The sequence below is a fragment of the Carica papaya genome, chromosome 4 (assembly GCF_054855325.1).
Source record: "Carica papaya isolate Zhongbai chromosome 4, ASM5485532v1, whole genome shotgun sequence".
Classification (NCBI taxonomy): Eukaryota; Viridiplantae; Streptophyta; class Magnoliopsida; order Brassicales; family Caricaceae; genus Carica; species Carica papaya.
In genome coordinates, this window is record NC_142312.1 from 24,844,513 (window position 1) to 24,963,583 (window position 119,071).

The 119,071-nt window shown below is 34.6% G+C and overlaps 11 protein-coding genes across 19 annotated transcripts; 5 read left to right on the forward strand and 6 right to left on the reverse strand.

Annotated features, from left to right (window-relative positions):
* The first annotated feature begins 258 nt into the window (after positions 1-258).
* On the forward strand, positions 259-4,857 carry RPT1A (regulatory particle triple-A 1A). Its single transcript, XM_022047237.2, has 10 exons — positions 259-480; positions 1,576-1,657; positions 1,782-1,873; positions 1,955-2,032; positions 2,236-2,297; positions 3,051-3,195; positions 3,391-3,609; positions 3,699-3,880; positions 4,274-4,449; positions 4,535-4,857. The coding sequence occupies exons 1-10, from the start codon at positions 394-396 to the stop codon at positions 4,690-4,692; spliced, it is 1,281 nt and encodes a 426-aa protein (XP_021902929.1). The 5' UTR covers positions 259-393; the 3' UTR covers positions 4,693-4,857.
* A 1,691-nt stretch (positions 4,858-6,548) lies between these two features.
* On the reverse strand, positions 6,549-13,832 carry SRF6 (STRUBBELIG-receptor family 6). Its single transcript, XM_088218367.1, has 16 exons — positions 13,619-13,832; positions 11,617-11,749; positions 11,453-11,524; positions 11,297-11,362; positions 11,142-11,213; positions 10,983-11,054; positions 10,559-10,630; positions 10,410-10,475; positions 10,244-10,306; positions 9,842-10,149; positions 9,038-9,321; positions 8,666-8,937; positions 8,359-8,491; positions 7,533-7,672; positions 7,253-7,409; positions 6,549-6,980 (listed from the first exon to the last, which is right to left on the reverse strand). The coding sequence occupies exons 1-16, from the start codon at positions 13,716-13,718 to the stop codon at positions 6,834-6,836; spliced, it is 2,157 nt and encodes a 718-aa protein (XP_088074493.1). The 5' UTR covers positions 13,719-13,832; the 3' UTR covers positions 6,549-6,833.
* Positions 13,833-27,130: 13,298 nt separating this feature from the next.
* LOC110806317 (alpha/beta-Hydrolases superfamily protein) lies at positions 27,131-29,855 on the forward strand. The gene is made up of 5 exons (XM_022031126.2): positions 27,131-27,877; positions 28,023-28,243; positions 28,330-28,363; positions 28,460-29,175; positions 29,399-29,855. Exons 1-5 carry the CDS (start codon positions 27,487-27,489, stop codon positions 29,654-29,656), a joined length of 1,620 nt encoding a protein of 539 aa, XP_021886818.2. The 5' UTR covers positions 27,131-27,486; the 3' UTR covers positions 29,657-29,855.
* A 705-nt stretch (positions 29,856-30,560) lies between these two features.
* Positions 30,561-40,952, reverse strand: LOC110826450 (ATPase 10, plasma membrane-type). 3 transcript variants are annotated; one of them, XM_088218370.1, is made up of 22 exons: positions 40,561-40,952; positions 39,968-40,056; positions 39,756-39,875; positions 39,149-39,247; positions 38,888-39,025; positions 38,586-38,720; positions 38,235-38,414; positions 37,707-37,829; positions 37,299-37,418; positions 36,277-36,396; positions 36,050-36,172; positions 35,266-35,370; positions 34,892-35,036; positions 34,189-34,350; positions 33,727-33,965; positions 33,274-33,306; positions 33,066-33,147; positions 32,216-32,376; positions 31,928-32,101; positions 31,527-31,709; positions 31,241-31,407; positions 30,561-31,015 (listed from the first exon to the last, which is right to left on the reverse strand). In XM_088218370.1, exons 2-22 carry the CDS (start codon positions 40,031-40,033, stop codon positions 30,919-30,921), a joined length of 2,772 nt encoding a protein of 923 aa, XP_088074496.1. In that variant the 5' UTR covers positions 40,034-40,056; positions 40,561-40,952; the 3' UTR covers positions 30,561-30,918. The 3 variants fall into 3 exon arrangements, with proteins under 3 accessions (XP_088074496.1, XP_088074494.1, XP_088074495.1); XM_088218368.1 differs by having other exon boundaries at positions 37,707-37,913; XM_088218369.1 differs by having other exon boundaries at positions 37,707-37,913; positions 38,235-38,410; positions 38,582-38,720.
* Positions 40,953-44,118: 3,166 nt separating this feature from the next.
* Positions 44,119-47,644, forward strand: LOC110826445 (tyrosine-sulfated glycopeptide receptor 1-like). Its single transcript, XM_022057092.2, has one exon. It carries the CDS (start codon positions 44,282-44,284, stop codon positions 47,537-47,539), a length of 3,258 nt encoding a protein of 1,085 aa, XP_021912784.2. The 5' UTR covers positions 44,119-44,281; the 3' UTR covers positions 47,540-47,644.
* Positions 47,645-49,675: 2,031 nt separating this feature from the next.
* Positions 49,676-57,155, reverse strand: LOC110826444 (U3 ribonucleoprotein (Utp) family protein). Of its 3 annotated transcripts, none has more exons than XM_022057089.2 (11): positions 56,598-57,155; positions 56,314-56,467; positions 55,281-55,762; positions 54,767-54,988; positions 54,321-54,650; positions 53,865-54,206; positions 53,695-53,775; positions 53,524-53,607; positions 53,060-53,431; positions 50,326-50,457; positions 49,676-50,210 (listed from the first exon to the last, which is right to left on the reverse strand). In XM_022057089.2, the coding sequence occupies exons 1-11, from the start codon at positions 56,910-56,912 to the stop codon at positions 50,034-50,036; spliced, it is 2,691 nt and encodes an 896-aa protein (XP_021912781.1). In that variant the 5' UTR covers positions 56,913-57,155; the 3' UTR covers positions 49,676-50,033. The 3 variants fall into 3 exon arrangements, with proteins under 3 accessions (XP_021912781.1, XP_021912780.1, XP_021912782.1); XM_022057088.2 differs by having other exon boundaries at positions 53,060-53,434; XM_022057090.2 differs by lacking the exons at positions 56,314-56,467; positions 56,598-57,155 and adding an exon at positions 55,963-56,110 and having other exon boundaries at positions 53,060-53,434.
* Positions 57,156-57,543: 388 nt separating this feature from the next.
* On the forward strand, positions 57,544-62,902 carry LOC110826448 (Calcineurin-like metallo-phosphoesterase superfamily protein). Its single transcript, XM_088218372.1, has 13 exons — positions 57,544-57,800; positions 58,828-58,887; positions 58,957-59,135; positions 59,284-59,419; positions 60,004-60,100; positions 60,755-60,814; positions 60,883-60,983; positions 61,125-61,159; positions 61,255-61,312; positions 61,565-61,639; positions 61,712-61,869; positions 61,948-62,217; positions 62,419-62,902. Exons 1-13 carry the CDS (start codon positions 57,675-57,677, stop codon positions 62,666-62,668), a joined length of 1,605 nt encoding a protein of 534 aa, XP_088074498.1. The 5' UTR covers positions 57,544-57,674; the 3' UTR covers positions 62,669-62,902.
* Positions 62,903-64,438: 1,536 nt separating this feature from the next.
* On the reverse strand, positions 64,439-65,625 carry LOC110806315 (small polypeptide DEVIL 19). The gene has a single exon (XM_088218373.1). The coding sequence runs from the start codon at positions 65,282-65,284 to the stop codon at positions 65,135-65,137; it is 150 nt and encodes a 49-aa protein (XP_088074499.1). The 5' UTR covers positions 65,285-65,625; the 3' UTR covers positions 64,439-65,134.
* Positions 65,626-67,939: 2,314 nt separating this feature from the next.
* Positions 67,940-75,354, reverse strand: LOC110826443 (Leucine-rich receptor-like protein kinase family protein). Of its 4 annotated transcripts, none has more exons than XR_015818583.1 (4): positions 71,176-75,354; positions 70,573-70,956; positions 70,174-70,277; positions 67,940-68,382 (listed from the first exon to the last, which is right to left on the reverse strand). XR_015818583.1 is itself a non-coding variant. In XM_022057087.2 (3 exons), the coding sequence occupies exons 1-3, from the start codon at positions 74,102-74,104 to the stop codon at positions 70,252-70,254; spliced, it is 3,339 nt and encodes a 1,112-aa protein (XP_021912779.2). In that variant the 5' UTR covers positions 74,105-75,354; the 3' UTR covers positions 69,974-70,251. The 4 variants fall into 4 exon arrangements, 1 of the variants encoding a protein (XP_021912779.2); XR_002542052.2 differs by having other exon boundaries at positions 67,940-68,412; XR_015818582.1 differs by lacking the exon at positions 67,940-68,382 and adding an exon at positions 69,732-69,927.
* Positions 75,355-88,030: 12,676 nt separating this feature from the next.
* LOC110806314 (serine/threonine-protein kinase WAG1) lies at positions 88,031-89,719 on the reverse strand. The gene has a single exon (XM_022031121.2). The coding sequence runs from the start codon at positions 89,609-89,611 to the stop codon at positions 88,205-88,207; it is 1,407 nt and encodes a 468-aa protein (XP_021886813.2). The 5' UTR covers positions 89,612-89,719; the 3' UTR covers positions 88,031-88,204.
* An 18,394-nt stretch (positions 89,720-108,113) lies between these two features.
* ERO1 (endoplasmic reticulum oxidoreductins 1) lies at positions 108,114-113,269 on the forward strand. 2 transcript variants are annotated; one of them, XM_088218377.1, is made up of 10 exons: positions 108,114-108,494; positions 108,856-108,987; positions 109,963-110,156; positions 110,578-110,688; positions 111,530-111,648; positions 111,836-111,940; positions 112,024-112,226; positions 112,334-112,457; positions 112,622-112,803; positions 112,903-113,269. In XM_088218377.1, exons 2-10 carry the CDS (start codon positions 108,923-108,925, stop codon positions 112,922-112,924), a joined length of 1,125 nt encoding a protein of 374 aa, XP_088074503.1. In that variant the 5' UTR covers positions 108,114-108,494; positions 108,856-108,922; the 3' UTR covers positions 112,925-113,269. The 2 variants fall into 2 exon arrangements, with proteins under 2 accessions (XP_088074503.1, XP_088074502.1); XM_088218376.1 differs by having other exon boundaries at positions 108,115-108,494; positions 109,898-110,156.
* The last annotated feature ends 5,802 nt before the right edge of the window (positions 113,270-119,071 follow it).

Here is a 119,071-nt window from a genome sequence, read left to right on the forward strand (position 1 = left end):
TCACTTCAAAAACAATTCCTAAATATTTTATCTTTTTTTTTCTTTGTTCCTTTTTTCAAGGAAAAAAAAAAAAAAAACAGAAATCAACCCGATAGTCAATTGAGACCGGAGTTGCCCATTAACGGCCCATTGCATTACAAATGGGCCTATTTCTCTTAGCCCATAGATTATAAGCCCAAGTAAGTACAAACACGTGCTATTCACGCGCGATTTTGGCCTCTCCTATAATTGCACCTCCTCCAGTAACCATGTGTTAAATAATAGGCATCGGCTAGCTGCTCTTTTGCTCTCTCCTTTCCTCTCCAACAAGAAAGAACCCTTGCGCTGAAGTTCAATCTTCCTCTCTCCATTTCACTCATTTTCATCGAATCAAATCGAACGCAGTAGGGAGAAATGGGGCGGGACATAGAAGATGAGGTCAAGGACGAGAAGAATCCACGTCCTCTCGACGAAGATGACATCGCTCTTCTCAAAACATATGTAAGCTCTACTAACTCATCAAAAACCCTAGAAACTCCCTGCTTTTTTGCTTATCTTAGATTTGCATCCAGTCAATCTTCAATTATCTTAGTGATTTTAGTTTTATCTTTTTTGTTTTTCACTTTGGATTTTGTGTTTGGTGGAATCTTGTGCAGTTTGCTTGTGCCGCCTCTCTAGCATTTAACCTTAGTTGTTTCTCTACGTTCGTTATGCTTCATTTGCGTTTATGGCATACGATATTTTGCGTTTTCATGGTCGAAATTTTAACTAAAGTAAATTGACCAGAATAGCAGGTTGGCGTGGTAGAGACCTAGGTTTTAGGGATTTCAAGTGTATATAAATGACTACTAAGGTGAGCTAGTACAAATCAATAAGTTCATGTCTGTAAAACTGTGTTGGGTTACGGGGAAATAAAGTCAGCTCCTTTTTTTTTTTTTCCTGAGCTTTTCTGTGATAGGCGGACAATCTTGGGCACTTCGATCTATATGCTGATTGGGGTGGGCTTAGATGTATCTCTCAAATTACATGTGCCTTACGTTTGCTTGGAGATATAGTGCCCTTGTTTATGTCATTGCAAATTAGAGACATTAACCAGAAATGCAAAAATGAAATAGAGATATTTGAAAAAAATTCCACTTATATTTCATTATCCTCTGTGTCATGCATCATTTAACACATAAGAGAGATTACTTGAGAATGCAAAAAGAAACTTTGTACAGGAAATGGAATTGCCAACTTATTATTATGACTTTTTTCTTTGGAAATTTTAGTTATAAGAAACTAACTGGATTCTCAGAATTCTTTTTTAATGCAATGAAGCAAAAGATAAATCAACTGATGTTTAGGACCATTCCAGTCATCTATTACATAGGATAAATCACCTGTTGTTTCTTGAAATAGGGTTGATTGTTTAATTTGGGTTGATAAATTTTGACACAGGCACTGGTAAGTTCTCTCCAGGTATACCTTTGTTGTGGTTTGATTGACCATCTCTTCTTTTGATTAACAGGGTTAATATATCTTTGCTCCTGTCAATACTATTTCCTTAAAAATGTTTATGTTACCATTTTAGCTAAGCTTGTAAGGTTTCTGCAGGGCTTAGGACCTTATTCTGCTAGTATAAAAAAAGTGGAGAAGGAAATTAAAGAAATGGCCAAGAAGGTCAATGATTTATGTGGTACGCTTCTCTTTTCATCAGTGTTGGGTTCTGTCAGTTCAATTTATTTCTGCATGATTAAATAGTTGTGATATTTAAATTCTGAATTCCTATAATGGCTTGGCAACTTTGAATTTTAAAATAGGTATTAAGGAATCTGACACTGGATTGGCGGCACCCAGCCAGTGGGACCTTGTCTCTGATAAACAAATGATGCAGGAAGAACAACCTCTTCAGGTATTGTCTCTTTGAAGTGGATATCACAAAAATGCTTTCATCTGATATAAGTTTCTAATTACTGGCTGTTTTCCTGACCAGGTCGCAAGGTGCACAAAGATAATCAATCCAAACACAGAAGACGCTAAATATGTAATTAATGTTAAGCAAATTGCAAAGGTATAATTAACTTACGAAAACTTTTTTTTTAAGTTGTGAGTACAGTTCTGGAACAAATATGAGAGTTTCATAAAAGTGGCTTCTAGGAGCTTTCAGTGGTTACCATGTATGAGATGCTGGCCAACCTACCGTTCATCTTTTATTGATAAATTTTTGGCAAATCAGAACTAATCTTATTTTGCCTTTTACTTTCTCAACTGCAGTTTGTTGTTGGATTGGGTGACAAAGTTTCCCCTACTGATATAGAAGAAGGCATGCGAGTTGGGTATATTTTCTGTTTGTTAAATTCTTCTCTTGATTCTTATGAGTGAGCATCTTTTTTCCCACATTTCTCATAATATATATTTTGGCAAAACAAGTGAAGTTGCTTTTCCTTCCCTTCTATTTGAAATTGATTTGTGATTTCTATTCTAGGTTATATTGTGATCCTCAACAATGAAGCAGGAGACTTTATGTTGCTTTTAGTTGTTTGCTACTTGCAATGCTTCTGTGTTGATATTTTAAAGATCTATATTTCTTTTGTGTCATGTGCTTAGTTATGTGCCTGAACTGATACTCTCAAGGGGTGTTTGGGGAAACCAGAGGATAGCTGTTGCTTCTAGAAGGAGACTCTCTTTCTTAATGGATTCATTATTATCGTAATGATATGTTAGATTTTAGGAAGAACTTGTTTCCATGATTAAAAAAGTTTTGGAAATTGGTTCATGTTCGGAAATTTTCAATTGTTCACTGAATATATTGTTTAGTTGAGAATCAAGGTGAATTGGTTGCCACGTAAAAACACATCACTTTTCTGCTATATTTACTTATTTATTTGCTAGAGGGCAGAAAGGCACAAAGCCAAGTACAATGCCTTATCTACAGAATCATTTGGAATTGTTACTTGTATATTATCTATTCTTCATAATCTTTTTTTCCTTTTCTGTGCAATTCCTCTTTTTGTGAGGTCAGGCCTTGTTCTGAAGTTTACTGCATATAGAAGTCTATCCCTTTAATTTACCATTGTTCTCTTATGCAGGGTTGATCGAAATAAATATCAAATACAGATTCCTTTGCCTCCCAAAATTGATCCAAGTGTGACCATGATGACAGTGGAAGAGAAACCGGATGTTACATATAATGATGTTGGTGGATGTAAGGAGCAGATTGAAAAGATGCGAGAAGTATGTATAATTCCTCAACCCAACAATTCTCTTTGAATACAAACCTCCTAATCAGCCAGCCCCTTGAAGTATCTTTTTTATATTACCAACAGCAAATTTTTTTCATTAGTTAACAAATTAGGTCATATCATCTGGAAATTGGATTTGTTGCCTGGATACTTCAGATGCATGTCATTATATATTTTCTCTTTCTAGGTTGTTGAGCTGCCCATGCTTCACCCTGAGAAATTTGTAAAGCTCGGGATTGATCCTCCCAAAGGAGTTCTTTGCTATGGTCCCCCTGGAACTGGAAAAACCCTTTTAGCTAGAGCTGTGGCTAATAGGACAGATGCTTGTTTTATTCGTGTTATTGGGAGTGAGCTTGTTCAGAAATACGTTGGTGAGGGAGCTCGGATGGTCCGTGAACTGTTCCAGGTCAGTTTTGGTGGCTATTTTTGTTCTCGACGTAGTTATCTTTTGTGGTATGGTGGTGAAGATATCTGATTAGAGCATTTCTGTTGCAGATGGCACGGTCAAAAAAGGCTTGTATAGTCTTTTTTGATGAAGTTGATGCCATTGGAGGTGCACGCTTTGATGATGGTGTGGGTGGTGATAATGAGGTTCAGCGTACAATGCTTGAAATTGTGAATCAACTTGATGGGTTTGATGCCCGTGGGAACATCAAAGTGCTCATGGCAACAAATAGGTTAGTTCTCTGGCATTTCGATCCTTCCTGCACTGTTGATCATATTTGAGGCATTATGCTGTTACTATTTCTTCTTTTGCTTCTAAACATGTATGCTATACCTATAGAATGGTTCTTTCAGCATGTCATTCTTGTATTGAGTTTTCTGGTTATCATATTTGAGGCATTATGCTCTGACCATTTCTTCTTTTTCTTTTATACATGTATGCTATGGATAGTTCTTTCAGCATGTCCGTGTTTTGTTGTGTTGTGTTTTTTGTTTATCATATTTGAGGCATTATGCTCTAACTAATTCTTCTTTTCCTTCCATGCACATATGCTATGCGTGTAGGATGGTTCTCTCTCAGCATGTCCATAATGTCTTGTGTTGTGTTTTTTGGTATAAATTTTCAGGCCCGACACGCTTGATCCTGCCCTTCTACGGCCTGGGCGATTGGATCGTAAGGTGGAGTTTGGTCTTCCTGATTTGGAGAGTAGGACACAAATTTTTAAGATACATACACGAACAATGAACTGTGAAAGGGATATCCGTTTTGAACTCCTTGCTCGGCTTTGTCCAAATTCCACTGGTAAAGATGCCTTTTTCTAGATTTATACTTCATGCACTGCTGAAATTTAAACGGCTTGACCATTCTTATGAATATATTTTTCCAGGAGCTGATATAAGGAGTGTCTGCACGGAAGCTGGAATGTTTGCCATTCGAGCACGAAGAAAAACAGTGACAGAGAAAGATTTCCTGGATGCTGTGAATAAGGTCATAAAAGGATATCAAAAGTTCAGTGCAACACCAAAATATATGGTCTACAACTGAGTTAGGGTCAGAACCATTTTGAATATGTCTACCCTATGGATGCTCTGGGGCCTTTTTTAGCTGCTATGTGTTGTTTTAAAATTATATGCTGAGAACGTTCATGCTTTGCACAATTTGCACGCTACTTTTGTCCATTGGCGGTTATATCATGAAACTTTTTACCAATCTCGTGAAAAAGTTGGAACTTCATCGATATTCTTTGCTTGGCGTATCTATGTACCATTGTAGATCTTACAGTTGTGAAGATAATTCTTCTGCATGGTTCATTTTTCACTTGTTACACAGTTTTTAGATTTGAGTTTAACGTTTTTACATTTCTAGTATTAACCCCTTGCTTTTAACAGTGTTCATGTTATGTGTGAAATAATAACTTGAGGCTATGTTTGGAATGAGGTCAGATTGCTCTTTTTTTCAATATATATATATATATATATATATGTAATAAGTAAAAATTCCATTGACTGTCTAGCCGTATGAGGTAGGAAACTCTCAAGTACGGTTTTAAGGGAAGGAATTGACCCGCCTATTCCTACTGGGGAGAACAGGCCATTCGACAGGGAGATTCTGAAATTGCAGAGGCTTGGTTTGCTCAAGCCGCCGAGTATTGGAAACAGGTTATAGCACTTACTCCTGGTTGAAGATCACGAGATGTTTTGAATAAGAACTTCCTGTTTATTTTTATGTTTTTGAATGATATATATTTGATTTGTTATAATTAAAATTAAATTAATTGTTTGTTGGCCCCATCAATCAAATAAAACCAGATTATTTTTAGAGGAAAAACTAATCAAAGAATTTCATTATATCCCTTTCTAAGATCGTTCTTTCTCATCTGGCATTTTGTAGGGATAAGTAATTCAGAAATACGAGAATCTATTTATTTTTCTTGTGGGTCTCTCTTTAGCTCTGTCTTTTATTCCTAAGAGATTTTTCTCCACTAGCAGGTTTTTTTCGGAAAACTCCATTTATTCTTGTGTGGATGGTAGGCAGACTTATATTTTTTAGTTTCAATAAGATTTCTTACGAGCGTTCTTTCTATTTACTATTATCTAAAAATAATTAAGTTATTTACATTAATTGCTACATCATCAATCTTACTGATTAGTGTACCCGTTGTATTTGCTTCTCCCGATGGTTGGCTAAGTAACAAAAATGTTATATTTTCTGATACATCATTATGGATTGAATTATTCTTTTTGGTAGGTATCCATAATTCTCTTATCTTTTGAATCCATTTGTTCCAGATCCAAAAACAAATTACTCCTTCCGCGAATTTTTTTTTTTTTGTTTTCTTCTTTATTTGCATTTTATTTTGAACTTATATTAAATTTGAATGTCTCACAATACTTATAGAGTAAAAATTTATTCTAAACATAGGATGAGTGGTTTGTTCTAAAGATTAAGTTTATATTGTAATTTTAATACTTAAATTTCTTAACTTCTTATTCTATTGTTTATATTTTAACATAATTTCTACACAAGGTAAAAATAGAAATTGTTGATATGTTTTTCATCAATGATGTCTGGCCAATGGTTATCTCTGTTATCTTCCTCTTTAGGAAGTCATTTTTTATTATCAACATGCAGTTCTATGCATATCACTTAAGTTGAGGTACTTTCCCCAAAGACTCCAGCTTTTGAGAGGTATGGAGGGGAGAGGATAAGGAAGACAGATATGGCTTACCTTATTGGTGAAGTATTCTGATATCTAAAACGTAACATTAGAAACATATTCCAATAATACATTACAAATTAGATACTTAAAATGTTAATTTTACAAATCTAAAAACCAAAACATTTATTAAGTAGAACACCCAGATGATAGATAATATGTTGTTAGTTCAAACTACGGGAAATTTGGGATTGAATAAAATATTTATTGTTGAAAGAAGCAAATATAAAGGGACAACCAACGAAAAAAGGACGGCCATGTTACAATGGGAAGCTTGGTTTTTGTCCAATTCATTTTTCAGAAGCTCGAAGCTAGACTACGTTGGAATATTACAGGGTGCAGACCTCACTTCAAACTCAACTTGGGTTTTCTGTGTACAGTATACTCAGCAGTATTACAATCCTTTAAAGGGAAAAAAGAAGGGCATCTAAATGTTCATCCAACCAAGAAATCTCAGTGCTACAATCCATCACATGTAATCGTTTGTACCCAGGTCGTCACCTCGTGATGCGCCTTGGTCAACTCCTATAGTCCTTTTGCTCATGTTTGCTCGCTGCACTAACCGTACCAATGCTTGAACAACTTCTGACATAGGTGGTCGGAACTCGGGTTCCGGCTGTTCCACAACAATCACCATAAAGGATCAGGACATTACAACAAACACCAGTAAATGATTCCATTGGCATTTTGCTTTGGAAAGAGGACATGACAAAAAGAATGAAGTTTTAAGTTATGAAATCTCATTTCATGATCAGGACATTACAACAAACACCAGGAAAACGACTCCATTAGCATTTTGCTTTAGAAAGAAAACACGGCAAAAAGAAATAAGCTTTTGAGTTCTGGAATCCCATTTCCACAAAGTAGCCATAAAAGCTGTGATGTTACCTGGACACAAAGGGCAATCACATCAGCAAATCGGGAGAGAGATTTAACTGGATAGAGTCCTTTAAGAGCCGGATCAACCATTTTAGCTAGAGCATCAATGTCGTGGAGCTGAGGTGTTGCCCATCGAACCAAAGATTGCTCAGACCTTGATCTTGAGCTATAGAAGTACATAAACATTACAAGTTGTTAACTAACTAACTATTAACCAGGTATTCGTCAAACTGTTGGAGATAGCAACATCTCAAGGACATTGTAGTATTGTTGGTGTGTTTGCATTTACCTATCAAATGGCTTCCGTCCGGTTAAAAGTTCCAGCATAACAACTCCAAAACTGTAAACGTCACTTTTTAGAGTGTATTGACCAGACATGGCAACCTCAGGTGCACTATATCCAGACCCTTCATCGTTTTGGTTCAATACCTTCATATTTTACACGAAAAAAAAAGTTCAATTCCAGCACATATGAACAAAAGATAATCATGGTTCATGCAATTCAGTCCATATGCAGAACTGTTGTTGTTCATAGTTGAGATGCACGGAATTACAATCACAATTGAATTCTCACAAGTCATACAAAGTGGGTGTTTCTACCACATTCTGAAGTTCAGAAGCCACGTGCGTTAGTATGGATTTGCATCAAGATGGATAACCATAGAACGCAAAGAATAAATATAATATTGCATTTGAAAAATTAGAACAAATGAGATTAAAAGCATAACTATGTCATGCTAGTGTAAAACATAATATAAATGGAAATGAATTTTTTCTATGAATAAAACATCGATGCCATTTTTATTTTTGTTTTGAGTTTCTATCATCTATATGCATAAATGTTTTATATACAAAAATATGTATAGTTTTTCGAAAATGGAAACAAAATTTAGAAAATGAGAATGAAAATATGGCATAAGTTTGAAAATAGCTTTTTCATTCTTTTCAAACTCAACCCATATTTTGTCTATCCATTTCCGAAACCTGATTTCATTTTCAACAATTATACATGTTTTTACATGCAAACATACACAAATTGAAAAGAACAAAAGTTCACCAACACAAAATGTTCTCTGACTACAACTAAATAGAGCCCCAAGAATCTCAAAATTCACCTTATCTGCATTTGGGGAAAAGCTTGCAATGCCAGAGTCTGATAGATGAGGATTGAGCTCAGAATCTAGTAAAATGTTGGCTGATTTCATATTTTTGTGAATAATGGATGGTGAGCAGACTTCATGCAGGTACCTGTATGATCCTTGTATCAGTTCCTCAAAGCCACTCAGAAAATATCCTAGAGATAAAAAGAATATTGTTCTACAAATAACTTGCTTTGCAGGTCACAAGACTGCTACACAAAGATAAGGAAAAAAAAAACAAAAAGAAAATGTCTAATTTGGCAAATATTTACTATTTACTTACTCTAATGCACGAGCAGTTCCAAGAGCAATTTTAACGCGTGAATTCCATATCAATGGTTTGCTATACTCATCTGACAGATGCAGGAAGTCATGCAATGAGCCATTTTTATGGAACTCATAGATTAGCAGGTGCTGTCCATGCTCTGAACAATAACCAACCAACTCTGTTACATTTGGATGATGCAACCGGGAGATACTTGACACTATCTCCGTAAATTCTTCTGACATTTCACCAGGAAGTGCTGATGAGTCAATTTTCTTCACGGCAAGCACCTATGATATTTTCAAGGCACATGAAGATAAACGAGAGCAGTCTAAGCACTAAAGCTCCAATTCTAGTTATAGAAATTAATAGGTAAGAAAACAAAAATACCTTCCCATCATCAAATTGAGCCCGATAAACACGTCCAAAAGACCCCTCACCAAGAAGATTTTCAACACTGAAACTGCCAGTAGCCATCTGTAAGTCTGCTATTGAAAATGATGTCACATTTGCAGGAACTGTGGCAACTTTCTTTACAACAGAAAGCTTCTTTGGGAAATCATCTTCATCAAATGATTTGTTACGGTCAGCAGGAGGAGGTCGAAGGTTTATTGCAGGAACTGAATCAAATGTCTTGGTCTCAAATGCAGAGGAAGTCTGTATAGATTTATTCTCTGTAATAAGATAAGAAGTAAAAACTTGAATGAAGGCGATCAAAGCACAATAATTTATGGCAAAAAGGAACTAAAAATGTTAGCCACTGGCTCTGAGAATGAACAACACATCGAATGTGTAAAACAGCCTATACCCTTGACCTATGTAGTAGTTAAACACAAATATAATATCTCAAGTTTTATTCTATATATGTGCCAGCATTGATTCCATGTGCTTGGGCATGGGCCAAGACCAGAACCATGTAAATAATTTTTTTCAGCAACTCGGATGGTTGAGCAATCACTTGGTATTTCATTTGAAACTCCAATCAGCAAATTGATTCTAAATTCAATTTCTTTAATTTGAAAAATCAATTTAGTAATGAATGAATAAGATCAAATCCAAATTTTGCAGCGATTCATCTTGATAGAACAACAAAAACCATTTTTTTTTAAATAACATAAACTATAATTCCCACTGCCAATTTTTGCAGTTATGATGGTCAACTTGATGAAAGTAGCAGATATAAAAAGCTGTTACCTTGCACTTCACTTGAAGCTAGAGGAGCAAAAGGCTGATTATCAAGCTTTTCAATATCAGAGGTTGACCTCCTCGATCTTCTCTTCTTCACCAGGAAGAATGCCACTACAGCCCCAACAACTAAGATGGATATCAGTATTCCTGCTATTGCACCACCACCTATTCCTGATTTTCCGCCTCCACCAGAGTCACCACTGGATGGAGTATTGTTGCCTCCAGATTTGTGATTCCGGTTAGTTCTGCTTGCTGGAGGTGTACCAGGCGGAGGTGGGGGTGCAGGCCCTGAGTTCCATGAATTACCATCTTTTCTGGTATCAAGATTATTCATATTAAAATTTTATAAAATTTGTTACGGAAAGAATAACAACCATAACAATTAAAAGCACAGTCTGAAATGCTCACTGTAAATTAATATTTTTCAACTGTTCAGGAACCCATCCAGTGAAACGGTTATTTGCAATATTCCTAAGCACAAAGATGCAAATGTTATAAGGATCATTTACAAGTCATTTATGAGCATGAAAGATAAAATTATGGCTGAATGGTAACAAATACACCAGCTACCCACAAATTATTAAGAGGAAGATTGGCTAGGACATTGATCGTTCCTGTGAACTGGTTGTTCTGCACATACCTGAACAAGAATAAGTTAGATGGAAAATAATAAGAATATAAACTGAATAGGTGAGCCACAAGAAGCAATTTTTCAGTGCTTACATTGAGGTCATACTTGAAAGGGAACTGAAGCTCTGAGGGAGGTTACCCGTCAGAGAATTAAAAGAGAGATCCCTGAAGCAAACAAAATAATTCTTCCTTATCACTTCAATTAAATCAACTAGAAATAGTTCTTATAGACAATTTTTTAGTATTATATCTCACAATACCGTAAAAGTAGCATACTAGCCAATGAAAGCATCTAAAGTAAGTTGCATTTCCTGCTTTAATTCATATCTCTTTGTCCAAAACACAAATCCAAATAGCAGTTAGGAGCTTTTATTTCTTACATTGTATAAAAGACTGTTATTAACCATATATAGCAACGATAAACCAAACTGTTTCATGAGCTCTTCAGCTGATTGAAAAAAAAAAGCCTACAATAAATGTACTCTTTTATCTATGGGAATTTTTGAGAAGATCTTACAATGAGGTGAGCGAAGTGAGCTGTCCAAACATGTCGCTAAGAGGGCCTTGTAGCTGATTGTGACCAATGTTTCTGAACTCCAAAAAGGAAGGGGATAAAGTGTTACATTGAACTTTCAGAAGTGGCATATGAATTATGAACAAGTAGAAGAGTTCTCACAGGTATTTAAGGGAAGACATCTGAGAAATGGACCATGGAAGACCTCCAGTGAACTGATTATTAGCAAGGTTCCTGCAAACCAAAAATTGTTAATGTATATCATCATAAACTCAGAAATGGAAAAACAAACAAGGGAACAAGAAAGGAAAACATACAATCTCTGGGCATTTGGAGGAAGTTGATAAGGTATATCACCTCCCAAATTATTACTGCTTACATCTCTGCATATTTCACCAAGGACCAGTGTAATTACACTCACTTATATCTATATAATACATATGAACAGATCATTTAAGGACAATGGATCTTACAGCTCAGTTAAAGACTTCATATCTGCTAGCTGGAAACCCACTGATCCAGAAAGTCCAAGGCCAGATATTTTACTGGTAGAAGAGAAAACAAATTCCAACTATTAATACTCAATAAAAAATAGAGATGCTCAAAGGGAGGAGGTGGATCTGGCATAAGATATTACATTTCTGTGACTTTCGAGCCTGAACAAGTGACACCTTTCCAAGACTGTCCACATGGGTCGCCACCACTTGAGCTCCATTGTGATAGCTGCGGGGGTGAACCTAATCCGCTATACATAGCATTTAAAGCAGAAACTGCACATGGCATTCAGCACTAGTGGGTTTAATTAAGTCGAATAACAAGGAAAAATTCCAAGCAAATTAAAAAATTAATTCAAGGCTTCCTCCAACTTTTGCGATATAAATGCAAACTTAACTCTTATCAATTAAAACTTGTTCGTTTAACATGTACAATGCAGACACATTTTTCCTTGCTTTGCTTTGGGTTAAATTCTACAGTTGTTTGAAGGGATACCTTTATCTATTCTGCAAAGAAATTGAATCTCTATTTTTTCGTGAGGATTTTTACTTTATTTTCTGTACTTTTCTTGGTTGTCGGTTTTTCATTGGAGAATGCCCTATTCTCTCCTCTGTTGGATGTTCTCTTTCTCTTCTTTCATCAAAGCAAACTTGTATGATGTGGTTTAATCTGATATCTACAACCTCATCAATCAACCCTGGAGTTCCAGAAGTTATTGCCAGCTTTTCCTCCCCTTGATTCTCTAAATGCCAAGACTGACATGTTTGCCGTACATACTACTTTATGTTACCCTTCTTCTAAAACCAGTGGAAGAAGACAAACTATTATCACTTATGGAATGCTGGCGTTGGCAACAGACACTAGAGACAATCATGTTCAAGAGGATGGCAACTCAGTCCACAGCAAAACTTAACTGATTTTATAGTATGTCAGTTTTGTGAACCATACGTGAGCTTTTAATTTTTTAGTGGAAGCTTGAATGGCCAAGGAAAAGTCAAAACAAGAGTAGCAAAAGCATATATAATATTGAAGGCTTGAAAAATGGAATGCACAAGTAGGTAGTACTGCAAGGAATCTTTTAACCAAAACAGCACGAGCACAACTAAATACTCGGTGTTTCTGAAGACTATTACTACAACAGGAGATACATGACACAGGAAGAAGTCATTCAACCAAGTTTGGGGCGTTAAACTGTTTTTTTCTCTGCATCTGTTTTGCTGCCTTTTCTTTAAGGATTAATCATGTCGAAAACACCAATCTGTTTTTTTTTTTTTTTGTTTCTAAATGACCAAAATCAATGATCTCAAATTCTTTAAACCCCATCTTTTGCTTCCAAGTTCAAAAATTCAACTCAACAAAACTGAAACGAAGTCTAACACCTGAAAAATACATGAAAAGAGACTTGAAATGAAAACTAATGATGAGCCATGGATAAACGTTTAAGCATCAAAGCTTTCATGGGGGGTAAAAAGTGAAAGCTAGAAGATGAGCAATTCAATTATCACAGCCTGTCTCTCTCACAAGTAAAGCATTGTCATAATCCGCACCAGCTGGGAGTGGATTCAGCCATAATTCTCGTAATTGGACCTTGGCCGCACTACTAGAAAAGATAACACCGCCAATTTCAACTTATAAATCCTCTAGCAAAGCTGACAGAATAGGATAATCACTGTAAAAAACTCAAAAAAACTATTAAAAAGTGGGAATTTCATTGAAGTATCAATCTAGTTGCGGCTGCTAGTCAAATCCCGGAGAGGAAGACGGCTTTCATTTCCTAAATCAATGGCATTCAGCTGAGACCTTACATCACCTACTCCAAACTAGATATTCGCTTTAACAGATAACCCCATCACCGAACTGGGATAAAGATTCAAACTTCAATCGTAAAGAACTGATCTACATAACTACAACCAATACCCATTTTTAAAGGCAGTATATTTATCCATTTCAGTAGATAAAAATCAGCAATGAAAAGTAGAATCTGCATATTCTGCAGTGAGTGCTGAGTCACGAGTCACAGATAAGAAGCAGGACCAGACCCAAAAAGTAGCAAAAGCAAAAGACGAATGAAGATTTGGGGAAAAAGATTTTAACACATGCAAATCCATTTTGCAAAGAAAAGATTTGGGAGAAAAAGAACTAACCATCTGATGGATCTGTGGCACCATTGACACAGCTCGGTTTCCACCCTGAAATGGAGAGCGTGAGCAGCAAGACCACCCCCACCATCCAGTTCTCCACCATTTCTCTCTGCTACTAGAGACCCAGAAATCTCAACTCAAAAAACCCAGAAATCAGAAAATGGGTCTACTTTTAATCTCTCTTTCTTGGATTTTTTTTTTTTTATTTTTTATTTGTAGAATATATATTATTGAAGACAGATTTTATACTCGTTTAGCCACACCAGGCAAAAGCTGGCAGGCACGACTTGCCAGAAGAATCCAAAGCCACATTAGAAAAAAAAGAAAAAAAAAAAAATTGATCCCCCTCCACCCCTTATTCTTTTTTTTAAAAAATAAAAAAATAAAAAAAGAAAAATCTTAATCACATTTTGGCTTCCATTTTTGTAAAATAAATTTCCATCATTTACTACCCTTTTCTCCTTTTATTTTCTATGTTGCTCGTTGGAAAGAGAAAATACGTTTTTGATTAGGTGGGTACTGGCCCCCTCTCCAAAACTTGCCATATTGTCATCTTCTTAAAAAAAAATTATAAAAATAAAAATATTTCTCTGTATATACATACATACATATATATACATATTTCCTTTTTCAGAAGGTTCACACGCTTTTGCATCTGTTCACTTGAATTTAGTTGAGGATTACGAATAGTATTTTTATAAAGGAGGGGGGGGGGTGTTGTGTTAGAGAGTAGTAGCTTTCATGATCTAACATTACTTTGAAGATTTGATTGATTGCTTCTTAATCTCATCATTACTTTGAAGAATCAATTAGTCAAAACTTTAACCCCATAAATCCCGCAAATGTAAACAAATCTTTTGTGTTTATGAAAGCCGGTGAGATTTGTAAGTAGTAATTATGAACTTCTGTTAATTACATTATTTACGGTAGGCGTAATTGTTCTTCATAGCTAATAATTGATTATTTTTTATAAACTAGTTTCATTTATTAATGTATAGATAAAATTATGATGATTTATTTATATTAATTTTAATAAATTTATTATATTCTAAAAAAATAATTATTTTATATTTATTAATTAAGTAATAACAGGTGACAAAAATTCATTTTCATTCTACTAATTTTTAAATAATATGAATAATTTTAAAAATATTTTGTGTTTGATTAAATGGCAATTGTGTGTGTGTGTATATATATATATATATATATAATTTAAGAGATGACAAGTGTTTAAAAGGGGAGAACATGTGTCAAGGGATACACCCATATGGAAGTGACAATGACACATAAAAGAACATTAAAAAAAATAAAAAATGTGGAGGTTATTTAATAGTAGTACAATCTAAGAATAAATAAATTAAAAATATAAGAAATAAAATAAAATAGGTAGGAGAAATGGGGCTTTCAGAAAAATGCTCAAATGGGTGGTTGCCAGTTGGCATGCCACGTGGCGCTTAATTGTCAGACGAGTTTTGTCCGTTACACATATTCCCCTCCACGTCCGCAAGTCAAGTCGGTGGCCTTTTTATTTGCTAATTCATTAATTATTATTTCCTTTGACCCATTAAAGATTTAAGTTTGTTTTCTCATCCGCGGTTATTTTATTAGTTGGAAAATTTTATTTAGAAATATAATAAATTTGTTAATTCAATTAAATCATTTAATTTTATTAAAATATTAATAAATTAAATTTTTTATTTAATTAAATCAAACATTATAATTGACAATGTAAAACATATCCAACAAATTAATAAATTCTATGATTCACTTGTAATTGAAAGTCTAAAAATATATGTTAATCTATTTAGTTTTGAGTAGATAAAGAATGAGTTTTTACAGCATTATATTATGTAAATTTGATAGCAGATTGTAGGTTGTATGGTAAATTATTAAATTAATGATAATTTTTGTTGATTTATAATATTTTTTTTTTATGTTAATTTTTAATTAAAAATAAATAAAATCATGACTTTAAAATAGTTTTTATTAATTAATTAAATTAATAATAATAATAATAACAAACTACTCGATCTTTGTCTTTTATATATATATATATATATATATATATATATGTTTCCACCGTTAAAGGGAAGTTACAATTTGCAAAAGGAAAGCAAATGAATAAAGGGTAGTTGGCTTCTTCTTGCAAATGAAGAAAACAGAAACCCTATTTTAAAGTTTTGGAAGACTATCCCTAACAGTATGCATATAAATACATTTAAAAAATTACAATATTTTTTAACCCTAAAACAAAATAAAAAATGTAATACCCAATTAATTTTGATGTATTTAAAATTAAATTATAAATATAATTTTTTAATTTTAATTTAATATAAAAATGAAGAAAAATAGGTGAATAATGAAATTGAAAATAATTTTGGAAGAAATTGGTGAAAATTTAGGTTCTAACAGTATTTTTGAAAGAAAAATCGGAACCTGGGGGTTAAAATATAATTTTAAAAAGTTGTACCACGTAGGACACCCAGTCAGCAGCTCCGACGAACCGGAGCTTGCCACGTGGCAAGGGGACGCTGATGTGGTGCCATGCAAGAGGCCATGCTGGCGATCCGCGTGCCCACGATTAGATGGTTCATATTCGCTCTCACACGCACGGATGACCCAGATGCGATCCCTCTCCAGACGCAATCAAAGGTCAGATTTAAACGCAATTAACGGTTCAGATCAACTTCCTATTTAAACGCGATCGAACAGTCCAGATCAGATCACGATGAATGGTCTAGATTCACTCCCTTGATTAATCGTGATCGAACGGTTTAAATCAAACGCGATGGATGATCCAGATTAAAAGGTGACGGATATAAATAACCTTATTCACACCAAATCCTAACCCCAGCCACCAGACCCCCCACCGGAGAAGAAGACCCAGCCGCCGGAAAGGAAGCCTCTGCCACCCACCACTGAGCCTGAGCCACTTCCGACTGCCAAAAGAGGTAAAAATTTTCTCATTTGTTCGAAATTCAATTTTAAACAGCCCCATGGCCAAATCAGAGCAAAAAAATCGGTTGATTGCCTGAAAACTGCAGGTAAAGCCCCGACGACGTCGCTATGAGAAATTACTAAAACGCTTCCGATGAGGCCCTTCCCGATTCCTGTTCTACGTAATTCTTCTATCATTGTAATCATCGTTTCCTTCTCTACAGGTTGATCGAAGTAAAACACTCAAATGCAAATGTGAGCCAACGGAGCAGCTGCACTGGAGGACCCCGTCACTGGTGAGTTTCAGTTTTTTTGACTATTTCGGCTAACCGATGCCCCTTAATGTATTTTCTCACAAGAATTGATACAAAATCGGCCGAAAGCGACCGAAAATAGTTGACTTGAGGCAAACTGCCGCTGCGGGAGGTGGTGCCATCGCCGAAGCACGGCGAAGCCGCCATACCGAAATTTCAAAATTGGCCAAAAAGGGGTCCTAACACTGATTTTTTATTTTTTGGGATATTTTTAGGTACTTGTAGCGTGTTTTAATCCCCGAAGAAAAATTTATGGAACCCGGAGACCGCCAGTATGTGCAGTCAGCAAGTTTAGCATTTCGGGCATCAATTTGAGTAAGAATCTCTCACCTTATTCTCTATTATAAAATTGAAGTCTAATTAACAGTAATACAGTATTCTCTGCAATTTAGAAAATATCCATAATGGAACCATAACTGAAAATTATTTTCTGTTGATTTATTTTACAGGTTGAATGCATGATAATATCTGATTGATCAATTTTATAGTTTTGAATGCATGTATTATTTGCATTATGTAACTATGGTTAAATTGAGAAGCTGGGATGTGATCGTATTCCCTGATGCATGTTTTGTTTTTTTATGTGATCACGGTTGAATTGAGAAACTGGAGATTAAAGGTAAATGAAAAATTGTGTGATTAAGTGAATGGACGAAACAACAGCTTTACTGGATATTATGAGAGATGATGTACGGACCGGGTACATAGAAAATTCTATCGTGAATGTTGTCTCATACCGAACGGGATATTGAGATTTAGTTATTTGACACTCATATGGGACGGAGTATGAAGACGACCCATTTCATCCTCATACCGAATGGGGTATGAGAACAACCCGTTTCACCCTCATATCGGATGAGGTATCGAGATTTAGTAATTTGGTGCTCATACCGGACGGAATATGGGAACGACTCGTTAATTGAAAATGTTAAATGAAAGGGTTCACGCGTTATGGAGACATCCCTTGAACCCCCCTAGATATCAGTAAGCTGATAAAAGAGAAAATTGTTATTCTAACTGATTGCATATGAAATTATAAAATGTGTTATGTCATTACTTCTATAAGTTGTTTTCATAAATCTCGTTACGGTAAGTAGACGGTAGATGATTTTAATTATGATAAACGATTTTACTAAATTAAGATTTTTATTAGTTGTTTTTATTATTTTTACTAACTTTCATTTCTGTGTCGGTAAGTAGTGTGATGTTTTTGTTGGGTTAGTGTAACTCATTCTTTTATTAATAATTTCAAATAAAAAAAAATATGATACAAAACCCGATCTACAAGAGAATTGTAAATAGAACGTTCAATTATTTATTTTTAATTTATTTTCTTAATTATTAATTATTTTTTTATAAGAATTATTCTCGTAAATTTTATTTGATATTTTTAATTTTTGTATAAAAAAATATAAATTATAAATTATTTATATAATTTTTATATTAAATTAATAATTTATTTTTTGAAAAATTTTCAGAGCAATTACAATCAAAAAATGAGAATACCAGAAAGTCAAGGGTCAGCACTCACCGGTATCCGTGACAAATTCCAAAAGCAGAAGAACCTTGTGCTTCGCGTGCACCCGTGAAACGAATAACAATACTAATTATTAATATAAAACTTCAAGACTGAACCTACAAAAGTAGGTGCTCTGTCACCTAATCATCCTCCCCTCAGACATATATACATATATATATATATATATACACTCAGACATATATACACACACACACACACACACACGCACATACTTCAATACCCACATGCAAATTCGAAATATGTAAAATGTTTTAATTATTGGGAGCGCCATAACTCCCACCTGTTGCCTCATAATTGTGCTTCCTTTTTTTTCTAAAAACAGTTCTTCGATTTCGATTGGTCTCGGCAGAGCAAAGTCTGGATTCCTAATTTTGATTTGATTTAATAATATAAATTATAATTAGATTTATACGGTAATTATGAAATATTTTGTAATATAAAAAATATTGGGTAGAGAAATTTCTAAGAAATAATTAGTTTATTTTGAATTGTCAAAAAAGAAATAAAGAAGGAAATGCGTACTCTGCAATATTTTTAGTAATGAAATTGCTGCATTTCTCTATCATCTCCAGCTGTCTCAGGGATTTTATTGTTAAAGTATAAAATTAAAAATTATAATGTATACCTTTCAGAAAATAATTTTAATTCACAATTAAAATTTCAAAAGTCTTCTTTGTTAAACACGTGACTTCAATTTTTTTTTTTAATTATTATATAAAACTATAAGAAACATAAAGAAATATCAAATACTTTACATGAGTTGATGGACATATCAATTTTATGTATCCTACTTGATTTCTTCATATTCAATAATTAACACATTCAACTCAACCATGTTCATAAAATTTCAGTCTTCTTTTTCATCTTCGATCACAAGCACAAGTTTCCCTCTTTATAACTCCAAAACTTCTTTCACAAAATATTCCATCTTTTTCGGGTTTATTGGTTTTGTAACGAAAGGTATAGGATTTTATCACCTCTCCGACCATCTCTCCATTAGGTATGATTCTATTGGTCCAAACACTTATTTGTTGAGGAGAAACTAATTCAATTCAGGATTGTTGATCGATCATAAAAGATAAATTCTAATTCATACCAAACATGTCATTAATTATTGATGAAATCATAAAAGTTAATAAAAGAAAAATTCTAATTCATACCAAACATGCCATTAATTATTGATGAAATCATAAAAACTGATAAGGTCACAAAGGTTAATTAGTAAAAACTACCATTTAAGTGTTAATTAATTATTACAAGGCAGTGAAAAGAATGTCAAGTTGTGAGTATGTAAGTTTTAGTGAGAATTTGAAATTGTTTATATGATTTTTGCAAATAATCTATATATTTTATTATAATATCCATTTTTAAAGATATAAAAAAGACAGTGTTTATTTAAAAAGTTTAATAATGGGGTTGAATTTTATGTTGCATTACTGAGCACATTTTGGTAAATACATGTTATTATATATATATATATATATATAATAACATGTATTTACCATATGTGACGACTCCGGAAATTAAAAAGCAAATGTATATAAAAAAAACTGAGTGCAGAAGCAAAATAAAATGTTCTGATTAATATCTCTTACAAAATAACTTAAACGTACTAAACAATATCAAAGAATAAGTCATCTAAAGGAAATATTAGAAATGAAAGACTATAAAGAAAATTATAAAATATCTAAGTATCTACTCGCCGTCTTCTTGTGGATCGGGCTCGGGAACTAATTCCTCCTGATCTGAAATGGTTAAGTAAGGAATGAGGTACACTGGCCTTGTAAGGACGTCACACTATATCACTGTCACAGAAGTAAAGGTTGGTAGAAAACCAAAAACAACCAATGGAGTAAAAATTTTAAACAAATTCGTTTATCAATAATCAAACTATCTACCATCCACTTACCTCAGTGAGATCTATAAAAATAACTCATAAAAACAATAACATCATAGATATCATGAATTCATACATAATTTGTAACGTAACACATGTCATACTTTTATATTTCAATCATCAAACAACAGTTATTCCCTTTTCATCAGCTTACTAGTATCCATGGGGATCTATAGGGGTCCCCGCTACACGTGAACCATTTTCTTAACAAACTTAATTTCCAAGGCCATCACCATACCCCGTCCGGTATGGGCGCCAAACAATAAACTTCAATACCCCGTCCGGTATGAGGGTGAAGTGGCCGTCCCCACACCCCATCCGGTATGAGCACCAAAATATTTAAAGTCTCCATACCCCGTCCGGTATGAGACAACGTTCCCAGCAGGGTTCTCTATGGACCCGATCCGTCCACCATCTCCTAGGATATCTAGTGAGGCTGTCATCTTATCCATTTATCAATTCACACCCATTTCCTTTTTTTTTTTCCTTAGTCTCCGTTACCCATTCAAACATGAATACTTAAACAAGCAACGTGCATCCAATAAGGCACGCATATCTTAGATTCAAAAAATCAAATAGTAGTGAAGTAAACAATGATTCATGCATTCAAAATCATAGAATAAATAAATTAGATAATATAATGCATTTAAACTGTAAAATAAATCAAACAGGAATTGACAGATAAATATGTCCGGTTCGGGCTCCATTAGCAACCGTAAATAATTATGCATATCTATTTAATTTGTACAAAATACAGTATTGTCATTTATTCAGACTTCAATTTCATGATAGAAAATAGAATGATGGGTCCTTACCTGATTCAATGTCCAAAACTAGATTTTCACTGCGCCTACGGGCAGTCCCTGAATTTCTTGAATTTTTTTTTCAGAAACTGAAACGCGCATAAGGTACCTACACATGTCCCAAATAACTTAAAAATCAGACCCAGGGCCTACTCGGCCAATTTTAAAATTCTGGCACGGCGGCGATCTGCCTCGTGTTGGTTGTTTCTGGCCGAATTCAGCCCAACTTGCATTAGTTTATGTGAGAAAACACCCCTAGGGCCCTCAGTAGGCCGAAAAATATAGAAAACTGAAACTTACCGACGGTGGAGTTCTTCAGTGTAGCGGCTCCTCCGACTCGCATCGCGGTTTGGTGTTTTACGCTGGTCAACCTATAGAGGAGGGAACGGTGGTCACAATGGTGGAAAAATTACGTCGAACGGGAATCGGGAAGGGCCTCATTGGAGGCAAAAACTGAGACAACGCACGGCGGTGCTGCTGGGCTTTGGCGGCATTTTTCAGCTAATTAGCCGGTATTTTTGTTCTGATTTGGACATAGGTGGGTTTAGAATCGAATTCTGAGCCAATGGGAGAATTTTTACCTCGTTTGGCGGTCAGAAATTGCTCCGGTGCGGTGGCGGTTGGCTCCCTGGCAGCTGAGCTGTCTTTTCCGGCGAGGGGCTCTGGCAGCTAGGGTTAGGGTTTGGGTGCGGATGAGATTATTTATAACTATCCGCTTTTAATCTGAGCCGTCCATCGCGATTCAATATGGACCGTCCATCGCGATTCAATCTGGACCGTCCGATTGCGATTAAATAGGAAATGAATCTGAACCATTCATCGCGATGCAATCTGGGTCGTCAGTGCGCGATTCAATCTGGGCCGTCCGTACGCGTTTTGATCTGGATTGTCCTTGCGCGCGGGAACGGATCTCAGCCGTTCAATCACGCGCACGCGGATCGCCCATGTGGATCCCTTCCGCATGGCCTTCCACGTCAGCGTCTCTGCCATGCGGCGTGTCCTGGTTGGCCGGGGCTGCTGTCCGGGCAGCTAACGTGACCTAATTTTTCTATATTGTATTTTGACATCCGGTTTTCAATTTTTCTTTCAAAAATACCCCTAAAACCCAAATTTTCATATGTTTTTCCCAAAATTATTTTTAATTAAATCCCTAAATAATTTTTACCCATTTTTATTATTATTATTATTATTTCCATTAAAATAAATTAAACTAAATTAAATTCAATATATTATTACATAAATAATAATTATATTCCAATAATAATAAAAAAAATAATAAAAAAATAAAAAAAGGGTTGGGGTGTTACAACTCTCCCCCCCTTAAAGAAATTTGGTCCCTCAAATTTTTCTCTTACTCTTGATCGAACAACTGAGGTTACTGAGCTCTAAAGTCTGATTCTAGCTCCCATGTAGCCTCCATTGGTGTGTGGTTCTGCCATACGACATTCACAAATGATATTTCCTGGTTGTGGAGTAATCTACTCTTTCGATCCGTAATGCCGACTGGTACTTCCTTGTAGGATAAGTCCTCCTGGAGTGGGAGGGGTTCATGGGCTAAGATATGAGAGGGGTTCGGGTTGTATTTGTGTAGCATGGACACATGAAACACATTGTGGACCTTAGAAAACTCTGGAGGTAGTTCTAGTATGTAGGCGGCGGTACCAATCCTGTCTAAGATTTCGAATGGTCCAATAAATCGGGGGTTCAGTTTTCTCCTCCTGTCGAACCTACTAATTCTCTTAAAATGAGTGACTTTAAGGAACACCCGGTCGCCTTTCTCAAATGCTAAATCTCTCATCCGGGTGTTCACGTAACTCTTCTGCCTGCTCTGAGCCGTCTGAATGTTCCTCCTGATCTTAACTATCTTGGATGTGGTCTCCTCTACCAACTTCGGGCCGAACAATTTTCTATCGCCCACTTCTTTCCAACAAATCGGTGATATGCATGGACGCCCATATAACGCCTCATACGGAGCCATGCCAATGCTCGCTTTGTAGCTGTTGTTGTAGGAAAATTCTATCAGGGGCAGATGGTCGTCCCAATGGCCCCCAGAGTTAAGGACACAAACTCAAAGCATATCCTCAAGTGTACGGATTGTCCTTTCTGATTGTCCATCAGTCTGAGGGTGGAAGGCAGTACAGAGGGATAGCTTCGTTCCCATGGCTTGCTGAAAGCTACTCCAAAATCGAGAAGTGAACCTAGGGTCCCTGTCGGACACCACTATCACTGGGACTCCCATGCAATTTAACTATTTTTCAGATATACATTTTTGCCAACTTGTCCAATGGATTGATCATCTTGATGGCTAAGAAGTGGAAAGACTTGATGAGTCAGTTAACAATTACCCAGATGGCGTCATGTCCTGAGCGTACCTTAGATAACCTTGTCACGAAGTCCATGGTGATGTGTTCTCACTTCCACTTCGGAATCGGTAAAGGCTGAAGTAGCTCGCTTGGGCACTGATGCTCTGCCTTGACCTGCTGACATACCAAGCATTTAGACACAAAGTCAGTTATGTCCCCTTTTATCCCATTCCACCAAAACTGAGGTCGCATGCTTTGGTACATTTTGGTGTTTTCGGGATACATGACAAACTTTGAGGTATGAGCCTCTGTCATGATGTCTCTTTTCAACTCACTGTTATTTGGAACACACACCCTGTCCTGAAATCAGAGTAACCCATCGGCAGAGACTCGAAAATCTGAACTAACTCCCTGTTCTGCATTGTTCTTGAGGGCTACTAGGGCGGGATCAGCTGACTGAGTTTCCCTTATTCTCTGGATTAAATATTGTATTACTGAGCACATTTTACATATATATATACATAATAACATGTATTTACCATATGTGACGATCCCAAAAATTAAAAAGGAAATGTATATAAAAAAATCTGAGTGCGGAAACGAAATAAAATGTTCTGATTAATATCTCTTACACAATACTTAAACGTACTAAATAATATCAAAGAATAACTCCTCTAAAGGAAATACTAGAAATGAAAGACTATAAAGAAAACTATAAGACATCTAAGCATCTACTCGCTGTCTTCTTGTGGATTGGGGTCGGGAATCAAGTTCTCATGATCTGAAATGGTTAAGTAAGGAATGAGCTACACTAACCCAATAAGAACGTCACACTATATCACTGTCACAGAAGTAAAGGTTGGTAGAAAACCAAAAACAACCAATGGAGTACAAATTTTAAACAAATTTATTTATCAATAATCAAACCATCTACCATCCACTTACCTCAGTGAGATTTATAAAAATGGCCGATGGAAACAATAACATTATAGATATCATAAATTCATACATAATCTATAACATAGCACATGTCATACTTTTATATTTCAATAATCAAACAACTATTGCCCCCTTTTCATCAGCCTACTAGCATACATGGGGATCCATAAGGGTCCCTGCTACATGTGAACTATTCCCTTAACAAACTTAATTTACAGGGCTGTCCCCATACCCCGTCCGGTATTGGCGTCAAACAATAAACCTCAATACCCCGTTCGGTATGAGGATAAAGCGGGCAGTCTCCATACCCTGTCCGGTATGAGCACCAAAACATTTAAAGTCTCCATACCCCGTTCAGTATAAGACAACATTCCTGGTAGGGTTCCCTATGGACTTGGTCCGTCCACCATATCCCAGGATATCTAATGAGGTTGTCATCTTATCCGTTTATCAATTCACACCTTTTTCCTTTTTTTTTTTCCTTAGTCTCCGTTACCCATTCAAACATGAATACTTAAACAAGCAACGTGCATCCAACAAGACAAACATATCTTAGATTCACAAAATCAAATAGTAGTGAAGTAAACAGTGATTCATGCATTCAAAACCATAGAATAAATAAAGTAGATAACATAATATTTTTAAACTGTAAAATAAATCAAACAGGAATTGACAGAGAAATATGTCTGGTTCGGGCTCCATTAGTAACCGTAAATAATTATGCATATCTATTCAATTTGTACAAAATACAGTATTATCATTTATTCAGACTTCAATTCCATGATAAAAAATAAGATGAGGGGTCCTTACCTGATTCGACGTTCAAAACTAAATTTTCACTGCACCTACGGAGAATCCCTGGATTTTTTGAATTTTTTTCTGGGAAGTGAAACACGCTTACAGTACCTACACATGTCCAAAATAACTCAAAAATCAGACCCAGAGCCTACTCGGCCAATTTTAAAATTCTGGCACGGCGGCGATCCGCCTCGGGTTGGCTGTTTCTGGCCGTTTTCGGCTGAATTCAGCCAAACTTGCATTGGTTCCTGTGAGAAAACACCCCTAGGGCCCTCGGTGGGCCGAAAAAACACAGAAAACCAAAATTTATCGGCGGTGGGGCTCTCCGGTGCAACGGCTCCTCCGGCTCGCGTCGCAGTTTGGTGTTTTGCGCCGGTCAACCTGTAAAGGAGGGAACGGAGGTCACAATGGTGGAAAAATTACATCGAACAGGAATCGGAAAGGACCTCATCGGAGGCAAAAATCGAGACAACCCACGGCAGCGCCGCTGGGCTTCAGCGGCGTTTTTCGGCCAATTGGCCGGTGTTTTTGCTCTGATTTGGCCATAGGTGGGTTTAGAATCAAATTCTGAGCAAAGGGGAGAATTTTTACCTCGTTTGGCTGCCAGAAATTGCTCCAATACGGCGGCGGTCAGCTCCCTGGCGGCTGGACTGTCTTCTCCGGCGAGGGGCTCTAGCGGCTAGGGTTAGGATTTGGGTGCGGATGAGATTATTTATAACCATTCGCTTTTAATCGGAGCTGTCCATCGCGATTCAATCTGTATTGTCCGATCACGATTAAATAGAAAATAAATATGGGCCGTTCATCGTGATGCAATCTGGACCGTCTGTGTGTGATTCAATCTGGGCCATCCGTGCGCGCAGGAATAGATCTCAGCCGTTCGATCACGCGCACGTGGATCACCCACGTGGCCTCCCGCGTCAGCGTCTCTGCCACGCGGCGCGTCTTGGTTGGCCAGGGCTGCTGACCGGGTAGCTGACGTGGCGTAATTTTTTTAAATTACGTTTTGATCCCCGGTTTTTAATTTTTCTTTCAAAAATACTCACATAATCCAAATTTCACCCATTTTTTCTAATATTGTTTTTAATTAAATGCTTAAATAATTTTTACAACTTATTATTATTATTATTATTCTATTAAAATAAATTAAATTCAATATATTATTACATAAATAATAATTATATTCTAACAATAATTAAAAATAAAATAAAATAAAAAGAAAGGGTTGGGGTGTTACACCATAAATAAAGCAAGGCTAGTTAAAAATTCAACTAAAAGTGTGTTTTTAATATTTTAGTTTTAATTTTTATTGCTTAAATTCATTTTTAATGATAATTCATATATATTTATGTAAATAGACAAGACATGACGTCATGATCAGCCTGTAATTTATAACATGTTGTGGTCGAGTAGATTCACTTTTGAGTACTGGGTGAGATCATTTCACGTTCTCATGGTCTGCCCCTTTATATATATTATTTGGTAATTAGCAATCTGTATACGTGTCTTTGTATGTGTGTGTGTGTGTGTATGTGTATATATATATGTATAATCGCCATTTTAGTAGAGATATATATCACAGGGCTCTATTATCCACATATGAGCGTGCAACAATCTTGCCAACTACAAGATATGACCCTTCTAAAGTATCTCTGATACGTCTACGCATTACCCGTGATGAACCCTTTTCCAATTTTCTTATTATCTACTTCACTTTTCTGTCCAACTTGTTCTTAGAAAACCTTGAATATGTCATTTTTCATTCATACACGAAATTATTCCACATATATATATATATATATATCTTGCGTGTTTTATATATATATATATATATGTATCATAGCAAATATATATGTATATGATAGTTTTTCTTCTCTGTCGTTCGTGATTTGCATGATACCATGTAATACATGCTGAGTTTATTTTACAAACAAAATGAAAGAGACGTACACAGTGACATGTATATATATGCATACACGTATATGTAGTATTGAGTTTGATGTTTAGAATGAATAATTGTAAGTTTTTTAATGAATGAAACTGCGGTGTCTATGACAGTTGTGATCATGTGCATGCATGATGCTGACATAGTTATCTCTTAACAGACAATCAGTTTAAGACTCCATAACCTTAAAAAAACAAGACCAAATTACTATTCTTTTTAAGTAACCGTGCGTAAATATGAATTTACTCTTTTGCCCTTCCTATAAATTTCAGAATCATCAGATCCTCATCTCCTCTTTCCTTGTGCCATATCATCATTATACCTATACATAACAGTATATAACTCTTGAAATATTCCAAGTGAGGACCAGTGGAGTTAATGAAGTGCAAATTTTCATGGCTACCAGAAGGGATGATCATAAACATGTTGAAAACCAACCAAGAAATGTTCATGGTGATGAGATATATGGTGATGGGTCAAGTGGGGATGATGGTTTTAGGTACTTGATTGTGAGGCCAGAAAAGGGTGGGATATGGGACTTGATCAAGTACCTCGTTTGGGCGGACATGGCGAGTGGTGTAAGGTTCCTGGATAGCTCAGACCATGAAGTGGCTGGTGGAGAGGTGGCTGATCACAGACGGATCATTCTGGTTTCAATCATATTCCGCAAGATCATTGCTCTCTTCAACAAGCCTATGGAGTATGCTGGCTATGTCGTCGACTTCTTCCTTAATCTCTTCTCAGAAAATGGCAACCTCACTGGCCTCCTCTACAATCTTCTTCATGGTACTCTTCCTATATATATATATATGTGTGTACACACGCACACACACAAACATATACATGTGTATACACTGCCACCTTTTAAGTGGGAAGTATATATCTGATTGTTTGGTTGGATGATTATGGTTGATGATTACGAGGACAACAGGTAAGGTTGTTATACCTGAGAGAGATACAGAGACTTTTATTAGCACAATTGGGCATATAGATGGGCGGATAGACTTGTACAGAGCCAAAAAGTTAACAGACAATTCTGCTTCAAAAGTAGAAATGGGGAACCGGGAACTCATGGACTTATGTATCATGTCATCTAAATTAGCTTATGAGAATGCTAAAGTTGTCGAAAACGTTGTTCGTCTTCACTGGAAAGTAAGTATATACCCTCTTCAAGCTTTTCTTTTTTCTTTTTCTTTCGGTGTTGAAGGACTTGTAATTTGAGGTTTTTTCAAGAGCAGATGCATTTTGTGGACTTCTACAACTGTTGGAATGGTAACCCATCTGGCAACATTAATTTGTTTTCTATTGAAGTGTTTAGTATTGTTATTTCTCATTTTGATTTAGTATGTTGGATGATAATTTTGGCAGATTTTCAAAAGGAGTTATCAACCCAAGTATTCATTCTCTGCGACAAACCCCAAGATGCAAACTTGATACTGATCAGCTTTAGAGGCACAGAGCCCTTTGATGCTGATGATTGGAGCACTGACTTTGATTACTCTTGGTACGAAATCCCAAAACTAGGAAAAGTCCACATGGGATTCTTAGAAGCCTTAGGTTTAGGCAACAGAGCTAATACCACCACCTTTAAACATCACCTCCTTCAATTCAATGGTGTTGATGTGAAGACAACTTCTTCAGGGTTAAAACAAAGCAATGTTTTTGAGGGGCGTGGAGGAGTTGGAGATGGGATTATCCCGCCAGAAATGGTGGAGAAGACGGCCTACTATGCAGTGAGACGCAAGCTGAAGAGCTTACTCCAGCAACATAGCAATGCAAAGTTTGTAGTAACAGGGCACAGCTTAGGTGGGGCACTTGCTATATTGTTCCCGACAGTGCTAGTTCTACATGAGGAGTTGGAGGTAATGAAGCGATTGCTGGGGGTTTACACGTTTGGACAACCAAGAATTGGGAATTTGCAGTTGGGGAAGTTTATGGAAGCTCATTTAGAACATCCAGTCCAAAAATACTTCAGGGTTGTCTACTGCAATGACCTTGTCCCCAGGCTGCCTTATGATGATAAAACTTTCTTGTATAAGCATTTTGGGGTCTGCCTTTATTATAACAGCTTCTACATTGAGCAAGTATGCTTCTATATCCACTTTCTCTTACTATCAGTTTATTGGTTTAGCTGCAGAAGAAGAATATTCACATGTTATTGTTAGATAATTCAGGCTTTAGGGCATTTTGTCACAACCTTGTGTGCTAAGATATCTTAGTAGCATCTTTTCTAATCTATTATTCATGTTTTTTTGATAGTGCTAATCTGAATTCTTTCTTTTTCTTTCTCCTATGACACATTCGAAGAAAATGGATGAGGAGCCAAACAGAAACTTCTTCGGATTAGGATACTGGGTTCCAGAGCATCTCAATGCTCTTTGGGAGTTGATCAGAAGTCTGTTGATTGGCTACACACAAGGACCAGATTATAAAGAGGGGCGGTTCTCCATACTCGCCAGGTTAATTGGACTGGTACTTCCCGGTATATCTGCACATTGTCCCACAGATTATGTCAACTCTGTTAGGCTTGGAAGGGAGAGTAGCATTCAGATGTCCTCATTCTAAGAAAGTTTTCTCTTGTCCAAATTAGTGTCGATGATGCACCAATTATGTCAAGGAGGATCGCTAGATTCCAATAAAAGGATAATGTATCATCTCTGTCCGATCAATTTGTTTGTGTTAGTATTTATGTTTCTGTTGTTGTGTAAACTGCTTTTGGTATCTGTTTGAGTATTGAATTGAGTATTCTGTCTGTTTCGTAGAACTTTAAGATTCTAAACATCAGTCATTAAAGTTCTGTAGGGATTTGTTTTGGTTTCTAACTGTTGCAATGCTCATACACTATGGAGATATATTTTATATCCCATAAGGGTTATAATTTGAGATACCATTGTTTATGGTACAGAAATTCTTATAAAAATGAAAAATTCCCAACTTTTGAGTGCGGTTTGAATTATTGATTTAAGTAATTAGAAATAACTAATTAGGTTTACGACAAAATCTTGAAATCGATCACTAATTTAATTTGAGTATCTTTACAGGATAAATTTTAAGAAAAAATTGAAAAGTAACGGCAGCAATTGATTGAGTTCAATAGTTCTTCATATAAAATTATTGACTCTAAACATATAATAATATGTAGAAAACAAAATTGTTTCAAGCACCAGACAGAACCAGAAGAGCCTCTTGTTTCAAAAAGAGGAAGGTGGGTTATTCACATTTCATTTGATGGTCAGAGACGAATTGAAAGCTAAGCTATGGAAGTTCCAAAGATTTTCCGGGAGAAAAATAGAGATGTCTCCTACATTATCCATAATATGTGGATGTATCAATAAGTTACTCTCTGATTATTCCCTGGAACATATTCTTTTAATTTTCAGATATTCTTTCATATGTTTTGTAATGCATTCTTATAAAATCTATTACTATAAAGATGATGTACATGTCCCAAATCTCATGCATCTTACTATAGAGAAAACCTCAATGGGTGGGTTGCTTTATTATTGATTAGTCAAACTATTACATAAACAACTCTGTTGAATGAAAAAAATACAAAGCTTGAAAAGAAGTGTGCTCTTCCCTATCAAAAAACTGGCCCATTCTTGTAGAAAATGAGCAGCATGAATAATTTAATGAAGATAACTTACAAGCTTGGAGGAGCCCAAAGAATTGATAATGTATTGGCAACAGGCATTAACAGAATTCCTAATGATTCTTGGATAACAAATGTTTTTCTACGCAATTATTCTCCACGGCAATCACGTTGAGCAGTGGTCGCAAGGTTTGCTTTCCCTGGACAAAACCATTATAATGCAATGCTTTTGAGTTTAAACAGTGTGAGCAGTTTGGATCACATTCAAATCCAATTTTTTGAGCCTGACAACTGATTCTACATGTCCTCTCAAAGTGTGCATCTCTCCAAGCCTGCAATTGATAAGTACATTTCAAATTAATATCTATTTCTAAAATTCTTGAGCAATATAAAATATATATATACAATTTTTATCGTAACTACTAAGCCAGTGCTTCTATTTTTTAGGCTGGGGAAGGAGGAACTATGCTTTACAATCTATGTAGACAAACTCAAGGAAGAATAAGAAAGTAAGTTCTAGGGAATCAGTAAGCCAAATAACGAGAAATCTAAAGTACCTGGCTATTTCAGCACGCCGCAAAGCCTGTTCCGCAATCAAAGAACATCTTGATCGCCGTCCATTCAACTCTTCTGCAGATATCAAGCCCCGCAGGCTTCTTTGAGAAAGAACCCACTGAGCTGCCCTATCTTCTTTCCCATAATCTTTCTTACAAGTGAAAGCAGTCTGTTCAAACATGACATGAACAGTACAAAGGAAGAAATTTGAGCCAATGCATCTGTACTGGTAAAGCTGAATAACAATTTTGAAAGAAAAACTGAAGCACAGAACACTCCTGCACCAACCTTTTTATCAAATAAGAGATTCCAGGCTTCTCCACTCAAGGCATAACTGACAGTGAACTTGATAATATCCAGGGGTATGTAGAAGATCAAACTATAACACCATATAACACCAGCCCATCCCCATCCGATACCACTAATATGAGCAAAACTAATATGTGCATAGACAGCTATTAAGGTTGCCACCTAGAGAATCAGAAGAACAAACACAATAAACCAGTTGGAACTTGGCACGATTTAGTTTTATTATTCTGAAATCAGACTTTGTGCGGATATGTAACATAGATGTAAGCCAATCAACATTCAATCGCTTGGTTACAAATGCAATTTTTAGGGTAAAATATATCACCCAATCATAAAACACAAAGCAAAACCCATAGTAGGAGCAATTTGCATAAATTTACCAACTGGGCGACCACAAATGCAGACATTAAGAGTGCTCCAGGCCTTTCAAGAAAGGACCAAGTTTGACTTCGTGTCACAAATATGAGAGCCTGGCTGATGATGCTGACTTGGAGATAGACTGCAGAGGATATTTCCTCATTGTTGTTGGATATAGACCTTACATGGAAGTGTCTCTGCAGTCATACGAAAAATCAATCACCATATATATATAGCTGCTGAACTCCAAAAAAATATTTTTGTGCAGTGGTTTAGAGAATATTAGCAAGCAGGATTGATTTGTTTTTTACCTCAAAGAAACCAGTATCAGTAACAATCCAGTAAAACAGGACAGTTATAAGAGCTAGATATGTTCCAATTACAATGCCAGTAGCAAATATCTCTTTCAGCTTCCAACTATCGGGTCTTGGAGATGGCTTTACTCTATCTTTAGAAATAGTCATGATTGTCCCTGATAAAAGAATTTATGAAAATAGATTGAAGTAGAAGCTTTATGTAAAATTTTTTCTTCTTGCAGATGGCTAAGCAACATTGTGTGAAATTTAGACTCTACTTTCTCATTCAAATCTCAATTTTTTTTTTGTCCATCAGAAAATTTGAAGAAAAAGATAGAGTAAAGAATGCACACCCAAGTTAGCAGATGATATTAACAAAGTCTAATTCATACTGAAGCTAAAATCTTTTTTTTTTGTTTGAAATAACGTAGTCAAGTTAAAATCGCAACACATTAGAAAATGACTCAAAAATTTTTGTAGCAAAATAAAATACTCTTGTCAGAATAAAAAGAGACAAAGTAGATATTCTCTAATATTTCAAAAAATTAGTAGATATTCCCTAAACCTATGCAGTCATTCAATGCGAATCAATTTTAAGAAGACGGTTAAACCTGTTGTTTCTCTTATTTCATTTCATAGTACTTAGTGCTGGAAATTGACCACTTTGCACACTGCAGTTGATTTTTTATTAACAAAACCAGCTACAATTTCCAGTAAAGTTAATTTTTTAAGCAGCTGAAATTTCTAGCAAATGCAAATGTTTTTTTTCTTTGGGTAAATGCAAAGTTTAGCAGGTTAGCCCCCTGTTCTTGAGGTTTTCCTCTTAATTTGGTCAGGAGAAGGCATTACATAAAGGAAAACTTACCATCATTAAGTATCGCGATTATCAGAATCATGAATGGTGGAAAGTCATATTTCCATATCAGTGCCAGAAGCATGAAACCCAGCTGCACAATATAAGTTTTCTATGTTACATGAAATCTGAAAGACAAAAATCACATCAAAGTTTTAAAGTAGATAAATTTGTGAAAATTAACATGATAGTTAAACATGTAAAAGAAGACCCTACTTACCACAATTCGAATGGTTATAGAAACAGCATATATCTGCATTTTTCATGGAAACTAATTAGTACTGTTATAAAACCAAAGAATATGGAAGGGAGCTACTAATTGTAAAGTACTATTAGGAATATGTATTTTATGAATTCTCTTATGTTCTTGCATTCTTATTCATCTTGACCATCAAGCAATAACAGCTCCGGAAATATCTGCAATTAATGAGTGAAAATATCTAGCTATTGTATTTTTGCTATTTAGGACTGCTAAGTTATCTTAAGACTGACCCAGAATAATGTACTTATGGAAATTGTTCCATGATATTATTAAAGGTGTGCAGATGGTGAACTTATCAGATATGTCCATCCCATATTGAGGTCAAGATTTCACCGTTCTTTACCATTTAGAATTCTATTATATGCATAACTCCATGGTTAATTTATGTAGGACAGAAGATTATTACATAACTGTATAATTCTTCATTCTCTGGAATATAGCTCTGCTGGTCAAGACAGCACTGACAATCACACTTAGGCCAGGCTCAGTTAGTACTATATCAGCAGCACCTCTTGCAGCATCTGTAGAATCTGCCACTGCTATTCCGATATCTGCTTTCTTCAAAGCAGGTGCATCATTCACACCATCTCCAGTCATTCCAACAACATGTTTCTTTTCTTGTAAAATTTTTACAATTTCATATTTGTGCTCTGAAAGTTTAACAGCAAGGATAAACTAACTCGTAAGAATATAAATGAAACATGTACATATTTATGGTTCGAGCAACAATCGACATTTTGGCCAGCAGCTATTTCTGTCAAATGTATCTTTTGGAGAAAAAAGTCTCGTAAGAATATAATTTGATCTGTGAATTTTGTATTATTTTATTTTTTTGAAAAATTGAATTTGGTTCTTTACAGTCTCTCATATTACCAGGAAATACGCCAGCAAATCCATCTGCCTTTTCAATAAGCTCGTCCGCTGGTAGAGCTTCATTCTCATCTTTGTCTCGGACTAACAATGATGAAGAAGGATACATGTTCGTTCCCATTCCTAGACGTCTACCAGTCTCTTTAGCAATTGACAACTGATCACCTACAATGGAGCAATACCAGAAGTTAATAGTTTCTTCTTCCAATTCTCTTTCAAAGACACCGAAGAGGTATGAGCAATCAAACAAACTGCTGGAGATGTGGCAATTGAAGTATATATAGGGAATGGCAATACAAAGGTCTATGTTCAAATCCTTGTTAAATATCCGAACTATATAATTTTAATTTTATTTTTTATTAACAAAATATTCTACAGTTTTTCTGTATAAACCTGTGAGATTGATATGATGAAAACACAAATAATTGGATTACCTTAAAACACTATAAATATTAATATGATTTAATGCATGAAATGCATCAAACGCCCATTGTTTCTTTGTTTTGTACAAGGTTTTAGAATAGGAGAACTTAAATGTAGCCATGCTGTCAAATGCAACGAAGCCAACACAGTGATCAATCAATCAATAAAATTCCACTTGAAAAGAAATAAGATTAAAATTGTTATGAGAACAAGATATCTAACAAATGTTATCGATTAACTTTGAGAATATAGTTGTGAGATCATCAGAAGCAAACATATACACCTGTTATCATCTTCACACAAACTCCAAGATTAAGTGCTCTGCGGATAGTTTCAGCACTATCATGCCTTGGAGGGTCAAACAATGGCAACAACCCACAAAAAATCCAAGGACCTCCAGGACTATCCTTGTTTTTTTCAGGAACTTCCTGAAACAATTAGATAGGTAGCATTGAATGAAGTTGATGAATGTGCAAGTAAAAGACAGTGACCTAGAAGAGAATTAAGAGCCTAAATAATAACAATGCTACCTATCTAATTGACAACTATCACTAAACAACCACTTATTCTGAAATTATATTCTCTTCGGCCCAAAAGAACCTCAAAAAGACCGAAGAAATCAGTAAGAAGAAACATTAGATTACCAAAACGATATACCTGATAAGCAACTGCTAGAGATCGCAAGCCCCTTTCAGCAAATTTATCTATGATATAGTGCACTTTTCCAGCAATTTTATCTTTCTCTTGGGACATATCTAGAATCTGATATCCAGGAAAATTAATAAGTGCCAAGAAGATGAATGCTGTATCACAAATTGCTCAATGGTGAGCAGATTTCATATAACTTAATCATATGCAAATAATTCGTGATTTGTTTTTTAATACACAACATTTTAATAATGTATATTATCCTCAATTTTTTCTTCAATGAAAAGAATTAGAAGCAATGACTTGACATGCTTTTGCAACTGCTAGCCGCATGATAAAAGAATAAGAAGAAGGAAGAACGATAAGCATAAGCTGAATAGAAAAAACCTAAGCCTGCAGTCATAGAACTCGGTGTAGTTCAGAATGCTTGAGCAGAAGCTCAACTAGCAAGAGCCATGTAAAACATGTATGGAAGGTATCAAATGTGATGGATTGTTTTGACTTATCCCTTCCTGATAGCTGATTTGTCTTTAGTTCATTTTGCCATAAGAGATTTCAACAATTTAAGGGGCAACATCTCAGGTCCAAGCATTATTGACACTTGACAGAGCAACATTTCTGATCATATTACTGACTTCAGCAAATTACATTCATGTAGTTGATTTGATTAAAACCCTTTATATAGATTTCAAGCCACATTCTAGCTCGTGTGGGATAAGGCATCATATAAGAAAGAGTTTGATAAGAATCAACTTCCAACTGATGTAGAAGTTTAGATTTTATGCCTTGGTACCTGCTCAGGAGCTCCTTTACTGGCCCGGTACCAATTACCGTCAAAATCAATATATGTTATTGCAGTACGTTTCTCAACTGGATTGAAGGGTAAAAAGTGAACTTCCTTGATATTTGCACGTGCCTGAAGACAAAAAGATATCAGTTTTTGTGCATAAGCATTCAATCACAAAAGTAGAATGAATCAAAGAAATCTGACTGTTCAAGTAAAATATTTCACATCTCTACCTCTTTTGGATCAGCAAGCATATTAATGATGGCTGCATCAATAGCATCCTGATTCTCCAGTCTCGATGCTCTACCTGCAAGTAAAACAATCATGTCTTTGTCCATATCTTTGTTAAAAACCTGCAAAAGAAATGAGTCCAAGATATCAGTCATATCTCAAACAACAAGGCAAATCAAGAACTTGAGAGATCTCAGATTTATAATCTTTTCTAAAAATGATAAAAAGATAAACTTGCATTTATCTTTTATCCTCATTAGTTGCTTTATATCTTATTAGAGAAAGAGCTTCTCACATAATGCCCAGGATTAAATACTTTCTACAGAAAATATTAACAATAACTAGAGTTTGAAATACTTCAAACTACATCTACTTGATTAATATATTTAGAATCTAAAATCTGCATGCATTTCCGGTGGAAACAACCAAATGAGTCATAATTAAACCTTCTTATTTGTTAAGGGGATCTATCACAGATAATAAATTCCAAGAATTATATTCCATTGGTTACCGATCTTATTTGACTTTTAATAAATTTATTAAGATACTTAAAATGAAGTAAATAAGACAATTCCAGAATACCATATACCAGACTCCTAGTGGATTGACAAGCCTAAGAACTTGAGAGTGGTTTATTCAGTCTTTAGATTTTTTCCATCCAACAAAAGTGATGTAGACTCAATGAAACTAAGAGTTTCATCTGAAAAAAATTACATCTTACAAACAAGTTTCTTCATTTTCTATTCTAAAGTAGTAAATCAGAAATTGCTCTGCACCAACACTGAGTCATGCTGTATAACATTGAGAAACATGTAATAACTTTAGACATATCAGCTAATACTGACAGCTCTATTATGATAGTTCATTTCCCAGACTTCTCAAACAAGATTGACATGTCACATGTTAATGTAGACTCCCGTAATTATCTATTAATTTCATAGATTGTATCAGAAGACAATAGTTTTTTTTCTTTTTGAGAAAATCATAAAGCAATAGTTATCATGGCCATAGTCGACCTTTTTACCTCAATGAGGTTTCGATCAACAGTTAAGCGATTTAAAGTAAGAGTTCCAGTTTTATCGCTGCAGAGGACATCCATTCCTGCCATTTCTTCAATTGCAGTCATCCTTTTTGTAATTGCACCCTTAAACAATTAAACACAAAATGAAATGAAAAGAATATCAACTCAAGACTCTGAATAATCATTCTTTAAGGGTTAGAAAGCCTAAGATATTGGACTCTCTTGCTACAATATTCACATGCTTTTTAAGGAAAAGAAAACATTGAATAAACCAATTAAAACATTATTTTGGAAAAGGCATTTTGACTTCAAACTGGCATTTTTTGTTGATTAACAACAGAAAATAATGGTCAACAAAAGAATCAAGATGGTCTTATGAGATTCTGTGACTGTATTTGTTTAGATTAAAACCTGTTGAGAAAGGCGATGGGAACCAATTGCAAGTGTAACAGATAGTACAGTTGGCATTGCTATAGGAATTCCTCCAATTAACAGAACAAGAAGGTTGTTGATTCCATCCCTGTAAGAGCGGTGCTGAACGGGAAACATAACAATGATTTCAAGGATCATTCCTACAGCTATGGAACAAATGCAGAAGTTTCCGATGGAGGTGAGTACCTACAAGAAAAATTGTCAAAGGTGTCAGAGCTTCTTCTGAATTTAAGCAATTTCATGAAGTCAATTAATTGAGCCTCAAATATGATTTTTTTCCCCAGCATTCTTACAAGATTTTAATTGAACTTGTTCTGAAATTAAAATATTAAACATGGTTCGATTGGCATTAAACACAAAATCAGAAGTTCTTTTGCAAAAAGGCAGACCTCATACTACTGAAATTAAGTATATTAAGTTCAACAAAAGAAGAAGTTCTCATACTTAAGAGCAGATTCTGAATTTTACCACATTGAAAATGTTTGGCTAAGAGTTAAAATTAAGAACCTGCTGGAAATGTCCAACAACTTCTGTGGTGTCCACTAAATGTGCTGCTTTTCCAAAGAAAGTGTTTACTCCAGTTGCTATAACCACAGCTTCAATCTCACCCTGCTTGCATATTGAACCAGAAAAAACTTCATCGCCTGTTCTCTTGGTGACTGGAAGTGATTCCCCAGTAAGTGCTGACTGCAAAGAGAAATCTTCATATGATTCCAATTATTTAAGAAAAAGCCCCTTTTGATTGATAAATAATAATGCAAGCTATTTTAGTTATCATATGATAAGTAGTGGAAAAGGTAACAAAAAGGTGACTGCTGAAACTTCCAGCTTTTATCTTCTTCATTTGCAGTTACATGCCTGGTCAATTTTCAGTGGATCTCCTTCAAGCAGACGGGCATCTGCAGGAATGATATCGCCAAGCTTTATGCTAACTATATCTCCAGGTACTAAAATTGATGCATCTTGCTCTTGCCATTGCCCATCTCTAAGAACCTAAATAAAGAGATTGTCAATTGAAGCAGATTATTTTATATTTAAAGGCTGTTTTATAGCTGCAACTAACCCTTTCCACGAGATCAAAATTTTTACTAGGATTGTGTAAATATCCTTAAGATATGTACAGTCTTTCCATTAATTCAGGGAATCTCTTAGAGACACACCTTTGTCTTTGGAGCCAAACGAGCCATAAGGGCAGCTGCAGCATTCCCAGCATTGTTTTCCTCTATGAAACTAATTGTTGAGTTGATCATCAGAAGGCAGACAATCCCTACAAAATCCTGCCAGTCTGGGCCCTCTCCCTGAAATTACAAGTCAAATGCAGATATGATTCAAATGCCTTTTAAGTTAGCTAAACAAATAACAGGAGAAATAGGAAAACGTGTGAGGCAGTAACAGGATATGCCAAATTGTATTGTACTTACTCCACCATTGGCAAGAACGATTGCCATCACAGCCGCAGCTTCCATCACCCATGACAAGGGATTCCACATAAAACTTAGAAATTTCAGAAACTTGTTCTCCTGATTAAGAAGTAACAGGGGTTCTTAATAAAAGTCAGGAATCAATTCAAATAATTAAACTTCCACAACATTTATCAGTGCCATAAGCATTCCCATATCTTGTTTAGAACAATGTAGCATGGTCTAAAAGCCAAGAAACTGACTAAGCTCAACCAACATCAACCTCTGTGACATGCAAGCTATCCGTATTTGCTACTTTCATTTACCTTGGGCTTCTCTCTTCCATACATATTAAGTCAACTATCACAAATCTGTGAAAGGAAAAAAAACGAACGGAGATTTTTTTGGTAGGCATCTAGAGAGATCTGATAATGAAACCCAGTTCTTCACAAGCCCAAAGTAAACAGAATTTCTGCAGGTTGAGAACTAAACCTCTTCAGCATCTACAATTTCACTCTTGTGCCTTGGAGACTTTATTGTGAATCTTAGTTAAAACTGTTCTAAACTTTTCAGCACCAATTCTGAACATATATAATAAAATAGAGAATTCCAAAATTGTTGAGCTTACAGGCTTCTCTTCTAGTGTGTTAGGACCAAAGATGGTCAATCGAGCTTGAGCATCTTCAGATGAAAGTCCTCCACGGGATGTTCTTAGCTGTCCAAAAACTTCCTCCAATGGTATTCGCTCCTATTAAAGCAGAGTTTTTGAGAAGTGCTCAATACTAGTGAAACTAAATTTGAAATGTGAGGTAAGTCTAGGGCATCTATTGCATGACCTACCAAATCGATTCCTTCTCTATTGAAATTCCCAGGATCCAGCAATGGCTTATCCAAATCCTCTGCCATGATCCAAGCTTCAAGACCTGGAGCTGAGAAAAGAAAAATGTCACTCATGACAACTCAACTATTCTAACTGAGACTCAATCCTGTTACACTCAGTTGAATTAACAAACCGTTCTACCAACACAAGGCAGAAAATCTCATGATTGATCACACTTTGTAAATTATTTCGAGCACACTTCAGTCTTGCATGCTTATTCAAACATATAGAAACTTCCAATACAATTATTTTTACAATGCAATCTGCATGCTTATTCAAACATTTAGAAACTTTGAGTACAATTATTTTTACAACGCAATCTGCAGGCTTATCCAAACAGACTAGAAGATCATTTCGTCAACTAGATGGTGTGCATTCCATCACCAACTGTCAAAGATTAACAAGAAGGCCAAACCACCAGACTCGGAAAACTAACAAATTAGAAAAGAAGAAATAAACATAAACACCATCTGTTCAAGAGTTAACGAAACAGGAAAAAGAAAAAACCATAGAACGAATATAAATGGAAAAAGGATTGGATCAAACGACTAACCTGAGTTCGATTTTCCAATTCCGGAGGTAATCGAAAGGGGAGAGATAAGGAGCTTCCGCTTTGTCGATCGGAACTGGTTAATTTTTGCAGTTTCGTGAGGGAGATAAGAGAGATTACTGAAATTAGATTCTTAAAAAGGTTGAACCAAACAAGATTTGGTGGCTGACTGTTGGGTGGGGGATGGGGACGAGCAGTTGAATTTGATCCAGCGTGTCGCCGTCTGAGTTCCGCCATTCCTGTCTTGTTCAATCGAATATGCAAGGAAGAAGATAGAGTAGGAGAAGTGAAGGGAAGAATGATGAAGAAGCGCAGTTCGTTAACTACCTTTCAAACCTAACGTTTCTTCCCTCCATGTCTCTTTCATTTTCAACTAGCAAAGATAGGAGATAACCTCCAAAACACGTCCTATTAATTCATATAATAATATTATCAGCAATTATTTTTATGAAATAATATAATATATAGAAATTAGTTCTAAAGAAATACATGCACAAAGTCCATTTGTTATATATTTACGAAAATAGTTGGTGTATATATATATATATATATATATATATATATATTTTTTTTTTTCTATAAGTTTCGATTATTTTCAAATACATTATTTTATTACATATCAATAATTATTTATTTAAATATTCTATACATTTTTTTATATAAAAAATTATTAATTTTAGTTATCTTCATTCAACTAAATCGTTTTGTTACATACGATAATTATTTATTATGTTATTTTGTTTATTAATAATTTTAATCACATGATACTCTCTTATGTATTTTTATTATTATTATTTTTTTAATAAAAAAATATATCATATTTTATGTGTGTATTATTATTTAATTAGTAATTATATAAATTTATATTTCATAATCACGTTTATGTATTTAATTAATGTGATTAACATGATTTCTTTGGCATAGAAAAAGAACGAGAACATTTAACATGTTGAGCATACATCCATTGACCAGCTGTTGTACAGTACTTTGATGAATATTCATTTTCCTTACCAACCAGTCATATATATTATAAACAATTATGTAACGTGTTTATTATTAATCGTTTGGTTTATTCTTTGATAAATGCATGCAAATGATGTTTCCACATATGGGTATATATATATATCCTAAAACACATATCTCTTTGAAGAAAGCTTGGGAATTTGTTTGCGGAATGTTTTCTTCACATATGTAAATATATTCACACAGTAATATTGATAATAAATATATATATATATATATATTAAAAAAAAAGAAAAAACAAATACACATGACTAATAATTGTATAAGAATAATAAACTAATATTTATATTAAATAATATCAAAGAATAATATCCCAGGCCATAGAAGATATGTTATGATATCTAATTCAGGTAATTTATTTGGTAATTAATTTTGTTATTTTATTTTAAAATAAATATTTTATTGACATAATGGAGAAACTCTAACTTGATTTTATGCATGCTTTTGTAATTCTCTTTACTTTGATTTATTTGACATTGGCAGTCTATTAGCTTTATAAAAATTACATTTCACTTTTTTGTTTTTTGTCTTTTTTGTCTTATATATGTGTGCGTGTGCGCCCATATATATATATTATATTATATTATATTATATTATATTATATTATATATACATGTAGAAAGGCTATTAGGAAACAAGAGGTAGATTGAAATGACTTCACTAAGATGAGGTAGTGGCTGCAATAGCAGGAGATGGAATAAAAGGTGGGAGGGATCATGGTTCAACACATCCATGAGTTTTGCAGATTGACTAACAACACTTAAAAGGAAGAAGAAATTGGAAGATGACAAAAACCACTTCGTGTGTTTTCCTCCTCTATGTGGATTTCTTTCAAGGGCTCACATAATTCTTCAAATATTATTTTATATAGATATATGCTTATCTTCTTGAGTTGGCTGTGTAATATATTCAACAAGAAGAAAGGAATTTTTCTCCCTTCAAAGCATCAATCATAAATAATTACGACTTTTCTCAAAGTCACACATTTCAATCTAAATGACTAGTACTATTATTTAATTAAATATTTTAAATTACATCCTATAATATTTTAATGGATGTTGTTTGAGTTTATACCGTAAGTTTTAAAATTACTGGTAAAACAATTGTTCACACTCTTAATATAAAGTAATTTAGTACTAAAATGGGAATTAAAAACTCTCTTATGCCATGTGCAAAACAGACAAGCAATGTTTGATGGAGATCTTCTGATGGATTTCTAAGGCATATATACATATATATTATAAATAATATGGATATGCATGAACTTCAAATCATTTATAAAAAAAAACAAGAAAGAAAAGAAAAGAAAAGAAAGAACAACTCAGCATGATTTTGATTGATTCTCATATGTTAAATAAGTAAGGTATTGTTTGGTTATTGATATTAATTGGACTGAAATTGAGTTCTTCAGATTCTTTTTTCTTTTCCTTTTGGTTTATAAGTTATTTTCAGTATACATCAAAGACAAAAAAGAAAAGGGAGAATATTAGCTTTGCTCCATTAATAGTTGAATCTGAATATTCCTTCCAGCTTGTTAAAACCCACATAATTATGAATAAAATTTTAACCTCCTGATGTTTTTCACTCACAGGCTTTTATAAGGTCACTAAAACCACCAGGTTTTCATTATATATATATATATATACACACACATTTATGTGCAAATGGTGATATGTTAATGCAAACCCTCTTAATTTTCATTACATATATATGTGTGTGTGTGTGTTTATAATAAATAAGAGATGGGAGGCATGTCTGTAAGCTTACATATTGAAAATTTTATGATAGATGAAGGCCAACAGCAAGAATAATATAAATGCTAGATACAAACTAGGTGACCAGATATGGCAATTCAAAAGAAAAAGTCAACCATCAGAACAGAAACAAATCTTCTTTCATTTGGAATGGGACATGTTTTCATGAGGTATTAATGGTGTATTTTATATACATGTACACGTAATTATACACGTTTTGGCAAATAAATCTGGTCCAATTGGGGGGGGGGGGTTAGGGGTACTGTATGGAGTACCATGGTTAGGTTAAAAATCTGGAGGTTTCTTTTCCCCCTAAGTATATGCAAATGAAGTTTAAGGTACCTAATCCTCCTACCAATACGTGTACATATACATACACACATGGAAGATATGCAAGGATGAAAACTAAAACTGGGTAATTGATGGTAAGTTAAAAAGTAAAAGAAAAAGGTATTGACTTTGCTTCTTTCTGTTTTAACCTTCGTGATCAGAGTGAGGTACGCAGTAAACATAAAGGGTTCTACTGGATAATGACAAGAGAAGAGAGAGACGCCAAATACGCATCTGTAAATGATCTAGGGCAACCCCTTGAAAAGGGAGAGAGGACATTTTTATGATTAACAGTGGGGAGTTTTTTGGGTATGGTGGTCATCATCCGAGGAAAAGTCCACCAGCATCAGCCACTAACCAGCCGCCCCCAAAAAGTAAACGCTCATGAGTTCTTATTGTCCATAATAAATAATGATAATGACCATAGTCTCCTCTGTTTGTAATGTATTGCCATTATAATATCAAATGATTCAAGTTGAATCAAGAACGCATGAAAGCACCCACTTTCTCTCTCTCCATCTCTGTGTCTGTGGGGTGATCACTCCATTAATCTCCAATCTTGTACAAGGTAGTTCAGACCAGATAATGATGTACTTGGCACAAGATTTTTCTTCTTTATGTTTACTTCTTCTTCTTCTTCTTCTGCTTCTTGCTTTGTTCTGATGATGATAGATGATAAAGAGGTCTCTATGGTTCCTATATCACCAACATCAAGAGGATTCTTCTTCTGCTTCCTTGTCTTGCTATTGGTCTCTCTCTGTCAATCAGCCTGCAACCAACAGGATAGAGACTCTCTCTTGTCCTTGAACATATCATCATCATCACCTCCCCTCCACTGGCCTTTCTCTACTGACTGCTGCCTATGGGAAGGAGTTGATTGTGCTGAGGCAGATGGCCGGGTCACACAGCTTTGGCTTCCTTCTAGAGGTCTCACCGGGAGTCTCTCACCATCTCTTGTAAATTTTACTAGTCTTTCTCACCTCAATCTTTCTCACAATGACCTCTCTGGTCAACTTCCTCCTGGATTCTTCTCAGCTCTCAATCATCTCAAAATGCTTGATCTCAGTGACAACAGCCTCTCTGGTGAGCTACCTTTGGAATCTTTGTCTACTGATAATAACAACATTCTCTCCCTACAGATTCTGGATTTGTCAAGCAATCACTTTCATGGGACAATACCTTCTAATTCTTTACTTCAGGCAGCTTGGAATTTGACCAGCTTGAATGTCAGTAGTAATAGCTTCACAGGCCAAATTCCTTCATTCATCTGTATTAATTCATCCCTCACCACCTTGGATTTGTCAGATAATAATTTTGAGGGCCACATACCCTTTGGGTTAGGCCAGTGCACCAAGCTGCAGATTCTGCGAGCAGGTTTTAACAATCTCTCAGGGCCAATTCCCAGTGACATTTATAGTCTTGTCACACTTGAACAACTCTCTTTACCAGTCAATCACCTTTCCGGACCCATAAGTGATGGCATTGTCAACCTCACCAAACTCACCACCATTGAGCTTTACTCTAACATGCTTGATGGCCCAATTCCCCAAAATATTGGTAAGTTCTCCAACTTGCAGCGACTGGAACTTCACATCAACTACCTCACCGGTCATCTGCCTCCATCTCTCATGAACTGCGTGAATCTTGTCACTTTAAATTTGAGGGTCAACTTCTTGGAAGGAGATCTATCTTCATTCAACTTCTCCACCCTTTTCCAGCTTAGCATCATTGACCTTGGTAACAATAAGTTTGCAGGCAAGTTCCCTTCAACTCTGTACTCATGCAAGTCACTAACTGCAGTTAGACTAGCCACTAATCAGCTAGAGGGGCAGATATCAGAGGAAATACTTGCCCTGCAATCTCTCTCTTTCCTGTCAATTTCCAACAACACGCTAACCAATATCACTGGGGCTATTACGATTCTAATGGGTTGCAAGAATCTTACTACTTTGATTATCTCCAAGAATTTTATGAAGGAACCAATACCAGCTGATGAAAACACAGTCGCCTCAGATGGATTCCAGAATCTCCAAGTTCTAGGCCTAGGGGGTTGTGGTTTCACTGGTCAAATACCCGCTTGGCTAGCTAAGCTCAAGAAGTTAGAGGTCATAGACCTGTCCCAAAATCAAATCAGTGGTTCAATTCCAAGATGGTTGGGGACTCTACCAAACCTTTTCTACATAGACTTGTCTGATAACCTCATTTCAGGAGAATTTCCCAAGGAAATCTCTGGACTTAAGGCCCTGGCAACACAAGATGTTTATGACAAAATGGAACGGAGTTATCTAGAGTTACCTGTTTTCGTCATGCCTAATAATGTTACCAATCAGCAGTACAATCAGCTCTCCAGTCTACCACCAGCTATATATGTCAGAAACAACAACCTCACAGGCAACATCCCAGTTGACATTGGTCTTCTGAAGGTTCTTCATGTGTTAGATCTCAGTAATAACAACTTCACTGGCAGCATTCCAGATCAGTTATCAAATCTCACAAATTTAGAGATCTTAGATCTCTCTAGAAATCATCTATCAGGTGAAATTCCCCCATCTCTCAAAGGTCTCCATTTCTTGTCTTCATTCAGCGTTGCAAAAAACAGCCTTGAGGGACCAATACCAACTGGAGGTCAGTTTGATACTTTCCCTAACACCAGTTTTGAAGGGAATCCAGGATTGTGTGGTTATGTTCTGCAGCGTCCTTGCGCTGGCCCACTAGAATCATCTCATCCTACCACATCTGTGAATAGCTCAAACATAAAACTTATCATTGGACTGGTTCTTGGGATTTGTTTTAGCACTGGTTTGATTCTCTCTGCACTGGCACTGTGGATATTTTCCAAGAGGAGAATTATACCAGGAGGAGATTCTGACAAGATTGAAATGGATATCGTTTCCAGCAACTCTTATTCTGTGGCTCCTCCAGAGGCTGACAAGGACACCAACCTTGTATTATTCCCAAATACCAATAACGAGTTCAAGGATCTTACTGTATCAGAGCTCTTGAGAGCCACAGAGACCTTCAACCAAGCAAACATCATTGGTTGTGGGGGTTTTGGTTTGGTTTACAAAGCAACACTCACAAATGGGTCCAAGCTGGCAGTTAAGAAACTCTCAGGAGACATGGGTCTGATGGAAAGGGAATTCAAAGCCGAGGTAGAGGCATTGTCGACAGCGCAACATGAAAACCTTGTTTCCCTGCAAGGCTATTGTGTCCACGAGGGATGTCGGCTTCTAATATATTCCTATATGGAGAATGGAAGTCTGGATTCCTGGTTGCATGAGAAGATCGACGGTCCATCCCAGCTAGACTGGCCATTGCGATTGAAAATTGCAAAGGGAACAAGTTGTGGCCTGGCTTACCTGCACCAAGTATGTGAGCCACATATTGTGCACCGCGACATAAAGTCCAGCAACATTCTTCTAGATGACAAGTTTGAGGCACATGTTGCAGATTTTGGATTGTCACGGTTGATACTTCCTTACCACACTCATGTTACAACCGAGCTTGTTGGTACTCTGGGTTACATTCCTCCAGAGTATGGGCAAGCATGGATTGCCACATTGAGAGGAGACGTGTACAGTTTTGGGGTCGTCATGCTTGAGCTACTCACCGGAAAGAGGCCAGTAGAGGTATTCAGGCCAAAGATGTCAAGAGAATTGGTTGGCTGGGTGCAGGATATGAGGAGTGAAGGCAAAGAAGATGAGGTCTTTGATCCCCTCCTAAGAGGTAAGGGTTTTGATGAAGAGATGTTACAGGTGCTTGATGTGGCCTGCATGAGTGTTAGCCAGAACCCTTTCAAAAGACCAACCATCAAAGAAGTAGTTGACTGGCTCAAGAATGTAGGCACGACCAAGACAAACCAAGATAAGAGTTAACAAAAATACCTTTGATACATCCCAAGACCAGGTAGTTGTATCTGCAAAAATTATATATTTGTGTTGTAAACTACTTAACCTGTAAATGAAATTCATTAGACTAAAGTGTATAAGATATTGACAGAAAGATTGATGGAAAAATATATAGAGGAAGAAAGTACAGCAAGACTAATATAAGGTTCAAAAACTGAGCCTTGAAATGTGTCAGTCGAGTTATTTGATAAAAAAAAAGGGCCGGTCGAGAAAACTGCACTCTGGATCTTCTGAGTTTTTTGGTCTTCCTTCTAACCTTCCATCAGAGAAATGTATTGCAAAGAATTCAATTACGAGATAAAAAAAAAACCCTTAAATGAGAGAAAAGCGAGTCTCAGGCAGATGCTTCAGCTTGTTCTTTTGGAAAAAAGTTCCTTTATGAGTCATGACTTAGAGATGGGGAAGAATTGAAAGTAAAAATTAATCTCATAACCAACAAAGCAAAGGACTAATGTTGAATATTACTGGCACAAACAAGAAAAAAAAACTTCTTTTTTAGGCTGAAAAAAAAAAGCTTTAAGTGTGCAATGGAATGAGAAACATGTATTAAGCATTGAGAGTGTTAAGCATCGAGAGTGCTGCAATAATCATTGATCTTATGTTTGGAGGAAATTCATAAATCAGGTGAAATTTATTTATGAATTTACATTTAGTTTAGAAGATGGTGCAAATTGTAGTAGACGAAAAAAATATAATCTTAAATGGAATTTCAAGTGGAACCCAAAAGACCTATTCGAAATTTTATTGAAATTTTGATGAATTTGGAATCTAATCTTTCTATTCCATAGGACTCCACTTTTTCTCGGAGAAATTTTCATTATCTTATTTTTTTGTTCATTATCTTATGATTGAGTTAAATTTAAATTTAAAAAAAATTCCTTAAAAAGTTTAAATTTATTATAAACATAGCGTAAGCAGGAAGATGTTAGTATCATAAATAGCGGTTAAACTCTCATGTTAGCAACTGTAAAAGGTCTGAAATGTTATATTTCTACTTGCAAAATACTAAAATTGAATAAGTGAATAGAAATAGAAAATTATTTAAGCAAAAGCATACTAGCATTTTATGAATTTGGTTTTCTTTTTTCTCTTCAAAGAGAAAACTCCCTTGCATTACGTTTATGTAGGATTACAACTGGGTCTTAACATGTACACCGAGGAGAAACATGGAATCACTTAAAATCAGATAATAATCTTAAACAGATAAATTTCTCTATTTATTCAATCAATTTCATTTGAAGAACAATGAGCTGACCAAACGAGAAACTGTAATGAAGGCATAACATCAAACACTTGATGTGCAAATTGAATAAGAGCTAACATACGCCCTCCAAGCAATAAAAAGATCTCTTCCTTCACTATTCTATGATGAAATCCAAATATCACATATACTGATCAGGGAGATATAAGAGAAAAAGTGAAATACCAAACAGAAAGTTGAATGCTGGTGGGCATAATAGCTTGAGCATAGGCATTAAAAAGTAGAACCCTGAACCCTCTTGCAGATATCTAAAAGGCTCTTACTTTACGGTCACTGAGGTCTTCACCTCTCCAAAGTTTATCACCTGAAGTGACACGAGGGTTCATGGCGTCATCACCCATATTTTCAAAATCTTTCCTTTTCTCTTCAGCTCCAGAAATTATATGCTGACGCAAGGGAAGTCTGATGGACTCCGCGTATATTATTTTTGGACTATGTTTGGTTCAAGAGAAACAGATGGAAAGAAAACTATGAAATTTTTTTATTTTTTTAAAATTCTTTTACTAATCCTCATACAAACGTGATGTGATTATTTCTTTTTTAAATGTCTCGTTAGTTATATTAAATTTTATATTTTGTATCTTTTGCAATTCAGTCTTGTAATTTAATTTCTATTATTTTATATACCATTTTAACTTGTAAGAAACATTTTCATATATCTAAAATTTTAATCAAGAGCAAGCCAAATTCAGAGTCAAGTAAACTAAAACAAAGAAAAAAAATATGTAGGATAACAACTTAAAATAACAAAAGGGTTTTTCCAAAACGATGAAAAATAAAATTACACATGGATTATACTAAAAGAAACCACTTTGTGAATTATAATGAGATGAAACCAAAGAGAATGAAATTGTAATTTATTATAAAATAATAAAATAGTTGTAAAGCATGAGAAGCATAAATCAGAGATTTATCTGGCACAACGACTTCATCTCTGAGTATTTTTGTATTCCACAATTTTGATCTTCGAATGAACACAAAGGTTCAAGTTACTAAAACAGCTCTCTGCCTCTGGCTCTAATCTACATACTCATCATCAAAATTGACTACATAACACCAGTATTTCACCCTCAAACTTACTAGCAAAGAATCTAGAACCTTAATACTACTGGCTCTGCTTCATACAAAACTATGAAGACCAGAGATTATCAATACAACCAAGGAGAGTAAAAAAGAGCTAGCCTGAATGAAAAGAATGTGTTAGATAGCCCTGCCAGTTGCCTTCTTCTTTGTGTGATTTTGGCTTCCATTAACTTTATCTTTGTTCACCTTCTGTTTAGGTTTCGGTCGATTTCTCATGTGATCCTCTCCTTTTTCATGTGGATTCAGTTCCTCGAACTTAATTGGTTTTATAATCAACCCTCGTTTCTTCACCACCTGCAGTAAACATCAGACATCAGAAACAACAAATTCATCCCACAATCACGGACAGCCTGAGTGGAAAAAGGATAGTCAATATCTAGCATGTGATGCTTTAGATTAAGGAACTCACTTCAGGTTGATTAAGAGCTCCAATAGCAGTTGCTGGGTTGAACTCTGGTCCAATTGGCATTCGTATGCTCTGCTCAAAAGCTTCTTTAGATGTAAATGGGTAAGGCAAAGTTTTTGTGTGTAGTTTCTCAGCCTGCAAATCCAGATACAGAAAAATCAGACTTCCTCTCAGAAGAAATATCAGGCTTCTATTATCTACAACTACAATATTGAATTTGTGTGATTTAAATAGAAAGAACAGCTTTTCAGATGGATTATACTCAAAAGGTTGCCCCACTGCTGTCGTGGTTTGGCTTGAGTAACTTGACTAGTAAGACAAGCTGGGTAAAGGAACTGGGGTGGAAACAAGGTCACTAAAGAGAGATGAGAAAAAAGATAAGGAGAAAGATATGACCATGTGGAACTGTTGTCCCAACTCTTTTAGTTGCGAAATTCAAAGAGACAAAAAGAGATAACGGAAGGAGAAGGATAAGGGTGTAAAGTAGAGAGAAAGGAGGAACGAAGAAACAGTAAAAAAAAGTTTGAATTTAATATAGCAGATGTAAGGAGGGAAAGATAGCAACAAAAAGAATTTAAGGGAAGCTTTGAGTGCAATTTTTACATAATTTTAAATTCAAAGCAGAAGAATTCTTTCAAAGAAAATACAGAAGATAAGCAAAGAGAAAAACTAATATTGGATGAAAGAAGGCAAAACAATAGGATTGAATCCCTACATGATGAATAAATATCACAACTCAATCCAATAATAAACTAATTGCAGCTGTTAAGATTATAATTGAAGCAATTTCAAGAAGACACATGACAATATCCTCTAAAACTTTTTTAAAAAAATAATCCTGAAGAAAATGACAGAATATTGACAAGAATTGGGGAGAGATTTTAGCCTATCAAGTTTTTCCAATAGCATTTCCCCATGATCTCAAAATTTGGCAAAAAATTTACATTTTTCTTCAAAAGTTTGTGGCTTTTTTCAAATGAGTTTTTCATGTATCTATTGAGAAAAACAAATACTTATGTGTTCCTTCAGTAATTTTAACACAGGAATTGAGTTGCAAGTCTTTCAACTAATGGATCTAATTGCAATTAGTTCCAAAATCCAAGAACTTCTTTGTAATTTAACCTTTTTTATACAAACAGTACTATAAATAGAGGAAGAATAAGTACAAAAGCGATGACAAATCCTCCTATGCGAACAAACAAAAAGCACAAAAAAGAGAAAGAAACACAGCAAAATCAATGTGACACCTCATTCCAATCCCTACGTACAATAGCCAAAGAGATGTCCCTATAGTATCCATGAACCTTGGTAAAAGTGAAAGAACTCAATTTGTCCCAAAGAGGAAAGTAATGATCTTCGGAGAATCTAGCATTTTGCTCCAGCCACAACTCCCATAAACCAGAAAGGAAAGCTTCCACCAATGCACCTTAGTGAGAAATGTATAGAGGAAACACTGCAGAAGGAGGTGCAACCGACATGTTTCCAGAAGAAACCTTAGGCCAAAGTCTCCAAGTCATCTACAAAAAGAGATCGCAACAGACTCAGCCTCCTTGAAACACATGGCTCACGTCTGGAGAAAGAGCAGTGTTGGATCTGCGAACTTGCAACAAATCATTTTTGTTGAGCCTCTGCTGTACAGCAATTCAAACAAAATCCTAAACCCTAGAAAAATCCTTAACCCTAGAGGGAGCTTTAGACTTTCAAAAAGCACCAGTGAGAATCTAATTGTGATGGCTAGAGTTACGGGTACGGGTTAGCTAGGTAGACTTGCAAGTGCACAAGCTCGAAGAATCTAAAGTCAAAATTTGCTATCAGGTTGTGAAGAGACAGTAAAAGGCTAAAGAATGCTCAAACGCATATCATCAGCTCCATAATCATACAAATTTCCAAGCTAAAACAACTCCAAGACACATGTCCATCATGTTGATCAATAAAGTGATGGGTAGGTGTATTATCCCAGAAAGGAAAGGTTTAAAAAGTGTGGGAAATAGGTTAGACGTGGTACATCACTAATCTAAATATCTTTTCAAAACAAACTGCGGGAGCCATCACCTACTCCTAAATGGTAAAAGGAATGAAGAGATCATAGAGATGAGAGACAGACTTCTAAGGGCTCCTATGGGTTGGTAATTGTAGCTTTACAGTCCCAACCATTCCTTTGCAACCAACCCATATTTACTCTCAATTCCTTTGTGCTACAAAGAAAACAATTTGAAAGGAAACTGCCATCATCAGTGGAAAGTAGAAACTTGTTTTAAGACATTAGATTCCTGATACAAATACCATAACTTCTTTAGGCAAAAAGCGACATATGTCACCTAACCAAAAGGATCTATCCATACCTTACTCGTACCAGACCATAAAAGATTGATCTTATTCTCAAAGAATTTTTTTTTGAAATAATATTCTCAAAGAAAAAATGATTTTGATAAATTAGATTTTTGTACAAGACCAATCTTAATTTGTCTTTGTTAAAGTTTTAGTTTACACAATTGGATTTTGAATGATACATAATCTTCATTTCAAATTTTCTATCAAATTTGATGGTCCAATTAATTCAAAACCACAGTTCAAAGTTATGTTGTCTACACCACAAATTGCTTCAATTAGGAATTAAGCTCGTACTGAGACTGTCTTCAGAGACAATAGAATTATGATGTTGTCCACAACAAATTCCAGCAAGATTTTAATCAACCAGTGAAGCATGTGAAATTAATTTAGTAAAAAGGTTACTGACCTTCTTATCCATCTTCTCAGTTATAACAACATGTTTGAGATGTGCATCCTTCCTATTTTTGAGAGTTTGCTCTCTCTTCCTCCTTGCATCATCATGCTCCTTCAACATCCACGAAGGTAAACCTTTCTTTTGCTGTATATTGGTCCACTGGCCCCAACCAGGGAGTAGAACAGGCTTTTCAGGTTCAGGAACTTCCTCATTCAGAATCTCTTGCTTATCCTTCTCAAATTCTTCTTCCACATCATCTCCTGCAAAAGCATGGTGAATAAGCTCTGCTTGAGAAGGAAGCTCATAAGATGCTTCTTGGCTAGAAGACAACATCCCATCAACCATTTGTCCTTCACTGTCTGAATCATTTTCCTCTCCTGCTTCCTTCTTAGATTTCAAGCAGAGAAACATGAGAAAAATAAGTGGCAGATCCCATAGAAAATCTGGCAAAACAAACAATTGGAAAGAAATTATACCACTAAGTCTCTATTGGGCAGAGCAGGTTCCCCAACCTTCAGAGGGTCCTTGACATTAGTACCAACTTGGCTTCCATCTTTCATCTGCGCATGGCATACACAGGTTTCTATAAGGACATTCAATTCCTTCAAATGCATTAATTTCACATGAAGAGGAATGGTGAATATTACCTTCTTCCAAGTGCCTGATGCAAAAATGGCAACATCGTAAGTTGTCTTGACACCTGGATTCCCAACAATATCATCATAATTCTGTCAACATAATCACAAAATTTTATCAGCTTATAAAGAAAGATGTGGCACAAAACACAGTGAGTAAAACAAACTAGAAACTCAATTACCTCGAGTACAGAATCTTGATGGAAGTCGGTGCCTTCATTAGGTAAATCAGAAATATCACCTACACCCTTCTCAAAATTATTATTTTTGCCATTCCCGACATCACTATCTTCTCTAGCTTCCTGGTCATCTTCACTATCACTAGTACCATAGAACTTATCTGTTCTCATTTTATGATTTGGTTTTGCAACTTCTTTTCTGGTGGTACCAAATACCCTTCTCCCACTAACAGTGCCAACATTGGAATCTGCCATGTTATCTTTACCCTCCAACTCTTCATACTCCCGAAGAGCAAGCTTAGCTTCTTCAAGAGCTGCTTCATTTCTTTTCTTTGATCCCCGCACCTATGCAAAACCAATTGAGCAGAAAGATTAAAATAAACAAATATTCTAAAGGAATATAATTAATCCGATTAAAAAGTTTACAGACTTGGATGAGTATGAGTATTAAGTGAATACCATGAAAGGTAAAGAAAGCAACCCAGAATTGGGCACTTCATCATCCTCTTCTAATACTTTAAGTGTTTTTTCCTTTGCTTTTGCCAACAAGTTAGATGAAGCATTCTGGTCCAAAGAAGATGGATCTCCATCAACATCATCCTCATCGCTACTATCATCACTGCTGCTGCTGCCTTCCTTCATAGTGTTCATCTTTCTGGTCAAAGTAGCATGCAAATGGAGCTGCTCAGTTATTGCTGCTCGAGTTCCTTCATCCCGGGCATTCAAACCAAGTTTTAAAACATGCTTTGCCCACTTTGACTTATTTTTATGCCTTAGAGTCATACGTTCCTGCATCACATATAATAGAGAACCGAAGTAAGACTGGGTTCTCTTCAATTGTCATAGGGTACTACCTCCTATAAAAGCTGCATTTAATACATCACAGAAGCAAAATCACAAGTTACCTCAGCCCGTTTGAACTCCTGCTTCATTAACTGTTCTTTAGTTGCCTCTGGATCCATCAGCATTTCTACCGACTCTGCTTTCCTTCTATCTTTGTTCCTCAAGCGATGATATGTTTTAGACTTGATCTTCTTTATGCGTTTACTTTTCAGTTCATGGCGGAAAAGAAGGCTGCGCATTTTAGCTATATGATCTCGGTATTTTACATGATCTTCAACAGATACCTGCCAAGATAAATCAAACCAAGTAATTAAACCCAGATTTGTATAATTAGAGTCAAAATTTGGAGCAACTGGCATGATACTAGGAAGACAAATGCTTTAATAATACATACACTACAAAACGTAAGACTAGAGTTATAGTGGAAAGGCAGAAAATTTTCAATGCTTTAAAATATGCCAGAAACTTAAAAATCATACTCAAATTGCAAATGCTATACATAACATCTGGTGAAAACTGGAGGGACTGTGAACCAAGAAGACAAACCAAACTTTAAGAAACTAAACATCTACAAACCTCATTTAACTCAAGGAGCCTGGCACCATCTTCTTTGTGAGCTTCCATAACTTTCTGATCATAAACTAAAGAAGCCATTTTCTTCTCAAATTCAGTTCTAGCTTCAAATTCTGAAGCTATTGCCCCCACAGTTGAAAACCCCAGGTCAACATCTTCATCAAAAAAAATAGTCGGTGCCTCTCTATTCCTCTTGACTGAGGGCCCCCATTTATTAAGTTCCTTTGTCATTTGTTCTTTCACTGCCTTCCTCTCAAGCTTCTCTCGATCTGGCTTTGGAAGAGGAGCATGGATAGGCATAGAATTCTTCTCAAATTGCTCCATTCTCTTTCTAAGTTTGCTAAACCCAGTTTTTCCTTGAAGAGGCTCAAGAAGATCTTGAATTGTAATGCTGTTATGACCATCCAGAATGTCACGAGTAGGATTGTATTCAGACTCAGGATAAGGCTCTGACATAACAACATTGTTTCTCTTCATCTTCTTACCTGGCAACAATACCATATGGGTAAGCAGAAAATAAAAAAAGAGTTAAAAGATAACCTACCGTTCTTTCTTTTTCTTTCATTAAGGAGAAAATGAAAAAGGATTTCGTACAAAAGGCACCAAGGGAGTGCAACCATGTACAAGAATCTAAAGCACACAACACAATTACAGAAGATACTTGGGCAAAATATCATTAAGCTACCTTAAATCTTCCTCATAGAGAAGAGTATGCTCAGCCTTCCAAAAATAATCATAACAATTTCCAAAGATAGAGGATAAAATTCCCAAGTTCAGCATAGTTCCATTGGAAGAATGGCAACAAAATTTTCCAGAATCAACAATTGCACATCTAAGCATGAGAATTTAGAAAATGCCTGCCAAGTTAAAGCACAGTATTCAAATTTGTGATTTTAATAACTGCTAACGAGGACTATATCGATATTTTACACATACAAATCACCAAGGAATGAATAAGGTTAGACGAGAACAAGATCCAATATGCTTATTGAAAAACTAAATTTGTACATTGAAACAAATCTCAGTCAATTATTACCTCCAAAAACCTCACTTGGCATTCCAGTGATTCCTTCCAACATTCTCATATGCTTTTCGTCATCTTCCTCTTCAGCACCTCTAGACTTGTTGTCTCCTTCCTCGTGACCACCAAAGAATTCATCATTATCGTCATCTGATAACACGTTTTCATCCTACAAAAACAAAACATACACACGCATACCACAAATTCTTAACGAATGAACAAATATGTATTTACCCATGTAGTGACAGCAGCAAGAGAAACACTTAAACTATCGCTAAAACTAGGAATGCGTGGCAAACCTTGAATTTCGCAGGCAACTCGTACTCATAGTTCTCTACAGGGTCAAATCTATGGTTCTTCAGAGTCTCCTCCTCCGGCAGTTTCTCCTCGTACTCATACACATAGTTACCTTCATCCGAATCGATTTCTTCATCTTCGCTGTTCAGTGGACTGTTTGGGTTAAATTCGGCACGATCAAGCTCCTTCCGCAACGAATTAGGTAGCCGGGGACCAGTTTTCTTTTTGGTCCTATCGCGGCCACTCTTCACATTCGATTTCTTCTTTGTTCTCATAGTTTTAGGTTCATCTCTTGTTTTCCTCTTCTTCTCTACCATAGCTGCGAAAGAGAGAGAGATAGCAACAGCGACAGAGACGGCCTGTGATAAATAAGCAGCAAACTAGCTTGCGAAGCTTCCAAGATTAGAAAGAGCTGAAATCTAAATTAATGGAGAGCTGATTCTTAGCCTGAATTTCAGACGAGTGCTCCTCTGTGTACCCCGATTCTCTCCGCTCTCATTAAACCCCGGTCTTCTTTGTTCTACCGAAACCCTACTCTCATTGGGATACACATGTAAACCATCGGTGACATGGATGATACCCTTTTTATTTTTTCTTTTTTCTAATTATTTTTTATTTACATTACAATTAATAATAAGTTTTTTATTTACAGTCTTTTATCAAATTATTTTAAACATTACTTAATTATATTAATTCAATAAATTAAAATTTAATAATTTAATTTCTCAAAACCAGAGTTTTTAGTAATTCTATTAAAATATAGTAATAAATTAGAATTATATTATTAATAATATTAATATATTTAAATTCGATTTATTAAAATATTTAAATTCGATTATACAATTCTATTAATTACTCAAAATATAATAATTAATAATTATATTAATGAATATATTTAAATTACTTTTTCTTAATAATATGTTCTTAGTCAACCTCTTCCCTTCCAGAATAAAAACAAAGTAATTTGCTTGACCAATTTTTCTTATCATATTCATGGAACTTTCACAGGACTGATATCAGTCAGAGTCGTCCTTCTCGTAAATTTGATGAGAAGCTAGAGAGAGATCAAGAGAAAGAAAATGAAGCAGCATCAGAAGCTAACATTCGTGCTGTGTATAGTATGGGCGATCACTCTTCTCTACGGCGAGATGTTTACTTTTTGGTTGCCTCTCCGGCTGTGTACCTGGCCTCATCATCATATCCAGGTGCGTTTAATCCTTCGATGTCCATTTCTTTCTCGTATAATCAAAATTTTATTCTCGTCGGGATTTTGTCATATGTACATTAACGGGGATCAGACACGAAACCAAGGATTTTGCTTCGCATTTGATCAATTTCTTGTCCCGTTGGGGAACTACTGTTTGAGACCACCTATTGTCAAGCCCTAGGTTTATAGATTTCTGCTTCGTTATCGCTGCTTCGTTTTCAATTTGGTCATCCCTTACCAAAGGTTCAGGCTGTAGAAGATTTTGACCTGAATGTGGCTGGGATCAGCTGAAAACGGAAACGAATTCACATAAGGGGCTTAGAATGACCAATGACTTTTAGCTTATCAAGATTTTAGACTAGTCCAATTTGTCATCTTATATTTCCATTTTCTTGATGCACTCAATATGATGTTCTACTAATATTATCCTGAAACTTAGCATGTCTAATTTATGGTTCACCTTGTGCGCATAAATTAGAAAGTTTCTCATCAGCCTACCTGGCGTATATTTTCCTTTAGAGAGAAGAGGCAGGAAGGAAAGCATGAGACTTACTATTGCTCTGGAATTTAAATATATCAAAACGTTGCAAACTGCTTATACCTTTTGGGGATTCTTGTTGGGTGCCAGTTTTAAGTATTCAGTGAAAAATGAGATATTTCAACTTCATGATAGAGTATATTCTATGCCATCACTCAGGAGTTTTATGTTGAAGTTATAGTGGGTCTACGTAGTCATACTATTATTCCTTATTGTATTTATAGTTTATTTCATTTGCCCATGTCTTCACAAACAAGTTCACATCAATAGTCCCATTATTTAGGGGAACCTAATAAGAACAATTGCTATTGAACGCAAAGCCACCATGGTCTAAATTACAGCTTTGCTTGTTATCCAATCTCTCGGCAACCACAGATTTTCAAAGATGTGGGAATATAAACAGAAAAGTATATGCACACATTTGGCAATCCCTATGAAAGCATGCTAGCTTTTTGATGTACTGACATTTAATAGATTTGCAATTCAGATGGATGGACTAAGAGATCCTAGCAACTATACAAAAATTGCTGTTATTGCCGATCCACAGGTTTGCTCTTCTTTCTGTGCATTTCTATTCAATTGAAACTATGTTCTGATACGGATCAACCTTTAACAGCTTATGGATAAAACTTCCCATCATCTGGCTCCAAAATCAGTTGCTTTGGAGATTGCACAGTTCTACACTGATATATACATGCGCAGAGCATTCTTTTCATCAATCATGCCTTTCAAACCAGATATAATTTTGTTTTTGGGCGATTATTTTGATGGAGGACCTTATTTATCAGATGAAGAGTAAGGGCTAGAACCTAATTATTCATTTCTAAGTTAAATACTTAGCAGCACATTATTTTGGATCAATAAACCAAAAAATGGCAAACATTTCCTACTGTTAGAAATTTTTTTAATTGCAAAATGCCCATGATGTTCTTTGTTTTGTCAGATGGCAGGAATCTTTGAGCCGCTTTAAACATATATTTGGTCTGAGTAGGCAAGGACAAATTAGTGATGTACCAGTTTACTATATTCCTGGAAACCATGATACTGGCTATTCAGCAATTTACTCTGATAGGCCAGAGGTACACTGATATCTTATCTATAATACTGCCTTGATTTTAGGACTACGAATCTTGGAAGTCCAGAGTGTTGGTATGATGATGTTTCAGTAATAATTCAAATTTGTAAGCAAAAATAACAACAATAATAAAAATGAAAGGAGACGGCCATGTCGGAAAAATGTTAAGAGGTACAGAATGAACATTCTAGGGGGACATGTTTGCTATGTCATAATTACGGAGAGTTAAATTGTGATTGCACTTTGAGTGAATAAAGCATAATACTAGTTCTCCAATAACTCTACATACTTTTCTATCACAAGGAAGGTGCAAATTGTTATGTACTAAGGTTTATAACATTTATGTGAAGAATAATGATAGTGTTTAGAATGGTCTGTTTTTTTGGTGGATATAGGTTTTTATGACTACTCTGATCTTAAACTGTTTCTATTTCTCAATTTTAACAGATTTGCTGTCATTTTTGTGTCTACATTTCTCATTCCCAATCTCTTGTCATATGGTTGATAAATATGAATATGCTTTTCAAAGACTGTAATTTTTTAGTATTGGTTTTGTTTGCTTCTTAAGCTACTTGGATGTTTATGCAGGTCATCAAACGCTATGAACAAGAATTCGGGATTAGAAATTTTCGATTTACAGCTGGAAATTTTGAGTTTATTGCTATTGATGCGCAAGTTTTAGACGGTAAATAAGAGAGCTGTTTATCTGTCTACTTGCTTTTTAATCTCATGAATGTGATAGTGTAACATTAGCAGCAAAACTGGGTAGATATTTTTTTAACGAACTGATAGCGTGGATGTAGCCTGTAATATTGGCAAGCCTACCGGTGTTTGCTTTGTGCTATAGAGTAATCTAACTTGATATTTTTATCCTCAACATAGAACTGGGATGGTCAATCTCCTACACTGCCTCATGGCCCCTGAAAATAAAATGGAATCCAAACCTCTGTTTAACTTTTTCATTTAACCTGTGCCAGTGTGTTGATTCAAGAACCAGAAGTAAGTTTATCTTTGTACCTTCCTGCTCTTCTTAATTATATATCTTCCTCTTTTAGCCAAAAAATTATAAAAAAAAGAACCAGAAGTAAGCTCTCCATTCCAGCTGCATTATTCTGTCTCGTGTCATGAAAGGTCAAGCCAGCACACTAGGCAGTTTGATGCAGAGAGCTTTGCTTGGAGAAATAGAAGGGATATGCACTGCACTTGCAAATGTACATAACACCGTGATGAATTTGAAAAAGATCATATTAGAAGCAATCTGCTGCGCATGTTATTTTCTTTGTTTATTGGTAAATACTGCATGCTCTATTGACAAGAAAGGTGGTTAAATCATGTACAGGACACCCCCAAGGAAATCTGACTTCTGCAGCTTGGGATTTTGTCAAAAATTTATCCACAGGTATATGACTTGACTTGTGCTTCCCGGTTGCTAAGATTATTTATAGGAATAATCTCATGTTTCTGTAGATGTCCAATCATATCATAGGGTTTTATTAACCCATATTCCATTATACCGTCCGGATCAGACTTACTGCGGCCCTCAGCGTGGTTCCGCAATTATTAATCAGGTATTCCTTTGTCATAACCATACCTAGGTTAAAGTCTAAGCCAAATATGCTTTTTGATTGTCACCATAGTCCAAAGCTTTGTATTTGAGAACTTCATCTGTCGGTATGTTCTTTTACATGTGTTTGCCTTTTCATGTTCAGCGGATCCGGCATACTCTGGATGGAAAAGAAATATTGTAAGGATTGTACTTCAGTGTTTTGTGCAATTTTTTCCATTAAAGTCAGCTACTTGAGTTGAGAATTTGGTGTGACTGTTGACCCAAAAATGCAGGTACCAGAATTACATCACTGATGAATCATCAAAAAAACTGCTGGACTTGATAAGGCCTGTGAGTTTATTTTTAAATTGATCTTGTTTATATCCATGCTTCCCTGATGCCAAATTGGTTAGTTGAGCATTTATATTTTGTAATCTCATTCAAAGTCTCAAACAATAGAGTATTCTATGATGTGTCAGACTCTGCAAGGTACTCGTCAGAAAGTGCAAAAGTTCAAGCAATTTCCTGCAAGTTCATCAATAAAATATTGTAAGACAAAGACACATGTTTAAGTTAATTTACAATAATAATTTGCCTTTGCAGGATTTAGTTTTATCTGGTCATGATCATGATCAGTGTACATTGAGCCATGAAACACATGCTGGAACCATAAAAGAGGCAAGCACCAAGACTTTTGGCATATTTAAGTTTCAAATTTTCTAGGTGATTTGATTGATTGTGATGGTGCAGCACACTTTAGGGACTGTGAGTTGGCAGCAGGGAAACTTGTATCCATCTTTCATGCTCTTATCTGTTAGTAATGTGCCTCTTCCAAACGCATCCCATCCAGAAAAATCAGTGCTCACGCAAGTGTGCTTTCTTCCAATGCAAACACATATTTATATATGGTAAATCTTTTGTGGTTGTTTTAGTTCAGTTTTTCTATATGTTGTTGTTCTGAACTCAAATATGCTTTAAAATGTCAGGTATCTTTTTCTATTTGTTCTCACCCTGCTTGCTCTCCTCTTTTGGCCAAAGACTGGGCTCAGTTTTCTGCTGCATCCCATTAGTGATTTAATTAAGTGTGGTAGAATGGTAATAAATTCCAATATTTTCGGAGGTGGAACAAAAGAGAAAAATAAAGATGAGAATTGTGAGTATGAGATGGTCTGGGATGCTGAAGGATCCATGCATCTCATTAAGAAAATAGTGGAGAACAAGAGTCAACGTCCCAGTGATAGAAGCTTTGCAGAAAGGTGCTTCTGCTTAACATATTCATTACTATTAATACTAGTAAAGCGAAACATATTGTATACTATTAGTTTGGTTCTTGTTGCACATTTTGGTTATTGATATGGTATCTCTTACTTTATCTTGTTTGGTGGTCATAATTTAAATAATTGTTTCTTTTTCCCCTTTTCTGTCTCATTTTTGTTTGACTTTACCCTTTGTGGCAGAGGTAATGCTGTAATGAGAGCAACGGCCAGAAAGAATGTGAACGAGGAGGTGGAGGTCTGTGTAGGTAGAGAAACAAATGCAGATGCTGTATCTGATCCGATGGTAAAATTACTGCTCAGAACAAGCAAATCAAAGACAAAGCTCGTATTCCACAGATTAATACATGTACTTAAGATGCTTACAGTCATTTCTGTCCTGAATGTTTCTCTCTACATGATGCTGCTGTTTAAGGATTGGATTGATCAATGATATCTGCATTGTGTATCTTAATTCTCTAATTCAAGTGGTTACAGCACAGAAGAATATTGAATCCCCAAAGTAGTTCCCATTTGAGGTTCAAGTGGGTAAATGTACTTACTGCTGAGCATCTTATTGATTTTTCTATATTTCTTAGCAGCAGTAACTTGTCTCCCAGCCAATAAACAGATCTTCAAGATTGTTGCAGATTAAGAATAATATGAGAGATCAACCTAATTGCATTTAGTTTCCATGCATATCTCTGAAGGCATGGTGTGAGTTGTCTTGAACAAGAAAGTCTAACATGTCCAAATTTCAGTTTGTTATGAAGAAGATTCATGGTTGCTATGCTTTGGCATTTCATTTACCTTGTCTCAGCCAATGTGTTCCATGAATGCTGTTGCTGTGCTTGCGCTGAAGTCAGAACAAGCCAGAACCCAAGTTCCGGACTAATAGAATTCACTGATAGACATTGCATGATCAGTAAGTAGATCATCGCAATCACTCGTGATATGTTGTTGTAATCTTTATTGGAGATTTTAAACCTCTGAGATAATAATGTATAGCTTCATTCAGTTGACCAACTTTCAGTGCCTGGCCTGTTCTTTAAGAGAACTCATAGTCTAATTTTGCACAGATATTATAGACACTCATAATGGAGAGATAGCAAGCTGCCTTTCGTAAAAGTTAGTGAGAGGTAGGAATGTGATTTGAATTGGCGATATAATTAAGACTCACAAACCTATATGGGTTGTATTAATTTTGATGGGAGAAAAAGTTTTTGTGTAAATTTTGGAGAGAACTTACAAGAATTTGCCTGATACAGCTTGCCGAGACTATATACCCACCTAGGCATTGCCAACTTAATTTCATGTTCGATGAGATAATGTTGTACAAAATTTAATAGAAATCAGTAATTTGTTTTAGAGAATAAAGTGTTATGTTGAGTTTTTAATCTGATATATTTATTTTAATTAATGAAATTTAATTATCATATAATATTTTTTTTATTATCTAAAAACGTAATAAATTTGTTGAGATTGAATTCAACTTAATCGTATGTATTAATGAATTAATTTATTAAATTAAATATTTTATAAAAATTAATTTTAAAAAATTGATAGAAATAATGTTGCAGAAAGTTTAATAGATAATGTCCTTGTAAAAAAAAATAAAAGATTAGGTTAGATATTTATATCTTAATATTTTTTTTTTTTGTTTAAAGATATAATAAATTTGCAGAGATTAAATTTAAATTAATTAATATAATAAAATTAATATACTAAAAAATTAAATTATTAATTTCACGAAATTTAATGTTATAGGCACTGAATCTCTCAATGTTATATACTTAGTTGTTCAAAAAACACAGGCAACCATACATGGAACATGTTTTGCTCAATCACGACAAGGACACCCCTAAATGTGTTGTTATTATCTTCATTAAATTTCATCAAATATTTGTTTGTCATCTTGATTTACAACTAGTATCTACGTGCGTATATTTATGAATTGTATATATGATTAACCAGCTAAAATGTTTGTTTATATTTCCTGTATTTACACGTTTTACAACTATGCCTGCACATGAAGAATTTACATATATGTATGGGTGGATATACATATATATATATATATATATATATGCGTAATTAACTAATCAGTATTAGATTGATATATACAGCCATTAAATATATATATATATATATATTATATACATATATGGCACCAAGAGCTCCTTGACATTTACTTGGTGTCAACCCAAGCACTTTAAAAACTAAATTCAAGATCATAGGCATCTTTTTTTATTATTAATAAGTGGCTGTAAATTTTATTATACAAGTCGGTGATTATAAATCATTTATTGAATTTTATTCGAACCAGAACATCTTCCAGGGCTATCAATCACGTCTTCTTCTCCATCGTGTTAACCCTAGAAATCAAAAGAGAGTACAAGGAGGAAAAAAAAAAGAAAAAAAATTGGAAAAAGAAAGAAGAGTATACAAGTGATAACCTTGATATAATCAACAGGCAAACAACCTTTTAATTGGTATTAAACCAATTAAAAAGAATCCCTCCATTATATAATATTATGTACGTATTTGGGTTTCTATATATATATATATATATATATATATAACCCATATATATGTTTATTAGCTCTTGATATTGATGTTGATCTGGTTAGTGAAAAAGCAGAGTGCAGCTGCAAAAGAAACCTGTCTTCAGTGCCTTCCAAAAACCCAATGGATTCCTCTCATCAGGTGAAAAAATGGAAAGAAACGGAATTGCACTTCGACCAGCGAAAATTTGTTGCAGTAGACTAAACTGCACCAAAGCCTATGAACCCTAACCAGACCCATCAAAGGTATTGTAGAAAACAATTAATGGAGGGTCGTCAAGGAATAGCTTAATGAAGTTTAAGGTAGATATATATAAGATATATATATATATATATATACGTAAATAACAGTAAGGCTACTCGTCGCCATGAATATACCAGCAGAGGAGCATGGTGGCGCAGCGGCGCAAGATATAGAGACGAGCACGTTGCTCGTTAACCAAGGAAGCACACTTATTGGTGAAGGCATGACCCTTTCTCTTTCCAGACACCAGAACCTCAGCCATGGCGGCTCTTCTATCTATCTACCTATCTCTATATATATATATATATATGTATATAGATTGAAGAGGTAGGTGATAAAACTTTTGATAAAGAAAAAAAAAAAGAGAAAAGGGCTCAGTAGAGAGCTGTAGGTTGAGGCAGAGACGGGGGTTAAAGGAGGGAGAGTATTTATATATGTAAATATAGAGATAAGTATAATAATGAATATAAAATGGAGATGGAAGACAAATCTTTACAGAGGCCGAGAAAGAAACTGAAGTTGACTTGGGTATGAAGGAAAGGAAAGGGGGCAATAGAGAGTAAACAATGAACGTGGTCAGGTCTCGGCAACTGAGGGATTTGCATGGAAATTAAGGTAAGATTATACAGCATTCCATGGAAGAAGGACTCAACGTGGGCTCTTAGTTTAATATTTTTCTTGGTTATAACATCCAGAACCAAAACCACTGTTAGAAAAACAAGGTGTGTGATGTGTGCACGATTTTGTAAATTCTAAAAAAAAAAAAAAAGAACATTTTCCTTTTATGATATTTAGAGGTAAGAATTATTCTGTTTACACCGAAAAATTAGACTGTACCGATAAATTCGATCTAAACTAGACTGGATCAGATAATGCTCTATTTGATCTATAATTCAAAATTTTTTTACTCGAATATAATACGGATTCAGTCTAATCCAAACATGATTGTTTAATTTTAAATATTAAAAATTAAATATATAAATATAAAAAGTTAAAAACTTAATCTTTTCTTTATGAATTTATTAATTTATTATTAGTATGTATAAGGATTTTGTTAGTATAGTGTTAGTATTATGGACTCCATTAGTTTATTTTTAGTTTTTTCAAATTTAATTTAATAATATAAGATTAGAAGAATTGTTAGTATTAACTTTTAGTTCGGTATTCCATTCTAGAAATTTTTTTTTAGCTTCAATCTGCTCCGTCTGATTTGATTTTCGACCAATTCTCACCCCTAATAAATTGAGTGATTTTTTTATTTACTTATACTTGTGAATTTTGAAAAAGAAAAAATCAACTATGTTTGCTCTAATGATAATCAGTTTCAATTTTTATTTAGTACAAATTATATATTACGTTTTTTTTACGTAATCTTTTTAAATTAAACCATATGCATACTTTAAAGATTGGTGTTTAATATATGGGTAAATTGATTTCACAAATATCTTATTTTATGAAAAAAATAATAATTTAGAAAGGTTGGAGGAGAAAAAAAAAATGGAGAATTGATGGGTAATAAAATAATAGAGAAGTGGGAAAATTTGGGCATGAGATGAGGAAAAATGTCTTCAAGTAGAGAAGGCAAGAAATAGAATTAGGGTTTATGGGAAGAAGGTCCCGGCAAACTGGCTTCAATTTTTAGGTGGGAAGTTGGTTTGGTTAGATTTACTTCACATTCAGATTTGTCTTCCTTCTCCATCCCATAGATCTACATTCACATCACTTTTCTTCCTCTTTTTTTATTCAAGTATCATAGACCCATAAAATGGTACATCTCACATAAATATATGTATACATCTATATGACTGTATCATAGACCTATAAATGATGATTATATATGTATATACACATATTCATATAACAACTTATACTTCTAATTCAACAAAGATTTTTAAAAAAATATTTTTAAAAGTAGAAAATCTTAACATCCAAACTAATAAGAAAACCACCTTACAGCCATATCTATATAATATGATACAACCTTTACCCACTATCTATTAGGTGAATAGTTAGAAAGTTTTAATTTTCTCTACAACAATGTATGTTCTAATTAAACTGTGTTTGTATATACGTTTTTATTAACAAGTTGATTGTAATATTATCTTATAAGATAAACAAGTTGATTGTAATATTATCTTATAAGATGATTGATTGTATTATTTTTCTCTGTATAGAATCGTTTGTATAACAACTCGTATATAAATATAAGATTAATTATTAAAAATTTCGAGTAAAGAAGCAACTCTTCAAAGGGTAAAGAAGCAACACAGGCACACACGTATGCTTCAATTTCTTCAGTGGAGCCGTACAACACTCCTGATAATTATAGTTTAATTAATCAAACTCTTAATTAAATACAATCAATTGAAGTCTGATAATTGACGCTACTATCAATTTCATGTAATTAAAATATTTCTTTTGTAGACGATGTATATATTTATCAATTAAATAATAATTAAACATCAAGAACTATATTAAATAAATAACTTGTAAAACACATACAAAATCACAGTCTAATTCAAACTTTATACGGAATTACAGTCTAGACTTAAATCTTACCAACTATTAAATTAAGTAAATTGTTAGTATTAAGCAACTTTCTTGAGATACGAATTAATCAACATAAAAAAATAAATTATGAAATTTTATGGGTGTTTCTTGTCTTGTTCTAAAGTAGAAGATAGATTGTACGTATTACTTCTTACTTCTTCCACACACTATATACCCTTCACTTTTTACTTCTTCAAGTACCAAAAATATAAATACATGCCATACAAATTCTTTCTAACACCAACCAAACCATCCCTTCATATTCATTCTCTCTACTGCATACATATACACGTACATGAATCCTCCCTCTGATTTACAGTTCTGATACTCTATTTGATATGGAAAATCTTCATTAACAGATCTCCAGAGATTTAAGTATCACTTTATTAATAAACAAAACTTTGGTCAACCAACACAAACCTTATCTCCAATCATCTTAAGATACATTAGTTTTGTCCAGATGTCTTTACTTGGTTGTGTATTTTGTAAGAAAATATTGATTCATCTCTCAAGAATGAAGGTAATAAAAAATATCTAACTCATATTATAATTGAAAAAAAAAAAATCCATTCTCTTTATCTATATATGATAAAAAATTCTATGAATCAATCCAAACACTGAACTAGAACATGATAAAAGATTCATATGGCTCCATCAAAGTGATTCATATTTGCAAGAGAAAAGATACGTGAAGTTGTATAGATTTAAAAACCAGAGCTTGCTTTTAAGGACAGCTTGGTGAGCTTTCGAGGATGTTGAGTACTGGGTCTCCTTCCTCAAACAAGCCTTTCATTAAATGGCTTGATGGGGCTGTAAATTCCGTGTAGGTTTGGTGTTAATCTAAGGAAATAGGCTTAATTAGTTTGCAAGTTATGCACTTCATCCAAGTTCAGTGTATGACATATATGAGTACATTGAAAGCAGTTGTGTTCCATAACACGAAGTAAAGTACTAGGGTACGTACATATAGTACTATGTATAATTTCAAATCTACGGTACAGCCAAAATATATATGCTTACATCAACCATTAACTGACCAGATGGTAGTTAATTCCACCCCTTTCAATAGGAAGTAGATTCAAATTCTGAGTTGTACACATCTCGTATGTTCTCATTTAAGAGATTATGTTATGTATATCTTCATTTCGAGGTTGTGTTATCATTACTTAATTAATAAAATATATGAATTTATACTCAAATATACCTATATATGTGTTTAGATAAAGCCTATAATTAACAGTAAAAGCATGCACCTCCCTAGTTTACAAGTCTTGATAGCAGCACTACTCCAACCATAAACTACCTGAACTAGTTGCGTTGCCTGTTATTCAACTTTGTCCATCTTAAAAAACAACAAATATCAGCTTTCAAATCTCAAGTATGGTGTAGAAGAAGGCAGGAAAAAGATAAAAGTTGTTTACTCAAAAATCTTTCCCGTATTTTGAATAATTTGGAAGTAAAACCAATCTCTTAACCCCCTTATTCAAATTTTTATCTTAGTTCTTTTTTCCGTTAGTTTCTTCTTGTTTTTCTGGTGTGTTTGCCAGAAATCTGAGTTCACGGACTGGTTATTGGTAATAGAATAGAGTAAAACAAATAAAATGTAAGAAAATTATTATCGTAGCGAATAGAAAATAGACAGTCAGCCAAACAACTGAAATTCTACTATGTCTACAAGGGATGGTGCCTCCACATGGTATATGAGACTGGAATTATTAATTAACTGTATTACATTTCAGATTGAATTGTTATCAGTAGCAGGTATAAATATGTAGGAAAAGAAATCTTGAGGAACTTTGTCCCCGCATTCTCAAGACCCTAATCACTACGTGAAAAATATCTTATGTAATAATATTCAATCTTGTGAATCAAAACATGTTATGAAGAATGTTTGAAGTGAGCATTTGGACTAAAAGCCCAACTAAAACTGCTACATTCTCTGTCTATTTCGTATTTGCTTGCTAATTTACTTTTCATGAAAACTTTTTTTGTTTCAATCCCTTAAAAGGGCAAATAACAAACTATCATAGCAAAAAGAAATAAATCTAAAACTATGAAAAGGGAAATTCTTCCAAAAGCCGTAATCTGCTTCAGTGAGATCAAGAAGCTAAAGAACAAAAAACTAAAGAAATTTTAAAAGAACTGAGACAAGGTCAAGCTAATAAGAATAACAGTTATGTGTATAAGGTTCAATCAAAATTTTGTTCAAGATAAAGTTCTTGATCAAAGTTTGAAGTGAAATTTTTGTTCTACAAAGGCTATGGTGTAGTTATATACTTTCTGAATCTGAGCTGTGCAGGCATGGGTTAGCATTAATCATAACCCTCATATCAATAGCGGAAAATGAAAAACTGCCTGAATAATGAAACATGATATGAATTAGCTGAGTGAATATCCAAGCTTAGAATTTCATGAAAAAATATTATTTAATGCCTCTATTCAATTGACAATGCGTGATAAAGCATCCATTGTGCCGATTTCAAGATCAAAATTATTCAACTAAAAAACAAGAAGAAGAAGTGTAACAGTAACGATTTTTCTTTTCATTCTCCCCTCCCCCCCCCCCGAAGCAGGACCAACTATGATAGGAAAGCAATTTACCTGTGTTAGTGAAGCAAATGCTTGTCAACCCAATAATTTATAGTCAACTATAGAAGTCCCAGCTAAAGTCCTTTTGCATCATGATGCAACAACAGGATCCATTTCTGAAACATAAAGTGGCAAGGCATAAGTATAATTTGTTTAACAAATAAAGAACTTCATGCCAGCAACATTGTGCATGATACTCTTGTTCAGGTCAGGAAAAAAAATAAAAATAAAAGGAACTACAACAATTAAAGGATCTGTTGATTATATCATCTGTCAAAAATATATTCAAGCATCAGTCTCCCACAAATAATTATTTCCAGGATCGTCCGTGCAGCTAATCACTTGATTTTCATATTAAAAGTTTGTTATAAAGAAAAGAAATGAAAATAGGTTAGGAAAATTTCTTCTTGCCTTTAGAAGAATCATCATTGCTTAGAGGAGTTTCTGATGTCGGAGATGGGGGTGAACCATTCACAGACTCCCTTGCATCAATCATCATTGCAATGACCTCTCTCATTGTCGGCCTATTAATTGGCGAAGTACTGGTGCAGAACAATGCAATCTTGAGAACTAAAGACATCTCGTCAGCTGTCCTTTTTGCACTTGTATCTAATCGTTTGTCGAATAATTCTGATGTGGGCACCATATCATGAATTGATTTTCTGACCCAAGTGACCAAGTCCCCTCCCTGCTCCAGAGGTTGAACAGGAGATCTCCCAGTTATTAGTTCCAGAAGAACCACCCCGAAGCTATAGATGTCGCATTTCTCTGTCACCTTCATTGTGTAAGCATACTCTGGAATGTAAAAGAAAGTGATACACATAAGTATTATCCTGATCATAACCACTATCAACAAAGAATTACATTCCTCATCTGTAAAATCTCAGCATGATAAGTATACATATAAAGCAACGAAGGGGAATATATATACAAATATCGGGAAATGTGAGTTATGGAATGTCCAAAAAGCATAAATGGAAACAACCAAGAATTGACGAATCCCTGAATCTATACCTGGGGCAATGTAGCCATATGAACCTGCAACAGCTGACATGGATTTTGAGTATGGAAAATCAATCAGCTTTGCTAAGCCAAAATCACCCACATGAGCCTGAAGCACTTCATCCAATAAAATGTTGTTTGATTTTATATCACGGTGAACAATTTGAGGCCTACAATCATGATGGAGGTAACATAAACCCTCTGCTGCACCAAGAGCAATGTTATATCGAGCATCCCAATCCAGCAAACATGTCTGTTCACTCCCATGAAGTTGTTCTCCAAGACTACCATTCGGCATGTACTCATATAAGAGAAGATTAGAGTCCTGGTGATAGCAGAAACCATACAGCTTTACAATGCTGCGATGCCTGATCTTTCCAAGGGTAGATATCTCAGCCCGGAAGCTACTGTCAGCACTACCACCTTCACTACAGGACTTCAGCTTTTTAATGGCTATCACCTGACCATCAGACATAACAGCTTTATAGACAGTGCCACATGCTCCCCTTCCCACAATTGCACTGTCTGAAAAGTTTCCAGTAGCTTCTAACAGATCCTGATATGTGAACCCTTCTTTGGGAAAGTAATAGTTATCTATTACGTCAGCCTTTGTTTGATCTTTAAGAGAAGTAAAAGAAGGCCGATGTGGCTTTATGGCCCAACAAATACCCACAATTGAGAGCAAAGAAATTAATCCCACTATCACAGAAATGATGCTCACTAGTTTCTGTCTAGAGGAACCCACCTTTAACCAGTTTGGTTTAGGACCAAGAGATGGTGTGACCACTGGGTGGCAATGGTTTGAATCCATCCAACATAAGCCATTATTTCCAGCAAAATTTGAGGAATCCATCCTCTGAAACACAGGGGTTTCTGGCACTGTTCCTACCAGGTTATTGTTAGAAAGATTGCAGACCCAGAGGCTCTTGAGTGCTCCAATTGATGTTGGAATCTCACCACAAAGTTGATTGTCATTCAAGTAGAGTGACTCCAGCATCTGCAGGTTCCCCAGATCATCAGGAATGTTGCCTGACAGATTATTATTGCTGATGTTGAGGGCAATCTGGAGGGCCTTTAGTTGACCCAGCTCAACAGGGATGCTTCCAGATAAGAAATTCCCTCCCATTTGTAAATCTGTGAGCCGAGCCAGTCCCCCCAGTGTACTGGGGATTGCTCCAGTCAATCTGTTATCAGAGAGCTTCAAGAGTTCCAGATTCACCAGCCTACCAAGTTCTTTGGGAACAGGTCCTGTAAACTGGTTCCTACTAAGATCAAGCCTCTGGAGTTTAATGCAGTTTCCCAACTGTTGAGGAATACTTCCCAAGAGCTGGTTGGAAGAAATGTTAAATACCGCAAGCTGAGAGAGATTCCCAATCTCCAGGGGAATATATCCAACAAAGTAGTTATCTGCCAAAAGTAACCTCTCTAAATTCTCAAGCTTTCCTAGCTCTGGCGGAATTGGTCCTGAGAATCGATTCTGATAAAGTTCAAGAGAAGAAAGATTGTGAAGCTTATATAGTTCCACGGGGAGGCTCCCTGTCAGCTGATTACCTCCTAGCATCAGCTGTACGAGAGACTTGCATATTTTCAAACCATATGGAATATTACCAGACAGTCTATTTGATCCCAGGCTCAAAAACATCAGTTTATGATATCTGCAGAGGTGTGCTGGTATTCTACCAACAAGGTTATTAGTAGCCATGTCAAGGATGGTTAGATTGCTGTTAAAACCAAGAAGGGGAGGAATTGTACCCTCAAGATGATTGTCAAAAAGTTGCAAATTTACTAGGAAAGTCAGCTTCTGGAACTCTTTTGGAATTGTTCCGCTCAAATTGTTTATGGACAAGTCTAAGTTTTGAAGTTGTGTCAATTGTCCAAGCTCCCAAGGAATAGGCCCCTGGAGACGGTTTTCAAAAAGGTGAAGCAAACGGAGATTAGGAATCTGTCCCAGCTCGCTAGGAATGAATCCAGTGAACTCATTTTCAGAAAAATCTATCTCGAGAGCCTTGCTGCAATTTCCTAGTTCCCGTGGAATTGTTCCATTCAATTGGTTGGTATATATGTACAACCTTTTTATCTTGAATAACTTCCCAAGCTCTTTGGGAAGATTTCCAGTCAAAGAATTTTCATGCAAGGCAAGCAATTCCAGGCTACTGATATTCCCAATCTCTGGAGGAATCTCACCAGACAAACGGTTTTTCCAGAGGATCATATCAGTAAGATTCTGAAGTTTCTGAAGCTCTCTAGGGAGAGAACCCTCAAGAATGTTCTCCGCCAAACCCAAAACCTGTAAACTCTCACACTCGCTGATTTCAGGTGGGATTGGACCGGAGAAAGAATTCCGACCAGCCCTGACAACCTGAAGTTGTTTCAATTTACCGATTGATGCGGGAATTCTATCTGTCAGATTATTACTGTAAATTACAAGCTCTTGGAGGGAAGTTAAACTCCCAATCTCCTCAGGAATCTCGCCAAAAATGTAGTTCTCACATAAGTAGAGCTTTTTCAGAGTACTAATCATGCACAGCTGGGATGGTAATTCCCCATGAAACCTATTGGTACAGAGATCAAGAATCTCTAGACTGTGACACACAGATAAATTTTGAGGAATGGGACCGGAGATGAAATTTGTAGACACATTCAACTCAACTAATTTGGTAAGTTTACAAATGCTGGGAGATAAACTACCAGACAAGTTAAGTCCATTGAGATTTACAGAAGTTACCTCAAGATCATCACTACAACCAATGCCAGTCCAACTACATGGAGTCAAATCAAGTGGATTCCAGCTCTCAAGATTACTATCAGAATCATTAAGGAAGGTTTTGAATTCCAAAAGTATGAGGCCCTCTTCTTTTAACGATCTAACAAAGGAAGCATGGAAGTAAAAAAGCACTATCACTAAAAACCCAAATGCCTTTAGGAGGTAATCACTTGCCATTTCTAGGTTCCCTTCTCTATCAAGAAAGAACAAGGCTAGTAACAGTAACCAAAGAAAATGTATGGGAAAGAGATGAAGTATTCACGAGATACCACAGCAGGAAATATAGAAAAATCTAAAACTCTCTTCCTTTCTGTCAATGGAAATTTCAATATACAGAAGAATGGGATGGCAACGTACCTCGAAAATTGAATGCCATATATATATAGAGAGTCTCAAGTAGGCCAAATGGGTGCTAAAAATAATAGAAGAATATGACCAGAAAAGACAATCATCAAAAAAAAAAAAAAAAACAGTCCCTTGTTGCAGGACATGTGAAGCAAATACACAAACAGATGGTCTTCACTTTACATTGTCTTTCTGGGAACTAAAAGCTTTCTACTTCGATTAAAAGATTAAATAATAATAACGAGAGCGAGAAAGGGTAAAGAAAAATCTAGAGATTTCCCCGTAAAAAAACAACCAGAAACCAGAAAGATTATGGGAAAGAGTGGGCTCAACGGTGATATTAATTAAAAACAATTGACACACAAATGAGATTTTGAACCGAAGAGAATAGGGAACATAAATAAAGCCCAAGCAGCCATTAATGAAAAGCAAGAACGGGTAGATAAGGTACAGACAGAAAAAGAGAGCGACGAAGATGAACGCACGTATCTTCACAGGAAGAATGAGAGGTAGATAACAAAGAAGAGACAGAGAAAAAGGGAAGAAGAAAAGAAAGTGGAGAGAAGAGAGACCGTGAGTGTCACGATCTTAAACCATTGACAGTGAATGAGTTGTGTTTAATTTTTCTTCCTCCTCTTTTTCTTGGAGTCAACGCGATGAATCACTTTACAGCGAGGTATGCATGCTTCGTCTTCATCTTCCCTATCTTGTTTCTGAGCTTTGTTGTGGAAGAAACGCAGGGTTAAGGGGGGTGGTGGTGGTGGTGGTGGTCTGATTTGTGTCACATGTAGACATGATAGTGCTTTTGATCGGATTGAATTGATAGAGACGAGACGTGGAAATTCAGAGATCACAATCTCCGCCATTGCTGCTGGGCCTGCCAATTTGGAATGCTTTCAACTCTTGAGTTTTTCTTTTTTGCTGTGGAGTTTTTTTTTCTGGGTGACTGTTGCAGAGTCTACAAGCTCATGATTACGTGGTAGAATATTACACTCAGTGGAATTTCTCTTTCTTTTGCCGACTCGACTCACTGTTGAAGGAAGAAATGATTACGTGACCAGCTTGCTGCTCGTAAAGTCCATATATGCACACGCATACATATTCAGAGTGCATGTTAGCTCATATTCATCGATTAAATATGCCACTTCAATATTATTATATATCAACACCATTTCAGTATTCTTACAAAGTCATCTTACTCATTCTAAATTTAAATTGAAAAATAGTTATTAATAATGTATTACTTGTAAACCTCATACAAAAGCTTGCATTGAAGTGGCAATGTTGGTCTTACAATACAATAATGAAATTTTTAGAATTAAACTCAATTAGAACCCAAGAAAATATCTCACCTTTTTAAGACTTTTGTTATTTTATTAATTAGAAAAATAATAAAGGTAATGTCTCGATCAAACTCTGATTTTTGTTTTTTTTTTTTTTTTTTTTTTTGTTTTTATGAGGAAGTTTGGTCAAGATCCATGATACACTGTTCATGTATAGACAACTTGAACATTACTAGATAACAAATGAATGTTAATTAGGGACGATATATTCCAGTCAGAGATTAAACATTTATTTCAAATAAAAACCACCATGAATTATATTATAATAAAAAAAATAAATTATAACAAATATTAAATTTAGGAACTAATTTAAAATTTATTCAGAAAACAAATGATGAAAAAGAAAAAGAGGTTAAGAAATTTAGGGAGCAGGGGGGAGTGGAGGAATCTATGGAGAGCAGGAGATAAAATTGATGAAAAGAAAGAAAAGTTGGTGGAAGAACCCAAGATGACAGGACATGCACAAAACTCTCGTACCCTACTATGTGTGTATGTATGTATGTATTCATGACGTTTTTACACATGTATATATATATATATATATTAACACTCATATTTACGTGCCACTTTGATAAATATATATAAACTAGTTTCATTAACCGAGGATGATGCCACGCTCAGCCGTCTTAATAATATTATATTAATATGGTTTCAATTCAAGAGAGTTATTAAGACTGATATCATCTAATAATTAGTCATATATACGTACATATATATATGTGTATATATATATATATATGAGATGATCGACTTTGTTTTCAATGCATTAAGTGGGTAAAGAAGGAAAATTTGAGCATTATTAGAATCTTACTTTACGGCCTAATAAAACAATAAATACCATACAACCCAACATACTCATAATTTATTCAATCTATCAAAATCTTGTTTTATTTCTGGCAATGATAATTATGGGCTGCTTCTGTTTGTTGTTTTTATCAGGGAAAGTCATGGTAATTGGTCCAAAGGGTTTCCTGAGGAATTTGGGTACTCCTAGGTTCTAACCGCTAAGTTTTATGGTGCCTTCTATTGTTTTAAGCTTACTTAGAAAACATATAAGAAGAAATTAATTATTGAAATTGATTCTCACCATGTTAATTGTAACATTCCCGCACTTGATATGAGACGTAATTCTTGCTAATATCATTTTTATACAATAGACCCACAGAATATACATATATACATGTCAAAATTTATTATACAATATAACATCTCATGTTATATATATAGTAATTATACATACAAAACATGAAGTCAAAATTTAAAGTTTAACAAAATAAAACGAAAATTTCTTGAATATGCACAAAATATGAACTGTTTTTACAGGTTCTACTCGTCTGTCAGCAGTTCTACCTCTTCTTTCTCCTCTGAAAAATATCAGAGTAAACTTTAATGAGTTTTACCAACTCAATAAGTATTTTTGTTCTCTCAACGCAGATAAGATTTAATACAAAATACACAATATGAAATAAATACAATAGTAATGTTTCAATATAAAATTCATTTATTATTTTCACTATTTCATCTTTTTCTGATCGAATTTTTGAATTCTCTCGAATATCATATACAAATCTCAAATGTATATCCACATACTCTCGAAAGAACATATATATACTCTCGAATATCAATCATAGCATCAAAACATGATCACAAAACCACAGACAAACGAAAGATCACATATACACTCAAAATGTCATTTCTAAAATTTTTATCGCGCGATACCGTTTATGTTATCATCGAGGAGAGATGAAATAGATCTCCATATTGCATAGATAGTGCACGCACACACACAAATCTCACAATGGTCACAACAAGTACATTTGCTAGATGACTCGCACTCACAAATACCTATCCATGTCTAGATTAGGTTTCAAACTCTATCCATGTGCAAGTTCACCATGTCCACTGAACTTCAGTCATACACATACATTCCCCTTCTCGATTTAGATAAAATAAAAAAGGGAATTCAAGGTCCATACCTTAATCACTCGCATCATCTCATTTCTGATTTCTCATTTATTTTACTCTCATTTCATTTTCTCTAAAATCTTATTTAAATGATCGTTTCACCACCATAATTAATTCTTTTTATTTTTATTCGTTTCTTTATGTAATTTTTTTTCTTTTTCAACTTTCCATTTAATTAGGAATTTCTTTTAATTTTAAATTCATTTCTCATCATAGTCCAAGTATTACTCAATATTTAGGTTTGTTTTCTAGTTTTATCTCCTCATAATTTTCAATAGCTTAGGTTCACTGGTTATAGGTACGGGTTCTGTTCTTCATCGAAAATCGGATCAGTATCCGTTTAAATTTTAAAATACACGTAAATTAATAAAATGCATACAAATTTCAAAATTCAGATCTTGGTTCAAAATCAGAAATACTTACAACTTCTTTGCGCAACAATCTTCTCGGATATGCTTAAACGTTCTAATTCACTATAAGCACACGACACAAGTTAATTAATATAATTGAAATACTAAAGAGAAGATAAATTCAATCGAAGTCATGGGTTTCAATGACAACTTGACGGAATACCTGAAAATATCAGGATCCGTACTCAAAAAAGACATTTCGGCTTCTCGTTCGGCATATCGAATTTCTATATTTCAGGAAGACTTTTTAGCTTTTCGAATGGTGAATTGGAATCCTAAAAGGGCGAATCTGCTCTCCATTCCTGAAGAATACCCTTCGATCCACCGGTGGGTTAATTTCCCCACTCCCGAGGAAAGCTTTTCGATTCCCACGCAGGTGGGTGACCCGACCGAGCTCGCGCGGCCAGCCCGACACTAGCCTCGCTCCACCGCCGCTCAACAGCCACCATAAACACGGAAAAAAAAAGCTTTATCTTTTCGGTGTCGGGCGATTCGGCCACGATTTGGCTCTTGGTGATCTCGTCTCAGCCACTCCGCGGCTCCATAAATTGCTTCAGATTCGGATGATGATTTTTTTCAACCCACAAAATCGATTAATGTAAGATAGAAAAGGATTGAAAGAGAATAGAGGAAGAAAAAAAAAAGTGAAATCTTCTTACCTTTCTTGCTTCGGTCTCTGTCGTCGCACAACATCTCGGCTGATTCTTCTTCCTCTTTCTTCTTTTCAGCCTCGCTCTTATTTTCCTCTCTTTCTTCCTTCCTCTCGACTTCCCTCGCGCGACAACCTTCTTCCTTCTCTCTCTCCGACCAGCTCCTCTCTTCTTCTCTCTCTCTTTTTCGACTACTCTCACAAATGAAGAGAAACCCTAATTTTTTTTTATACCCATTCCCCAACCGTTAGATCTCGTTAGCTCGAACTGGACTATCCGTTCTCCATTAAATCTCAGTCATTTGATCTTCTCAGATGGTTCGATCAGGACCGTCCATTACTTATTTATTTTTGCCCCTTCCACTTCTATTTATTTATATTTTTACCTCCTTTTTTTCTTACTTGTCTTTATTTAATTTCTTGAAATTAATTAAAACCTTCAAAATTAATAAAATCTTTTCATTTAAATCCCAATTCTAATTTATTAAATTTAATATATTCTTTTATTTAATTTAGGGGTTGGATGTGTATGGGCATCTCCTGATATGACATATCTTCCTCAATAGAAATCTTCTTATACTGAATTACATGCAAATGATCTGGATGGTATTTGTGTAATATGGACACATAAAATACATCATTGATATTAACTAACTCTGGTGGCAAAGCCAATCGGTAAGCAATAGTTCTAATTCTCTCTAGTATTTCGAACGGTCTAATGAAGCAATGGCTCAATTTGTCTTTCCTTCTAAATCTCATAAGGCCCTTCATTGGTGACACCTTCAAAAATACATAATCCTCTGTCTCAAATTCCAAACCCCTTCTACAGTAGCCTACATAACTCTTCTGTCTACTTCGGGCGGTTTGAAGATTTTTCTTAATTAGGACGATCTTTGATGTAGTTTTTTCAACTAATTCGGGTCCAATTAATTTTATGTCTCCAATCTTTTCTCAATATACAGGAGATCTATAGAGCCTGTCATAAAGTGCTTCATATAAAATTACACTAATTCTGAACTAATAGCTATTGTTATAGGTAAATTCAATCAATGGTAGATGGTTTTCCCAATTTCCTTCCATCTCTAGTGCACAAGCCCTATGCATATCTTCTAATGTCTGAATGATTCTTTCTGTTTGACCATCCGTTTGTGGGTAAAATGATGTGCTGAAAGATAAGGTGGTGTCTAAGGCCTACTGAAGACTTATCCAAAATTTAGAGGTAAAACGAGCATCTCGATCTGAAACTACTGATACTGGAATTCTATGAAGTCTAATAACTTTCTTAATATATAACCTAGTGAGTTTATCAAAGGAGTCTGTAGCTTTTATTGGTAGAAAATGGGCTAACTTCGTTAATCGGTCCACTATCACCCAAATAGTATCATGGTTGAATCTAGTTCTAGGCAAGCCAATTACAAAGTCCATAATGATGTGTTCCCACTTTCATTATGGGATTAGTAGAGGTTGGAGCAATCCATCTGCCTTTTGATGTTTGGCTTTAATCCTCTAACAGGTAAGACATTTATTAACAAATTCAGATATGTCTTTCTTTATCTCATTCCACTAATATCGAGGTCACAAATCTTGATATATTTTTGGTGATGTCTGAGTGTATAGTAATATAGAATTATGTTATTCCTCAAATATGAGTCTTTTCAAGCTATCTATATACATTCCCCGTTCATGAACACCCCATTGTAATTCTTGTAAGGTCTCTAGAGTCTTGTGTTTAGAAGCTACTAGTTTTAGAATCATGTCGAGGTGTTGTGACTCAGTGTATCAGCCACTATATTTCCTTTTCTTGAGTGGTAGGATATCTTGCAATCGTAATCCTTAAGAAGATCCATCCATCTACACTGGCACATATTCAGTTTCCTTTACTTGAAGAGATATTTAAGACTCTTGTGATCAATATAAATCTGAAAAGTCTCTCCATACAAATAATAATGGCATATCTTAAGGGTATGTACAATTGCAGCTAATTCTAAGTCATAAGTCGGGTAATTGCGTTCATAGTTCTTCAATTGTCTTGACTCGTAGGCGATGACTCTATGATTTTACATTAACACACATTCTAAACCCTGACTTGACACGTTAATATACACTACATAACCCACTGATCCATTTAGTAGGGTTAATACTAGAGCTATCACAAATCGATTTTTGAGTTCTCTGAAGTTATTCTCACAATCTAGGCATTCAAAATTGATATTCTTCTTAGTAAGCCGGGTAAGAGGGGTTACAATCTTAAAGAATTCTTTCACGAATCAGTGGTAATACCCAACCATACCCAGAAATTTACAAACACTTTTCATAGTAATGAGACGTTCAAATCCTATGATAGGCTCAACTTTTGCCGGATCCACAACTACTCCGTCCTTAAAAATCACATGACATAAAAAAACGATATTTCCAAGGCAGAATGCACACTTACTCCATTTCGTATATAACCTCTCTTTCTTAAGAGTTTCCAGAACTCGACTCAAGTGTTCTATACGTTCTTCTCGACTCTTTGAATAAATCAATATATCATCAATAAATATAATAACAAACTGATATAACTAGGGCTCAAATATCTAATTCATTATATTCATAAATATAGTCGGGGCATTCTTCAACCCAAAAGGTAAGACCAATAACTCATAATGCCCATATCTGGTTTGAAAAACGGTTTTTAAAATATCTTTGGGTTTAATTTTTACTTGATGGTAACTGGATCGTAAGTCAATCTTGAAAAAGACTTGGACCCCTTGCAATTGATCAAAAAGATCATCAATCCTGGGCAAAAGATATTTATTCTTGATGGTGACTCAATTGAGTTCTCTGTAATCTATACACATTCGTTTTACTCCATCCTTCTTCTTCGCAAATGTCACAAGAGCACCCCAAGGAGAGACACTAGGGCGAATGAATCATTTCTCTCAGAGTTCTGTTAGTTGTTTCTTTAACTCTTATATTTCAACTTTTACTAGTCTATAAGGAGCTATAGAGATAGGTTGAGTGTCTAGTTGTAGATCAATATAGAATTCTATTTCACGATCCGAAGATAACCCTAGAAGTTCATCAGGATATACATCTGGGTACTCTTGAACCACTAACACATCATAAAAATCAATCTTTTTATCTTTATCACCTACCAAGTCAATCTCTACACATTAGATTTAATAAATTGTACAACTTAAATAATATAATATATTGTAAATGACACCATTCAATTATGAAATAAAAGTCTCTTCATTATAATTATTAAATACAACCTTCTTATTACGACAGTCTAAAGTCGCATAATGAGTTGCTAGCCAATTCATTCGTATAAATACATCAAATTCTCCCGTCTAAAAGCACCAATTCTATTTTTAGTTCCCTACCAGTTATCTCTAATGTACAATTTTTATAGATAATATCATAAAGTAATATACTCGTGTCTGGTGTGGATATCATCAAAATATGCTTCGAATAAATAAGTGTAATACTCAATCGTGGTGTAAAAGTATGTGACACGAATGAGTGTGTGGAACCAGGATCTATTAACACCCTAGCTAAGTTCTTAGAGACAGTATATGTATCTTGGACAATGTTTGGGTTTGCTTTAGCATCTGATGCAGTAAGTGTAGACTTGTCCCTATCTTGGAGCTTCTACCTGTTCCTTCATAAGTGGGCAGTTGCAAATCAGATGTTGTTGGCTACCACATTTGAAACAAGATCGAGTGACATGATGGCACAACTGATTACCATGATTCTTTTCAAAAGTACGGCAGGTCGGTGCCTTACCAGGAGCTGATGATGGTCTAGGGGATATCTCTGTTACTATTCTAGGCCTCTTATCTTGTGAACCAAACCTTGGAGTCGACCTTCTCAGAGGCACAAGGGGTCTAGAATTGTTTGCTCCTGAGGATGAGCCCTTAAGTCTGCTTTCTACTATATCTGTCTTTACTAAGACTTTATCATAGATATCCAGTTCTAGAACTGCAAGAGAATCCTAAATCTCTGAATGTAGCTCCCATCAGAATTTTCTTGCCCTATGTCCTTTATCAGTCAGAATTGCTGGAGCAAAACGAGTCAATTTAGTGAATCTCCAAGCATACTCAACTATTAACAGGTTTCCCTTAGTTAACTGCATAAATTCCAACTCCTTCTGATGTTGAAATAGTGCAGGAAAGTATTCGACGTTAAACGCCCCCAGAAACCTTTCCCAAATGATGGAAATATGTAAACTAGTTTGTATGAATTCTTACAAACGATCAACTTCACCTACAAGTAGATATGTAGTCACGATCATTTTCTACTCAGAAGTCGCCCCAAAACTCGCAATGCCTTTTACTATTTTCAACCATCCTTCAGCTTCAATGAAATTCTTAGTACTAGCAAAGGCAGAAGAATTATGTTTCATAAACTTGCTATGACAATCTGGATCCATAACGATTTGTTCTTGATTATATTGAACCGGTACTGGGGGAGGACCAGGTATCCCTTCCCTAGGCTGATTAATAAACTCCTCTACCATGTGGTTCAATCGATCAATGTGTTCTCATAAAAACATATAATCCAGATATTGCCCCGGTGGAGGTTGTTTACGTCTCATTTTATAACCCTACATCCAGAAAAGAATGAATTAGAACATTCCTACTCTTTCAACATCCTAAAAGTTGTAAGAAATCACTTTTAAACTCTAAAACCTCATGCACAAGGGATTATTCTATAAATATGGGCTCTGATACCACTTGTAACACCCCAAACTTGATATGAGGCTCAATTCCTACTCATGTCATTTTCATGCAATTGGCCCACAAAATATACATATACATATGTCAAAATTTATTATACAATCTAGCATTACATGTGATATATATAGTAATTAAATATACAGAATATGATGTCAAAATTTAGAATTTAACAAACGAAATAAAAGTTTTTCAAATATGCACAAAATATACAAAACAGGAACCCTTTTTACATGTTCTACTCATCTGGCAGCGGTTTTGACTCTTCTTTCTCCTTTGAAAAATATCAAGGTGAAATTTAATGAATTTCACCAACTCAATAAATATTTTCGTTCTCTCAACTCAAATAAAATTTAATACAAAATATATAATATGAGACAAATACAATAGTGATGTTTCAATGCAAAATTTTATTTATTATTTTCGCTATTTCACCTGTTTCTGATCGAATTTCTGAATTCTCTCGAATATCATATACAATCCTTAAATATATATTCACATACTCTCGAAAGAACACATATATACTCTCAAATGTCAATTATAGTCTCAAAACATGACCACATAACTACATACATACGAAAGATCATATATACACTCAAAATATCATTTCTAAGGTTTTCATCGCACGATGTCGTTTATGTCGTCATCGAAGAGAGGTAAAATGGATCCCCCATCGCATGGATATCATACACACACAAATCTCACAATGGCCATACCAAGTATGTTTGCTAGGTGAACTCACACTCACAAACATCTATTTACATCTAGATTATATTTTAAACTCTATCCATATGCAGGTTCACTCTGCCCGCTAAACTTCAGCCACACACACACACTCTCTTCCTCAATTCAAACAAATAAAAAAGGGCATTCAGGCTCCAAATTCTAATCACTCGCATCCTCTCATTTCTGATTTCTCATTTAATTTATTCTCATTTTATTTTCTCTAAAATCTTATTTAACATATCGTTTCACTATCATAATTAATCCTTTTTATTTTTATTCGTTTCTTTATGTTATTTTATTTTCTATTTTAACTTTCCATTTAATTAGGAATTTTTTTAAATTTCAAATTCATTTCTCATCATAGTCCAAGTATTCCTCAATCTTTGGGTTTGTTTTCTGGTTTCGTCTCCGCATAATTTTCAATAGTTCAAGTTCACTGATTATAGGTTTGGGTTAAATTCTTCATCGAAAATTTGGTCAGTATCTGTTCAAATTTAAAATATACATAAATTAATAAAATACATGCAAATTTCAAGATTCGGATTTAAGTTCAGAATAAAAAATACTTATAACTCCTTTATGCAACAATCTTCTTAGATCCGCTTGAACGTTCTAATTCACTGAACACACATGATATAGGTTAATTAATATAATTTAAATACTAAGTTTAAGCTAAATTCAATTAAAATCACGGGTTTCAATGACAGCCCGACGAAAATGTCGGGATCCATACTTGGGAAAGTCCTTTCGATTTCTCGTTCAACGAATTGAATTTTCATATTCAAAGAAGACTTTTCAACTTTCCGAACGGTGAATCAAAATCCCAAAACGGTGAATTCGATCTCCATTCATGAGGAAGACCCTTCGGCTTCCATAGGTGGGGGTCGATTTTCCCACTCCCGAGAAAAGCTTCCCAATTCCCGTGCAGGTGGGTGACTCAGACAAGTTCGCGTGGCCAGTCCGACACTAGCCCCGCTCTACCGCCACTCAACAGCCACCGAAAACATGAAAAAAAAGAAAGCTTTAGCTTTCCGGTGTGGGGCGATTCGACCTCAGTTTGGCTCTCGATGGTCTCCTCTCAGCCACCCCACCTCTCCCTAACTTATTTGAGATTCGGATGATGATTTTTTTAAACCCACTAATCGATTAATGTAAAATAGAAAATGATTGAAAGAGAAAAGAGGAAGAAAAATGAAAAAAAATAAAATAAAATCTTCTTACCTTCCTTGCGTCGATCTCCATTGTTGCATGATATCTCGGCCGATTCTTCTTCGTCTTTCTTCTTTTTGGCTCAGCTTCCACCACTCTCCCGTCTCCACCTCTCTCTTCTTTCCTTTTCTTCCCTTGCGGCGGTCGTTCTTGGCTCCCCTTCTCTTTTCTGCTCAGCCACTCCTCTTTCTCTTCTCATTCACATTTGATCACTCCTCTCTTCTCTTCTCTTCCCTTTTTTTTTCTTCTCCTTTCCCTTTTTCTTTTCAGGCCTCTCTCTTCTTTTCCTCTCTTTCTTCCTTCCTCTCAGCTTCCCTCGCGCGATAACCTTTTCCTTATCTCTCCCTGATTGGCTCTTCTCTTCTTCTCCCTCTCTCTTTTTTGGCTACTCTCACAAATGAAGAGAAATCCTAATTTTTTTTTTATACCCATTCTCCCAACCGTTAGATCTCGCTAGCTCAATTTGGATCGTCCGTTCTCCATTAAATCCCAGCCATTTGATCTTCTCAGACGGTTGAATCAAAACAATCTGTTCTCTATTTTTTTTTTCTCCCTTCTACTTTTATTTATTTATTTTTTACCCATCTTTTTCCTTACTTGTTTTTATTTAAGTCTTTTAAATTAATTAAAACTCTCAAAATTATTAAAATCCTTTCATTTAAATTTAAATTTTAATTTATTAAATTTTACATATTCTTTCCTTTAATTTAGGAGTTGGATGTTACATTAATACCTTTTTAAAAACTCTCTCAAACTCGATCTAGCTCATTCGAATATGGTGAGACATTATTGATTTGTTCAGCCGCGATGGAACCTTTTAGATTTCTCATATTTACTATGAGGATATTTCATGCACTAATTAATTAGTGCATTAGAAGAATTATATCTTCCTTAGTTGTTTTGTCTTTACTAAAACCCCTCTTGACCTTCATATTCACTTTTGTCTGTACTGTTCGAACATAATTGATCGGTCATTAATGTATCAAGAATCTACTTGATACATGCAAGGTAGAATGGTCTTTTTCATTGTAACAACTATAAATAAGATTAGGATTTTGAAACATAAAACATAAACAAAAGGGATCCTTACCTAATCATCCTACCTACATTTCAAAACTGTTACAATCTCATGACTCGCCTAAATAAGTACTCATCATTGTATCTTATAAATATGCATGAATTAAATGAATGAAGCATCAAAAAATTATTGAAATCAAAATATTTTTTCTCTCAAATCTCATCGGCCCTCACCTTTTGTTGTATCTGTCTCTCTCTCTTCTAGATTTTTTTCTCAAACCATGTCTTAGATTCACGATATAATGCTTGTGTTGTTATTTCTTTTCTCTCATTTTAACTATAAAAAAAAAAAAATACAAGATAGACTACCTTTTAAGATGAGTATATATATAATTAGATAGACATAATCCTAGCAATTTTCAATTGAATCTTAAGGTCAAGGAAAGCTATTCAATACTTGGGGTCTATATTCGCAATATATATTTTTGTGTTTGGGCTAAGAATAAGAATCGAAATTTGCAGCCCAACTGGCTTCTTTTGTATCTAAGAATTAAGAATAATAAATCTTTCAACATTGTAGGCTGAAAAGGGAAATTTCAGGTGGGCTCGCAAAAGCCCTCTTCTTTTGACTTTTAATATTCACAATTACACCGTTTGTTTTCCCAATTCCCCCACATGTATATATAATGTGTACAAATATTTTAAATTAAAGTGAATTTAAATCCAGATAAAAAAAATAACACAAGGTATAAATTGGATTGTCTGATCAATGCCCAAAATCTTGTATTTTTATATTAAAAATATTAATTAAAGTATAGAGAATTTCTAGTATCTTTATATTTAATGTACATATTCAACAATATAGTAGTTTAGTAGTTAAAGATTGATTATTTTACTAATGTATTATGAATTATCAGTAATCATCTTGTAATTCGTTATTTAATATAATTAAAAACACACTATCAATGAAATTGCAGTTACAAGATAAAAGAAGCAGGTTGCTCCCAATTTCCACATATATACATGTACATGTAAATGTATGTATTTGCGTGTATATGCTGCTACTTAGTAATTGAATAAAAATATTTTAAATTAAAGTGAATTTAAATCAAGATAAAAAATAAAACAAAGTGTAAATTGGCTGATAAACTTGTATCTTTTTAGCATGCAAAAGGGAACATAGATAACCCATTTAGTTTAATTCTTTCGGGTTAATTTGTAATTTTTATATTAAAAATATTAGTCACTGAAATACTTTTAAAGTGTGGTAGTATGTAAGTAATAACATAATATAATAATTTAGTAGTTAAAATTTATTATTTTATAAATATATTATAAAGTAATAATAATTTATTTATAATATTTAATTTTTTAAAAAAATTAAAAATTTAACTTATGAATGGAATTACAATGATATAGTTGAGTTAAAAGAAGAAAAAAAAAATTAAGTTGACTCGGTAGTAATATGACTAAAACTCCATTTTTGTTATACCTAATCCGAATCTGATTAGTTAGTGATCAATACATATTTATACTACTAAGCTCAAATCAAATCAGCTGTGAACTCCATATAAACACATATACATACACACACACACGTACATGGTGTAAAATTTTTGGGGGGTTATTGAAAATTAATGAAGTGAAGCTATTTGGGTTATTGAAAATTGTTGCTTTTATTAATTACATCAACATTTATGTATTTGTATAAAAATTAGTAAAAAAACAAGTAAACGTGAATTTCATTTCTGTTATTTGTATATTCATTCATATACACTGTAAAAAGCAAAACTTACTATTACTGCTCTCTAATTTTACAACCTCCTCGTAATTTATATTTCAAAAAAGGAAACCGAAAAGTCAACTGTCCGGACGTAGGCATATTTGGTAATTTAATTTTTACGAGAACTAAGATAATGGTAATAATTACTATTATTTTGATTATAATTTTTTATTTTCCTAAAATAACCAACCCCCTTCCACCAACAACGCCTCCTCTTCGGGGAGACGGCCGTCACGTTACTACTCACGTGGGCCCTAGTTTTCTTCACCAGCCCCCGCACCTCCGGCGGCTTGTAGTTCCTGATCAACGGCCACTTTATCCCATCGAAGAACGGGTGCCGTTTAATATCCTGTGCACCCCACGTGCACCCTAGCCTCTTCCTTGGATCCTTCGCCAGCAGCTTCCCAATCAAGTCTCTGGCCTCGGCCATGCCTTCCTCCTCTTTCTCCGCCACGTAGAAGCTTACCTGCCTTGTCGACGCTATATTGCGCAGGGTGCTCTCTTTGCTCCCTCCCTTAAATGGCGTCGTCCCGTACAGGAGCTCGTAAACGAACACCCCGAACGCCCACCAGTCCACTCCGTTACCGTGACCATTGCCGGAAACTAACTCCGGCGCCAAGTACTCGTGGGTTCCCACGCATGACCTTGAAAACGCCGTTACCGGCTCAGCTGCGAACTCAGCCACGATCTCATCACCCGGTTCCTTACCCGCACCGAAACAACCGGAGCTTCTTCCGCGCGTGGACCCGACATTAACGACCCGGGTACTGAAAGTGGGGACCACGTCGGCCTTGAAGCACAAATCGAAATCGGACAACATGATATGGCCGTCCTCGCGCAGTAAAATGTTTTCCGGTTTTAGATCCCGGTAAATAATCCCTAGCGCGTGTAAATACTCCAACGCAACTAGAACCTCGGCGGCGAAGAATCTCACGGCCTGAACCGGTAGCCGGTTGCCGGGCTGCTTACGGAGAAGAGAGTGAAGGTCACCATTAGGGCAGTAGTCGATTAAGAGACAGGTGTAGTGGGAGACTTCCATGTGAGCATAGAGTGTAGGGAGGAAAGGGTGGTCGAGCACGGAGAGAATCTCAGCTTCGGTTTGCACGTGAGAAAGCTTCTTCGCGGTAAGGGAGTCTCTGTCGATGACCTTTATGGCGAAGGTGGCGGTACTGCAGTCCCTTAGGTGGCAGAGGAATACACGGCCAAGGTTGCCAGTACCCAGATGGCGTACTAGCTTGAGATGACGGAGATGGAGGGTTCCGTCGGAGGAAAGGGTGGTGGCCGCCTTGATAGCGGACCAATGTGGGTCGGATTTACGATGGCGGAGAGCGTTGGTGGTAGCGGCGGTGACAACGTTGGTGGTGGAGGTGTTGGAAAGACGGTCATTGAAGCTGAGAGTGAGGCTGGAACGGGCAAGACTGGAGCGGGCACTGGAAGAAGCAAAAGTTCGGTCTGTGAAAGTAGAGGTAAAGCTGAGGTCGAGATCAGTATCGGGGAAGACGGTGTCCTCGTCCATGGTAACTGAGAAAGTGTTTTGGAATGGGATTTTTGTGGAGAAGACTTTTTATGAAGTAGGGTTATATAAAGAGAAGATCGAGAGAGAGCGAGAGAGAGGGCGAGAGAGAAAGAGTGGGAATTAATTAATTAACGTGTTGGGTTGACCCAACTGTAGTAGTGTGGAAACTGCGAGAGATAGAGAGAGAGAAAGGGAGATGAGATGGGGTTAGGTTGACCAAACTGGGTTTTGATTTGCATGTAGAATAAAAATTTGGAAAAGAAAAAGTTGCAGAGAAATCGAGGGTGGTTTTTGGAAATGAAATAGGCAGGGACAGAAGAGGTGACGAAAGAGAGTGAAGATGGTGATGATGTTATTTTCAAGGATGAAATGCATTTATAATTCCATTAATGGTCTGGAGATGCTTTTATATCATTTGATTAATGCTTCATCAGTCTCCCACAGCTTGCACAAAGCTGGCTCAAAAGTTAACTATCTTTATGCAACTTTTCTGGTTCATTTTAACAATTTGTAGCTTCACTTACGAGCCAGTGCCATATAGTTTATAAATGATGCTTATATGATAAAAAAAAAAATTTATCCAGTTATCAAAACTTTTATAGATATTATGAATCTGTCAAGTAGTACATACACGTAAATATATGTAACCAGTAGACCCCGTATATGACACAACATCAAATGATTCCTTACCACTATTCATTGTGTGAATTTTTTCAATTTTGATTTGTCTTACTTTATCCACTGTATAAACCTAACTTCTCCAAGTAGTTATGTGTAGTTACTAGCAGAGACTACAAAAAATCAATTGCCAAAAGTATTGTTGATAAATAACGAACATCGTGAAAAAGAATATTTCATTGCATTACTTAAATTTCCTTTCACTATGTTCTTCGTATCCTTTTCTTACTAGTTTAGGTGTTAGGGTAAAATTAAAAGTTATTACTGTATCTGTTATAATAAATTCAAGTAATAAAAAAATACATACAAACTGATTTATTTTAAAACACCGTTAATCTTCTAAGTTATTAAAAAAAACTGTATATTCTAAGTAAACATCGTATGTTAATCCGGTGAATATGAGAATTAGTTAGTACTCTAATTAATGACGTTAACTTTTTTATTTGATACTAATTAAGAAAATTAAGTAAAAGTATCTAATTTAAAATTACATAAATCTTAAAAGTATTAGATTCTTAAAATTCATATTTGATAATAGTTAACACAAAATTATTATATAAATCAACAAGCAATGACCTTACTTGGTTGAAGGAATGAATTAAGAAACTACAAAGAATATTATGATTAGAAATTCAAAGTATGACTGTTTGGGTTTTGTGTGTATATATATATATTTATAACCTGATTGTAAGGTCATTGCCAAACATTTTTAGGTAGGAATCTTTCGATATTAATGCCTTCCTAATTTCATTATTGAAAATAGATAGAATGCTTTTGAAATCAAACCTAATATTTAATTAAAACATGTGCTTCATAATAAATTGTACGGGCTAGGAATATGATGGTGAAAATTTAATTATTATTATTATTTTTTACATTGTATCATTTAAATAAAGAAAAAAAGAAGACAGAGAAATCATCAAGTTCCGAATTAATTTTCCCCATTTGGGTAAGCAGTGAAATAGGAAAGTGGGATATATGGGCCAATACGAGGGGTTCTTACCTCAGTTGGGACCCACGAGGAAGAGAGGGAGGAGGAGGATGCTGTCTGCCACGTGGTATGCAAGTGGGGTCCGCATTGTCTGGTTTATTTAAATTAATATTTGTAATTAATTATTAAATAAAATATTAGTGTATAATTGATCAATAATGGTATTTCAAGTTTTTTTTCAACTCCCAAAAAACCAAGTAATTAAGTGATGATGCTAATAATGGTGGGCAGAGAAAATTATGAAGCTGTCGTCGTCGTCCCCTCGTGATCGGAGGAGAGAGAAGATGGAGCTGCCCATTTTTTTTGAAGATCCAAAAATTTAATTTTTAATGTTTTAAAAAATATGATTTATGAGAACCCATTAATATAATTTATTTATTTATTTATTTTTCAAAAAGAAAAAGAGGTAGGACGTTGAAGATGCCAAATTAATTTCCTTCAAAAAAGTTGGATATATTTTCTTAGCTTTCAAAATCATTTTTATACATTTATACCCATTCGAAGTTACTTGTAAATTCATATTTGATTTATTAAATTATATTTCTTAAATATTAATACCTAACACTTTCTTAAGGAGGACTTGTGTAGTAAATTTAATTACTTTCTTAAGCTCGGATATTAATTTATTCGATTATAACATTTAAATTTTAAACAAATTTAATAGTAAGGTTACAACTCTATATATATATACATTAATAAAGAAGTAAAAAAATATTTGAGTTAATTAATTTACGAGGCAACAAGATCTCTTGAAAAATCATGCTCAGCGTTAACCACTAATATATCGTCATTAACAATGAAAACCCACTAAGTCATTAGGGATACAAGAACTATCCCAAGATCCCTCTCTTAAATATCATGTTTATTCGTTAATGTATCCCTAAATACATATATATATATATAATGCAAGTTGAGTAGTGAAGTACAAACCATGTGCGTGGCACGAGGCAGTACAGATTAAACATGCGTATATATATATATATATATGTAGACTAAAGCTTCTGAAGTTGGAGAAAGATTTGTCAAGTGGATCACCACCACTTAATCTTGTTTGTTATCTCTCATTTTTTTTCTTCTCTAGATATTTATTCCATCGTGTCTTTGTCTCAGGTTAATTTGACCATTAACCCAACATATATATATATATATATATAGATTCAGATTATAACCAGTAAAAGCATATATTATATTCGCCCTCTTTATTGAAATTAAGAACATGTTCAGGGCTTTCGAATATGTTCCATTAATGGGTCATCATGTCCTACAAAGGTTAATACATACATATATGTATGTGCATTTACATGGGTAGGAGGAGGAGAGAAATAAAGAAAAAAGACAGAAGAAGAGGAATGGGAGAGATGTAGGAATAGATGGGGACTGGTTGAAGTGGGGCAGTTTGTAGAGCCAGGTGGCAAGCGCACGTGCCTCCAACCTATTGAAATATTCCTGTTTTATAATATTTTCTTGTTTATATTCGTACAAATTATTAAATTATTTTTTTGAAATTCAACATTTATTATGATTTGGTTTCTACTATTTATTATTATTATTAATATTCTTTTTACTACAGTTCAATCTTTATTGTTTTCTATATATTTTAAATAAAATATTTTTTAAATTATTTAAAAAATACTAAAAAATAATTTTTACTAATTAATTAAATTAATAACAATAAGTAATATGTTATAATAAATGTTAAATTTTACAAACTAATTTAATAATTTATTCTTAAAATTTTTTAGATATATTTTAATAAATAAGTGCTATCTAAATACCAATAACTATATAAATTAACTTCCTGACAAAAAATAAAAAATAATAAGTAGAAATACCCAAATCATTAATATGTATAAGTAGAAAACATCCAAATCACGGATGGTTAATTTGTCAAATAGTTTTTAAACAAGAAGTTTGTCCAAACAATCCTCCCTCGTCTGGACATGTGTGAGTGTTTTGATGGGCCCTGAAAATTAGGCCCAACAACAATCACATGAATCGACATCACCAGAAAACACTCGCCGGACAACATCACCTGATTTCCAAATTGGACAAAATCAATCACATACACTACCAACTAATTTCATAATTATGTTATGTTTGTAATTATTAAAAAAATAAAATTATAATTACGTTTTTTTTTTTTAAATAATTAAAAGAATATCATAATATTATAATAAGAATTAGTAATGAATATAATATTACGTCAAATTTTCTTGGTTCATATATTATTGCTGAAAGTTTCTCACTCATTTGCAAAGTTTATGCTAACTTATAAAAAAATAAAATTGCATATTTGATGTGTTTCGGTAGTAGTTTAATAGTTAAGATTTTTATATTTTATTTAAAAATTATAAATTTGAATATCATCGATAATATAAAATTTATTATTTGGTAAACGTATGATGAATTATTGTTTAATAAAATTAAAATTACAGTAATTCATTAGTATATTAATAAAATTACAATAGATTTAGTTCTAGTGAATCATTTATATTTTTTTAAAAATAAATATTTTATAATAATTAGATTTTTTTTAATTATAATAATCACAACATATATAAAAATCAAAATTAACTTTTTTATTTTTCAAAAGAGAAAAATAATGGTGGAGAATAAATAATATATTTTCGTACTCATTTAAATTATTTTTTTTTAAAAAAAATCTTATAATTTTTATAAGAGATGTAAATATTAAATATAATATAATTTTTTAATAAAAACACATAAAAATGTATATTTTCAACTCAATTTTTTTTTATAAAAAAATTAGAAATACTAATTATTAAAAAATAATTAGCCACTCATACCCTATTTGGTTTTTCGTTTTGTTTTTTGTTTTTTTTTAAGAACAAGTTATATCATATTTGTTGTATATAGTTAGTTATATAATTGCTTTTGTCCCTTAAAATAAGGACAAAAAATAAATAAATAAAAAAAAGGAAAAGAAAATTAGTTTGGAAAACTAATAATTGGGAAAATGATAGTTTGTCAGTAGTTACATGAATTGGCAGCTACTAATATTTAATTAAATACCCTCCATTTTTTTTCTCTCTTTGCCTTTTTCTTGGTACAATGAATCCATCCTTCATTTATTATTTTTATATTATCTCCACTTTTTTAATTTATTTGCTTTTTCAAAGCCTTCCATAATAATTTAATTATACCCCTACCCCTTCAAAGTCCCAAGTTGAATGTCAAATCAATTTTCAATAATCACTTATTATATATAATTAACATTCTTAATTAGGAAACTAACCCAATCATTGACTTGGATCTCATAAACTATATGCAAAAAAGCACAAATACATAGAATCAACCTTACTTTCCCTTTTTCTTTCTTACAACAATTATTTATTAACCAGGTGTCTCATCTCAACCGAAATGATGCTCATTAATCAATTGATTAATTAATTAATTAATTTCAAAAGAATTGATCAACTTCAAGTATTGTTTTTTTTTTATAGATATAATGTAAGAAATAAATTAACAGATAAGAGAAATTATACGATGAAACCCTAGACCACATGCAATTTTTAAACTTAGGAAAATTGTCTCATTCTCTGCCACAAGAGGGTTATTCGATATAATTATTTCAACATGTACGTGATTAGAGTATGATATCATAAAATACAAGTAAGAGTAACAACACCATTCTTTATGCCTGCATCGTATTAGAAATTTATTTTATCTAATCTTTGCATGTTGCTCTTTTATGTTGCAGTAAGAGAGACATTTACTAGACAAAGTAATTTTATATGAACATGGATGATGATCTTCCAAGTAAGTTTTTCATGAGTAATAAGACTTTTCTAATTTTATAATTGATATATCACAATGAATGTGAAGATAAAATTTATCTACATTTTTGTGCATTTTTTATTTAGTAAAATTAAATTTTAAATAATTTATTATAAATAAGAAATTTAGATAACTAGATTTGAAAATCACAATCAATATGGAGTCAAAGACCTCTTAAGAAGTGGTAATGCTTGAATATATATGTAACGGCCCCAAAAATACTCAAAGAAAATATATAATAACTTAAGTGGGGAAGCGAAATAAAAGAGTTAAGATTTACATTTCTTATACAATAACTTAAAAGTACTAAATAACATTACGGAATTTGCCCTTTTGAAAGAAACACAAGAAATAAGGAAATAAACGGAAAAGAGAAAATATCTACCATCTACTCGCAATCTTCTTGCGGGTCGGGTTTTGGAATCTAGTCCTATTGATCTGAAATAGTTAAATAAGGAATGAGTTACACTAGTTTAGTAAGAATATCACACTATATCATCGACACAGAAATAAAGGTAGATATAAAAACAAAAACAACTAATGGAGTACTAAATTTAGCAAATTCATTTATCAATCATAAAATCATTTACCGTTCACTTACTGCAGTGGAATTTATGAAAACAATCTATGCAGATAATAATATCATACGGATCATAATTTCATGTAGGATCAGCAACATAGCACATATCATAAATCTATACACATTGTCAAATAACCAAATAATAACTGTCACATTTTCACCAGTCTACTAGTATCTATAGGGGTTCATAGAGATGTCCCCACTACACATGACCCATTTCCTTTAATAATCTCAATTACAGGCCGTTCTCATGCCGCGTCCGGTATAAGCATCAAATTATTAAACCCAAATACCTCGTCCGGTATGAGGGTGAAGCGGACCGTCTCAATACTCCGTCCGATATGAGCGCAAAATTATCAAGTCTTCATACCCGGTCCGGTATAAGACAACATTCACAGTAGGGTTCCCTACGTACCCAGTCCGTTCAGCATCTCGCAGGATATCTAGTAAGGCTGTCGTTCCATCTGTTTATTTAATCACATAATTTTCTCATTTCCTTTAGTCTCCATTTTCAAAATCAACCATGATCACATAAACAAACAAACATACATAAGAGAATGCAATTATATCTCAAATTTTTAATCAAACAGTAGTCACCCAAGCTAGCAATTCATGCATTCAAACCATAAAATTGATAAACCAGATACCATCATGCTTTTAGATTGTAAAATAAATCAACAAAAATTAACAGAGAATAATTTCCAGTTCGGGCTCCATTAGTAATTCGTAATTAATTATACACATTTATTTAATTTGCACAAATACCATATTATTATTTATTTAGACTTCAATTCTATGATAGAGAATAGGGTGAGGGATCTTTACTCGATTTGATATCCAAAAAGTTAAACTGTTCGACTGCACCTACGAGCAATTTTTGGGTTCCCTAAAATTTTTTCAGAAATTAAAACGCGCTAATAGTACCTATAAATATCCCAAACAAACCCAAAATAAGTCATAGGGGCCACTAGGCCAATTTTGAAATTCCAGCACGGTGGCTCCGTCGTGCTCCGGTGACAGCTGTCCACCACGGGTCGACTGTTTTTAGCCTATTCTCCATCGATCCCTGCGAGAAAATACATTAAAAGGCCTCGGTTGACCGAAAAAATACAAAAAATTGAAACTCACTGACGGCGGGGCTCTCTGATGCGGCGGCTCCTCCGGCTTACATTGCGGTCGGGTGTTTTGCTCCAGTCAACCTGTAGAAAAGGACACAGTGATCATAGCAGTTGAAAAATTACACAGAACGGGAGCCGGGAAGGTCCTCATCGGAGGCGTTTTGTGAAATTCCCTGCAGCGGCGGTGCCAAGCTTCGCCGGCATTTTTCGGCCAATTGACTAGTTTTTTTTATTCGATTTAGCCATGGATGTGCTTAAAATTGAATTTCGAGCAAAACAGGAAAATTTTACCTTTTTTGGCAGTCAGAAAAAGCTTCGGTGCGGCGGCAGGTGGCGGCGGTGTCCTTCCGGCGGTTGGGCTTCTTCTCCAGCGAGGGGGTTTGGCTGCTAGGGTTAGAGTTTGGTGTGAAGGTGGGTTATTTATATCCGTTTGCTTTTGATATGGGTTGTCCATCGCGTTTGATCTGAACTGTTCGATCGCGATTAAATAGGGAGTGAATATGGACCGTTCATCGCGATCTCATTTGGACTATCCATCGCGATCCACTCTGGACCGTCTGATCGCATTCAAATCTGACCGTTCGATCACGTTTGGGGAGAGAATGCATCTGGGCTATCCGTGTGTACGGGAATGGATCTAGACCGTTCGATCGCGGGTACGCGGATCGCCCGCGTGGCACCGTGTCAGCATCCGCTGCCACGCAGCACGTCCTAATTCATCGGGCCTGCTGACCAGGCGTTTGACGTGACTAAACTTCTTAAAATTATATTTTGGCCCCTATTTTCCTATTTTTCTTTCAAAAATAGCTTAAGAAACCAAATTTTCACCCATTTACCCCAAAATTATTTTCAATTTAATACTCAATCAATTTTACTTCATTTTTACTCTAAATTAAATGAAAAATAAATTATAAAAATTATATTTATAAATTTTAAATTACATACAATTTATTTTAGGGTGTTACAATATAAATTTATGATACTAACCCTAATAAGAGACATGGGATGAGAGGTTGGTTCACTGAGTATGTAATATTCAGAATTAATTTTAAAATATTTAAAATTAATGTATAAAATACAATTTTTATATTTATAAATTTTTATTTAATTTAAAAATTAAGAAAAATAGGTAGATGATGAAGTTGAAAATAATTTTAGAAAAAAGGGATGAAAATTTGGGTTGTAGGGATATTTTTAAAAGAAAAATGAAAAATTTGGGGTTAAAACACAATTTTAAAAAAATGTGCCAGTAAGATCACCCAGTCAGTAGCACTGATGAACTGGAGCGCGCTGCATGGCAAGGTATGCTAACGCGGTGCCACGCGGGAGGCCATGTTGGTAATCCACGTGCCCGCAATCGAACGGTCCGGATTTGTTCCCGTGCGTGTGGATGGTCCAGATCCGTTCATTCCTCAAGTGCGATCGGACGGTTGTGATTAAACGCGATGAATGGTCCAGATTTATTTCTTCTTTAAACGCGATCGTACTGTACAGGTCAAATCGTGATGAACGGTCCAAATATATTTCTTATTTAAACGCGATCTGACAGTTCAAATCAAACGTGATGGACGACCCAGATTAAAATTAGACGAATATAACTATCTCACTTCATATCAAACCCTAACCCTAGCCGCCAGCCCTCCCCCGCCGGAGAAGAAGAACTAGTTGCCGGGAAAGGAGTCGCCCGCCATCGCGCCGGAGCTACTTTTGACTGCAAAAAAAGGTAAAAATATCTCAGTCGCTCGAAATTTGATCTTGAACACCCTCATGATAAAATCGGAGTAAAAGGACTGGTGGATGAGCTGAAAATTACAGGTAAAGTCCGGCAGCACCGTACAGGAAAAATAAAAAACTGCCTCCGACAAGGCTCTTCCTGATTCCCGTTCTATGTAATTTTTCCATCATTGTATTTACCATTTTATTTCTCACAGATTGACTGAAGAAAAATTCCCAACTGCGAAGGTGAGTCGGTGGAGCTTCCGCATCAGAAAACCCGCCACCGATAAGCTTCTATTTTTTTGACTTTTTTCGGCTAATCGAGGCCCCTTAACGTATTTTTTCGAAAGGATAAGTACAAAATCGACCGAAAATGGCCGGCTCGAGGGAAACCGCCGCCGCGGGTGGCAGTGTCGTTGCCGTGCCGAAATTATGAAATTGGCCGAAAAGAGTTTTTAACATCGATATTGGATTTTTTGAGGTATTTCTAAGTACTTCAAGCGTGTTTTAATCTCCAAATGAAAATTCAATGAACCTAGGGACCGCCAGTAGGCGCAGCTGAAAGTTTAGCATTTCAGACGTCGATTCAAGTAAAAATCTCTCACCTTATTCTCCGTTATGGAATTGAAGTTTAATTATAAATAATGCGGTATTTTGCGTAATTTAGAAAATATCCATAATTAATTACAGATTACTAATGGAGCTGGAACTGGTTATTTATCACTGTTATCATATTTTAACTGATTCTTTGATTCTATAATTTTGAATGCATGATAATACACTGAAATTGGTAAGATGATTTGGTTGTGTTTTCTTGATACATGTATTGCTTGTTTTGCATGATTATAGTTAAATTGTGAATTTAGAAATTAAATATAAGCGAAAAATTACTTGATTAAGCGAATGGATGAATGGTAGTCTTACTGGATATCTTGGGAGATGGTTGACGGACTAGTTGCATAGGGAATCCTACAGTAAATGTTACCTCATACCAGACGGGGTATCGAAAATTATTATTTTAGCGCTCATATCAGACGGGGTATGAGGACTACTCGTTTTACCTTCGTATTAGACGGGGTATTGAGAGATGGTATTTTGGTGCTCATACTAGACGGGGTATGGGGACGACCGATTAGTGAAAAATGTTGAATAAAGGTTCACACGTAGTGGAGACATCTTTATGGACCCCCATGAATACGAGTAGGCAGATAAAATAGAAAGTTATTATTCCGAATGTTTGAATATGATATTATGATATTGGTTGTGTTATTACTTTTATATGTCAGTTTTGAAAATTTTGCTATGGTAAGTGTACAATAAATGATTTTATTTATAATAATGAATTTATTTAAATTAAGAGATCAATTAGTTGTTTTCATAATTTTTATCAACTTTCATTTCTGTATCGGTGAGTAATATGACATTCTTATTGGACTGGTATAACTCACTCTTTTATTAACTATTTCATATTAAGAAAACTAAGATTCATATCCCGATTCACAAGATGATTGCGAATAGGATGTTCAATTGTTTACTTTTTCATTTATTTCTTCGATTTTTCGTTATTTTTTTAAAATGGTCATTTCTGTATTCCTATTGAATATTCTGAATCATTATGTAAGAAATGTAAATTTAGATATTATTTTTTACTTCCACATTTAAATTTATAATTTATCTTATTCCAAATTTCGAGCTGTTAGAGACTATTTGCGTTTCAAGAATGACTTCCTTTGTTTGGTAACCCGCCAAAATAATCAAGTTTTTTGGGATCATGATAAGATGACAATTATTAAATGCCAAAACCCAAAAAGGAAAAAGTAGGGGAGCTAATTTTTTATTATTCTTTTATTTTTATTTTTTTTTAAGAATGAATACAAACATACCATTGACAACTTGATATCCAAACTTGGTGATTAATTTTTTTCAGTTAGTAGCTTATCTGCCAATTACTAAAACTAATATATATTAATTAAATTAGCAAACCCATTATTTATAATGTAAAAAATTATTGAATTTAAATAGAAAGTCAGTGGTTTAATTAAAATCATAATTCCCAAATAAAACGAGATACATATTAATTAATATATTATATGATTAATTAACACATGCCCATTTTGTAATTTTCTCTCCTTCCTACTTTTTCCCTTGGAATGGAGACAGATAGCAACTCAAAGATAGTCCATGAAGCATTATAGGAAAATCAATGTTTTTTAAATTGAGGGAAAGACAAAATGGAATACCCTATAATTAATTATTTATTTATAAAATTAAAAAGTGTATAAAAAAAATTTCGAAAAAGGCACAATTTAAAATAAAAATATTCATATTATGCTATTCTTAGTTTATTAGTTAAAAATTGATTAAAGAAAATTTGGATATTTCAAAAATTTTAATAAAATTTTACACTACACATACACACATATATATATATATATATTGATAGGTAAAAAAGAGATATGTTAGAGAATAGTTAAACAATTTAAAAAAATATAGGTGAATAAAAATGGTTAAAATTTTGTTTTAAATGATAAAATGTGGATCTATGTATGTATATTCTTTTGTAATTAACGCAAGTTATAACGGCCCCGAAAATTTAAAATGAAATGTGTATTAAAAATATCAAATGCGGAAGCGAAGTCAAAAATTCGATTAACATCCCTTACACTAAAACCAAAAACGTGCTCACAAAATATAAAAGATCAAACTAACTAAAAGAGAAACTCGAAAGTAAAAGCTATGAATATGACTATGGAGTCTTTAGGCGTCCCCTTCGTCGTCCTCCTGCGGAACGGGCTGGGGAACAATGTCTTCCTGATCTGAAATGATTAAATAAGAAATAAGCTACACTAGCCCAGTAAAGACATCACGATATCTCACCGTCACAGAGGTAAAAGTGGGTAGAAAACACAAAAAGACTAATGGAGCATAATTTACAACAAATCCTTTTATCCATAATAAATCCTTTACCATCCACTTATCTCGGTGAAATTCATAAAACAATATACGAAAGCAATAACATTATCATCATCATGAAATCATATAAACTGTATAACATAATACTTATCACGCATTTTGTAATTCAATCATTACACAACATATTTTCCTCATTTACCAGCCCACTAGTATCCATGGGGATCCATAGGGGTCCCGCTATCCGTTAACCCTTAACACTTGAAATCAGATTTCAGAGCCGTCCCCATACCCCGTCCGGTATGGGCGCCAAAACTATAGACCTCATTACCCCGTCCGGTATGAGGGTGAAACGGGCCGTCCCCATACCCCGTCCGGAATGAGCGCCAAAACACATAAGGTCTCCATACCCCGTCCGGTATGAGAGACCACAATCCCGGTAGGGTTCCTTACGGACCCGGTCCGTCCACCAACTCTCAGGATATCTAGTCAGGCTGATCACATTATACAATTATCAATTTACATAATCTTTCATTCTTCTTTTCCTCAGTCAACATCATCAATTTACATACAAACAAGCAAACAGTAATTTTATGCCAAACAAGACAACATACAACATCGGTTTCTCAGTCATTCAACCCATAATTAATAAAACAGTAAAATATGCACGCAAAACAATGAAATGAAAACATCAGACCTCATACTGTATTTAAAACTGTAAAATATGCCAAATAACAGTTAACCGACAAACACACTAGACTCGGGCTCCATTAGCGACCTTAAGCAATTTCACACATTCGTTGATTCAAGAAATACCGTTTTATCATTTCTGAACTTTAATACTGTGATAGGAAATAGGGTGAGGGGTCCTTACTCGTTTCGGGGTCCGAACACGGCTTCACAGTGCGCCTACAGGCTGTCCCTAATTTTCCCTGAATATTTTTCGGGGAACTGAAACGCACTACTGGTACCTGCACGTGTTCCAAAAAATCCCAAATTAGGCCCAGGGCCCCTTTTTGGCCAATATGGCAATTCCGGCACGGCAGCTCCGCCGTACTCCGGCGACGGCGCTGCCGCTTACGGGGGCGATTCGCCTCGGGTTGGCCGTTTTCGATCGTTTCTGACCAAATTCGGCCACACTTGCATCGGTCCTTGCGATAAAACAACCCTAGGGCCCTCGGGGGGCCAAAAAATTACAAAAAACCGAAGCTTACCGGCGGCGGTGCTCTCGGGTGCGGCGGCTCTCCGGTGAGGTTCGTGTTTTGGTGATTCGGCTCCGATCAACCTGTAGAGAAAAGAATGGTGATCACGGTGATATAAAAATTGCATCAAACGGAGGCCGGGAAGGGCCTCATCGGAGGCAAAAACCGAGGAGGGGCGCGGCGGCGCCGCTGGGTTTCGGCCATGTTTTCCGGCCATTTGGCCGAGATTTTGGCTCCGATTTGGCCACAGGGGAAATCAGCGTGGAAAAACGAGTCGGGAGTATGAAATTTACCTCGATCAGCGGTCGGAAATCTCCCCGGTGCGGCGGCGGGTGGCGGCGGCCGGCTTCTCCGGTGTCTGGTTCGTCTTCTCCGGCGAGGGCAGGCGGCTAGGGTTTTTGTGGTCAGGTGTGGGGGTTCTATTTATACCATTTTGCCTTTTGATATCAGCTGTCCATTTTGATTTAATCTTGGCCGTCCGTTTTTGATTGAATTTGGGCCATCCGTGCGATTGCATCTGGGCCGTCCGTGCGCACGCTTGATCTGGGCCGTCCGATCGCGCGTACGCGGATCGCCAACGTGGCCCGTCCCCGGTCGACGTGGTTTTGCCACGTGGCAGGTCCTGGTGCCAGGATTGCTGACTGGGTCTACTGACGTGGCGCTTTTTTTTTAACTTAATAAAAATATTTAATAATAAAATAAAAAATTTTTCCAAATTTTCCGGGCATTACACAAGTTACATTACTATTCATTTTCTAGATTGGTTTAAATTTTAATTTTATTAAGTAAGAAAAATATATATTAAAAATAAAATATAGAATTCGACAAAAAAATAATATTATTTATTTAAATGTGATGTCCTTGCTCTCATATGAAGAAATTACAGTCGTCAAACACTAAACATGCACAGAAAATACAATTAACAAAATATTTATAACTTCAAAATATTTATCATATATCCATCGACCAAATTATAATATTGTTTACAATATATGAGATTCGTATGATAGAGTTAAAACAAAATAGATACTCGTTCGATTACAAAATATAATTTTCATTTTGGGTGCTCATACAACTTCTTATTGATCTAGTTCATTGGTTAGATCCTCTTGATTTGGAATGATGGTAATTAAATAGGTTGAATAATTTCAATGCGTTCAGTAAGTATAAGAAATAGGCTACACCCTAAGTATGCGACATACAATCAAATAATTAATCAAATATGTAAAACTTTTCTTTATATTTTTATTTGAAAACTATGAAATACTAAGGTATTTCATTTCCTTATCTCACTTCTCTTTGTTCCGCTAATTCCCTTCTATCTCTCAAAATTTTTCCTTAAGTTTAGGTATTATCCCTCTAAATTCTTTTAGACTCATTTTTCCTCAAAATTTTTCTAAATCCATTTGATTTCACTATTTTTCTTCAAACCACTATTTATCCCTCATAATTACTACCATAATTTTTCACAAGTTTCCGATCAAATCGAGACATTCATGCTCCCTCAGTGGGTATCCCCGTTTCCTGATTTGCCCAAACATAATCTCTAAATTAAAGTTATTAAAGTTTTAGAGTTTTGATTTGATATTTGAGGGATGTATTTGTTATTCAATTGATATCAGTATGGGATCAGAATTTTCACTATCATAAGAGGATGCACTCACGCATCTAAAACATACATTGGTCACAACAGTCCGTCGCCAGGTGATCCAGAACATAACACACACCTTAACCACGTCTGGAAGGGTTTCCATCCATCCAAGGATAAGGTTCACCACACTGTTGAATTTCAATCATACCAATCTTAAACGAGTTATCTCTAAATTTTTGTTACTTCTAAATTTTTGTTTGATTTTCTTTTTCTTCCTATTCTAGTTAAGATTGATATTTTATTTATTTATTTTTTTCAATTGAAGTTTCACTTATCACTTTTCACTTCTTATTTATAATCAATTCCCTCTAAATTTTACTTTAAGAATTTTTATTTAATTATTTGTGTTTTTATATATGTATATATATATATATCTTTTTGTTAATATTCGTTTACTTTATGTAGATCTTTGTGATTTATTAATATATTATATATATTTGCTAAAATTTACTATTATTATTGTTGCTATTTTATTTTGTTAATATTATTTATATTACTATTATTATTTAATTTATTATTAATCATTTATTTTTTTTATTTTTATTTTGGAGATATATATATATTTCAATTCTTATTATGTATAATTAGTATTTTTATTTTTATTTCTATTTTTTTTTATTTTAAAATCTTATCCTAACTTTGATTTCTTTTATCTATAACTTAATTACCTATTCTTCCATCTATTACCTTGAATTTATTTTTTTTTTCTTGGTCTTTAATTTATTTCATTATCTACCCTTTTTTTTCATCTACTTAATCCCTTATATTGAACAATCCATTTTTTATATTTTTTCTTCAAACTTTTTCTTTCATACAAGTTATACATATATTTACTATATAAGTATAATGCATGCATTCAATTAATTAATTCAAGCAAATGAGAGTTTAAAAAACATAATAAAAATATTAAAATATCTAAACAGACACTTTGTAGACATTTTCCGGTAGTTTGAACTGCCTAAATAGATATTGAAATGAGTTTTAAATCTAGTGGTATATGATAATTTACTCCCTTCAAAGCAACCATATAAACAATCTTCCATAAAAGATCCCAATGAACCAAATGTTGATCCGTTCTGGTGATCTTCCACTTGGTATTTACAACTGGTGCCTTGAAGAATTGCTCGATGCTAACCTCTGGGTCCAATGTTGTACTGTAGTACCAATGACATTACTTAAGCCAATCTTTCATTCCTGACATCTCAAAAAGATCATCATGAATTAAGGTCAACTCATTTGGTCTCATCTCCTTGCGGAGATAATAAATAATAAGACCATTGAGGTAAGGATGTTGAGGCCGACCCCTTCCTAACAAAAGGTAAAAAGAGAGTCTTTGCTTGGTCCACATAGCCCAGACCCTCTCAAAATGAGAATACCGACTACGATCGAGCCTCGCCAATACCCGATACCAACCCTGTTTGTAAGCTTGTAATTTTTTATCTGGTTAACAAAATCCAATAAAAATTTATGTTATGTAGTCATCTAGTTACTTATTAATTATACGTACAATTTGGAAGTTCCTACGAAATGATTTGAACTCCAAAAATATCCCCAAAGTTAGGAAACATCTACATGGAAAGATTTCTTCTCGGGTCAATGATAAACCAGCAAGTTGCATGCGATTTTTCATGCATGCATGCCTTGATGTTGGTTTAATTTAAACTTCAAACATGTTCTATTACATGCAGGCTATCTCTAGAGCATTTTGTTTAATTAAAATGATAAATGGAGCTTTAGAAAATCACTCACCAAAGTACCGATTTGATCACGCGTTGGGGTCGCAGGTTGTCAGAAAACCCGGTGGGTTTTTACTATTTTCAGCACTTGTTGGCCGCGAAAAGCCCTTTCCTTGGTGATCGACCCTTTGTCGGTGATCGTTGCCACCCTTCCGCTCTTTTTCCTCACTTTTTCCGCCAGGAATGATGGATTTTGGCCTCCATTCTCTTCTTATTTTTTCTTTTGTTTTGTTTTTTGTTTTTTTATCTTTTCCATATTGGGCTGGGTTGAGTGGCATGGATAGGTTCTTAAACCCACCACTCAAAAAATCTTGACCGCACAAGCCTCGCACACGTGGCTACATGTGATTCGTTAAATAGGTCTTCATTGATGTAAAAATTATAATTTTGTTATTCTATTCTTTTAACCGCTAGATCATAATTCACCATTAGATCTGAATCGTTTAATCGTGTGACCATTGGATCACCTCAAAACATATACATACCATTCGATCGGGATCTCACTCGTGGACTGTTGGATTATCATCATTTTTTTTACATATTTGCACACTGTTGAATCTAAATATCGCAATTTCACTATTGGATTTGCCCAAAATACTCAGGATTGTCCGATCTGCTTACCATGGGTGTCAATATGGATGACCACATGTGTGGGTCAATGCCATGCGACTCTCTTTGATTTGGGGGGCTACCATGTCACCAGGCCAAGTGGCCCATTTTTTAAAAATTATAAAATTTTGAGTTTTTGTTTTATATTTTAGCCCCTAAATTAATTTTTAAATTTATAAAAACCACTCAATAAATTTAATTTTATTCAATTTAGTCCATAATTTTATTTTTTGCATCTTTAGAGTTAAATTTTAAATTTTTTTTTATTTTACACATGATTTAATTTATATATAAATCAATTAATTGAATTTAAATCTATAAATTAACACTTACAATTTACACATCGTGTTACGCTTTTAAGTCAATTTCATGCTAATTTTTCTGAGTTCATCATTTGACACGTAGAAATACAAATACATTATAAGTAAAATTGCATTAACTATCGACAAAATATATAGAATGTAATTATAATTTTATATTAAGTAATTAAAATTTAGAATTAAATAGTAATAAAGTAAAATTCAATAGAACAAAATAGAATGTGTTCCTATTGACGCCGAACGGGCTTAAAGGAATTAGGTCTTCGTCCTTGTGTAGGCTATTAAGTTGGGCTTAATTAGAAATTAGAAATATATTTTTTTTTAAAAGAATCTGCCAAAAATATAAAGGCTACATAATATGCTGCTTTTAGTTCAGATTTTTTACTTTCTTCGGCCTATAAAATATTAAAAATATGATATGTTTGTCGATGTAGCCTCCAAAAATTAATAAATTTTACCTACTCTGTAATTTTAAGTGAAATATAAAAATATTAGTTATTAAACCGTCATATTAATTATAATTTTCCTATTATTTGTTATAAAAAAAAGTATAATAATAAACTACTTTTGTATTTTTCCCTTAGAATGTAATTATTTTCCAATAAACTTTCACACCATAAAGTCAAACTCATTCCAGTGATTTCAACCATATATTTTTTCATAAATTCAACTACTGCATTTAAATTTTTTTCATAAAATATTAACTATGAAATTAAATCAAATTATCGAAAATAAAATAAATACATTATTTCCAATTAAATTATTTTTTAATTTTTTAGTAAATAAATAATATTAAATTAAATTTAAATTTACAATCAATTTTTTTGTCTTCCATATTAACATATGAAAATAGTTTAAGATTTTACAAGATAATATTTTTCCCCTAGAAATTAAAAAAAAAAAAAAAATTACAGAATTACTCATGTTCCTGAGGGTTGCCAGCACAGCTAATTCTCACGTTCCTATTGGTCACTGTACGTCGATAAACCCGTAAACGGAACATCATTAATGCATTCCCTTTATCCATTTTAACTCGTTACTCGCGCAGAGAAGGTGCTTAACACGCGCCAAAATTTTAATGAAGAAAATTTTTAAAACGTTACTTGTGCATATATTCACGCTCTTTCCTTGCGCGTTATTATTATATTCTGTAACATATCAACCCTCCTTCACCGTTCAAGAAAGTCGACGCGTCCAAAAGAAAGTCCGCGTAGGACCCGACGAAATCAGAAGCCGTGAATATTCAAATGGTGTAATAATATCAGTTTCTCGCTGTAGGGGTTTAACGAGATTCCGACAAACTTCTGTTGATCTTTTGTTTTTCGAAGTTTTAATCGGAGTTTTGGATTAGGAAGCATTGGTGCTGGAATTTGATTTGAAGCTTTTCTATGGTGAGGTGTGAGGTGGGGAAGGAGAAGAGGAAGATGGAGGAGGAGAGAAAAGGATGCCGATTGGGGTGGCCAGTTGGAGCTCTGATCGCCGTGTTAATGGCGACGGCATTCGCCTCGACAAGGACTGGTTCTAATGTTGCTATCTTCTTTAATAATCACAAATCTTGTCACTGTGCTTCACAGGTATTCTCTCTGGCTTTGTACATTTCTCACTCAACTTACTATTTTTTTCGCATTGTGCATGTGTGCTTATCGTGGATTAGTGACTGAATTGTGTGCTGTTTCATTTTTGGTAGATCCATTTTCGCGACACTGTTTTTGATTTTGAAGATTTTCTCTCTCTTCGTGTGCTATTCTGTTTAATGAGAATTTTTAGAAGGAAATATCTGAGATGGAATAATTGAATGCCGTCCATGTGCAGAATAAAATTTATTCTGTTTACTGTGAAGACGACTGTTACTGATATATCTTTGATTCAATTTATAATGTTTTTGTTTTTTTAATCCCTTTTCGAAGTTTTTACTTAGAAAAATGTCCTTTGCAGGAACAAGAAAAATATAAGGGCATGGTTGAGGACTGTTGTTGTGATTATGAGACCGTAGATAGTCTTAATGGAGAGGTGTTGCATCCTTTGCTTCAAGAACTGGTCACAACCCCTTTTTTCCGGTATTTTAAGGTCTGTACGACCTGAGATGTTATCTGAATGACCATAATTTACTGTGTTATTTCCCTTTTCCTTAGGTAGTTATATTGATGCATTTGAAAGAAGCGTAGTTCTCATGCATGAATTACTATGATTGATTGTTTGTAAGATATTCATTTTGAGATGTCTCAAGTGGTTTCTTTTTGGATTTGTGCATTCGTCATTGTTCTCTATATGTAGGAACCATACACAAGCTGATGGCTGGCATTACCTACCTCTATTTGCTTGTTTGAATTTGATAGGAGTAACATCATACTTTTCATCTTTTGGTTCCTTACTGAATTGTGGAAGATCAGATGATCAATGAACTATTAATGGGACAAGATTAATAATTTGAACTGTTATTCTGCTTGCAAGATAAGGTCATTTATTTTGTTTATAAAATTAAGAATCTGGAAATAGATGTAAAAAACTTATTTACAAGTGTAACAAGATCCCTTAACAGAAACGGGCTACCTCAGAGATGACAATGTAGTGACACAAGAAAAGGAAAAAGTGGAAGAGCACAGCATGGACAATTTAAAGGGATTATAAAAGTAAAATTGAGCTCATCCAATATTCAAAAGATTAGAAATATCTAGGTTCCAGTCAAGATTATCCTTGGGGTTTCCTCCCTAAGGATGAAGTACCTTGGGTGGGTTTTTCCACATTGAACTTATTTAAAAAAAAAGCGTGGCCTGGTATTTAATGCTAAAAACTTTGAAGCATCTAAGGAATTGTTCTAGTATGATGATTAGTTCTCTGCCTTGTAGTCTTTATCTGAAACAAAAATGTAATTCATAATTCCTTCTCAACATTGTACTCTAAGAACGCTATAATCACTGGTTTTTATCTTCTCTTTTCCTTTGTAATCTTATATGTTTCTTTCTATTTCTATGAGTAGGTTAAATTGTGGTGTGACTGCCCATTCTGGCCTGATGATGGCATGTGCCGCTTGCGTGATTGCAGTGTCTGCGAATGCCCAGAAAATGAATTTCCTGAGCCTTTTAAGAAGCCATTTGGTCGTGGTCTTTCATCAGACAACCTATTTTGTCAAGAGGGAAAGCCACAGGCCACTGTTGACCGCACACTAGATAATAGAGTGTTCAAAGGATGGATAGAAACAGATAATCCATGGACACATGATGACGAGACTGATAATGGTATTTATTGCTACTTTTGTAAATTCATGCTCTATATTTTCTGGAGACTCGAAGATTTGACTTTGAACTAGAACCTTAAGCTTCAGATTTTTATGGGTGTATTTTAGTTTTGAATAATGCTGTATATTAATTTTTTTTTTCTCAAAAAGACCAAAATCTTTCAAATATAATCATATATTTGCTTTTCCGTTAGTCAAGCTTTCCAAAAACTTCTTCAAGTAAGGTTTGGGAAAATTAGAGACATTAATATTGCTTGTGTTAAGGGAATCCTGAATTTTGTTATAGCCAGTATCTATTTTCATTTTCTTATTAGCTCTTTCTTAAAATGGCTTACTGGAAAAGAGTAATTGTCCTTTTCAAATTGATAAATAGTTTTTTTAAGGAGAAATATGTGATTCTAACAATGGACTTTTATCTGCAGGGGAAATGACTTATGTAAATCTTCAATTAAATCCAGAACGCTATACTGGCTATTCTGGCCCATCAGCTCGAAGGATATGGGATGCTGTATATTCGGAAAATTGTCCAAAATGTGAGTTGATCCTTCTGGATTTCATCTTTGTGGACTTGACTAATTGAATATTCTAGAAATTATACATGACAGAAGCTTTAATGCCCTATTTGTAAAGACTATTTAGATTGGTTTAGAGTATTAGTATTATATGGATGGAGCAAAGCTGAAGCCGTCACAGGTAAGATGACTACAAGTGTGATGAAGTTCTAGGTCCAGGATATAGTTTATGTCTTATGGCTGGAATAGATGATATTGATGGTAGTTGCAGAGAGGTCATTGGTGGTCAACCAATGGAAAGCGAAATTTGTATCCTGGTTAGAAAAATCATAATCATTATTTTTGTACTCTATCATGTGTATGTTCTAGGTTTTTTCAATTTAACCATAGAGGGTGTGGTACTTGGTAGAATAAATATATAGAAAACAACAGAAGTATTATAGGAAGATATAGAAACAGGAAAGTAATTTTGACATAGTACATAATATTTTCACATTGATGAGGTTGAGTAAGCTGCCTATTACTTAGTTCATGGTGTTTTAGGGCTTCAATTGGTATTTCAGGGATTAGAATCTTAGAGAAAGGGCTCTTTGTTCTGAATTTGAGTTGGATTAGTGATTTGTGATATTTGATGGTGATTGTTTGTTTTGATGGAAAGGGACAAATAAAAAGGTGCTGTAATTTTCTTGAAATGGAAAATCAATGTCAAAGATACTTCGGGAATAGGGATATCATGATGAAATTGATGCTTACTGCTTTTGTTGCTAGTTAGAGTTTGAATAGCATTTAATAATTGGCTTCTTCCCAGTTTACTTTCTTTCTTTCTTTCTTTCTTTTGTTTTGAGATCAACTGTTTATGCAGATTCTTCTGGAGAGACTTGCCCGGAGAAGAAAGTACTATACAAATTGATTTCTGGTCTTCACTCGTCAATCTCTGTCCACATAGCTGCTGATTATCTCCTTGATGAATCAACAAATCTGGTTGGTCTTTTGCCTCATACCATCAATTTTTATTTCCTTCTTTTTATCTTGCGCGATACGTGATCCATGCAAGGTGTTATGGAATATCTTGTTCTGAATGACTGAATGAGTGAAATAACCTGTTCCTGTAATTCTGACTTTGATAAACAGATGTTTGAACTTTGACATATTTTGAATGCAAATGCAGTGGGGCCAAAATCCAGACTTGATGTATGATCGTGTTTTAAGATATCCTGACCGTGTCCAAAATTTGTACTTCACATTCCTCTTTGTCCTACGTGCAGTTACTAAAGTGAGCATCTAGGTACCATGTTTTGGACAATTTGGATTTGATTTCTTAACATGTCATAAAATTGTCCTCTTAATAATTTACAGGCAGCAGAATACTTGGAACAGGCTGAGTATGACACTGGTAACAGTGTTGAGGACCTAAAAACCCAGTCTTTGATGAGGCAGCTACTTTACAATCCCAAACTTCAAGCTGCATGTCCTCTTCCATTTGATGAAGCAAAGCTGTGGCAAGGTCAAAGTGGACCTGAGTTGAAGCAGCAGATTCAGAAGCAATTCAGAAACATTAGGTTTTCTACTATGCCATGGCTCTAGTACCTTTATTTTAATATAATTTTTTCAGAAAATTTCCAGTCTAAAGAAAGTCTTAATTTATTATATCGATGATGTATTGCAGCACACTGATGGACTGTGTAGGCTGTGAAAAGTGTCGACTCTGGGGAAAGCTTCAGGTTCATGGTCTTGGCACTGCATTGAAAATTCTCTTTTCAGTTGATGATCGAAATGGCATGGGACAACCAGTGAGTTTACAGGATCAATTATATACCTAGATCCACAACAGCTCTCAGCTCTCTGACTCTAAATTTGATTTCTTGCAAAATATTATTACTAGCCCGTTGATAGAAATGCATTAGCTTCTCTCATATTTTTCTCTCACCCTAATATCGCTGTTGCTATTTTGCAGCTGCAGTTGCAACGAAATGAAGTGATTGCTCTGCTGAATTTACTTAATCGTCTCTCAGAGTCTGTTAAATTTGTCCATGACATGGGACCTTCAATTGAGAGGCTCATGGAGGGAGATGTACCTGACTCTTCACTTGAAAATGATGGATGGCAAAGAAAATGGGAAGCAATGGTTAGATTTTGGTAAGTATTTAGTTGATTTTGTGCATTAACGAATCATTTTAACTTTCTTGTTTCCATGTTTCATCCAGTTAGAATCACTTATTCTAACTGTATCTGCAGGTCGGAGAAGTTTTCATTGTAGCAGCCTATTAGCAGTCCATCCCCAAGATGCGTCACACCAGCTTTGGAAAAAAATTTAAAGAATTGCGACATTTTGATCAAATTAGAGAACTATGAAAGAGCTGTAGAAAATCTCGAAAACAGTAGACTTTTAGGTAACATGCACACAAATTAAAAGGCAATGGTGGCTTATGATTACCAGTTCTCATAACAAACTAGAGGCAATAGTAGCCTTTCTGGTCTGAAGCTATGATGTATACAGACCATGAGAATAGAGAACTGGTTTGTGAGATAATATTCTTGTAATTCTTACATGTAAAGTCCATGTCATATTGGATAATAATAAAAGCCCACGTCAGTTGCTCAAGCCTCCAAATTTTTTTTTTTTTTTTTTTTGGTCTGAGTAGCATAATACTGGAAGTAAAGCACAAAATTTCTTACTTCTGTTTCGTTTTCTTTACTTTTGCAAGTGTAAATCATGTATTTATTAAAGTGAGCGGTGAATTATTGATCTGATATCACGTTTAGAAGATAAATTAAGTTGAGTTATGTTTAGAATAAATTTATAAATAATCTAAAACTAATCTGATACATTCACAACTAGGCTATTTGATACATCACTAATAGGTAAGACTGTTAATAAGAAATGAACAAACATTACCATCCTGGCAGTGCTTCTAACAAAGTTGATTGTTTATCATTTTTTTCTAAGTCTATTTTTTTGTGAGAATATTAATATTACACTCATTGTTGCTTTTATTAGGCATATCATTATTATTTACGTAACAACTGTCATTGCTATCATCAGCGATCATAATTACTATTTTATCGATATTATCATTTCAATCACGTGTATTTTTATCATTATTACTGTTATTATTCTCGCTGTTATCATTGTCATTAAAGTCATTCTTGTCATCAAAGTTGGTTTCTTCTTCACCTTAAGAATATGTAAATTGTATTAGAATGAAAAAAAAATAATCATATTGAGATTATTGTATGATTCCTTTGAAATAATTCCATCATCACCGAATTAAAATAAATGTTAATTTATTAAATATTGATTTATAAATAAATATTGATGCGATTTTCTGATTCTAAGGTTAATCACAACATCAAGAGATTTGAGACAAAGAAACTAACATACCATGTACCAGTGTGGATTCCGCAACCTACAAAATGGGCAAAACTATTGGTTTTAAAAAATAAGAAAGATTGACAATAACCTGAGAAGAAAATTTTAGAAAGAAAAATTGTTATATTATCTTCATTTCAGAATATTTATTTATACAAAAAGGGGATAAACTAGTCTCCTACTTTTTAGTACCAAATTCCTAAACTGTTACAATTCAAAAATTTAAAGATAATAACTAAGATTTTGGAAGATCATTATATCTTTATCTGAATAAATATAAAACTAATTTGAAGTAATTTATCTCATAGAACTAAAATAAAAATGATTTTATCTGCTGAATTTTGAAAAAGTCTTCAATGCTAGAACTAAAATGTCAAATGTTCAACACTCTTCCTTAGCATTTTTGTGACAAATATCAATCCTTTCTCTGAGAATTTCAAACCTTTTCTTAGGTAATGCTTTTGTAAGCATATCAGCAAGTTGATCTTCAGAAGAATAGTGAACCAGAACGACTTCATTAGATTGTTGAACTTCTTGAATAAAGTGGAACTTGATATTGATATGTTTTATCCTGCCATGAAATAACGGGTTCTTTGAAATTGATACTGCAGAAAGATTATCATATTTGATTTCTGTTGGACATTTTTGTTGACAACAAAGATCCGTTAAGATTTTCCTTAACCAAATGGCTTGATTCACAGTCGAGGTTGCAACAATATATTCAGCTTCAGCTGTTGATTGAGCTGTTGTTTCTTACTTTTTTGAGCTCCATGTAAAGATATCAGAACCCAAAGAGAAAAGATACTCTGAAGTGCTTTTGAAATCATCCAAACAGCCTCCCCAATAGTTGGCTGAATATCCCCCAATGGCTTCACTTCTTCATTTTCAGCTCTTCTATACATAATACCAAGGTCTATGGTACCTTTTAAATACCTAAGTATACATTTTGCTGCTGAATAAAATTTTTCAGACGGAGAATACATGTATCTTAATAAAATACTCACAGTAAACAAGCTTCTCTACCATAATGACTGGTTATGGATTGTATGGAGCTGGTATTGGAGGAGAGCCAGGTATCCATTTTCTAGGGTAGTTAACAAACTCATCTACCATATGGTACAATCAGTCAATATACTCCTATAAGGACATATAATCGGGAGGTTGCTCTGATGAAGTCTATCCACATCTCATCTTACAACCCTTCATTCAAAAAAGAATGAATTAAAGTATTTCAAAATAACATTTCCTACTTCTCAACACCCCAATAGTTGTAAAAATATCATTTTTAAACTCTAAAACCTCATGCACAAGGGACAATTCTAGGAATGTGGGCTCTGATACCACCTATTACGCCTCGACGCTCGATGTGAGACGCAATTCTAGCTCATGTTATTTTCATGCAGTGGGCTCACAAAATATATACATGTATAAATAAAAAAATATAATACAACCAAACATCCCATATGATACTATAGTAACTATATATACAAAATATAAGGTTAGAATTTAGAGTCTAATAAAACAAAATAAAACTTCTCGAATATGCACAAAATATACAAAAACAATAACCATTTTTACAAGTTCTACTCGTGTAGCAGCAGTGCTGACTCGTCATTCTCCTCTGAAAAATATTAGGGTGAAATTTAACGAGTTTCACTAACTCAATAAACATTTCTGTCCTCTAAACTTAGATAAGATTTCATGCAAAACACACAGTATAAGACAAATGCAATAGTGATGTTTAAATGCAAAATTCATTTATTATTTTCACCACTTCACATGTTTCTGATCGAATTTCTGAATCCTCTCGAATATCATATACAATCCTCAAATGTATATCCACCTAGTCTCGGAAGAACATAGATACACTCGAATATCATTCATTATCTCGAAACATAATCACATACACATGAAAAATCACATATACACTCGAAAGGTCATTCTAAGGTTTCATCGCACAATGTCGTTTATGTCTTCATCGAGAGAAGGCGAAATAGATCCTCCAATCGTATGTATAACACACACACACACACAAATCTTACAGTGGATACAACATGTACGTTTACTAAGTGATTCACACTCACATATACCTATCCACGTCTAGCTTAGGTTTCACACTCTATTCATGTGCAGGTTCACCATACCCGCTGAATTTCAGCCACACACACAGAGTCATCTCCTCGATTCAGACTAAACGAGAAAGTATTCAAGGTTCTTATCCTATTCACTCCTACCCTCTCAACCCAAAATTCTTATCTACTTACCTTTTATTCCATTTTTTTAATGAATTTTATTTAATTGATCATTTCACAACTTCAATTATTTCTGTTCCTGTCTATTTTTACATTTTTATTTTATTTTATTTTTTAAAATTTTCATTTAATTTAGACTTTTCTTAATTTTTAATTTCGTATTTTATTAGTCCAAATAACTCTTAGTGCATTGAGTTTACTTTCTGGTTTCGTCTCCTTATATGGCTCTAATTACTTAGGTTTACTAATCATAATTTGGGCTCTATTTTTCACCAAAAATTAGGTCATTATCCGTTCAAATTTCGAAATTCATAATTTTTATGAAATAAATACACTTTTTCAAAATTCAAATCCGGTTGAGATTTAGAAATACTTATACTCCTATGCGTCTTCCTGGATTCGTCTAAATGTATAAAATTTTCTGTATTCAGGATATAAATTTATTAAAATACTTCAAAATACTAAAAATTAATTTAATCGAATTACGGGTTCCAATGATCACCTAACGAAATACTCAAACTTTTTAGGATCCGTACCCGAAAAATCTTTCGGTTTTTCGTTCGGCGAATTGAATTTTCGTTTTCTGAGAAAAACTTTTCACCTTCGTGAATGGCGAATTAGAATCCCAAAAGGAAATTCCTGGCTCCATTCCCGCGGAAGACCTTTTGACTTCCACGATGGGTGGGTTTTTCCAATTCCCGAGGAAACCTCCTCGATTCCCACACAGGTGGGTGGCCCCGCTAAGCTCGCGCAGCCAGCCTGACCACGCCTTTTTCTTCCCTTTCTCTTTTTTTTTCCTTTCACTTCTTCCTTTCCTCTCTCTTGTCTCTCTCTCGGCTTCCTCGCGTGACACTACTCTTCTTCCTTCTCTCCCTAATCGCTCCTCTCTCTTTTCCCTCTCCCTTTTTCGGCTACTCTTCAAAATGAAGAGTAAACCCTAATTTTCCCCCTTTTATACCAATTCTTCCTAACCGTTGGATCTTCCTAACTTGATATGGATCGTCCGTTCTCTTTTTAAATCTCAGCCATCTGATCTCCTCAAGCGGTCCGTTCTGGGCCGTCTATTTTTTCTGATTTCCTTTGCCCCCTTCCACTTCTACTTATTTGTGTTTTTACCCCATTTTTTCTTACATGCTTTTATTTAAGTCATTGAAATTAATTAAAAATCCCATAAATTTGTAAAATCTTTTTATTTAAATCCTAAATTTAATTTTATTTATTTATTTACATTTCTTCTATTTAATTTAGGGGATGGATGTTGAGTACTCAGTACCATTGTCAGACGGTATCATTTTAATCCTCATATTGCTTTGGTTTTCAACATAATTTTTCAATTGTTGAAACATAGCAAAAACTTCACTTCTAACTTTGAGAAAATAGATCTAACACATTCTAGAATAATTATCAATGAATAGAAGAAAATATCGATTACCATTCATTGATGAAACTTACATGGGTTCGCACACATCTGTGTGTATGAGCTGCAGTTTTTAGGATGCCCTCTAAGTTTCACCTTTTGGAAATAGTAGCTTTGCCTTTTTGCTCAATGGACATACGTCACAGTCATGAGATTCAACTATAATTTTTGGCATATTATAAACAAGATTCTGTTTTATGAGTTTGGCTAAACTCCAATGGTTGAAGTGCCTAAATCTTTTATGCCATAAACTTGAATCATTCATATTTGCACTTGTATAAGCTTTGTCCACATTCCAATCCATAGCAAAGCTTTTTTCTTTCATTTTTATTGAAAATAATTCAGCTTAATAATTGTAAAAAACAATGCAGTTTTTCTTTTTAAATTCAATAGAATATCCTCTCTCCAACATTTGCCCAACACTCAACAAATTTTAACTGAGTTCAGGAACATATAAAACATTATTAATAAGTTTGGTACTTGCAGGTGTTTGCACTTCTGCTATACCTTTCCATTTGACTTAAAGAAGATCTCCATTGCCAATTCTCACAGTGGTTCTAAATCTTTTATCAAGGTCTTTGAAGATTGTTACATCAAATGTCATATGGTTCGTGTATCCGCTATCAATGAGCCAGCTGTTGTTAGTACTTATGCTTCGAAAGCATGAGGTAGCAAAGAGTTTCTATTTGTACTGCTTGAGCTTGTTGACCACTTTAAGAGTCTTTATTCTTTCTTTTGTACACCTTAGTGATATGTCCGAGTTGTCTGCAAATACCACATATTGCATTTGGTCTCCATCACAATATTTCTCCAATGAATGATCTTTTTGCAGTACTTGCAGGGTATAAATTTTTTCTTGCCATCACAGCCTTCATTCTTCTCTTTTGACTTTTTGGGAAACTGTTGCTTGCCTTTGTTTCCTTACTGTTGGTTTTGGACATGAAAGGCTCCTTTAGTAATTTTATCTTGCCGTAAAACCCTCATTTGTTCTTGTGCTTGAAGAGCATTCATCAACTCAGCCACTGAAATATTATTAAGATCCTTGAACTTTTTTAGAGAGGAAATTTTGTATTCAAACATCTCAGGAAGTATTACAAGAACTTTTTCCACAATTCTTTTATTTGAAAAATCCTCGCCAAGCTAGTGAATTTGATTGACAATCAAGGAAATTCTATTTGAGTATTTGCTGATGGACTCATCTTCCTTCATGCTTAAAGCTTCAAAATCCTTTTTCAAATTCAAAATCTGCACTTGTCTGGTTTTGTCACTTCCTTGATACTTGACTTTTAATCTATTCTAAGCCTCTTTAACAGTCTTGCATGCCATGATCCTCGAGGAAACTGAATCTCCCATTGAATTTTGAAG

Bases quoted from the DNA above. Each gene is read 5' to 3' on its own strand.
- RPT1A (XM_022047237.2), top strand. From the start codon at position 394: ATGGGGCGGGACATAGAAGATGAGGTCAAGGACGAGAAGAATCCACGT. The intron at 481-1,575 runs GTAAGCTCTACT...AGGTTTCTGCAG, and splicing joins TCGCTCTTCTCAAAACATAT to GGCTTAGGACCTTATTCTGC. The intron at 3,610-3,698 runs GTCAGTTTTGGT...TTTCTGTTGCAG, and splicing joins TGGTCCGTGAACTGTTCCAG to ATGGCACGGTCAAAAAAGGC.
- SRF6 (XM_088218367.1), bottom strand. From the start codon at position 13,718: ATGGTGGAGAACTGGATGGTGGGGGTGGTCTTGCTGCTCACGCTCTCC. The intron at 11,750-13,618 runs GTTAGTTCTTTT...TGCCATGTGCAG, and splicing joins TGCCACAGATCCATCAGATG to TTTCTGCTTTAAATGCTATG. The intron at 10,307-10,409 runs GTGGGTAGCTGG...CTTTGTGCTTAG, and splicing joins AATCTTCCTCTTAATAATTT to GAATATTGCAAATAACCGTT.
- LOC110806317 (XM_022031126.2), top strand. From the start codon at position 27,487: ATGGCTACCAGAAGGGATGATCATAAACATGTTGAAAACCAACCAAGA. The intron at 27,878-28,022 runs GTACTCTTCCTA...CGAGGACAACAG, and splicing joins CCTCTACAATCTTCTTCATG to GTAAGGTTGTTATACCTGAG. The intron at 28,364-28,459 runs GTAACCCATCTG...TAATTTTGGCAG, and splicing joins CTTCTACAACTGTTGGAATG to ATTTTCAAAAGGAGTTATCA.
- LOC110826450 (XM_088218368.1), bottom strand. From the start codon at position 40,033: ATGGCAGAGGATTTGGATAAGCCATTGCTGGATCCTGGGAATTTCAAT. The intron at 36,397-37,298 runs GTAAAAAGGTCG...TTTCTTTTGCAG, and splicing joins TTGATCGAAACCTCATTGAG to GTTTTTAACAAAGATATGGA. The intron at 31,710-31,927 runs GTAAATTTATGC...CTGATTCTCTAG, and splicing joins CATTTGTGGTCGCCCAGTTG to GTGGCAACCTTAATAGCTGT.
- LOC110826445 (XM_022057092.2), top strand. From the start codon at position 44,282: ATGTTTACTTCTTCTTCTTCTTCTTCTGCTTCTTGCTTTGTTCTGATG.
- LOC110826444 (XM_022057088.2), bottom strand. From the start codon at position 56,912: ATGGTAGAGAAGAAGAGGAAAACAAGAGATGAACCTAAAACTATGAGA. The intron at 53,776-53,864 runs GTAATTGAGTTT...TTATGTTGACAG, and splicing joins ATCAAGATTCTGTACTCGAG to AATTATGATGATATTGTTGG. The intron at 50,211-50,325 runs GTGAGTTCCTTA...TGTTTACTGCAG, and splicing joins GAGCTCTTAATCAACCTGAA to GTGGTGAAGAAACGAGGGTT.
- LOC110826448 (XM_088218372.1), top strand. From the start codon at position 57,675: ATGAAGCAGCATCAGAAGCTAACATTCGTGCTGTGTATAGTATGGGCG. The intron at 61,160-61,254 runs GTAAGGATTGTA...CCAAAAATGCAG, and splicing joins CTGGATGGAAAAGAAATATT to GTACCAGAATTACATCACTG. The intron at 61,313-61,564 runs GTGAGTTTATTT...TTGCCTTTGCAG, and splicing joins TGCTGGACTTGATAAGGCCT to GATTTAGTTTTATCTGGTCA.
- LOC110806315 (XM_088218373.1), bottom strand. From the start codon at position 65,284: ATGGCTGAGGTTCTGGTGTCTGGAAAGAGAAAGGGTCATGCCTTCACC.
- LOC110826443 (XM_022057087.2), bottom strand. From the start codon at position 74,104: ATGGCAAGTGATTACCTCCTAAAGGCATTTGGGTTTTTAGTGATAGTG. The intron at 70,957-71,175 runs GTATAGATTCAG...TTTACATTCCAG, and splicing joins ATATGGCTACATTGCCCCAG to AGTATGCTTACACAATGAAG. The intron at 70,278-70,572 runs GCAAGAAGAAAT...TTTATGTTTCAG, and splicing joins CAATGATGATTCTTCTAAAG to AAATGGATCCTGTTGTTGCA.
- LOC110806314 (XM_022031121.2), bottom strand. From the start codon at position 89,611: ATGGACGAGGACACCGTCTTCCCCGATACTGATCTCGACCTCAGCTTT.
- ERO1 (XM_088218376.1), top strand. From the start codon at position 108,309: ATGGTGAGGTGTGAGGTGGGGAAGGAGAAGAGGAAGATGGAGGAGGAG. The intron at 110,157-110,577 runs GTATTTATTGCT...TTTTATCTGCAG, and splicing joins TGATGACGAGACTGATAATG to GGGAAATGACTTATGTAAAT. The intron at 111,941-112,023 runs GTGAGCATCTAG...AATAATTTACAG, and splicing joins TCCTACGTGCAGTTACTAAA to GCAGCAGAATACTTGGAACA.